Source organism: Podarcis cretensis (assembly GCF_951804945.1).
Source record: "Podarcis cretensis genome assembly, chromosome: 5".
Taxonomy (NCBI): Eukaryota; Metazoa; Chordata; class Lepidosauria; order Squamata; family Lacertidae; genus Podarcis; species Podarcis cretensis.
Window position 1 is genome coordinate 19,099,439 of NC_137174.1, and position 121,651 is coordinate 19,221,089.

At 44.3% G+C, this 121,651-nt stretch overlaps 4 long non-coding RNA genes across 4 annotated transcripts; 2 read left to right on the forward strand and 2 right to left on the reverse strand.

The window, feature by feature from the left end:
* The first annotated feature begins 25,183 nt into the window (after positions 1 to 25,183).
* LOC307216618 lies at positions 25,184 to 75,328 on the forward strand. The gene is made up of 4 exons (XR_013839224.1): positions 25,184 to 25,261; positions 25,393 to 25,581; positions 46,307 to 46,434; positions 75,179 to 75,328. It is a non-coding gene; the product is annotated as an uncharacterized lncRNA (long non-coding RNA).
* LOC307216609 lies at positions 53,463 to 66,395 on the reverse strand. The gene is made up of 3 exons (XR_013839214.1): positions 65,675 to 66,395; positions 56,216 to 56,283; positions 53,463 to 54,903 (listed from the first exon to the last, which is right to left on the reverse strand). It is a non-coding gene; the product is annotated as an uncharacterized lncRNA (long non-coding RNA).
* A 14,133-nt stretch (positions 75,329 to 89,461) lies between the features above and the next one.
* Positions 89,462 to 97,112, reverse strand: LOC307216592. Its single transcript, XR_013839185.1, has 4 exons — positions 97,080 to 97,112; positions 94,422 to 94,479; positions 90,718 to 90,838; positions 89,462 to 90,177 (listed from the first exon to the last, which is right to left on the reverse strand). It is a non-coding gene; the product is annotated as an uncharacterized lncRNA (long non-coding RNA).
* On the forward strand, positions 95,474 to 99,390 carry LOC307216598. Its single transcript, XR_013839192.1, has 2 exons — positions 95,474 to 95,912; positions 98,752 to 99,390. It is a non-coding gene; the product is annotated as an uncharacterized lncRNA (long non-coding RNA).
* The last annotated feature ends 22,261 nt before the right edge of the window (positions 99,391 to 121,651 follow it).

The following is a 121,651-nucleotide window of genomic DNA, read 5'->3' on the forward strand; positions in this document are numbered from 1 at the left end:
CCTGAATTTATTTAAGGACAATTATGAAAAATGTTGGTCAGAGGTAAAGAAAGATTTAGAAACATGGTCAAACTTGAAACTCTCCCTGTTGGGCCGAATTGCCGCTATAAAGATGAATGTTTTGCCAAAAATGTTGTTTTTGTTTCAGACTTTGCAGATTGTGGACAGAATGGATTGTTTCAAGAGGTGGCAGCGAGATATTTCTAAATTTGTCTGGCAGGGCAAAAAGCCCAGAATAAAATTTAAAATATTAACCGATGCTAAAGAAAGAGGGGGGTTTGCTCTGCCAGACATGAAGCTTTACTATGAATCAGCAGCTTTCTGCTGGATTAAGGACTGGCTACTTCTTGAAAACACTGACATTCTAGACTTGGAAGGGTTTAATAATGCGTTTGGATGGCATGCATACTTGTGGTACGACAAGGTAAGAGTTCATAAAGCATTTAAGAACCATATTGTCAGGAGAGCAGTTTTTAATGTCTGGATAAGATATAAAGACTTGCTAGAAAATAAGACCCCAAGGTGGTTGTCACCTATGGAGGCTAAGGCTCTGAAAAAGCTCAATATGGAGGCCAAATGGCCGAAATATTGGGAGATATTAGAACAGGAAGGAAACACATGGAAATTGCAGAGCTTCGAGAAGCTAAAAGATAGAGTGCGAGACTGGCTACATTACTACCAAATTAGAGAGGCTTTTAACATGGACAAGAAACTAGGTTTCCAGGTGGAAAAATCGAAACTAGAAACGGAATTGTTAGAACCTAAAACTAAGACATTGTCAAGAATGTATAACTTGCTGTTAAAATGGAATACTCAGGATGAAATGGTTAAATCAGCTATGATTAAGTGGGCACAAGACATTGGTTATAATATTATGTTTGCTGACTGGGAACGGTTATGGACCACTGGCATGAAATTTACGGCATGTAATGCCTTGAAAGAAAATATTATGAAAATGATTTATAGGTGGTACATGACACCAGTCAAGCTTGCAAAGATATACCATTTGCCCGATAATAAATGTTGGAAGTGTAAGGAAACTGAGGGAACATTCTTTCACCTCTGGTGGACGTGCCCAAGGGTAAAGGCATTCTGGGAAATGATCTATAATGAGTTGAAAAAGGTATTTAGGTATACCTTCTTGAAGAAACCAGTGGCCTTCCTTCTGGGCATTGTTGATCAGAAGGTGTTAAAGAAGAATAGAACCTTTTTTATGTACGCAACAACAGCAGCAAGAATACTCATCGCAAAGTATTGGAAGACACAAGATATGCCCACTCTGGAAGAATGGCAGATGCAATTGATGGACTATATGGACCTAGCAGAAATGACTGGCAGAATCCGAGATACGGGAGAAGAACAAATAGAAGAAGAATGGAAGAAATTCAAAAATTATCTGCAAAAACATTGTAAACTATATGAATGTTAATATGATGCAGGATATTGAGACAATGTGGCATTAGTGACAAAGCTGAAGGAATGTGCAAAGATGTTTCATTAGTAACAAATAAGAGAATCACAGTTTAGTTAACCTAAGGAGGGAAGATAAAAAGATGAGTGGATAGCAGCAGGAATGGTTAACTTTAAAAGAAATTAAGACATATTAATTTGGTTAAAATAGGGGAAAAATCTGCTGAAACTAAATTGGAAATTTGAAAACAGAAAAGGGAGATGTGAGGAAGTCCGGAAAGAAAGCTGTATGAAACCAAGAATTGAACCTTTTAATTTTGTTTGATTTTTGTTTTGTATTGTTTGTTTGTATTGTTGTTGTGATGTTTTGCTTTTTGTGTTACTATAAAATTTGTTGAAACTTTAATAAAAAATTATTATAAAAAAATAAATAAATTACTTGTAGGTGTGGTTTTGGTGATGCGGCTTAACGACACATTATGCTTGTCCTTCGTATCACGGCCCACGGGAATGGAGCCAACCTCTTTTCAAACACCCCTGGCCTGGGTTGAAATACATGTTAGGAACAGAGCGAGAGAAGCACAGTGATTTTGCAGATTTGCTTTACCAAGCTCAGTGAATTCCATGTGCACCGATTCCATATGTTCATTTCCTGTGTTGATTTCATGCAGCCTGGCTACTTTTGGTGCATAAGTGAGAAACTGGATGGTAGATTATCCTTCTTTCCCCTGGTCCCTTCCTCTCCCCCCCCCCTTTACACTTTTTATGACACTACAAGTCAAGGGTAATAGCACCAAGAGATTGTGTAATATTTCCTGTATGGGAAGAGGGGGAGGGAACTCATTAGGCCTTGGTCTTGAGCTGCCGCAGAGCAGTGACTAAGACCCCATAAATACTTTCTGTTAGCCTGGCAGCTGCAGGAATAAGGCGCCCTCTCCTCTCACCCACCCCCTCAATCTTCTTCCCAGCCCTTCCTCTATCATTCTTTCTCCAAGACCGGTATTTAAAATGTAAATAAAAAGAAAGCTTTTAGGAGATTTAAGTGTTTCCCCTTGGTATTTAAATTATTCAATTATAACCAAAGCTATTAAAATACAGTTAATTAAAATGGTTAGCGTGTTTTCTTTTGCACTGATCGCAGCACTGCCCGACTTCTCCCTCTAGCTGTTTTAATTCCTATTAAAAATGATAATGCCCTACTTTATTCATAAATGCGGCAACTTTTCCAACGTGCAATTCTTCAAGGGATCTCTCTGGTGCGCACTGTGCTAGCTTGCTTCTTTACCAGCAGTCATGCGGAAATTTTGCTGTAGTCTTCAGAGGTTTAATCGAGGCAGTCGAAAAGGACTCTGGAACCAAAATGGGAGGCATTACCGAGTCACGAGGAGGAGCGGCTGCTTCCCCACCCTGCGTAAATAAGGGTGCCTTATTTTGATGCTGCATAATGTTGTTAGAGGTGGCAAGGAAAGCCCTGAAGTTTAATAAAAGGTGGGACTCTGATAAAGGTTTCATAACTCACGATATTGAAGCCACCAGATTGACACTTTAAATATTTTATTTGAAAGATTTTGCTGCATTCTGGGGGGAATAACTTAGGGCTGCGGTTCAGATGAGCAAGGAAGAGAGACTGACAAAAGAAATTCCTATTTTCCACCATTCTAATAACTGGGGCTAAAGCTCTTCTTGGTGCTCTGTGGAGAAACATTCTCCGTCATAATTTTGTGATTCTGAGCTAAATCCCTGTGAAGGCTTGCATCATGCTTAGAAGCACAGGAACAAAAGAAGCTGCTTTTTAGTGCTCCAGTGTTCCATCTATCTCAACAGTGTTTCTACATTGACAGGCAGTGGCGCTTGCAAGGTTTCAGACAAAGGTTGCCCCCCAGGCCTACCTGGAGATGCTGAGGATGGAAGCTGCGACCTTCTGCAGGTTCTCTACAACTGAGCTATAGCACATGGCAGTGCCAGATATTGTTAACAGATCTGACTGGGTTACCTAAGCCCCCTCCCAGTTGCCATCTAGGCCCTTGGCACCTCTTGCATGGGCCCTTTTTCATTCCTGCACCTTCTCTATCAGTCGTGTTAAATAGTGTGGGGTCTCTGAGAGATATTTGCAGGACAGAGCCTCCCTGAAGTGGATGCCCCCGAATTCATCCTAGAAAGCACCACTTTTCCTTAGGACACCCCCATTTTCACTGGAGAAATGTTGGAGAGGAAGACACTATTTTCCTCTAAGAAATGTTGGAGGGTGTGTGAAGATGATTCCTGAAATGGTTAGAGGGGCAGAAATTTCTGCTCCATTTCATTGGTGCCTATCAGACAGGGAATGTGTGGGCAGTATGAAGAGCAGAAGCACAGACATGTCATTTTTGATGTGGCCTATGGACACTTTTAAATTAAAATTGAATCAGTGCATTGAGGCTGCAACCCTAGACACGCACCTGAGAGAGATCCCCTTTGAAGTCAGCGGAACTTCCTTCTTAGTCAACAGGTATAGGGTTGCAACGTACATATGGGAGTGGGTAGCGCTGTGGTCTAAACCACTGAGCTTCTTGGGCTTGCTGATTGGAAGGTCGGCAGTTCAAATCCCCACAATGGGATGAGCTCCCACTTCTCTGTCCCAGCTCCTGCCAACCTAGCAGTTTGAAATCACGCCGGTGCAAGTAGAAAAATAGGTACCGCTCTGGCAGGGAGGAAACGGTGTTTCCATGCGCTCTGGTTTCCATCATGGTGTTCCGTTGCACCAGAAGTGGCTTAGTCATGCTGGCCACATGACCCAGCAAGCTGTCTGTGGACAAATGCTGGCTCCCTCAGCCTGAAAGCGAGATGAGCGCCACAACCCCATAGTCGCCTTTGACTGGACTTAACCGTTCGTGGGTCCTTTACCTTTTTACCTTTGCACTGTAACATCCACCACCAAATGTTTCCCATCCCTCTAACAATGGCTTGTTAGACTTCACCAACTTTGGCCTCTTTTCTTATGTCCAAATAAATGGATGGGATTCATGTCACAGCCCTCTACTTTGTGAACTGTGCAAATGTTGCTTCTCATGAATAAGTTAAGCTCCATATTTTAGTATTCTTCTTTGGCTGAAGAAACTAAAAGGAGGTCAGGACTGTCGTACAATGGCCGAGGATAATGTTGACGCTAAGATGACCCGGGTTGACAGATATAACGGGGACAGGAGAAGCCATCAGTACAGCGAAAGTTTTTTGTTTCATAATGCATTGGCACCTGCTGGGCTCTGAGTAGTGTTGCTAAATTCAGCTGGCCTGATGTTACTCCTCCAGCAAGCTGTTTGCAAATTCCCCCCTCCCAAGCATGTTCAGACTAGGACAATTTGTTCTCTAGAGAACCCTGAGTTCCACCAGGCTGGGCTTAGATGACCTTGTGCGGGCATCTCTAACTCCTCCACAACTTGTTCCCTCCATGTTCAGTAAAAGCAAGATATGAACTTCCCAAAAGATAGTCGTTGATGCTCAGAGCCTGAGCAGAAGCTACACAAAGTGTAAACTTTTCCCACTGCTTCTCTGCTCTGTAGCGTACAAGTCTAGCTCTGATGTTCTTTCCCAAGGGCAACCTGATCCCAACAGATTTCACCACGGACTGGGATTTACTGTTTGAAAGGACATTTGCTCATAGTTAAACTTCTCTCAGTAAGGAAAGGACCCTAGATGCTATTACATAGAACAAAGGTTGCAACACCAACCATGCCCACTCAGAAGTAAGTACTCTTAGGTAAGTGGGGTTAGAGTAGCAGCTTCAGTCCCACTGACATCAATAGGATTTCCTCCCAGAAAATTAGGCATAGGATTGTGTGCAACATTGTGGTTCAATAATCAGTCCTGCAATAATTTTCTTCACATGGCTAGCTGATTCTGACACCAAACAAACAAGGTAATGTGCAAATTGGAGGAAGCTCAGGCATATGGGGTGAGATCTGCCTCCACATGCTTGTTGTTACGGCATCTGTGCTTTATAGGTTTTCCAGTGCCCCTAATAAACCAAAGACTGTGGGGGGGGGGTTTATATAAAAAGTTTTGACTAATTTCATTTGTTGATCAAGAGTATAAGCAAAGCCTGTCATTGCTCTAGGCTTTGTTGAATCAGCCCTATAATGGATATTGTATAAGCAAACTACAATCTGTGCCTTCATTTTTGTTCCCCAGCAAATCATGGTTTTAAGTGAAGTGAGAGATCTAAATGTTTCATACCTCCAGCCTGGATATTTTTATGATTGGAAGGGATCGACAGGCGTATTCAGGGGTGTGGTGATGGGGAGTCTATGTCATTAGTTGTCATCTCCCAAAGTGGGAGCTACTGCAAGAAAACTGTGTATAGAATCGTAGCCTTGATTTCATTTCATTTATATTCTATTATTTTAATTTTTAAATTGGAAAATGCATATTATGATTTGCGTTTATTTCGTTTGCAATCTTAACTGAGTATTTTTGAGGTTGGGGAGAGAAGCCAGTTCAGAATCTTTGTGTGTGTTTAGGCATTTGTGAAATTTCAGTAGCCAAGAAAGCTGCATTTTGAAAGGTGATATGTCAGGGACAGCAGGTTAGAAATAATATTCCAAGTAGAGCTATTTGAGCATTGTAAGTAATTTTCCATATGTAAGCACTGGAATTTGAAAGCAGCTTAGCTTTGAATAGTCCAGACTCTCCTTGCCTCTGACAAAGTGCTCTCTAGCACACAAAGGCTAATGCCACAATACAGTTGTTTGTAGTTAAAGTGCCACTGGACTCTTCCCAGTCTCTCAGCATTTCAAAATTATTATATTATAAAATTATTTAACTGACCAAGATATCTACCAGAGGTCTGTGTTTTTAAGCAGACTGCAGCCATTTTATGAATCTGAAAGTGGCCTTCATGAGTCATCAATCACATCAGTAAACAAAGACCTTCCAACATTTCACAGATGCAAACAAGGACACCCTCATGTACCTAGAACATCCCCCATTAACCCTTCAAGGTGCACTGCTTTACACACACATCCAATTATATGTTGCTGGAGGCTCTTCCTGCCTGCTGTACTGCCTGCCTGCCTGCTTTTGGTATATTTTGCTCCTCATCTTGGTATTTGTTTGCCCTTTTTTGTGAGGGGGAGAACTTTGGTTGAATCCCCAAATGGAGAGGCGAGGTGTATCAAATAAGGCTTTGAATTTTGGGAAAGAAGAGAACGATTAAATGGTAGCATGAAGCTTCTAACCTACCTACTTCACTCTGAAAGCTACCATGGTGGAGTAGCAGCAGCAGAACTCTGGGGAGGAAGATGGTGGCAAGAGGAAGCATCTCTGCTGACAGCAACTATTTCACAGAAGCCTCCCACCATTTAAGTCCCCTGACAAATGTGGTTACCCCCTAATTCACCACTCATGAGTGAGGCGATGAATTTGGGGTGTCTGTTTTCTTCCAGGCCTATGCTAGTGAAGTTCTCCTGAGAGAGGCTCAGATACAAACTCTGAAAAGATCACCTCACATGAGAGGCAAGGTTCAGAAGCCCCTGAATTTGACAAAAGAAAATCTAATCCACAGTAGAGCTGCCAGCTTTCCCCCATTTCCACCTGTCCTTACCACTTCTAAAAGCTCTTTTGTGTTCAGACCCAGACACCTCCCCCCTAAATAACGACACATTTGACTCAAATTTTAGTTTTGGTTTTTGGCCACAACTTTATTGATTACAGAAAGTGAGTGGTTGTATAGGCTCTGGTTCAACTAGCTCCCTGCAACCTTGCAGGCAGCGGTGATCTAGGGCACCAGCAGAGGTCAGCCTAGGGTGAACACCTGGGTAGGCGAAAAGCCGGGAACAGACTATGTTCACCCCCCAGATGCTCCCCTGGACTCAGGCACAGGCACAACCCCCTCTCGAGGGTTGACCAAACCAGTTGAGTCCCTGGATTCCTTTAACAGAATAGCCTCCACATAGAGATGATGAGACCATTCTCCCATCCCTAGCACCTGAACCAGAGCCTATCTGCAACCTTACAAGTTGTGACAATTTGTTACACAGCAGGCGAAACCCAAATGGCATCAGCCAAGTGGGGAAAATTCCTGCCGTGCCCCTGTCCCAACAACAGACAACACACAATGGCATAGTAAGGTGAATCGCAAAAATTGCCCTAAAAGTAGGGAGAGGTGGGCGGGTGTTCTGAATGCACGAGCCAAAAGAGGAAGCTCTGGGTCACATGCATGGGTATATATAGGTCCCTCGATCCGTTTGGACTGTGGCCCATTGGCCAGATTAAACCCAACATCGAGGGACCTACCAATCGGGTGTTGTGGCTATCCAATCTTACCCACCCACAACACAGGAGGTCGGTCTCCAGGTCTCACCGCAACACATGCCGTCTTTTAGGGAGGACACGATTTCCCAACAGCACTCTACCTTTCTGGATCTGTCTCCCTCTGCTTCTCTCTTTCTTCCTTTCTCAGCTGGAGACTTCCTGCATCCTAACCCCACACATCTCAATGCCTCTTGCTGTAAGATTGCTTCCTTAATTGCTAGGTATTCCAGCCACACCACTGTGAGAGAACTAGGTTTATATCATGTGTGGGGATGGAGGAGAAATTTGATTCGGTTCACGTTTAAAGCCGAATCCACTAGATTTGGATGTTCTAAAACACAGGCATCCTTTGAAATTTGCACTTCTCTGAATTGTACAATGCCGTTCTCCAACCTAACAACATTTGCAAAAATTCATATATTAGAAGGAAACGTACATACAGGGAGTATACTAATGAATATAACATACTAAAATGCATTGTATTAGGAGAAAATGCTTGCAGAAATGTGTACATTCATCAGAACTGCACACAAAATGCACTTTTATTATGAGAAGTTTGCACTAAAATGCTGATGAATTTTCCGAAGGATTTCCCCCTCATATCCCCACAAATTGCTGCAAAATGTGGAGACCCGAGTTTAAGATTGGGAAAATGAGAAACGAAGAGAACCAAAACCAACAGATCTTTCCATCCCTAAATGTGTCTATGTGTTTATCTGCTCTGCTCCTCCCAACAACTCCATTTTAAAGAGTTCGGAAAAGGCTACCTAATTTATCCACTGCCGCACGTAGCTCGGCAGTGTGTACACAAGAGAAGAGTGTGACTAAAGAGCATCTGAAAGAGATTATCGTCGCTTGTCTAGGCACATTCCTAAAACAGCTAGAAAAAGAGAGAGAAAATCCCTTTCTGGAATGATCCTCTCAGCTAATCACTTCTGTTTTCAATTGAATACACACACACACATATTTGGGGGGCCACTCAGTGACTCAGCTCTTCAACGAAGAATTCAAGGAAGTGGGAGACAAAAAAAGGAGACTGTGTCCTCAGCCTGCCTCCTCTGTTCCTCTCCAGACTGCGCTGCAAAATGTCAGAAGCAAACAGCCCCATGAGGGAGTTTGTTGACAGTTTCCCAAGAAAGCCTGGAGTCAGGAGAGGACGAGAGAATCCTCCATGTCCTTGTATGCACCGAAAAGACAGTTTGGGCTAGCAAAGGATCTGCACCTGTTGAGAGAGTGTAATGGAGAAGTTTGTCCCCTCCTCCTGCAGCGCTCTGAGGAGTGGGAGTCGAGAAGGATGCCCTTGGGATCTGTTGATGTCCTCGTGCCTCTCAACTGAGCCCACTCATTCCTGCAGGCTGTTTCCTTTCATTCACATTTCTAGCCAGCTGTCTGCCATCGACTCAATGCAGCCCACCTCATTCGAAGGCAACAATCATGACAACAATAGAGTTTTCTTTGTTTTTTATCGGTTATAATAAATAAACAGCAAAATAAAAGCCACCTTTTGGTGAGATGATATGGCGTTCACCCTGGCCATAGGAGAAATTAATGAACTATCAAATTAAAACGCTGAATATGTATGTAGATGGGTTCAGGGGGAAGAAGTGGATTTGCCGTTGTGCAATCAGAACAAAATAGAGGGAGCAGGGAAGGAGGACTGCAAAACACAGTTTTTGAATTCTGCCTAGTTATTGGCAGCAAGGGCTCTTTATTGAAATAAGCCCCTTCTCCCCACCCCCACACAGATTCATCAAGTTTCTGAGATGTTTTGGAATGGAATGTTAATGAACACTATTCAGCAGACAACATCTCGAAGCAGATTTGGTTTGTGTTGCTGGTGAAAGAAGTCCCAGAGAAGCCTTGAATGCCGCATATCAGAAAGATGAAATATAAATCCACTTATAAATGAAATAAATGTGGTAGGTTGGTGTGAGAGAGTTTGCATAGGGAATGGGGAATGGACACACAGAGAGGCAGCTTAAAATGACTCTGCATTTAACCCAAGCTGCTAAAAACCTAATGGAAAAGTTGTTGTGGTGGATCAGAAGAATGGTTTATCTAGCTTAGCATTCTCTTTATCAAGAATGGCTAATCAGGCATCATGGAAGCACAGAACTGCACAGTTGGAAGGGACCCCGAGGGTCATCTAGTCCAACCCCTGGCAGTTCTCATGCAGTACAGAATGAAAAGATGGCTTTGCACCAAGTACTGGTGCAGTGTGGTGGCAAACAATCTGAGCTACATATCAGGAAGCTCCCACTTGCCTTTGCCACGGACTGCCAGTTAAACATAACCCAAACACACAAACAGTAATTATTTCTTTCTTGTGTCCTTCATTGTCACTCCAAAAATGTGCTCGATGTAACATTCACTGCTTTTCATGTCTTCTCTTCTCTAAGCCTCTTTTCTCTTCATTTCTTTCTTTCTCAAATATAGAAAACCAAGCATTGCTGCAAAGCAGTGAATCATTCTTCCCTGTGCAAAAATCTCTATTTGGGTGGGCCTTTTTGGCTCTCATTTCTACTGCTCTCTTTATGCCCCTGGCAGGCTTCCACTTATCCTCTGGATAGTTGCCTCTCGCCTTTGCCCCAGCCACAATTTTTCCATTACACCAGAGGAAAGGGTGTCATGTTTAATTATCAGTGGCATTGTGGTTCTGATACTTCTATCCCATAGATCAATGTTTCCCAAACCATTTCCCCCCCTTGAATTAAAATTGAAGGCAGACTTTCTCCTGACACACTGGTTAGTTAGTTCTGTTGAAGCATCCCAGCATATCCTGACGAGGGAAGAAGCAAGGAAAATTTGTTTGCGCCATATTTTGAAGCGAACTGATCTGTTCTGCACCCACCAGAGCACTGCGTGGCTCAGATTGTCATTCCAAACTGTTTATGAGGCAGTCCAGAAATTGGTTTTCAAGTGTACGTCTTTCTTTTCACAGGTGACAACCACTCCAGATGGCTGGAAAGTCCACCGGCTGCCATGGTTACCATGTACACATTCAAACTGGGGCTCCCAAAGCCAACAGGAAGTATATTCCATTGTCCCAGGGACTTGGATAAGAAAAAAGATGGCCGCCACACAGTGGGCCACATCATCCCTCCACAGTGGGAGCAGCCATCTTTTCTTCCCATGATACACAACACATTCTGCATTTGGGGGCCACATTTTTAATCCCTTCATGCTGATTGTGGTGGTGGCAGGACTTCCTGTGGGGGAAAAAGACTTTTATATTTCAAACTATAAAGAAGGCTGATCGCCGAAGAATTGATGCTTTTGAATTATGGTGCTCTTGAGAGTCCCATGGACTGCAAGAAGATCAAACCTATCCATTCTTAAGGAAATCAGCTCTGAGTGGTCACTGGAAGGACAGATCCTGAAGCTGAGGCTCCAATTCTTTGGCCACCTCATGAGAAGAGAAGACTCCCTGGAAAAGACCCTGATGTTGGGAAAGGAGAAGGGGACAACAGAGGACGAGATGGTTGAACAGTCTTCTCAAAGCTACCAGCATGAGTTTGACCAAAGTGCGGGATGCAGTGGAAGACAGGAGTGCCTGGCGTGCTCTGGTCCATGGGGACACAAAAAGTCGGACACGACTAAATGACTAAACAACAAAGTGCATTTTTTCAAACCATGAACCAGGGAGGAACCCAGAAATGATACAGGTCAGAAATTAACCCATCCAACCATCCCAATTATGCCAACACACAATTTGGGAATTCCTTGCACATATGAACACTGGCTGTGCCTAATTTTTTTTTTTTTAACAGAGCAACAATGATTGTTTGTTTTCCTAACCCCAAATAATGAGCCCAACAAAAAGCCTTTTGATAATTTTATTGCTTTAGTTAAATCAATTTACTTATCAAAACCAAAGGATGACAGATAGAAGGTAAACAACCGGCTTGCCAAAGGAGCACATCCATTTATTAATAAGGCTGGGAGAGCACATGCCCCTTATTTTTAACTCAATTAGTACTAATTAGGCAGCATTTGTTTATTTAAACCACGACTTTCTATTATATCAGACGGCATTTCTGAAATATGTATCATAGATTCCCAGTAATTACACAGCCATCAGGTTGTCAATGATGGGGAGGCACCCACCTTCTGTTCTCATTACCATTGCATTAGATAAAGTAAAGCAGAAGGTGTTTACTTAATCATCGAACAAGAAGCAGGAGTTTGTTTAGGGTGGGACGGAACAGCTGCTGACCATCAGGACCACCAGCATGGGGAAATACAAACCAGGGGCCTTCTGTAGCTGCAACCTCTTTTTGTAAACCACCAATTTCCTGGGCCCTGAGCAATCATCACAGATTCGCTCTGTCAGATTTTTCTCTACATCTGTATGAACTTCCCATTCTGAAATGTAAATGCCCTCTGGCCTTGTGTTATGGTTGCTGGGACCAGGGTTGACGTACTAAACATTACAAAAACGGGCACACGCCTCAACTGGACAACACAACCATCCTCACAAGTCCACAGCAAAACCAACTTGCTTGCTCCTTTAGAGGTAAACAGGGCTCAAGCATGGCATGCACCTATGTGTCAGAAACAGCGTAAAAGAATGCAATCGGAGAGCAGACTTTATGCAAAATATACCATATTTCCGTGTATAGGACTATATTTTTTCCTAAATTTTTGAAGTTTAAAATAAGAGGTTGTCTTATACATGGATAGTGCATAGTGCATTTTCTTCATTTTGAGTTCCCCAAAATAAGGGGTGTCTTATACACGGGGGCATCATACACAAAAAATATGGTAATTTGAAAATACCACATGCCTAAGACATTTTGCTGACTGCAAAATGGCAGTGACCCGCACCCATGCACACTCCCACACTAGATCCAATCTTTTTGGAGTGCTGCATCTTTTAGACACAAATTCATACCTCCATCTCTTACTTCCATGGTTTCTCCTTACTGCATAACAGGCCAGGCCCTGAAACACACACACACACACACACACACACACACACACGGGCAAAGCTGTATGAAAACGGGTCAGGCCATTCCCTGCTTGCATCCTTCTTCTAAAATAAAATATTCCTCCTTACCTTCTCACAATAGCATCTTGGGACTAGCCTCAGCTTGGCTTCCGTTAATTCAATACCTCAGATCCTCTATTTCATTTGGGATGGTCCATCACCCAGCTGGACTATTCGCTTGACTGGCACAGTCCCTGATCCTGTGGATAATCTTGTTGGTTTTGGAAGAATTCAGGTTTCTTGTTCCTGTTGACACGATCTTTTCTCATGGCATAGAAAATGCCCCATGGTACATTTTTGGACAGACTTTTTTCCATTTAAAATCATCTGCAGTTTTTATCATCTTTTCCAGTTTTGTGCAGTTCCACTTCAGCCTTAGAAAGTGTTTCACTGGCATGCCGCCCCCTTCGTGATTGGCTCTGGGATGAAAAGAATCTTGTTTTGAATGAGGGGTGCAGTTTTGAGCGACCAACTTCGACCCTATGTATTCCTGCTCAGAAGTAGGCTACCCTGAGTTCAGTGGAACTTACTCCCAAGAAAGTGTGGATCACATAGCGTAATCCTAAGTGGGGTGTGGAGGTTGTGAAGTGGTGGATGTGCCATCACTTCCAAAGTCCTGGTAGTTCCTTCCAGTCAGGGTGAAAGCAAGAGAGAGAGAGAGAGAGAGAGAGAGAGAGAGAGAGGTACCATTTTTTTGGTGTGCAGCTTCTTCTTTTAATCCTCCCATTGGCTCCATTGAGGAGGGAGAGAGAGATATGCCAGCTGCAGACTGCTGTAGAGGGAGGATCTGATCCTCAGGCTTCTCCAACAAATGAAAGGGCCTTGGATCCAGTACATCCAAGGTCTTCTTCCTCCTGGCCCTGTTCCACCAGCTACCACTGATGAGAGAACTGCCAGTGTTACCTCTATGCCTGTGGGGAGTCTTCTATGTGTATATCAGGGGCCTTCATGCTGGACACAGCCTTCAACTGAAAAAAAGCTCTTCACTGGCAAAGAGGCACCTCTGCTCCTTCATAACCCCCTCCAGCCAGTGGATCTGGGAGTTAAGGTGTCAGGCTTCAGGGAATCTGCTTCCTCCCCCCTGTCAGTAAACAAAGGATCAAATGAAAGGAACATCTTACCAGTTAGAATCATTAATCATCACAGCGAGAGAAAAAGAACAGGTCTGCATTACATTACATTTTGTAATCTGAGTCTGGAGCCTCTGTGTTTTCTGTTCTGACACTTTCTGAGCTCTCCGTGACTTTGGAGAAGGGGAAATGAATACTATCCAGAGACTGTGAATCTGTTAAGTCTCTCACTTCTAGGGTTTTTTTCTGATAGGTGTTCCCCATCCAGTGTTTCCCAGCTTCTGCCTTCTGAACTATGCCCCTCTGCAAACCACTGTTCCAAATCTATACTGTCCTCCTGCTCCTGGGAAGATTGGGATCAGGGAGAGGGGGTGGCTCCCACAATTCTTCCTCAGTGCAGCCCTCCTCAGCACGGTCCCTGACACAAGGCTACACTGCAATCTATTACATGAATCCATGTACACACTTTAAATGGGCTAAAAAGATTCTCCCAATCAATTTGAGAGAGCAGGTTATGATTAAAGACAATAACAATACCAGTCTTTATTATTCTTATTTTTAAAAGAAAGAACTGCAGATGACGAGCATCATCTTCAAAGAGGCATTATCCTTTCTCCTGCACACATCAGGAATGCCTCTTCGAGGCAAAATATGTGTGGCTCAGTTAAACAGAAAGATGTTGATCAACAGTGCTACATCTAAACAAAGCATTAAATACGAGTTCTTCTGATTTACCCACTCAGAAAGCAGAGCTTCACTTCCGGGTCCTTCCAAGGTGTGATGCTATCACAGTGCAACCTCAAAGTCACACGTTTTCTGCTCAAAAGAGCTTAGCGATGATCAGTGCGGCAAAGTGAACTGCTATTGCCATGCTGACAAGAACCACTGTCACAAGATTTGACATATCCGTGGATCACAAAGCAAGATGGGTGAGTGTGGAAATGAGAGGGGGGGGAGGATAGCCCATCCATGCAAAATCTAATTTGGCTGCAGAACTAGCAACGTTATCATATGTTATGCGCTAGAGCCAAGGATCCATTGCCCTGAACAGAAAAGTTGGGCTATGCAGGTGCCATCATCCCTGACCACTGGCTAGAATAGTTGGGGATGATGGGAACTGTATATGGGGTACAAAGTTTGAAGAACACTTAAGTTCTAACCCACTGTTTTCAGTAATACCCAGCCAGATTCTTCAAGAATAGCACAAGCAGGCTGTGAAGGCCACAACCTTTCCCTGTTGTTTTATACAGGTATACTAGTCTGAAGATGCATAGATTTCATAAATATTCTTGTATACCTGTGGTTAACGCTCATAATTACAGCTGAACGTCTTAATGAAGAGCCAGTCAGAGTTTGCAGTCCAAGTAAACAGTCAAGAACAGCTGTCAACAAAGAATATTAAGATGGGAAGCCTCTTGGGCAACTCACATAATCAGGTTGTAGGCAGGCGCAGATGTCTGGCATTGCTTTTTATTGGATATTTCCTTCCTATCTAGATCTACATTAGACTGAATCAGATTGTGTTTACTGCATCTGTGATAATCATCTTGCTCTTCTTATCACCCAGGATACTTGACTTGGATCCACAAATCATGGAAGATAAAATGCAATGCACAGACAAGTCTCCCCTGTCTCTGTGGAAACACCAAATATTTAAAATTATTAGCAGAGAGCCTGTTTTCATGATAGCATCACTTGAGATGGTTTTCTTAAAACCGATAAAACCTATTTCTAAATGTGGTTGATTTGTGGGCGGATGCCTGAGGGCAGAAACTGGAGGGTCATGCAGATGGTCTTTGCCCATGCTAGAGACCTCCTACCATGGCTGGAAAATAACGTGTGTTGACCTCCCCTACTACAGGTACTAAATTATCATTTGTCATGCCAGGGTTTGTGGGAGTTTGGGCGAATCATTCAGATCAGATCCCAGCCTCACAAAATTGTTGCAGTGCTAGCAGGGCAGTGTGAGGAGCCAAATGTGCACGCCCCCCAGAAAAAAAATGTACCAAGGGCCATTGTCCTGGCAGCCCCCCCCCCATTACACCCCTGAGGGAGCGACTTCATTATGTGCCCATTTGAGAAAAAAACATATCTAGTAGACAGGAACTAACTTATAGTCAACAAATTCACAGAATATAAGGCCTATCAATAGTTATTAGCCATGATCTCAGATGGGACCCTCCACATTCATTCTTTTACAAATTGCATGTGTTTTTGTATACAGTGGTACCTCAGGTTAAGTACTTAATTCATTCCGGAGGTCCGTACTTAACCTGAAACTGTTCTTAACCTGAAGCACCACTTTAGCTAATGGGGCCTCCTGCTGCTGCTGCACCACCGCTGCACAATTTCTGTTCTCATCCTGAAGCAAAGTTCTTAACCTCAACATCAAACATTAAAAACTTCCCTAAAAAGAGCTGCCTTCAAATGTCTTCTAAGTCAGATAGTTGTTTATTTCCTTCACATCTGATGGAAGCACGTTCCACAGGGCAGACACCACTACTGAGAAAGCCCTTTGCCTGGTTCCCTGTAACCTCACTTAGGTAACAGCCAGAAGACCCTCGGAGCTGGACTTTTTTTATGATGGGCTCACCGTCACCTCTTTCCCCCCTCCTTTTTTAACTACCAATGGCAGCCATTTTGTGCTGGCACCCACTGCTGATGCCAAGACCACAGTCTTAAAAGTACAGCAGTGCAACAGTAATTTAGTACCTTTGGAAATCTTATCAAACCATATTGGAAAAGCTGGCTCTTGGCATTGGCAGGATTGACAGGAACAGCAGCTGGTATGTTCTATGGTTAGGATAATATTCTCTTCCTAATTGTGCTGTTTTAAGTGTGCATTTTATATTTGACTTCCTCTAGCAATGTTTTATTTTGAAATCTTTAAGATAATATTTTAGCTTGCTGTTAATTGTTTTGCTTTAAATGCATTAGGATTTCTTCTTTAATGTTTACTTTTAGAGTGTTTCATTTTATATTTTAATGTAGGTTGCAAACTGCTTTGAGATTTTTTCCTTAAAAATATAAAGCAGTAAGAAATGAAATTAAGAATAACAACAACAACAACAACAACAACAACAACAACAACAACAACAACAACAACAGTGATCGATCCATGACTGCTTTGCCATGTTGGGATTCACAACTTTTGTGAATGCATTTATTTAAGGATATTTTCCCCTGCCTTTCTGGGACATGAGACTTCAAGGCAGCTCAAAATCAATAAGAATGTGTGTTACTGTTTTTTTCAAAGTCGCCATAAATTACACGACTAAACGACTAAACAACAACAACAAAAAGCAGAATAAGCAGTTGCAAACAACAGAAATATAAAGCCATCCAAAATGCAAATAGGAAACAGATTACCTCTGATTAAAAAATGTGTTAATACTGAAATGTAGGCAAAGAAGATGAATTTAGCCTTTTTTTAAAGAAGACAGTGGTGAAGAAACTTGGGAACATGTGGAGCAAGGGAATTCTGCAGGTGGGACACCACCAAAGAAAAGACGCCCTCTCCGGTCCACAAATATGGCTCACCTAGAACGATAAAAGTTGCCCTTCTTTACAGCTGAGGACATGATCCTTCCTTTCTCTGAGCCACCAGAGGTTATTAAAATTTACTGCTAGTGAGTGAGGTGAACTGATATTACAGGAAAGAGGCCAAATGCAACGCTCTAGGTCTCTCTATCCAGCCCTCAAGACTCTCTCCAGCCACACTCCTCTCTACCTGTCTAGTTGGAATGTGTCCTTGAGCTGCGGTAATGCCTCTCATTTGCCTGGGTGTCGAGAGATTTGTGTGTACAGAAACTCTGATTTGTGTGTGTGTGTGTGTGATTTGATGGTAAGGTAAAGGGACCCCTGACCATTAGGTCCAGTCGTGGCCGACTCTGGGGTTGCGGCGCTCATCTCACTTTATTGGCCAAGGGAGCCGGCATACAGCTTCTGGGTCATGTGGCTAGCATGACTAAGCCGCTTCTGGCGAACCAGAGCAGTGCACGTGTAATGGTTGTGAGGGGGTTACTTGTGCGTAAATTGCCTTCGGTTTAGTTAGATTGCTTGCTCAACCATGCTTAGGGCGAGAGCTCGCCCTCTGTGACCTGTTAGTCACTTGCAGAATCCGTCAGTGGGCGTTTCTTGAACCTCTTCCAGCATAAAAGCTGTTTGACGCCAAGTCTCCTCCTATGTTCCCTGCGCGGAATGCGTCTGCGCAAGTAAGGGGAAGGCAGAGGCGTGCCAGCGCTCTCTCCACTAGTTTCGGGTGAAGGGTCTTGGAGCCCTGTCACCAATTCCTCCATCTCCCTCTCTTCTCTATTGGTGTTGCGCTGAATTCCTTCCCCCCTGCTGGTCCCCTCTCCGGCATCGCTCTGGAGCCCTGCCTCCGCCTCTCACTCTGATGTCAGTTCCCTGACAGCACGGAAACGCCATTTACCTTCCCGCCAGAGCGGTACCTATTTATCTACTTGCACTTTGACATGCTTTCGAACTGCTAGGTTGGCAGGAGCAGGGACCGAGCAACGGGAGCTCACCCTGTCATGGGGATTCAAACCACCGACCTTCTGATTGGCAAGTCCTAGGCTCTGTGGTTTAACCCACAGCGCCACCCGTGTTCCTTTTGATTTGATGGTAAAGGTAAAGGTAAAGGTACCCCTGCCCGTACGGGCCAGTCTTGACAGACTCTGGGGTTGTGCGCCCATCTCACTTAAGAGGCCAGGGGCTAGCGCTGTCCGGAGACACTTCCGGGTCACGTGGCCAGCGTGACATCGCTGCTCTGGCCAGAGCCAGAGCCAGAGCCAGAGCCGCACACGGAAACGCCGTTTACCTTCCCGCTGGTAAGCGGTCCCTATTTATCTACTTGCACCCGGAGGTGCTTTCGAACTGCTAGGTTGGCAGGCGCTGGGACCGAGCAGCGGGAGCGCACCCCGCCGCAGGGATTCGAACCGCCGACCTTTCGATCGGCAAGCCCTAGGCGCTGAGGCTTTAACTCACAGCGCCACCTGCGTCCCTGATTTGATGGTAGACTACAGCAAAAGAAAAAAGAAAAAAAAGGCAAGAGTTGCATCTGTTGCTCCACTCATTTTTTTGTCCCTGGCCACATCCACCACTGGGGTACACCCTCACCACCCCAGCAGAGGTTGTCCATGAGGGAATGTAGCCCTTAGAAAGATTCCACTGAGTAGAAAGTCCAGAAAAGTTTGCCTAAAGTGGGGCTTGGAGAATGGATCCTTCTTTCCATTGGGAATCCAAGGCCCAATTCACACATCATGCTCAAGTCAGGGTTGAGGTGATCAGTCGATTTGCAGTCCATGTCAGTATCGTGTGTGCTCTTCCTTCCTAAGTCTTATTTTAAAACCCACACCTCAAAGCATCCCAAATGCTTCAAGGACCTATTTTCTCACAAAATATAATCTCTAAACACATTTCCTCTCAGGGTCTACATTTCTAAACCAGTGTGATCCCAGGAAGGGGGTTATTATGCATTTTTATTATATGCATTTTGGCTCCTGCTATGATGAAACATCTGAGGAATTTGACAGCAGACCCAAAGAGTTTCACAAAGGCCGGCATAAGATGGTGTTGAAGGCAGAAACTGAAGACACCCTTCCCAGCTTTAACTCCTGCTCTTGATCTAGTTGTTGTTGTTGCTTAAAAGCCAAGGAAGGTCTAAAATGTGAATTCATGGCCTGCAATCAGAAGCCTCGATGTCCCCTCCTCCAGATTTAAGTCTCCAAATAAGAGCCATCAGGATGATTTCTCCTTCTCAGTTGTCGGTTTCACCCTGGCAGCCTGCCTTTAAGACCTGCCATTCCAGATGTGCAGCACTGACCCCGCCTGTCTGTGATTATGTGCTTTAAAATGACTGCTTATGTATAGTCTGTGTTTCACTGTTTCCAAGCTATATGGGAAGTGATGCTTTCTCCAGTAATGGACACCATTCACAGCAGGAGATTTCTTGTTTTTTATTAGAAGCCCTGGGTTACGTCTATAAAGTGCTGAAAGCAGTAGTTAACCATTGCCTCAGCAGCCAGTTCTTCCCAAATGCAGAAAAATGTGCAGGTCAGCATTCTTTGCTCTCTGGGTTTCATCTCTTATGCGCATGGCAAGTGTCTCATTTGAAGCATGTGTGCGTGTGTGTGTGAATGCCTGCTAGGGGGAACTGGTTGGGTGATATACAAACAGGAGGCAGCACACAGAGAAGGACCTCTGATTATGAACTCAGGGTCCAGGTATGTTCATATGGGGAGAGGTGGTCCTTGAGGTACGGCATTTACATTCTGCTATCTGCTCTGAGAGTCTCCTTGTGGAGGAAAAAGTGGGATGAACGTTTTTGAAATAAATACAGTGGTACCTCGGTTTTTGAACATAATCTGTTCTGGAAGACCGAATTGTTTGAAAACCGAAAAATTGTTTGAAAACCGAAAATTCAGTATGGAAGCCTCAAAACGGAAAACTCAATACAGAAGCCGTGTTTCCTGTTCGACTTCCGAGACGCGTTTGAAAACCAAAGCATTTACTTCCGGGTTTACGGCGTTTGAAAACCGAAATGTTCATCAACAGAGACTTTCTAAAACTGAGGGACCACTGTACATGCTTTGAGGTACCCCCTCCATACACCTATATATTAAGGCACAAGCTACCATGAGCCGTGTGAAGCTCTTAAACAGAGTTTGTTCCTCTGATGGAGACAGGAACTCTCCAAGGTTGTTGCTGTTTTGCCCTGCTGCCTGATAGTCGTTTAACTGGAAGATACCAAGGACTTGAGCCTAGGACCTTATACCAGCAAAACATCTGCTCTGGTTCTGCAATGCAGTCCACTCCCCTAGGGGTGGGTGAGCAGCAGGTCCTGCAGTCGTTGCCTCAGTGCTCACAAGGACAGCATTTCATTTCCCCCTGCAAAAGTGAATTGCAGCCACCATTAAAACATTGGGTTTAATCATAGTTATATCACTTGGGAGAGACTGAAAGTGCTTCATGGCTCAGGTGATTCTTCCTATCCATGTACAGCTTCTTGGCCACTCAAATGAAATGGGGTGTTGGGAACTTAAGCTGCAATCCTAACCCCATTTACAAACTCTCCAACATTTCTCTGATGAAATAGGGTTGCCCTATTCCACTATTATTATTATTACTATTATTACCATTATTATTATTATTATTATTATTATTATTATTATTATTATTTCCTGCCCATCTGCCCATACATCTGCTGGGCAGCTTCCAAAAACATAAAGGTAAAAGGTAAAGGTACCCCTGCCCATACGGGCCAGTCTTGACAGACTCTGGGGTTGTGCGCCCATCTCACTTAAGAGGCCAGGGGCCAGCGCTGTCCGGAGACACTTCCGGGTCACGTGGCCAGCGTGACATCGCTGCTCTGGCCAGAGCCGCACACGGAAACGCCGTTTACCTTCCCGCTGGTAAGTGGTCCCTATTTATCTACTTGCACCTGGAGGTGCTTTCGAACTGCTAGGTTGGCAGGCGCTGGGACCGAGCAGCGGGAGCGCACCCCGCCGCAGGGATTCGAACCGCCGACCTTTCGATCGGCAAGTCCTAGGCGCTGAGGCTTTAACCCACAGCGCCACCTGAGTCCCTCCAAAAACATAATAAACCATTAAACATTTTTTTAAAAACCCTCCCTATACAGGGTTGCCTTCAGCCGTCTTCTAATGGTTGTATAGTTACTTATCTCCTTGGCTCAGGGGTCTCATAACTCCATACCCCTCAACGTTTCTCTGATGAAAATAAGGATGTCCTAAGTAAAAGCAGGACATTCTGGGATCAAATTAGAAACTGGAACGGCTTCTGCAAATCCGGGACTGTCTCTGGAATATAGGGACACTTGGAGGGTCTGCATTTACCTAGGAGCAAGTCCCAATAATTCAGTAAGACTTACTTTTTAGGAGATACAAGGGGAAGCTTGTTTTTAAATCATTTAATATAAATACTGCAAGAAGGTTGGTTTCAGTGATGCATTAAACCGAAAGCTGGCCCCACTACGGAGTAAGCAAAGAGTTTCCTTATTGCATCAACATTCAGTCCGTGCTTAGAAGTGAGTCTCTCTGGTGAAGAGTTGACACTCCATTATGTCAGAGATAGAAAAGTCTGTATTTTGATTGTGTGTTTCTCTTGCTCCCCAAAAAGCAGTCATATCTGTTTTCAAAATGTTTTCTTTTCCCTCTTTGACCTGCTCCTGGCAGTCTACAACTTACCGGCTAAAATGTACAATCCAGCATTCATTAGGCTTTCTCTTTAAGGGCTTACCTTTAGGTTTACTCTTAATGTTTGATGAAATGGCAAGATGGAGACAAATAAGAGCAGTTGAAAGCAAAGGAAAAATGAGGTTCATTTCAGAGGGTTTTTTGGTTGTTGTTTTTCCCCATGAGGCATTGGACCATATATATCAGTGTGAATAAGTTGCAACGGCACTTGATGCAGGGGTTCTTGTTCTGCCGTTGGCCTGGCCTGGCCTGGATGTAGGCCGACAGCCCAGGTGGGGCTCACTAGCTTAGGGAGTAGGTGTGTGATTCCTCAGCTGGGGTAGACTCAGGTGAGCGTCAGATGCCTGTTCAAGCCCAGAAGCTGTAACAAAAAAGCCGTCCTGGCCAGGCCTCGCGGTTAGGGTGCCGAGGGCTCATTTTGTGGGGTGCCATGAAATGTGGGGTTTTCACCGCCAAACATTTCAGGGGGCCTTGTGACAGCATTTGGCGCCATTTTGGAGTTAATTGGACGACATTGGGTTTTAGGCAAAATCTTGACCCCGCAGGTTAGGGCATAGAGGCCTCATTTTGGGGGGCACTATGAAATGTGGGGTTTTCACAGCCAAACGTTACTTGGGGTCATGTGCAAGCATTTGGGGCCACTTGAGAGTGTCTCAGACGGTGTCGGGTTTTCAGCAAAATCTTGACCCTGCAAGTTACAGTGCCAGAGGCTCATTTTGTGAGCCACCATGAAACGTGGGGTTTTCACCGTCAAACGTTGCGGGGGTCTTTATTCTGGCATTTGGCTCTTCTTTAGAGCAAATCGGACAACGTCAGATTTTCGGCGACATCTTAACCCTGCAGGTTAGGGCATCAAGTGCTCATTTTCTGCGGCACCGTTAAATGTGGGGTTTTCATCACAAAACATTGCAGGCGGGCTTCTGCAGGCATTTGCCGCTGCTTTAGGGTGAATAAGATGCAGACAGGTTTTTGATGAAATCTTGCCCCCGCTGATTTCGGTGCCAAGGTCTCAGTTTGTCGGGCACCGTGAAATGTGGGGTTTTCACTGCCAAACAGTGCAGGGGGCCTAGTGCCCACGTTTGGGCCCCCTTGGATTGAATGGGATGATGTCAGGTTTTCTGTGAAATCTTGACATTGCAGGTTAGGGCACTGAAGAGTCGTTTTCTGGGGCTCCGTGAAAATTGGGGTTTTCATCACCAAATGTTGTAAAGGTCCTGGTTCTGCCGTTTGGCGCTGACTTTGAGTGACTAGTGGTTTTTTGAAGGACGTGTGTCCCCACTGTTCTTGGTCAGCCTTCACAGTCAGAGAAAGTTCTAGGAAAAGAGGAAAAGAAAATACAGATTTTGACTTAATTCATTGTAAACACACCTGGAATACACCCAGCTCTGTGTCTGAACACTCTCAGGATGTGCATAATCACATTGTCAATTTCATTTCATGAAAAAATAAATGTACCTCAAATTACGCCATGGATTATTTGTGTAGGCCTCATATGCCCCCATAGCTGCAGTCTGAAGGAAAGCAGCAACAGCTTTGCCTAATTCTTGAAATAAGCAAAGCCGTTCATTAATTAGGCTGAACTCTTTAATAATTGCCAGCACAGTTTACATGAATCAAGGAAAAGAGTTGATGCTGAGAAGTATGTGGCAATGATAACACATTTTCAAAGCCAGGAAAACATGTTGATGATGTTCACATTAAATAGCTCCCTACATTCAACTTGTGCGATCGTCTCTAAATAACTTTGGAGTTCAAGACGGATTCCCACAGTGCAAAAGCTCTTTGTTGACATTTAAGTTCGGGCGGTGGGGTGAAGGGTGGAGATGTAGAAATCCAGATGCTCCAACATTTCTCTGATGAAAATAAGGACATCCTATTCAATAATAATAATAATAATTTTATTATTTATACCCCGCCTATCTGACTGGGTTGCCCCGCCACTCTGGGCAGCTTCCAACATATATAAAAACATCAAAAATTAAAAACTTCCCTATACAGGGCTGCCTTTGGATGTCTTCTAAAGGTTGTATAGCTACTTATCTCCATGTCTTGGAGGGTTTCATAACTCCATATCTGATGAAAATAGGGACATCCTACGGAAAAGTGGGACATTCCAGGATCAAATCAGAAATAGAGATGGTTTCTTTAAATCCACAACTGTCCCTGGAAAATAGGCACACTTTGAGGGCCTGGAAATATCCTCCCAGTACCTGCATCACTGCAGCCAACCTGGAAAGGGTTGGGGTAGGGAAGTTGCCAGGTGAGTTCAGGGCTGCACAGGTGCCCCAGCAGTCAGTCCAATAGTCCATGCAGCCCCAACTTCAGTTCCACCATGTCCCACCCAAGCCCTGTCCAAGAAAACTGCAGCAAGGCTGATATCAGAAGGGCGGTGCTGCGTCTTTTTACCACTCCACACCAGCCACTGCTGTTTTCATCCCTTGACTTTCCAAGTCAGAACACTTGTTCTCTTACGTAAACCTGAGACAACCTGGGGAGGCCTCTATTGTACAAGAGAGGAAAAAAGTGTGGAACTCTGTAGAACCAAAAGGAGCTGCCTTTGGTCTCTGGCTAGCTAAACAAATTTAGAGGATGAACATTAATTACTTGGCCAGTTAACCGGTTAAATGCATGTCAAAATACAACCTTTACAAAATCAAATGGCATCCTGCAAAACGTCCAATTAATCATGTATAAAGCTGTATGGGTATTCTGCAGCCCTTTAGTCATTGATGGATGAAATGGTCAACTAATAGGTTAAAGCAAAAGAGTTATGGAATAACTGGGTTCTACCTAATATTCTCCACTTGAGATTTTTAGACAAACATAGTTATTTCAAGGCAGGCGGCAATATAGCCCTAAAAACACTTCCAATTTCCAATCCTCTCCCAGTAACATATTAACATATAACATATGCGGGAGGCAGTGGAAGACAGGAGTGCCTGGCATGCTCTGGTCCATGGGGTCACAAAGAATCGGACACGACTAAACGACTAAACAACAAAAAATGAGTTTGTGGGTACCACACTCCCCTAAATTCCTGGGCCCAGTAGGAGTTGGAATTTAATCCAGGCAAATGTTAATATATAAACCAGGCCAGTTTCCTGACCAGAAAATCTCCTGGAGTGATGAGCCAGTAGGAAGACAAAAGGAAAGGAAAGAGCCAATAGGAAAACATTTTCACAATTGCCCTACCAATGCCAAGAGAGCTAAAGTTCAATCTTATTTTAGTCCTACCACAGGAGGTGGAACTATGGCTTAGAGATGAGAGTCCTGCAGAATAACCTCAGGTTTGCTGTTATACCTATTTTGCTGGGGGAAGAGGGGTAGTCAGAGTACTGTTATACATTTCAATGCTGAAATATACTCGTACACTATAGTTATCTGGTGTATTGATGGAGTGTTGTTGTTGTTGTTTTAGGGAAATGCAGTGCAGTTGGGAGGAGGGGTTGCTGCAGAAATGATTGTAACAGAAGTAGGATTAATTAAGGGCTGCAGAAGATGAAAGGTGTTGGGGAAAGAACTGAAGATTTCAATGGTCGGTGGCCATGTATCATCTGGATACCAGGTCTACCTGTAGATGGGCTGCACATCTACTCACTGAAATAAGGTAAAGGACCCCTGGACAGTTAAGTCCAGTCAAAGGGAACTATGGGATTGCAGTGCTCATCACGCTTTCAGGCTGAGGAAGCTAACGTTTGTCCGCAGACCAGTTTCTGGGTCATGTGGCCAGCATGACTAAACCGCTTCTGGCACAACAGAACACCATGACGGAAACCAGAGTGCAAGTAAATGCCGTTCACCTTCCTGCCACAGTGGTATCTATTTATCTATGTGCAGTGGTGTGCTTTTGAACTGCTAGGTTGGCAGGAGCTGGGACAGAGCAACGGGAGCTCACCCCATTGTGGGGATTCAAACTGCCAACCTTCTGATCAGCAAACAATAGAGGGGGAGATTTGGATTACAAGTTTCTCAGAGGCCAGGTCAACCTAAGCCTCACCATCACCCAGCCTACCTGAAATGATAGACCTATTCTCAGATGCTAGATATAAAAATATGCAGGCACAGTTGTTCATTTGGAGTATTAATTGCTGTTGGCTAAATTTGTATACCACCCTATACCTACAGGTCTCACTTGGGGTGGGGGGGTCTCATTTGGAAAAAAATCTTGGGCACATGCACAGATGAAAGAAGGATAATAGAATCATAGAATTGAGTTGGAAGGAATCTGGAGGATCATCTAGTTCACCCCTCTTGAAGGTGAGGACATGCAGCTGTCTCATACAGGGATGAAACCTGCAACCTTGGCATTATCAGCACCACACTCTAACTAACTGAGCTATCCAGCAAGTATAGTAATCTTTGAAGCAAGCACACAAACAAATCGAACACTTTGCTCCTCTCTCCCGGCAGCAATCAATGACGTTGGAGCAGCAATCAGAAGCCACCCAGTGTAATGACATCACTTTGTGCATTGCCATTTTCACCAGCACGCCTGTGTTTCAGCATCGCTTCTGGTCCTGCTCTTAACCCTTAAGAAGGCGGGCAGGTGGGAGAGGAGCCCTGCTCATTTATTTTCCCCCTGCTGCTGCAAGATTGACTGCAGGATTGTTATCACGAGAAACAAGTTTTGCAAGTCACAGCACAGGCACAATATGGGCACGCCAGATGCCTTGGGATGTTGGATTATAGATACAGACGAGCCGGCGCAAAAGCTTTTGCGTTCCTCTCTGTGATCCCAAGTGACAACTCCACTTTCTAAACACACGAAACAGTTCGAAGTGGGCTAGCTGTGGAGGCTGCTTTGATGTCCTGCCATCACACTGAGCCGTGGAAAGCCTTGTTGTCTTCCGTAGCGAGCAGTTGAGGATATCAAAGAGAAGATGGGATGTTAAATTTTTATTGATGAATGTTTAATAGTCTGGGTTGTAAGCTGTCAGGAGTAATGCTGTAAAAGGATTCTGTGCGAATCTTGCTGTTTGCCATAGAGTGTCTGAAAGTGATTAGTCTTTTAAAGAGCCCATTTCCACCCCACCCACCCCCCAACAGCAGATGAAAAATAAATTTATTGTCATTATTAGAGGAAATGCAAATGGGCAATCAGGAGTTCGGCACACCTGTCTTTTTCTAGCGACTGGTGTTGTTTACACTGTTTCCCCCTCCCCCCAAATTATTTATTCCTAGAGCAGCTTTAGCATTTTCTGTACATAATCATGACACCACCTAGAGAGAGTTCAAAGCAATTCACATGTAACAAGGGCACAGTGAGGTAGGACACATTACTGTCTCCACTTGTAGATGGGGAGAGTAAGGCTAAGAGACAGGGGCTGGTCTGCCACTAGCCCTGCAACCAGGACCCCTAGGAAACATCGGGTCTCCCTCTCTGACAGTGAAGAGAGATGCCTCTTCCCTGCCCCCCGTGGAAACATCCATGGCCTTTGCGCTAGTGACCCTGGACTTTGTGCAGCAGGGGGCAGACTGAAGGCGTGCCATGGGCAGACATTAGAAATACACAGGTCTGAAAACGCCATTGCTTTCCCAGTTCCCCAACAACACCCCTACCAAAACAATCTAGAAGGAAAACGATTCCAGTCCCGCACTTAATGCAGTCAATTTCTCTTCCATTGGAACGGTGGTGCCACAGAAGGATTGCTGTTCTGTAATCACGCAGTTCAGAGATGGAGTTATCAAAAACACAATCTCCTTATGTGCCAGGCCTCGTGAGCATAAGAACTCATTCCCGGAGGTCTTCCTCCATGAAAATCAGTTGCCAAAAGTCCCCTGCTCCCTGCAGCTGCCTGAGTCCCCTCCTCTCCAGGGCTTTTACCCAGTGAAAAAGGTATAAAGCCTTAAAGTGCTGGGGAATGGGGCAGATTATTGCCGTGTGTGATGCCAAAATTTGGCGCTCGCCCCATCGCCTCTTGCTTTCTACTCTATATCATAGTTGTGGGGTTCCTGAGGCTCCACGCCCAGTGCAACTGAACCAGTCATGCTCCCCTAAATCGACGTTTGACTTGCTCGTGGAAGCAGCCAAACTGTGTCTGGTGCCTCGATGTGGAAAAGAAAACAAAGCACGGCCTCTCTTGAGATTTTTAATAAATATCAATGTACTGCATTATCTTTGATCCCTTTGTTGTTTAGTCGTTTAGTCATGTCTGACTCTTCGTGACCCCATGGACCAGAGCATGCCAGGCACTCCTGTCTTCCACTGCCTCCCGCAGTTTGGTCAAACTCATGTTAGTAGCTTCGAGAACACTGTCCAACCATCTCGTCCTCTGTCGTCCCCTTCTCCTTGTGCCCTCCATCTTTCCCAACATCAGGGTCTTTTCCAGAAAGTCTTCTCTTCTCCTGAGGTGGCCAAAGTATTGGAGCCTCAGCTTCACGATCTGAGCACTCAGGGCTGATTTCCTTAAGAATGGATAGGTTTGGTCTTTTTACAGTCCATGGAACTCTCAAGAGTCTCCTCCAGCCCCATAATTCAAAAGCATCAATTCTTTGGCGATCAGCCTTCTTTATTTTATTTTTTTTATAAAATTTTTATTGAGTTTTCACATTTTATAAACACAAACACACACACACAGACAAAGACAACACATATAAAATTTCATATCCTTACTTTCCTAACCCCAGTTCTTGACCTCCCCCCACCCACCCCTTCATACATCCTAATTCAATTAAATTAGCTCAGCAAGTTCATATCTCTCATCCTTTACATATTATTATTATATATATATATTTAAAAAAATACTTAATTCTTATTACTTGGCCAAATTTTACTTATCCAGTTTTCTTATAAATATTAAATCCTTTTCTAAGGTCGACTCGAATTCCTTCCACGAATTTCCCTTTTATCTTAAAAGTAGGTCATAATAATCAAACACAAAGGTCATAAACATATTTTTAAAAATTCTTTTCCCCCCCCACCCCGGTTTCTGTCCCTTCCCAATGTCCCCATGTCCACAAAAACAGTTTTTAGCCTGGATTCCTCACATCTGAGGCCTTTAAATCTCTGTCAGTCTCTCTCTGCCGATTTTGTTGGTAGCCCTCTTTGTTGGTCCTCGGGTCTCGAAGGAGTTCTAGCTCAGTCTCATCAGATTTTCTTCCATCCAAAATACTTGGTACCAGCTGCTGCGAAAGGTCAGCTAATCCATACTCAAAGAGGAAGCCCCAATCATATTTCTTAATTCTTTTAAATTCAAATATTCCAAGTGTTCCAGGGGCTTCCTCCCTCCTCTTTCGCATCTTTCGCAAATTTGTAATCCAAAGGTCTTCTTCTTTGTGTTCTGACAATGTAGGCTTCTGGTTGGTACTCTCCATCTGTACTGGCCCTTGTTCCCTCTCCTCCTGTTCCGAAGTTATCTCTTCTAATTCAGCTGCAGATTTTTTCCCGGTCAAGTCCATTGTGCATTCAGCAGAGCCACTTATTTTAGAGTTCAAGGTTATAAGTTGTTTACTCATAGCCGTAGTCTGCTCCTGCAACTTTCCCACGAGAAAAAACATTCTTTCTATCTCTGCCTGTAATTTTCCATCTGCAGCCATTGTAGTGTTTCAATGTTTCCTCTAGGGGGATTCTGGATACTTAATAGTCTTTTCCCAACAGTCCGTTACTTTGTTATTTCACTACTTTGTTCCCAACCACTTTAATTCAAATATAACAAATTTAGTCCAGAAAGGTGTTAAATAATAAGATTTTTAACTTTCACTGCCCGTTTGACAGCTCCTTTGACAGCTGTCAAACTCCTTGTTTCTTTTTCTCCAGCTCACATACAGGACACTCCCGGGTCTGGGGGGGGGGGGGTTAAACAAAGGCTTCTAAAATTCCACTCTTACCCTCCAGCACAAATCTTCTTCTGTCAAATTCATGAAAATATTATCTTTTAAAAAACACCAAAAAGAAAAAACTCTCCACCTTAGTTCTCCGATCCTTGCTTTAAATCTTCTGTAAGCAGGGGGGTGCGGACTTCCCTTTAGCACATCCCCCGGTCGTACCGAATTCAAGGGTAGAAATTTTAAAGTCCAAATTCCATTCTACTCACGGATTAATTAAAGCGATCAGCCTTCTTTATGGTCCATCTCTCACTTCCGTACATCACTACTGGGAAAACCATAGCTTTAACTATATGGGCCTTTGTTGGCAAGGTGATCCCTAGCGAGCATCTATAATAGCCCTCCCCCGGTGCTCAAAGTGAATAGAGGGGGAAGGGTGGTGCACACAAGCCCCTGTTTCATATCTCATGTCCCGGGGGAAGGTCTGAAAGGGAATCCTTAGCACACTCAGCTAAACACCTTTAGAAACCTCCCTGCCATCAGGAGTCCTGACAAGGCATCCCTCTTCAGATATTCCCTCCCAGAGCTGGCGTGCAAGGGGTCATGGGGACGGGGGGCTTGTCTTTCCCCATACATTCAGAGCATCACCTGGATCAGGATTTATATCTCAGGCAATCCAATTTTGACCTAACCCACTCCTATTCCTAGTGCTTTCAGGGGGTGGGGAATAGAATCCAGCAAGAAGGCTGATCCTGAGCATCATCACTCACCACCCCTGCCAATCACCTGATGCTACTGTGATGTTAGGTGGCTCATCTTCAAAATGAAAGAACAAGGAGCACACATACACACGCACACACACACACAACTATTCCTTTGGAGGCATTGCATGACTGCTTTTGCAGGGGATCGTGGTACTTAACGTATTATGGTGAGTATTAATCATGCACCAAAACTCATAGTCGCAAATAAAAATGGAAGTGCATGGCACCACTGATGTAAATCACTCTGACTAGATTCCCAGGAAGCCAAAGATGGCCAGTAGCTGACGTCCAAAGATGACTTTGGTTTGGAGCTCTGCTGAACTTCAGGATCTGTTGGCGAATCACATCCACTTACAGTAATCAAGGGGAAAAGAGGGCTTGCTGATTGCATTTGGAAAGCAAGCGGCTCAGCTGATGCTGCAGATTTTCCAGAGCACGTTCTACTCATTGAAAACATTTGAACCTTGAAATAGAAATATAGACCTCTTAATTAATTTCTCTGTTATTGTATAATGTGTAAAGAAAACTAATGCACAGATTTTTCCATTTTAATTACAAAAGGGGGGAAATGTGTGTGCAAGAGTGTAACGGGGAGAAGGGTGTGGACTGGGGCAACACAACATTGAATTTCAAAAGTAATTATGTAGGAGGGGAAGGTTTATTAGGCTTCAATAAGCCAGCATAGATGCAGATGGAATATATAATGGCGCGCCAGCTCTGAGTGCTGCTCTCATTAAGGCCACAGCGGAAGAACGGACACTCCAAACCCAAAAGTTTTCGTAGCTTTATGCTCGGCCTAGAAATCCAAGTCTGTTGTGGCTGGGCAGCCTTTCGGCACTGAGAGCCACATGGCACTTTGCATAGTACATAATGTAGTAGCAGCTGGAGTTGTAGGAATAAGAACAAGAATATAGTATAGCAAAGCACGTCAAGGAGTAGATTCTGTACCATTATTCTGTTGCAGGCAGCAAACTTGGTACACACACATTCTAAACAAAGATAAGATGGCTAGGAAAGGGAAAGGGATACAAAAGGAGAAAGAGAAACCAGATATTTAAGGGAGGGGAGCTCAGGCACTTGACCTTTTGCATTCACTATTAGAAACAAGGATAGCGGGACAAAACCTCCCTCTAAATACCAGGTGCTGGAGGGTGGAGATGGTTGCCTTCATGGAGACTTTCAGGAAGCACCTTTTAGGTCACTTTTGGACACAGGGTACTGGACTAGATCAGCTTTTGTCAACCTTTGGGTGTCTTAGACGACAATTCCCACTGGGCCAAGCCAGCATGCCAATGCAAAATATGAGTGTTCTCTTAGGAGTGGCTTGTTGCTGCTGGTATAAAGACTTAAATGGGCATATTCATGTCAAAGCTTCCAAGCAAAAGGGGATTTGTTTGGCCTTTGCCAGTAACGTTGCTGTAATTATTATTCAATATTAATAAATAACCGCAGCAAGTGGATGCACTGCTTGCTTTCAACAATTTAAATCTCGACTTTATCCATGCACAAGCATCTGAGCAGGGCTGATGTAAATCTGAAAATCTCTTTTGAGCCCTTCAGCGCCTGCTCTTGGTTTGGAAGGCAATATTGCCACAGCTTGAGATCAATCAATGAAAAGACCTACAGCGACAAAACGGATTGACAACTCGTGGGAAGTGTGTCCTTTGCATGGTTTGGGGTTGGCACTGGGGAACAGCAAGGCTCTGGTGCCTTTAATAGCTGCCTGGCAAAAATCCAACAGGTTAAGCCATTTCTAGCAGGTAAATCAATTATGAGAAAAGCTTCAGCGGCTCACATTTAATGTGTCTTATTACGTGTGTGTGTGTGATCACTGATTTATTTTGGGGGCCTCTACTCCACCTGCAAAAGAGGACAGACATTTGCATATGACAGAGAGCATATGCAATTTTTATGCAAACCAGTATCTTTTGCAAGTGGGGTAGAGGGTCCACTGTAAATACAATGCCCTGGGCCAAGAAAATCATGTTGGCATCTCTCTCTCTCTTTCCCTTTCCCTCTGTGTGTATGTGTGTGTGTCCATGTCTTTAATATATGTCTTTGTGATTGAATTGCAGGGTGGTCTACCTTTGGGTGTGTCTTGTTTCTGGGTGCATGTTTATGCCTGTGTATGCGTATTTACATACACACTCTCACTAACCCATATATATATATATATATATATGAGATTTACTATTCTGGAAAAAAAAATCTGGTGGATAATGCAGATGATTGAAGATGATGCCTCCCAGAAATATATTGTTCAGGCCTCCCTCATTTAAATTCAGCCTCTCATTCGCACTTGGTAATACACTCTGCCATATGAATTATGGATTCCTGTTTTTATCTCTCACACAACACATGAATGTTTGATAAAGATGGGCTCCAATATTATATTTGGTCAAAATGCTCCTCTGAAATGCAGTTTTAAAAAGAAAAAGAGAGAGAAAGAGAAGCTTTCCTAGTAATTATGCATGAATTTAACATAGGGAGGGGATTTCATTCCCCCCCACCCCACCCTGAATGTTTCTGCTGCACAAGTGTAGGAGACTGTGAGCCTTGGCAGCCAATATTCCTTATTTATGCTCATCCTGGAAACAGCATGGGAGAGACTGCAGTATGTTTTCCACGCTGCCCTACAAATGCCTCAGCCTTACCTTATTGTTTTCAGAGGGAAGAGGCTGCCTTGACGTTCAATTATTCATAATGCCTTTGTGAAGCCAGTTAATTTCCACAAGGAGTCTGGAGTTGTGCCAGAGGAGATCTCATTCATTCATTCATTCGCTCCCTCTGGGCATCAGGATGGCTTAGATGAGGGCCCATGGTTACGGCTGCTATTACTAGCAAAAAGCCCAGGTGTGCAGAAAGGTGTCTGCAGCAGTTGTAGTAGGTGTGACTCCCCTTTGGGCCTGCAACATTCATTTCTTTGTCCCCATGCTCCCAAACCTATCCAGCATGTCAATTGTCTTCATCCCTTTCCTCCTCATAAGGGGTGTTAATTGCTGGACATGCAAGGAGGTCTGAGATTAGGGAAGGGGTTCTTCTAGTGGCTGCTGGTGTAAGGTAAAGGTAAAGGACCCCTGGACGGTTAAGTCCAGTCAAAGGCGCCTGTGGGGTTGCAGCCCTCATCTCGCTTTCAGGCTGAGGGAGCCAGTGTTTGTCCACAGACAGCTTTCTGGGTCATGTGGGCAGCAGGACTAAACCGCTTCTTGTGCAACAAAACACCATGATTGAAGCCAGAGCACAGGGGAAAGCTGTTTACCTTCCCGCCACAGTGGTACCTATTTATCTACTTGCACTGATATGCTTTCGAACTGCTAGGTTGGCAGGAGCTGTGACAGAACAATGGGAGCTCACTCCATCATGGGGATTCTAACCGCCAACCTTCTGATTGGCAAGCCCAAGAGCCTCAGGGGTTTAGACCGCAGCGCCACTCACATCCCCATCTGATGTATTGATGACTCCCTAAATCAGGGGATAGTGGAGATATCCTGGTATCCTGTTCCTAGTGGGAAGGGGCTACATCATATTTGTAGTTAATGGAAAGTCTGCAAGGGTAGACCAGGTCATGTGATCATGTCTCACATGAGAGATAGCAGCCCCAATGGAGGAGGGAAATGGACACGAGAAGGGTTTCTCACCTATTTTGGTCTAGGAATAGGTGGATTGGTTTCACTGCAGTCCAAGTCAGTTCTGCATGTGCTCATTGTTAATTCCATTGCATCCTGTTAGAAGGAGACACCATGGACAGAATAATTGCCACACACAGGAAGAACAAGGATATAGTTTGAGTTCCTCACTTGTAGTTTTATAAATCATTTAATGTGTTGTCATGAATAGAAGTTATTAAGATCGCAGTTGTTGATTATTATTATTATGACCAGAATGTGTAACACAGATTTAAAGAAAATCATCAGATCATCAAATCTAACATGCCACTTTATCTAAATTATATATTTCGTATTTGAACAATTGGTATTGTTATGATTAGGCTATTATTGGATTGTAATTGAGAACAAATACAAAATATTATTTGAAAAATACATATTTTTGGACACATTTCTCAGAAAATGTGCATTTCGAGATGTATTTTCCCTCACAGTATACATCTCTAAACAGGGACGCCAAGAGCAGGTTCAAGACATGATGAAAAAAGTTGTTCAGGCCCCCTCAGCAAGGGTGGACTAACTAAAAATATTTTCATGCATACAACACTGTGTTGTGTTGGCACAGCGTTCACTTACAAAAACATGAAAATGTGACTGCACATAATAAGAGGAGCCTGTGCTGCCATACTGTCGAAGCACAGAAGCAAATGTTTGTACAGTGGTACCTCAGGTTAAGTACTTAATTCGTTCCAGAGGTCCGTACTTAACCTGAAACTGTTCTTAACCTGAAGCAGCACTTTAGCTAATGGGGCCTCCTGCTGCTGCTGCGCTGCCGGAGCACGATTTCTGTTCTCATCCTGAAGCAAAGTGCTTAACCTGAAGCACTATTTCTGGGCTAGCAAAGTCTGTAACCTGAAGTGTATGTAACCCGAGGTACCACTGTACAGTGCCAAAAATATTCGGGAAAGTTCTGGTTTGCAGCACAAGTTTGCAAGCCGTTACTCAGAATTGTGTGTGTGTGTTGAATATAGAATATATATATATATTGTTACGAATGACATAAATGCTAGATAGTCAGACCTCAAGCTCGCTTTCAGACCATCGGGCCCCAGTAGTTTCTTTCAGCTTCCCTCCACTCATTGGCCCTGTTCCTAAATGTATATTATCTTAAACATGCATTTTATACACATTGTGATAATTCAGAGAGTGCAAAATTCAGAGAGATGCAAAATCCCATGGACCGCAGCACTGTGATCCATACATTAATTCAGGAGGTGTAGATCAGGTCAGTTTAGCTCAGACTCGGCAATGAACAAATTCCTCAAGCATTCCTACTTTGATCTCTAAATGTGAAGCAAATCACACACACACACACACACACAAATCCTGGCTCAGTTCTGCCTTTAATAGATGGCCTCAACATTGGCATTTGAGTGTTACAAATCCCACCCCCCTTTTTTTCTTTTTTTAAGGCTAAGACCCAAATATTGTAGCCAAGCTCTGTGCGCTCTCAGACTGGCAAATAACAAAGGCTAATAAAAGGGTGATAATTGGTTCCCAACACCATCTATGAAAAGCTGGTTACCTTCTCCTGGTACAGCTGCCTTTTCTTGGAACCAAGGTGAAACAATTACTTGATTGGCTGATTCCAGGAGGATCACCATCTTCAAACAACATTCACCAGTATTCAAAATTAATTTCCAGTTTTGTCATCCAAATAAAGCATTTCAGTCTGAAGCATGACAGCCCTCCCCTCAAATTTTAATAATTTTGACTTCTTGCCTCTCTGAACTTTATGTAGATTTGCAGAAAGTCCAGTGTAAGATATCATAAACTGTCAATATTCAGTGCCATTGCATGCAATATACAAACACTGCCAGGTACTAATATTATTATTTTCCATTTAACAGTTATGCCTCACCTTTTAATAGATATCCAAGTGGTTTGCAGTTTTAAATATATATACAAATTTGAAAACAATTGAAATATTAATTTGGAAAAACCCAGTAGAATAGCATCTTAATAATTAAACGACTTAAGGCAACTTGAAAAAGTATAGTGTCCAGATCAAGGGAAGTAATAGTACCACTCTATTCTGCCTTGGTCAAATACTGTGTTCAATTCTGGGCATCACAGTTTAAGAAGGGTGTTGATGAGCTGGAACATGGGCAGAGGAGGACAACCAAGATGATCAAGGGTCAGAAAACTAATTGGTCCACTAAGGCAGAAATCCTAAGTTGTTGCATGGGTCAAAGGACTTTTCAAAACTCCCTCTCCAAAGATGGAGATGGTGGTCCACCCTTGGGCAGGAAGAATTGACCTTGCAAGATCTTTTGCAGCTGCTATGAATGCTTCCATAGCTTTTGCCTAACCAATGGCAGAGCTCTGATGCCAGTAGACATGAAAGGTGGGTGTGCCAAGGCCAGATAGGAGGCATGCCAGGCAAAGTTTGGGGGAAAGTTTACATCCAAAGCATGACTAATTCTCCCAACACAACCCTGAAATGACCGCTCTCCACATCAAACGGAGATGTGTGTGCCCTTTGTGTGCCCATGCGCAGCACCCCCAATCCTAGGTGATTCCTGGCAGAGCGCTCCTGGACCACCTCCCCAAGTCGTGAACCTTTAGGTTCCCGCCAAACCTCAGTTCAAATAACCAATCATGACTGGGGAGGTGGAGCCAGAAGAGTGGACCAGGTAAGGGTAAGGTCCTCTCTTTAAGCATAAAAGGGGGTGGAGACAGATTGGTTAACCCTGTTGTGCCCCAGTTCCCCAGGAGGGATAAATGCCAATGCCTAAGCCAAGGTCTTCCTACATCTGAAAGTTTAATAAAGTTGTGGCCAATTTTAGTCCCATAACACACGAGTCATTCCACCCAGATGTCGCCTGGGGTCGGGGAGGGGGTCTCTGCCTGGGCACGCAATAGGGAGCAGGGACATACTAAATTCCTGGAGCCTGCATATGTATTTTGCCTCCCGTTGAAAACAAAAAATATAAAATGGTCACTGGAAGAAGACCCAGGTTGGGGGTGGGCATGAGAAAATGCTGCTCCCTCTTCCTTCCTGCCCTGCCAACATGCGCCTTGCAGGGCTTAAGAACATTCAGATCCTTCATTTTCCTCTACTGAGCCAATGGTACGATTGCTCCACCAGTTAAACAGTATCGTAATTTCCTCTCAGCTATCAGATAATGACCGCTCCCTGCTTAAAACGGGGGGCGCCCTTTGCGTGGACGCGCGCAGCCCCTAGATCTGAAGCGGCTCCAACAGCATAGGCTTGGCTTTGCCTCCCTCAGGTGGGATACCTAGAGGTCTCCACCTACCTCAGTCAATTGTCCAATCCCCCCTGGGGGAGGTGTTGCCAAGGAGACCAGGCCAGGTAGGGGAGGGATTACCTGCCCACACAATAGAGGGAGGATCTTACCTGGGAATCCTCACTTGGCTCCAGAGCTTCTCCCGCCCTACCCACGCTCAGTTAATGTCTTATTTTGCAGGTTAATTTTTCTTCACAGGTTTTGCAGGTTAGCTTTTCTTTGCAGGTATGCAGGCGCTGCTACGCTAAGGTCGCTGTTAAAGGGCTGGAAAGGAATTTCCCTGCATTGGCAGGTTTCGCCTTTCCCGTAGCAAAACGTCACAACTTTGGCAGTATCAGGCCTTGGGCGGAATCCTTTAGTCCATCTTCCTCTTTGCGGCAGCGATACCAGGGTTCCCCGTTAAAGGGGTTTCTGAAGGGAGGCTTTGACCGTACTCCGTAAGGTCATCATTGCTCTCCCCTGCGGCGGCGGCGTAACGGGGGCGGCTATCTCTGCTTGAACATATGTTCTCCAGAGCCGGCCCATCCCCCCCCACTGGATAACCCTGATGCTCCCCAGGTCCCCGGCTGGGGACTGGGGAGGGAGAACGCCCAATGCCTGAGCCAAGGTCTACCCACATTTGAAATTTAATAAAGTTGTGGCCAATTTAATCCCATAGCACGTTGTCTTGAGTCGTTATTCCACATGGCGGGGGGGGGGACCACGAGGGATCTGGGGACTCCGCCTGTCCACGCAAAGAACATTGCTTTGTGCCAGCAGTCAGTTGCAGACAAATAATAAATACCATAGCGTGTCAACCATCAACTATTATCAAATAACAAATCCTAAATAGACACCAAATCTTCGATTGACGTCTGATAACTGACTTCTGTATTTGACACTTGAGTGCTGGTGGTTAAAAGTGTGTCAAGTATCAAATTGCTATGAAACTTTGACAGCCAAATACTAAACGCGGAATTAGAGCCGTGTACTAATATTAAGATCAAGTGTCATTAGATATCAAAAGATGTATTAGATATTTGGAGACTAGGGGAAGGCTTTGTAATCCTTCTGTGGGCGGAACAAGGAGAGAGGCAATTCTTCGCCAATTCCTCTTCCCATTGGAAGCCCCATCCCCCATGCACCCCAAACTGTGCTCCAGAGGGTTGGGGAATGCTTTGGAACATCACAAGATATAGTGGGGGGGGGGAGAGCTCTGTCATTGTCCTACTGACAGAAGGTCCCAATGAATTAAAGGCCCCCCCATCAGTGCATCACACCTGGAGTACTGTGTCCAGTTCTTGGCACCACAATTTGTGAAGGACAAGCTGGAACCTGTACAGAGGAAGCTGACCAAGATGACCCAAGGGTCTGGAAACAAAACCTTATGAGGAATGGTTGAGGGAGCTGGGTACGTTTAGCCTGGAAAAGAGGAGACTGAGAGGAGACATGATATCCACCTTCAAATATCTAAAGGGCTGTCACATGGAGGATGGAGCGAGTTTGTTTTTCTCCTGCTCCAGAGGTTAGGACCTGAACCAATGGCTTCAAGTTACAAGAAAGTCAATTCCAACTAAACATCAGGAAGAACTTTCTGATGGTAAGAGCTGTTTGACAGTAGGATGGACTCCCTCAGAAGGTGGTGGACTCTCCTTCCTTGGACGTTTTAAAGCAGAGGTTGGGTAGCCATCTGTCATGGCTGATCTAGTTGAGATTCCTGCATTGCGGGAGGTTGGTCAAGGAAACCCTCAGGTTCCCTTCCAACTCTACAATTCTATGGTTCTAAGAGTCACAATTTGATACCATCCAAATATGTAAAATGGTCAGAATAAATCCCAAAAATATTGGTGCCTGCTCCTGTCTGCGCCCCTGTTGGTTAGCCATCAAGGGTACAAATGAACATGTGGCGGAGTAGGGATGAGATTGCACTCACTGGACCATCTACCAAATATCCAAGGACTTGCTTGGACAGGAGCTTACTTGCATATTTTAAAGGTAAAAAAAACAAAACCCAATGCATATTATTTTTATTATTTATTAAATTTGTATACTGCCCTCCATCCATAGATTTCAGGGCGGTTCACAACATAAAAACACAAGATAAAAAACATAAAATGCATAATAAAAAGAAGAAAAACAAACCAATAACCCCCTGCAACTCCCACAAACACACATATATACTATACTATATACTATATACTATAAAAGTATATAGGATGTTAGTCAGCCAAAGGTCTGGTTGAAGAGGAACGTTTTTGTCTTGACCCTAAAGGTGTTTAATGGGGTTTATGCACTTTGGGGGGGTCATGTCACAACAGGGAAAATAGGGAGGACAGGGCTGCCAAAGGGAAGAGGAATTGGCAAAAAAAAATACCTAGGGGAGGGACTATGGTTTTTTTCCCCCCACCCCAAAATGGTAAAGTCTGTCCTTGCAGAACTGCTGTGGCTAGACTTCTGAGATTTGGCAGGCTCTATCGTCTTAAAGGAGTGGTGATGCCTGCAGTTTGCATTCAATTCTGGCAAAAAAAATAAAAGTTTTAATAAAAGACTTTTTGTTTTTTTAAAAAAATTTTTTTGAAAGGTTCCCTGCCCAAAAATCCCTTAATGGATCTGCCTGGAATTTAATAGGTTTAATCTACTCAGGAGGGCCTCCTTTGCCTGCAAATCTCATCCACCAACGTGAAAAGAACAAACATTATAGCCATTAAGATCAGATTCGTACCCAAATAAGGAACTCAATCCCCCTTCATGGATCACTGCCTTGCCATGGCGAAGGGGCTTGAATAACTCAGAGAAGCTATGAACTATGCCGAGCAGGGCTCCCAAGATGAACAGGTCATAGTGGAGAGTTTTGACCAAACGTGATCCACCTGGAGGAGGAACCGGCAAGCCACTCCAGTATCCCTGCCAAGAAAACTCCATGGACAAAGACAACAGGCATATAAATGGTGCTGGAGGAGACTCTTGAGAGTCCCATGGACTGCAAGAAGATCAAACCTATCCATTCTTAAGGAAATCAGCCCTGAGTGCTCACTGGAAGGACAGATCATGAAGCTGAGGCTCCAATACCTTGGCCACCTCATGAGAAGAGAAGACTCCCTGGAAAAGACCCTGATGTTGGGAAAGATGGAGGGCACAAGGAGAAGGGACGACAGAGGATGAGATGGTTGGATAGTGTTATCGAAGCTACCAGCATGAGTTTGACCAAACTGCGGGAGGCAGTGGAAGACAGAAGTGCCTGGCGTGCTCTGGTCCATGGGGTCATGAAGAGTCGGACATGACTAAACGACTAAACAACATCAAAAGGAACTGAATCAGAATAATATAGAGTGGATCTGAAACAGACTGAGACCCATCCAAACACTACATGTACCAAGTGAATACTGTGGTCTCTACAGACGCCTAATATTGATTAAGTGCCCCTTGTCTGTTCTTTAGTCAGACTACCTTACTAAAACTATGGACTGGGTTTAATCTGTGCTTTAACTGGTTTGGGCTCCAAACCCAAACACACGTACTAGATAGCAAGGTAGTAATCCTATACAATGTTCCCTGTGAGTAAGTCCACTGCACTCAGCAGGGCTTGTTTCTCTAAGTATACAGTTATAGGATTGCACTATAAATCCCGCGGAGCACAGAGGGATTTCTGTCTGAGTAGACATCCTTAGGATGCAGTTAAATTGCTGTTGTTGTTTTTGCAGTGCTTGTTTTAATTGTTTGAAAGTTGCCTCAAGAGCCCCTTAGGGGCTTTCAAGGTGGGAGGGAAGGGGTTTTTTTTAGAAAAAGAAAAAGAAAGAAAACCTGTTAAATAAATAAATGCAAACACAGATCTGAAATAAGCCTCACAATCCAGATTGGTCTCCCTCTCTGTGTGTCTCTCGCTTTTTGCTCCAGTAGATCATTATTAGTTGCTGCTATCTGGCATTTTCTTACTGTGGTTAAAGATGAGTTACTGCATGGTTTTGGTTAATGGAGGCATATTCCCCTGAGACATAAGTCCACGCTAGCTTTAAAGACGGGGCCGGGTACTTTATTATGGCATACGACCGATTTCAGCGCTGCTTTATCATCTGCCAGCATGCGCACACAAACTAATCAGCTATTCACTGCCTCCTGCCCCCCGAGGGCACCTTTCAATGAGGGAGACCATTGATTTTTACCATCAGACACACAAACCGTGAGCCATTCCATGCATTATGCTATCCCCAGTGGTACATTCTGCAGGGAAACCAGTCATTTCGGTTCATCACGTGCCCACCACACAGACAAACGAGCATGTAATAAAGTATCCCAGAAATTCAGCTGTTTACCATCTCTCTCCCTTTCCTGGGAGACAACACTTTCCCTTAACTTGGAGGCTCTTGATGGGTCTTTATTAAATATATTATTCAATTTGGGGTGTGTGGGGAAATACAGTTTAATGGAGAGTTAAGACTTATGACTAAGGCAGTATAAATACCACAACCAAGCAATTAATGTATTTCTCTCCGCTGCAAAATGAGGTATTTCCCTTGAGATAGCATGTTGCTGCATTCACAATGGACAAATACAAACTTTTTCCAGACACACCCGTTATCACTTTATTTATTTAATTGACCTTAAATGTCAGAGGCTCCAGGGTCTCATCCAGAAATATCAGAGCCTGAGAATGAGAATTTGCCTGGTGACCAAACTGGGGACTCAAACTTCAGGGCTCTTTTCAGATTCAGGAGATGAGACAGGACTTGGCAGTCAATAAGAAGCCTCTGGCCTTGTCAACACTGTAGTGTAGGTCCACTATAAATCCAGAATTTCTGGGATTGGTTTGCCAAAAATAGTGTCCGGGTGGAATTTTGGGGTTTAGTTTTGAGATTTTGCCAAAAAAGCTCTGGATTTTCACTTTTTGAAATATGGCAACCCTACTGTAGTGCCTTTTGCTTTCAGCACTTCAGCTCCTTCCTTGTCCAGCTAGAGCAGCTAAGGGCCAAACAACGAATTTTAAAATGTACAGTGGTACCTTGGGTTACAGATGCTTCAGGTAACAGACGCTTCAGGTTACAGACTCCGCTAACCCAGAAATAGTACCTCGGGTTAAGAACTTTGCTTCAGGATGAGAACAGAAATCGTGTGGCGGAGGCAGCAGGAGACCCCATTAGCTAAAGTGGTACCTCAGGTTAAGAACAGTTTCAGGTTAAGAACGGACCTCCGGAAGGAATTAAGTTCTTAACCAGAGGTACCACTGTATTTATTTGTTTGTTTGTTTCATTTTTATATCACCCTTCATCCGAAGAGCTCAGGGAGGTTCACAGCATGAAAATACAAAAGGAAGCACAAAATGCATAATAAAAACAAAAACAAAACAATACCCCTCCCCAAAAAAACATTTAAAAGAACATAGAGTGTTAATCAGTCAAAGGCCTTGTTGAAGAGGAACAATTTCACCTGGTGCCTAAAGCTGCAAAATGAAGGTGCCAGGCGGGCCTCCCTGGGGAGCTGCTGTGGAACAGGCCCATTCTCATGTTGCCACCCTCCAGATCTCTTGTGGAGGAGGCACATGAAGAAGGGCTTCAGATCATGATCACTGGGTCCAGGTTGGTTCTCGAGGCAAACCATTTGGAGGTAGTTTGTCCACCTATGTGCTGTAGACGGAAGTGAAGGGCAGATGGGGCTTGTCAACATGGGAAGGTAGCCCACCGAGAAGAAGGAAAACTGATCCAGAGGCAGAGCTAGCTGCTCTGCCACCTGGAGTGGCACACATGCTGTGCACTGGGGGGCAGGACTAGCTGCCCGCGGGGGTGCCCCGCCGTCGAGCATCCCAGGGGTGTGTGGCAGCGGTGACCATCCCAGGGGGCACCGCCCGCAGCGATGTCACTCCCCCTCAGAGATGACACCCCTACCGCCCCCCTTTCTCCGCCAGTGCTCTGATCCTAACTGGTGCCTTGTGGGATATCTTTGGGAGAAGAAAAGACTAAGGGGTAGTTGTTGCTGTTGTTGTTTTAAATTTTTTTTATTCAAATTATAACAAGACATATTATCCAAAAACATATCATCCTTGTTTTCCCCCCCATTTTTCCTCCCTCCCCCCTCCCACACAAAACCCACCCACCCACTCCCACCCCACCCCCTGACTTCCCTCAGTTCCAGTCTTTGGTTTCTCTAAGAATGCTGTTTTCTGCATGTTACAAAGTTGTATAGTTCCTCAAACTATTTAGCTGATTATTATCAATAAAAGGTTTGTGAATGTTTATTCAAAACCTGTCAAGGAGTCTAGTTCGCTTTGTTGCGTCTTCAGATACTTTGTAAAGGGTTCCCATTCATCCTTAAAGTCACAGTTATCCTTGTCCCGTAGCTTATACGTCAGTTTTGCCAGTTCTGCATACTCCATCAATTTTTCTTGCCATGATTCTTTAGTTGTTGTTGTTTAGTCGTTTAGTCATGTCCGACTCTTTGTGACCCCATGGACCAGAGCATGCCAGGCACTCCTGTCATCCACTGCCTCCTGCAGTTTGGTCAAAACTAAGGGGTTAACTCTAACAAATTCTGGAGCAGAGTCCCTAAAATTGTTGGATGTTGCTTTGTACATCTTCTTCCAGCAACTGCTGCAGCCAAGCTGGTGCCAAATGTATTGCTCTGCTTTCCTTTGGCCCACATCAGTGAGGGTCTTGTCATTGGAGCAGCCCAGGGCCTCCATACACACTGACCAAACTTGCTAACACAGCAGTTTGATTTCATCCCAGAGGGACATTCCATTGTCCCTCAAGACAGACAGATACCATATCTCTCTCTCTCTCTCTCTCTCTCTCTCTCTCAAATTTCAAGTAGAAATATGAGTAAAAATCACACCCATAGCTCATACAATTTGGACACCTGTTACACACTCACACATTACAGGTTAACAGATTTCAAACAGTTCCCAGTGATCACCACGAGAGAAATACACCTTTATAGTGAACCATAGTCTTATCAACATCATAAAAAACCCTCCAACTACTTTTCACACAGAATTAATTACTATAAAACTGAGCAACCACATTTTAGAAGAGCCCTAAAGTGATTTCCAAAATTTAATTAGGACAAACATTTTCCCCCTTACATCAGTATCACTTTATAATAAATGCAATCATTATTAATTCCTTCAGCATTGGCAGTAATAATGTTAATCATGACAAACTCTTTGGATAGTAATGCGTTTGTAATATTTTGTTCTAGTGCCTGTTAATGCTGATGTTAAATTAATTTATAAAAATATTGTATATGTATGACATGACATGTTGCAGTCTCAATAATGATGCTTGATAACAATTATGTGAGCTTCAAAACACACACACACACACCATAAGCTACTGATTCATAACAATTCTAAGGAAATATGTAACGTATAATACATTTATCACACAATGCTTTCTCAAATGCTGCTGTCACACAGTGACTAGGGACGGGTTTTAGAAGCCTAAAATCATACCCACCAACACCCCAAATTGGTAGTTAAATTTTTGCAAACCACATGATCCAGTTTTAGCCCACATCTACAGTGTAAGTGGGTGTACAGAAGGATTAGGCAACTGTGGCTAAGAATGCTTTATATTGTAATAACTTCAGTGCAATATTTCAAAACTTGGGCTCTTGTCCTTGCTTTTCAAAGCTAGCTTTACACATGAGATTTTGCCTTATGGTTGTTGCAAAATCACATGCCTATGTAACTTACAAGCTACATGTACTGGAATAATTTCATTATGAGGGAGATAATTATTGGGGTGTCCTCCCACAGACATATGCAAGCTGATAGGGAACACTCATCTGTACAAAAATGCTGTCTGTTATAGAGGCCCACAATGAATATTCAGGAGAGTTTTGCCTTAAAGGCAAGGATTCAACCATTTGATTATGTATTAATGTAGTGAATCCTCTCCACACAAAAATTACAACCTGAGTATTGGAATAGGTTTTCTGAGAATTGCCAACAAATAGGATGGGTGTTGTGCATTAATTAACATCTAAATGGTTTCAGGTTTTATATTTGAATATCGGCATGCAAGTATTAGCATTTAAATTGTTAGGAAATAAACTTCTGCTTGGGATCAGGATTTTATTAATGCGTTTATTAACTGGTAGTTAAAAATGTACTAAGCGCTATCAAAACTGTTTGCTTTTTAAGGTCAAGTGGAACAGTTCACTATCTCCAGGGCTCTGTTATGAGGAAGTCTCAAGTTCTTTGGTAGCTCACCAGAGGTACCCTGAAAGTACTTTCCACTACCGGTTCATCTGTAGGAGAATAGGGCTCCCCTGTCAACTCTCAGCACCCTTAAAGGTAAAGGTAAAGGGACCCCTGACCATTAGGTACAGTCGTGACTGACTCTGGGGTTGCGGTGCTCATCTCGCTTTATTGGCCAGCATGACTAAGCCATGTGGCCAGCATGACTAAGCCGCTTCTGGCGAACCAGAGCAATGCACAGAAACGCCGTTTACCTTCCCGCCGGAGTGGTACCTATTTATCTACTTGCACTTTGACGTGCTTTCGAACTGCTAGGTTGGCAGGAGCAGGGACCAAGCAACAGGAGCTCAGGATTCGAACCGCCGACCTTCCGATCAGCAAGTCCTAGGTTCTGTGGTTTAACCCACAGCGCCACCCACATCCCTTACCAAACTACAATTCCCAGGATGCTTTGGGAAAGTCGTGGCTGTTTAAAGTGTTCTGGCTTTAAATGTATAGTGCAGATAAGGCCCAGGGTTTTTGTTCTTTTTATTCTAGTTAACTTTTAACTGAGAAACAATAATGAAGAATAGGCAGATTTGTAGGTTTGAGATTTCCTCTTCTCCTCTCATAACTTTGCTTATTTGTTCTTTCTATTCTTTACCTTTCTTAATGTGAGAAGGGTCACGTTGAAGCCTTACGTAGTGCCTTGTGATTTTTGTACCGTTTTTGTGCATAGGAGAGAAGGATGGGTTTTTCATCAGCATCCGTTTTCCATCTAAACTTACCAGCGAGTCAACAGATTGCTGTCCAACACACTGAGTGTTAACTTCCAAGGCGAGTCCAGACGGCAAGAAGCAACACTCGGTAAGAAGATGCCAACATTCCTTTTAACTTCAAAGCAAATTCCAAGTAACAAAAGGATGAAGCGCGGGATTGTTAGCTACTTAAATATTCATTTTCCTTCATAAGCAGCTTGCAGGGGCAGAGAGGGAGAGGGAGACAGACTTTGGATCCAAGTCTTAAGCAAGACCCCGATTCACCGCTGAAATTCCACCTTCAGACTGATGCAGCTATTTGTAAATTCAAAGCCAGCTGTAGATAATCTTCTAGGACACAGATCCAGGGATGGAGAAAGCTTTCGGAATTGGGGTGTGGGGAGAGAACAGCAAGGAATTCACCCAGTTTGGAAATCCCCTAACCATTACAAGCCAGGCACAACCCCTCTTGACATTTCACCTTGGCTTGTAATGCTTGGCCCCAGCCCTCTCATCTGGCAGCTTCCCTCCTTTCCAGCTTTCTCATACTTTCCAAAACATACCAAGTTAAGGGGGGAAAGGGGGGAAGCAGCTATGGGGAAAGCTGAACTACCAAAGGCTGCTTCTAAGCTGTCTCAAATTCTGTTGTTACATGCCACCCCAATGTCCACAGCAGTGCAAGGTTCCAGGGAGTTCCAGGTGCTTGCCCAGGGTCTGTGATTCCTTTTGGAAAAATGAGGCACAGCAGGGACTGTGGTGTCTTTAGGATATATATCATTTATATACAGATATAGACAACCTGAAGGGACGCGGGTGGCGCTGTGGGTTAAACCACAGAGCCTAGGACTTGCTGATTAGAAGGTTGGTGGTTCGAATCCCCATGATGGGGTGAGCTCCCGTTGCTCGGTCCCTGCTCCTGCCCACCTAGCAGTTCGAAAGCATGTCAAAGTGCAAGTAGATAAATAGGTACCACTCTGGTGGGAAGGTAAACAGCGTTTCTGTGCGCTGCTCTGGTTCACCAGAAGTGGCTTAGTCATGCAGGCCACATGACCCAGAAGCCGTACGCCGGCTCCCTCGGCCAATAAAGTGAGATGAGCACCGCAACCCCAGAGTCGGCCACAACTGAACCTAATGGTCAGGGGTCCCTTTACCTTTACCTTTATAGACAACCTGAGCCTACAATGGAGGGGTACACAGCATCAACACCCCAGCTTTGCTGCAGAGAGGTGCAGATTTAGATGAAGAGATCAGTTTTTGCAAAACTCTTTTGGTTGCCCTCCATCACAACTTGCAAACTTGGAAAACTATGGGAAAGGGAGGAGAGGAGAGAAACTGGCAGCCAAGTGGGATGATGGCAGGCGAGCTTCCCCGGGATGGGTTTTTCTAAGCCCAGCCAATTCAGAATGGATATGGGTGAGTTTCACTGCTCTCTATGGTTGCAGAAAGATAAATGCTGTATCAAATGCAAAGTTTGAAATTTTGTTCTATTTTTACTTTTATGACTTATTCAGTCATTGGTGTTGTTGTTTTTTAAAAAAATGCAAAGCAGCAATTTATCCCTGGAAATGGATAGGACTCAACAAAGGGGTGTGTGAGAGATGAATACAGGAGGTTATTCATTTATTTACAAGAAGGAGAAGGTTGAATTCCCACAAGTTAAATGCAGAGCCGCAGCATGGAGAGGACCTTTCTTGGGAAGCAGGACTGAGAAATTAAAAGCTCTTTCTGTACCAGATTGTCCTGGCACAAAAAAGAGCTTCTAAGCTCTCTGCCTTGCTTCCCAAGCAAGGTCTGGGGGGCTTTCATGAGATCTCACGGGAGTTTGAATGACCCCGCGAGATCTCGCGAGAGCATCCTAAGATTTTCAGAGCTGGCACACCAGTTCCCAAAGCCTAGATGTGCTCACATCATAGCTGTCAACTTACAGATTTGAAAATAAGGGACCAGCAGCCTCAAAAATAAGGGATCAGCAGCCAAAATAAGGGATTTTCCAGGCACAGGTATGTTCAACTTCTGAGCCCCTCCGAGCCAAAGGCAGAAAGCCCAGCCAGCAGCCAAATGAAGCCTCATCAATAAGGGACAGCAGCGGGACATGGCGCTGGGATAAGGGACTGTTCCAACAATTAAGGGACACAACTGTAGTGTATTTTTAAAGCAGACTTACAACCATATGGATTATAATAATTATTATTATTTAAGTAGAATTACCTTTATTTGGCTCGTGGCAATTTGTTTGAGCAGACAGTTCTGCCTTTGCAAATGATATGGGCATACTTTGTCCATCACTGTATTTTTCTATTTGTTGTGGACAGACTTCCAGTAATATGAACAAACTATACAAAATATGCACATGTGGATCATTCAGTAAAAGAGTCTAATCAAGATGTTTGTACGACATGGGGCTAGCCAGATTGGATGCCCTGCTTTTAAATTATTAGGCAACCGCAACAGTTTTGCAACTGCAAAAGAGTTCCTCTCATGGGGAAGAGGGCAGAATAAGACTTCTGTGGTTGGGATGTTATGGAACGTTCATATTTTGGGAGTTCTGCCCATAATGCACAGTAAATGTAAAGCCTGTCCATATTCTTTATTGCCGTGAATTATTTCTCATAAGGATAATATCCCAGTGGAACACAGTAAATGTCACATAAATATGAAGCTGTTTCACATTATGTATATAATTGTCAAATTGCACGCACGCATCCTGTACATTTCCAATACGTAAACATTTGATTAGAAAAAAGAAAATCCATAATGTTATGCAGTTTAGAGTGACATTTTTTTCTCCAGCACTTGTAACGTTTTACTTTTTGGCTGCATATTTTTAAAAATAAGCTTAGCTCTGTCATTTTTAGAGGCCTTTCTAGCGCCATGGTTTTTAGAAGCTTGTTTAGTGGCTGCCATGGCAACCGTTACCAACAGTTATGATTAGGAAAGATGATATCTTTGGAGATGATTTGGAGAAATTGTGAGGCATCAAAGACTCAGATGCATGGAGTCTCCAAATTCATGATTAGATTATCTGCTAAATCCAGGGGTAATCTTTCCAAGCCTGTCTCAGGAGACCAATATTTTGGTTTTATTAAAATGCCTACATCTGAGTTGCCTTCACTGCCAGTTTGCAAACATTTTTGTATACATACAATATTATTATATTATATTATATTATATTATATTATATTATATTATATTACTACTACAACTAATAATAATAATAATGTTACATATCAATTATTTGATGATGATGATTTATTGACTTTATATACCACTCTATACCCGGAAGTCTCAGAGCAGTTCACAGAACAAAAATCAAAATATAAAACCACAAAATATATAATCAAAATAAAAACAACAACCCACTAACCCCCCTCCCTCCCAAAACCCACATTTTATAAGGCCATAGGATGTCAATCAAATCAACCAAAGGCCTGGTTAAAAAGGAATGCTTTTGCCTGGCGCCTAAAAGTGTATAATGAAGGTGCCAGGTGAACTTCCATGGGGAGACCATTCCACAGATGGGGAGCCATTGCAGAGAAGGCCCATTCTCTTGTTGCCATCCTCTGGACCTCTCGAGGAGGAGGCACATGAAGAAGGGCCTCAGAAGTTGATCTGAGGATCCGGGTAGGTTCATATCGAAAGAGGCAGTCCTTGAGGTATTGCGGTCCTGAGCCACTTAAGGCTTTATAGGTTAAAACCAGCACTTTGAATTGGGCTCAGAAACTAAATGTCTGTGGGAGAGACAAATAGGGAGTGGGAAAATCAAATCCAGGAATGTATTTACATCTGTGCAAATATCTTTTTTAAGTCTCTCATTTTTTCATTATTATTTTTTAAGTATTCATCAGAGGACAACCTGAGCTTAGGATGGGAGATAAATTCATTTGATTGGCATTTTAATTTGAACCTGCCTAATCCTTCTTGATCCAAAACATGAATCAAAGTGCAGCTGATCTTCAAAATTCTCACTTCTCTGAATTTTGTGATGTAGTTCTCCATCCAAAAAAAGTACACAGAAATGTGTGTATTAATGGGAAGTGTGCACAAATCTCTGCATTGCTAAGCAGTTATGTAGGAAAATGCATCAAAAGGAAACTCAGAAGGGAGGGATTTGAGGAAGTCAACCAAGATGTTTAAAAGGTTGGATTTGTGAAGAATTAAGTTTGTTGTTATTTTTTCTGTTTATTGTTCCCCCTTTTTTCTGTCTTCTTTTTTCTTTTTCTTTTTCTGTTTTTGTGTATCATTTTGCTTTGTGGTTTGTGTTATCACTGTGGAAAATTTAATAAAATTTGTTTTTTTAAAAAAGAAAAATGCATCAAAGCAGGACAGCACCCAACTTGAACAGGGTCAGACATGGTTTAGAATTACGAGCCTCAGAAACAAACAGTTTGAGCATGCACAGCGTGCAAAACCTTTTTTCAAAAAATCATCTCAATCATCCTCATCCATTTTAAAAATGGTAGGAGTAAAAAAAGGAAAAGAAATAAATTGTTTTTCCAACCTGGACACAGATGGGTAGAAGCTCCTGGCCACAGAAATACTTTTGGACTGAGATTGGCTGAGTTCTCCAGAGACCTTATTGGCCAGAGAATGGGTGATTGACATAAATGTCTCCCTGAGCCTCTCTAAATTCACTTGTTCAACAATGGCTGCAATGGTTGCCAATTTGTTTTCAGGCACAATTCATAGAATCATACATAGAGTTGTAGAGTTGGAAGGGCCCCCAAGTCTAATTCCCTGAAATGCAGGAATCTTTTGCCCAAGGTGGGGCTCAAACCCACAACCCTGAGATTAAGACTTTCATGCTGCACTGACTGAGCTATCCAGCTATGCCTATTTGAAACATTGGTGACTATCTTTAAAATCCTATTTTGCTTGGATCCAGGATATTTGAAGGACCAGAATGCCTGCTCCATATTATGGAAGTCTTCTTCTGAATCCTGTGTATGTCAGACCCATAATTTATTGAGAGAAGGAAAGGCCCTCCTTGTGGAGGAACCCAGATCACAGTCCTATTGATACAGCCTAATACCAGTATTTCTACCCATGTTTACAAGACTGAAGCAAGCTTCAGTGCTCGCCGTGGGATTTACTCCCTTCTGCATAGGTTTGCAATCAAACACTTTATTCAGGAGAAATTCCCATCCAAATTAAAGCGTTTCAACCCCCAATCGAAAGCGTGAAATATTCAGAGCACTATTCATTAATTCCCACCAGGCCATTCAGATATATTAGGCTGCAATGATTCTTTTTTTCTTTCCTGTCAGAAAAGCAAAATCAGATGAGGAAAAATGTGGTTTAGTGTTACTTGCAAAAGATCCAGAATAATAGTTGAATCATGCCTGTTCTTGTCTTCTCTTGCACAATTGTTCCTTGCATATCAAGTGCATCTCTTCCTTCCTCCCCTTCCCCATACCATTTATTTCCAGGAACCTCTAATGAAGTACATCTTGAGTTTCCTTTTCATGGCTAATGAGGAGACAACAAGAATTTGACTAATACTAGTACAATTACTGAAGCAGTGAAGCGTGCATCCCTGATTAGATGTGATAATTTGCAAGGCTGGGCTCTTCACATTAAGTTTGCAAACAGTTTAAAAATCGCTTCCCCCTATTTATCCAGCTAATCTCTGTTAATGACTCCCAACCCCAAAAAGGAAAGAGAAAATGTCTTTAAAATCCTATATTTCATTCAGGAAACTTGCAAATGGAGCAGAAGTGGAACTTGTGGGAAATCTGTTTCTGAGGATTTTCCAGGGAAGGGACACAGCTGGCTTTTCACCAGGCTTCAATATTCATAACCGCTTGAAAACAACAGACATGCTCCCAGACACAAGCACATGGGTGTGCACAAATGCTCTTACGTTAATCTACTTCTGGTTGTAAAAATTACTTTATTAAATGGATATTGAGATTGAATGCCCCCACCTACAACATCTCTGTGTAAAATCAGATGTACCTGACATTGACTCCAGTTCAATGTAAAAAATATATATGAAAGGATTATTGTCTGTAGAACAGGAGTTCAATTTTGTGAGGTGTCAGCTGGGATCTGTGAAGATCCTTGATGATAATTCTATGGGGTCTCTCAATCTCCTAGTCTTTAACTAACAGGGATGCAGTGGTGCTGTGGTCTAAAGCACCGAGCCTCTTGGACTTCCCAATCATAAGGTCAGCAGTTTGAATCTGCACAATGGAGTGAGTTCCCATTACTCTGTCCCAGCTTCTGCCAAAGCGTGTTCTCCTTCATAGAGAGCACGTGTTGCGGTGGGGTCTGCTGAGCCACCCCTCTGTTACCAGGCAGGGTCTCTAAAGATGGCCTGGGGCAGTGATTGGGTTGCTGGGGTAAAAGTTATGTTGCAATTTTGGTGGGAGGGGTAAAATGTTTAAATACTCTGCACGCAGCCTGGAGCTTTCTCTTTGCTGCGTGCAACGGATCACCCGCCCACCGGCCCTTGAGTAAGGGGTTGTTGCATTGACCTTGCTATGCCTGTCATGGGGTCGTCTGCCGTTGGGGCAGGGGCCTAGTAGGAATTTTGTCCATCTGGCTGATTGGCTGGGCCATTTGGTTTTTGCCTACTGCGTAGCAAATCGTCACAACTTGTAAGGTTGCGGTTAGGCATTGGTTATAAATTGGTGGAGGAGGGGTTAGGATAGGCTGGGCCTGCCCCTCCATGGTTGCTGCGGAAAGGGAATTCCGTTAAAGGAATCCTGGGGCTTGCCATCTTTTCGTCCAATCCCTGGAATGGGACTAGGGCCGGCAAGCCTTCGGGGAGCAGGCGGGTGAGAACTGAGGGTCTGTGACTCAGCTCCAATTCTCCCCGACTTGTTTTCCCGCACTGTCTTTCGGTGGTGCCCAGAAGTCAGTTCTGTCCCCAGGCGGGGGGACAGATAGTCTTAACCAATGCCTAAACAACCACTCACGGTTTTGTATTTAAATAAAGTTGTGGCCAAAATTATGACAAAAACCTTAAACAAAAATTAAGTGTGCGTTGTGAGTTATTTGGGGGGTGGCTTGGGGACCTTGACACGCAACCTAGCAGGTTGAAAGCATACCAGCACGAGTAGATAAATATTATTATTATTTATTGAATTTATATACCGCCCTATACCTGGGGGTACTGCTGTCGCAGGATAGTAAACAGTGTTTCTGTGCACTCTAGCTTCTGTCACGGTGTCCTGTTGCACCAGAAGCAGTTTAGTCCTGCTGGCCACATGACCCAGAAAGCTGTCTGTGGACGAACACTGGCTCCCTTGGCCTGAAAGTGGAAATGAGCGCCACACCCCATAGTTGAATTTGACTGGACTTAACCATCCAGGGGTCTTTTCCTTTTTATCTAGTCTTTAACTCACATATTTTTTTTCCTTCCAGCTGGCTGGGGAAACTAACACTGAATGGTTAACACCTTATCTTAATTTCTGCATAAAGTGCTTATTGTGTCAATAAATGAGAATTTTTATCGTATCGAAGACATTTAGACCCTCAGTACTGCAGGTATGCAGTGTTTCACTCCTTCCATTCATGTCTCACTCATCCTGCTGCCCTCTTAGTAATACCTTCATTTAAAAAGCAGGGGACATGTGACTTTCAAATACCATTGAACAACCTGCCTCTTTTTGTAGAAAAATACATGGTGTGTGAAGTGGCATAGGTTGGGGAGAAAGTTGTGCATATTTTAATATTCAGTTGATGTCAAAATACAGCGGGGGGGGGGAATCTTCTTTATTGACATTGAAGCCAACATTTATTGAAGAAGAAGAAGAAAAAGAAGAGTTTGGATTTGATATCCCACTTTATCACTACCCTAAGGAGTCTCAAAGCAGCTAACATTCTCCTTTCCCTTCCTCCTCCACAACAAACACTCTGTGAGGTGAGTGGGGCTGAGAGACTTCAGAGAAGTGTGACTAGCCCAAGGTCACCCAGCAGCTGCATGTGGAGGAGCGGAGACGCGAACCCGGTTCCCCAGATTACGAGACTACCGCTCTTAACCACTATACCACACTGGCTCTCTATTGACCACTTGCTTTGATCTCCTGCAAAAGAAAACCCAAAAACATTTTTTTAAATCTTAATATATTGCCTGCATAGAAAACAAGGTGCATATTTGACAGGCAAGTGTGATACTGTTGCTCCCCACCTCCCCCTCAGTCTGTCTGCATCTTCATGAGACAGGAGATTTTCTTTTCTTTTCCATGACAACTTTGCAAGACTGACAGATACCATTTTCAGATCTTACTTGCTTTTCTTCAGAGGCAACGTGTATGCTTTCAACAGTCACTCAGATCTGAAACAGGTAATTCACCCTCGTACCTGCCAGAGAGGCATTTGAAGCCTCAAGCAATGATTTGTGTCAGATTTCAAACACTAAAGCAGGATCAGATCTTGATGGTTGTGACTTGGGACATGATCTTACCAACACGTCTGGGTGCGTGGGCATATCGGGGCTTCTCTAAACCGCTTGGCTACAATAACCACTTTTGCTGCCTCCCTTTCTGTTAACTGACCTTGCTCCTCTGTCGTAGCAGCAACCTGACGGGTCAGCATTTAGCTGAGCAAAGACTCCACTGGCATGGAAATAAAGCTGAAGAGAAAATATAATTTGTGTAATTTCTTCATTGCAGGATGCCATTGAGAGTACGGACACTGGGGCCAGAATATGTTGACTGTGGCAATCATAGCAACAGCCAGTGCTATTTTTCTAAAAAAAAGAGGTGCTGGAACTCACCATGAACACCTCCCTTGTTGTCTTAGAATGGCAATGGTGCCCACCTGAGAGGTGCCAGAACTGAGTTCTGGCTGGGGGAAAAGCCCTGGCAAGCTTCCAACCACAATCACTCGGTTCCCTTCAGGTACTGGTCCCAGGGCCAGTTTCTGAGGGAAACAGGGTGGGTCACGGAAGCAGGCCGTGTGGTGGCGCAGCGGCCCTCACGTCATCTCCTGGCAGTGGAGTTGTTGCTGCTTCTTCAGGGAGTTAGGGGACTGCACCTCAACACCCACCCTTCTCAATTAGCAAAGAATTACATCTGTTCCCTAAAAGTCGATAGGTAGATCACTGGGGAAGCTGAGCTATAGGAGAGATCTCGAGGGGAAAATCCTATCATTGCTGCCGGGACAGGAAAAACTAGGAAGACGAGACGCATGAGCCACATCAACGGAATGGAATCCTAGCATTGCTGCTCGGTGTGAGATGTGCAAGGAAGAGATGTAAACAGAAGAAAGGAAAAATTGGTATGGGGTGATCCTTGTTTCAAGCATGAGTTTGACACTCTTCCTCTCAGCTGTGCAGGGCAAGGAAGGCACTTCTGCAATCCTTCCTTTAGAAGAAGAAGAAGAGTTTGGATTTGATATCTCGCCTTATCACTACCCGAAGGAGTCTCAAAGTGACTAACATTCTCCTTTCCCTTCCTTCCCCACAACAAACACTCTGTGAGGTGAGTGGGGCTGAGAGACTTCAAAGAAGTGCGACTAGCCCAAGGCCACCCAGCAGCTGCATGTGGAGGAGCGGAGACGCGAACCCAGTTCCCCAGATTACGAGGCTACCACTCTTAACCACTACACCACATTGTAGTGAATCTGTGGTCCTCCAAATATTGATGGACTACATCTCCCATTTTCCCTCGCCATTTGCAATATTGGCTGAGGCAAATCAACATCTGTTTGTTCTCCCTGACATGGTCTTCTTCGAGTTTCTAAGAAGAAGGGGGGAAAGCCAGACTGCTTTCCACTCGGTTAATGTGTAGCCTTACTTTAAATAACACTGTAATAACCAAGCCACAAAGGGGAGGGGAGGCATGGTATTTGCCCCACAAAATCACGACTCCCTGGCCCCAGCCCTCTTATGTACCCATTTATGTCTATGATCTACGCAGCCCACCTAGTAGAAAGAGGTCTACTGGCCTGAGCTGTTAAGCACTTTGAAGTGCCAGCGCGAAATGGCATCCTCAACCGGTTACTTTGCCCGCTGTAAGGAAGAGAGGAAAACACTTGACGGTTACCTAGCAACTGCCAAACACCCTCCCAACCTGGAACAGCAAGGCAGCCAGTTGCCAGTGCCATGCAGATTGCAGGATGCTGTCTGGCTCATTGCCCGCCAGTGTATAAGGAGTGCTGTTCTGCTCACACGGTGCTCCCTGCAGGCCTTGCCCCCATGAACACAATGGCAAGGCCAGCTTCTTTCAAACGTTCTATAAGGGCTAAGTGTGCACAAGTCAGGGATTTTGCAAATTTGTGGTGGCAGGCTCTTCCTCAAATCCACACGCACTCGTGGGAACATCTGTCTGCTCCATGCCGCCATTTTAATGCCTCACCCAAACCGCCCCACCACCATGTGTATTCCGTGAACTCAAATATAGAGTCTGAAAGGGGATTTCCCCTCAGGCAGAAGATCTCGAGGTGCAGCAAAGCACTCTGGGACAAAGCAGCAACCATTAGAAAATGCAGTTACCGTGGCAAGGCTCAAGAAGTAACATTACAGATGCCCTTTCCACAAAATCAAAAACTGTGAGGGGTGTGCGTATAGAGGGAGAGCAGGATTGCATGTACTGTATAATCAGCTCTGTGCATCCAACAGAAGCTTCCCTTCCAGGGCTAAAAGAACCCTCCCCCTTTAATGAGGAGGCCGTTTTTATTGGCGCCAAGGAAGGAAAAGGGCTAAAAACTCACACAACGCAGTCCTGATACAGGAGTAATGACTGCTCCTCACATTAAACGGGGGGCGCCCTTTGCGTGGACACGGGCAGCCCCTGGACCATGTGTGGCTCCATCAGCACAGGCTTGGCTTCGCCTTCCCCAGGTGGGATACCTGGAGGTCTCCACCTACCTCAGTCATTTGTCCAATCCCACCTGGGGAAGCATTGCCAAGGTGACCAGGCTAGGTAGGGGAGGGACTACCTGCCCACACAATAGAGGGAGGATCTTACCTGGGAATCTTCAGTTGGCTCCAGAGCTTCTCCCACCCTACCCACCCTCAGTTAAGATTTATTTTGCAGGTTAACCTTTTCTTCACAGGTATGCGAGCGCTGCTACGTCAAGGTCACTGTTGAAGGGCCGGAAAGGAATTCCCCTGCATTGGCAGGTTTTGCCTTTCCCGTAGCAAAATGTCACAACTTTGGCGGTATCAGGCCTTGGGCGGAATCCTTTAGTCTATTTTCCTGTATTGGGGGGGCATGCAGCGGTGACCCACACCCCCTTCCTCTTTGTGGCGGTGATACCAGGGTTCCCTGTTAAAGGGGTTTGTGAGGGGAGGCTTTGACCGTACGCCGAGAGGTCGTCATTGCCCTCCCCTGCAACGGCAGCGTAACGGGGGTGGCTATCTCTGCTTGAACATATGTTCTCCAGAGCCGGCCCATCCCCCAAACACATTGGATAACCCTGATGTTCCCCAGATCCCCGGCTGGGGACTGGGAGGGATAAACGCCCAATGCCTGAGCCAAGGTCTACCCACATCTGAAATATAATAAAGTTGTGGCCAATTTAATCCCATAGCACGTTGTCTTGTTATTCGACATGAGGGGGGGCCGCCCAGGGTTTGGGGGACTCCGCCTGTCCACGCAAACATTAATATGTTAAAAAGACCCAACCCAGAACAGAACTTCAAGTGATGTAGTTAGCATTGTGTCTAGTGAGGGGGCCAATGAGAGGTGATCATGCCACATGGGTCCTCCCCACAGCGGCAGATTTAGGGCAATGCAGACAGTTGTCTCGCACAGGGCACTGAGCCAAGGGGCTGCAAAATTGAGAAGATCCATCGTTGAGAAGATCCGTTTGGGGGCACCAAATTTTGACCTTGATGAGTGCACCATATGACCAAAGATTACCAAAGTCTTCCCTGCCCCCCATTTTTATAGCACAGAACAGCATTTGCATTGAATACGGTGGTTTCATTTTTCAAGGCATGCTTCAGCTATTCTCGTGGTGGGCTATTGCATCTTAGCACACACTTTGGGAATCCTCGATCTAAATTCTGTGTTCCTCTGCGTATTTTCCTTAGAAGACGTTCTGATCAACAGAAAAGGGACTGGCTGTCGTTTAAGCCTGTTTGGAATCCCTGCATCAGGCACCAGCTTTTGTTTATAAAATAGGCGCAAGATTCAGTAAGAACATTTGTGTCAACCATAGATAATTGCATTTGGCACATGGAAGAAGCCAGACAGTATACACTGGTGATGATATGCAATTATAGGGGATGGAATTCTTTGTGCATCTGGCGAGGAAGTTTTCTAATGTGCAGAAATTTTGACGGAGGTTGTTTAACTGAAGGCTGTTTGCAATCCAATGTGACATTCACATCAGTATGTATTCCTACTGGAGTACATAAATATGCACTCCAACAAGAACACATACAGATGTGAGTAAAGGGACTGAACATTTGGAATGTTCCCTTGATTTTTCTAGGAATAGTGGCTGTTGTCTATCAGGCTTTGTTTACTTTGCCAACGGCTTGTCATGAGTTCTCACAAAGCGTGTTCTCCTTCAGGGAGAGCACGTGTTGCGGTGGGGTCTACTGAGCCACCCCTTTGTTGCTGGGTAAGTTCTCCAAGATGGCCGGGGGGCATTGATTGGATTGCCAAGTTGCTGGGGCAAAAGTTATGTTGCAATTTTGGTGGGAGGGGTAAAAGGTTTAAATACTCTGCACACAGCCTTGTACTTTCTCTTTTGCTGCGTGCAACGGATCACCTGGAGCACTTGGACCGTCTGGAGGACAGTGGAGTGATCTTCTCATTGTCTGGTTACATTTCTTTATTTTCCCCTTCTTTTTAATCTTCTCTAGTCCCTTAATTAATTTAATTCCCCTTTTTTCCCCTGTTTGATTTCTCACCCCACCCCTTACCCTGCCCTGTGGGAAGATTCTCCCTGTACCTGTGAGCGCTGCCTGGGCATAAGCCTCCTGGGCTTGCCTTTACCAGTAGGGAGAGAGCCCCCATTAGGGGCTTTCTTTTGCAAAAAGGTTTTCCCCATTTTCGCCTGTTTAATTGTGGGGCTAGTCAGGGCTGTTCCCAGCTTGCCTGGAATCACTTTCATTTATAGTATCCCCATAGGTTGGCTTTATTTTGGGTGATTGCTGTGCTGTTGGCCAAATTTTAATCTAGCCTTTGGCTGGAGCACTATTTTGAGTTCCTTTATTTAATATTGCAATGAGACAAAAAAGGCAGAGAGCAGACGCAGGGAGGCTTTCACGGCCTGCTCGGCCTGCACATATCATTCAAGCCTAAGCCTGCTACAGTTAGCAGTACAATACATTCCCAGCTTACCTGGGATCACTTTCGTTTATAGTATCCTCATAGGTTGGCTTTATTTTGGGTGGGTGCAGTGCTGTTGGCTGAATTTTAATCTAGCCTTGGGCGGGAGCACTATATTGAGTTCCTTTAATATTGCAATGAGACTATAAAAGGCAGTGAGCTGAAGCTGGGAGGCCTGCTCGGCCTGCACATATTTTTCAAGCCTAAGCCTGCTCCAGTTAGCAGTACAGTAAATTGTTAAGTTTCTGTGACATGTGACTCATTCTCTCTATTAAGAATGTATCTGTTTGTTTGCAGGCTCACTTGTTGCTAATGTATATCTTAGGCAGACAGAGTGGAGCCAGAGGCTCTCTGTGCCTCCAATGAGCACTCTTTGTATGCTCTTTAACTATGCTGATTCTGAACAAGTTTATTTTCTTCAAGTTTGTTTTCCCCTGATAGTGGCGACTGCCATTTTTGAAACAAGCCATTGTGGCTCAGTGGCTAGAGTACAGGACTAGGACCTGGGAGACAGGCTTCATATCCCCCACTTAGCCATTGTTATAACAAAGCAAAACAAGCTGCTCCTTTTGGACTAATTTGTTGCTGAGTAGTTTGGCCCATTTGTGATATTGCTCCGAAAAAGAACTTTGGGTTTCTTGAGAGCGTGCTTCTCTCTAAAGGGCAAGCAGGGGTACCTGGACAGGTGGTGGGCTGCCTCAAGTTTGTTATCTCATTGGAAACATTTATGTCTGGCCTAGCTTGGCCTGCTTGGCCCTAGAATTTGATGGCCTCTGGCAGCATTTCTGGCCTGAATAGCATCCCCATGTGGTGCACAAAGCATTGGTTTCACCTGTTCCTCACATTGGTTAGGTTTTTTCCTTTTGCAGGGCCTTTGCAGATGCCTCCAGAGCTTGCCTCTCCTGCAGAGGATGACTTGCTGATGCCCCAGATGCCTTCTTCCAGAAGGAAGGTCTTCAGAGGCAGGAAAAAGCGGAGCAGGGATGATGCTTACACCTCCTTGCAGGTAAATCACCACTGGGCTCTGATGATGACTCAGACATCACCTTGGACCTCTCCAGGGGTCAGGGTGAGGCTGTTCCAGGTCTTTAGGGATCATCCTGGATAGCTCAGCTGGTCAGCGTATGGTGCCGGTAATGCCTAGGTTGCAGGATTGGTCCCTGTATGGGACAGCTGCATGCTCCCTCATCACTCTACCCGGACACTGAGGTCCAGCGCCGAGGGCCTTTCTGGTGGTTCCCTCACTGTGAGAAGCCAAGTTACAGGGAACCAGTTGGAGGGCCTTCTCGGAAGTGACACCTGCCCTGTGGTACACCCTCCCACCAGATGTCTACTACCAGACTTTTAGAAGACATCTAAAATAGCCCTGTTTAGGGAAGCTTTTACTATTCCTTCCAACCCCACTATTCTATAAGTGGTAATTCACTATGATGGGAATGTTAGACGCAGGGCTGCCATCATCCCCTTAGCTCGCTAGGATCACAGGGACGGGGACATGTGGACCACTTGTGCAGCTCCACATTTCAAATGGAAATTCCCTGAGCAATAGAACCGGAAGCTGGTATGCAGGAAGCTGGCCCGGTGGCAGCTTTGTTGGGACTTCTTTAGGGTTTCTGGCCAGTGTTGGCCCTGTAAATTTACACATCATGGTGGCAACACAAGGCAGGGCATCTTGCCCAAGCGGGGGCTGGCAAGCAATAACTCAATACCTCTTGCCCATATTTCCGTAAAAATATTGCCCTTGAAAGTCTGGCTAAAAGGTTATCTAGATGGGTCAGTAGCTTTGTGCTTGTGGGAAGGGTTTTCCCAAGGTTTGGGATTCCTCTGGCTTTTCAGCCAGTGGCTCAGAATACAGCAACTCAAAAGCCAGTTAGAGAGCTACCTGTGGTAGCCAGAAAGAAGGTTAGGAAGCAGCTTGCATTGGGACGTATGGTGGGATCCCCTTGATTCTCCTTCTAGTCCCGATTTTCATTTATCCCCATTGGGGATCGTCCCAAAGAAAGCCCCATATAATTCCATCTGATCCATATTTATCGCATCCCAAGGGCACCTCAGTGAATGATGCTCTGTCTCCGGAATGGTTCCGTGAAATATGCATCTTTGGATCAGGCAGTTGAGCTTACCAACAAATTGGAGGAGGTGCCTTGTTGGCATTATGCAATATTGAATCGGCTGTTAGGCTACTGCCGGTTCACCCTCAAGATTTTAAGTAGTTAGGCTTTAATTGGATGGTCCTTATATTGATAAGGCGATGCCAGTGGGTTGCTCAATAGGCTGTGCAGCACTTGAGTCCTTTAGTGCCTTTCTGGATTGTACATTGCGAGTCAAGACTCGTTTAACTGGGGGTATCGTTATGTGGATTGTTTTACTGGCTGGTTCATGTGACACCAGCCTCTGCTTAGCTTACTAGATGCCCCCTTTATTCCCTGAGGAGCTGGGTGTTCTGTTGGCAATGGAGGACAGTGGGTCCTACTGCCCCTTTTAATGTATTTGGGGGCTAGCTGGATACCGTTGCTCAAACTTCTGCTTGCCTGTGGAAAAGCTGTTTGCCTTGAAGGATGTTATTCTCGTAATGCTTCCTCTGAAGCAAGTGTTGCTTTGTCAGATCCTATCATTCCTAGGTCAGTTAAATTTTGCATGCAGGGTGGTTGCTCCAGGCTGCCCCTTCCATTCCTGCTTGGCCAGGTGGTCTCATGGCCCGGGGTTCCTTCATCATCATGTACAGTGGCCTTGAGCCTGGCAGGGCAAGGCAATCACATGTAACCTAACTTTTCGCGAGTTTTCCCCATTGTAGTGTCAGCGCACATCTGGACTGAGGAGTTTAGAGACCGTCGGGTATGTCTTGGTCTGATAACCAGGCAGTGTGAGAGTCCTGGCAAAACAGTCCTCATGCTCTGGCAGAGTCTTCGCACTGCTTAAGGTTTAATATTGTGTTTCTGCTCGCTTTATTTCGTGATCATCTAATGTTTTTGCGGTTGCTCTATCCCGTTTTTTCAGTTGGAGAGCTTCAGATCCTGGGCTCTGGACACCCAGCTATAGCCGGATTTTTCTGGAGCTCCTGTGGCACTTGGCAACAATTAATAATTATGAGGAGTAGTAGCTTACGTTTCCCCATTCGCTTTCAGGTCTTATGAGAAGGCCTGGACTGATTTCTTAAAATTTAGCTGGCAGTCCTCGGCCATTCAGAGGAACCTGCCCCCATCCTCTGAGCAGGACCTGCAGTAATTCGCCCACCTGCTGCAGATCGGATGCAGTGTTAAAACTATCAGACTTCAGTCCGCTGCAATGTCTGCTAGAGTAAAGCTTTAATTTTTCAGAGACCCTTCAAAAAGTGTGTCGTGCGCAGGGTCTCGGAAGGTTGGAATAAGCTCCAACCTTCACAGGATAGCAGGCAGGAAGCCGCTCAATCTTTGACCTATGCAGTATCCGCAACAAGTTAAGACTTGTCGGCTGGTTCAAGATCAAGACGAGACTTATTTCAGTATTCCATTGTAATTTTGGTGTACTGAGGGTTGGGGAAATTGTGTTGGAGCCAGCACGGGGCTGAAAGTTTGGAGGCTTATTGCCTCAGGACTTTTCCTTATCTGCTTTGGAGCTTGTCATAAGTGTCTGGAGCTCTGAGTCAGACCTAGTGAGCAGGGTTGCCACCATCAGGCTTCCAGTCTCAGGTGAGGTGGGCCCTTGCCCTGTTTTTGGATACCGGAAATATTTGGCTTTTCATTCCCCTGGGGGCTGGCTCGATCCTAGTGCACAGAAATGGGTTCCAGTTCGACGGGCATCTAATTGCTCACGTCGTGCGCCAGTTATTGCAGCCTGTGGCTTGCCTACCGCTGAACACGCCTCATTCCTTCCAAATAGGTGCTGCTGCAAAGGCTGCGCACTGGGGCCTGTTAGTAGACAGGATTGTGAATACGGGTCATTGGAAGTATGATGCTGACAAAGGTTATCTCAGGAAGCATCGCCAATGATGCCTGTCTGTTATTCCTTTTATTTTTCCCCTCATAGGAGCAGCTGTGCGCATTTGGATTGTCGGCCACAGCATCATGCACTGAGCTGGCAAGCACCCTGACGAGTCTGGACTGGGGGCGCCATCTTGGCCTTCCTGCCCATGTTTCTAGCTCCAGTCCGCATTTGGATTGTGGGGCACAGCATCGTTTACTGGGCTGGCATCAGAGCGAGGCAGTCTGGAAGGGGACCGGATCTTGGCTTCCCACAGCACGTACAGGTGTAGTGGATATCCAGACGGGGAATGCGGTGGAGTGAATTCATCCCACTAATTAAGCGGAGGGTGCTTTCACATGGTCCCCCTTTGGCGATTGTAGTGCAGTTGGGGAAGAATGATATGGCAAAGGTTGATTGCTCCACTTTGCGCTCCACGATTCAAAGAGACTTGGGGGAGTTGGTGACCTTAATACCTACCGTTAAAATATTTTGGTCACAATTGCTGCAAAGGAGCAATTGGCAGGGCATTTCTCAACCCAAGGCTGCTGAAAGGGCCAGGAAGCGCATTAATTCCGCAGTGAGCAAGAGGGTAACGGAATTGGGTGGTTTGGTGATTTACCACCAGGATATTACCTTCAAGGCTCTGGCCCTTTACCGCAATGATGGGGTACATCTTTCCGAGCTGGGGAATGATGTCTGGTTGGATGCGGTAATTGAAGGGTTGAAGAATGGGTTGGGATTGTGAGTGGTTGGCGGCGAGCGTAAAGGGCTCGATTGGCGGTTAGGCATTGGTTATAAATCTGGTGGAGGAGGGGTTAGGATAGGCTGGGCCTACCCCTCCATGGAGGGGTTCAGGATAGGCTGGGCCTGCCCCTCCATGGTTGCTGCGGAAAGGGAATTCCGTTAAAGGAATCCTGGGGCTTGCCATCTTTTCGTCCAATCCCTGGAATGGGACTAGGGCCGGCAAGCCTTCGGGGAGCAGGCGGGTGAGAGTTGAGGGTCTGTGTCTCAGCTCCAATTCTTTCCCGACTTGCTTTCCCCCGCACTGTCTTTTGGTGGTGCCCGGAAGTCAGTTCTGTCCCCAGGCGGGGGGACAGATAGTCTTAACCAATGCCTAAACAACCACTCACAGTTTGTATTTTAATAAAGTTGTGGCCAAAATCATGCCAAAAATCTTAAACAAAAATTACGTGTCCGTTGTGAGTTATTTTGGGGGGTGGATTGGGGACCTCAACACGCAACAAAGGTTTTAGTTATAACCAGACCCAATAAATTGCACCAATGGTGTAATGATTTATGCAAGAGCTGTGGGTTTATCCTGCTTTCTTCAATGCCTTACCCACTAGCTTTTCTTGTACCTCTCTGTACCCGTCAGAATGACCTTCATTTTTTCAAAATCTGGATCAAGTTATAAAACCTACCCAACTCCACAATCTGAAGTAGGTGTTAAGGAAAAGATACAATCATCAGAAACAAAGTCATCAGAAAGCTCCTAAGATTAGATAAACAAATTATACATTGGCCATTGATTAGGGTTGCCATACATCCAGAATTTCCCAGACATGTTCGGTATTCAAATGATTAAATTAACACCCGGGGGGGATTTTAAAAAATTAGCAAAATGTTTAGGTTTTTGCCAACAATTTTTGTGTTTAGGTATCACTCTTTGCCTCTTGTGGGTGAATTCCGAAAAGCTCAACAACTTTTGTGTCCGGATTTTTACTTCTTGAATTATGGCAACCCTACCATTGATAGTGAGGGACGCAGGTGGCACTGTGGGTTAAACCACAGAGCCTAGGACTTGCTGATCAGTAGGTCAGCGGTTCGAATCCCCGCGATGGGGTGAGCTCCCATTGCTCGGTCCCTGCTGCTGCCAACCTAGCAGTTTGAAAACACATCAAAGTGCAAGTAGATAAATAGGTACTGCTCTGGCGGGAAGGTAAACGGTGTTTCTGTGTGCTGCTCTGGTTCGCCAGAAGCGGCTTAGTCATGCTGGCCACATGACCCGGAAGCTGTATGCCGGCTCCCTCGGCCAATAAAGTGAGATGAGCGCCGCAACCCCAGAGTCGGCCACGACTGGACCTAAGGGTCAGGGGTCCCTTTACATTTACCTTACCATTGATAGCAAAGATCAAGATTCATAAATGTAAAAGAGAATGACTTGCCAGATACCTTTAAGGGTTCCAATGCAAAAACAATGTCAAAAAAACAGGCAATGTGACTGGAGTCATTCAACCCATCCATGTCTTGTCTTGTGAGAACCATCTTGCTTCTGGATTCTATACCTTCCTGGAACTTTACACCAGGCCACTGAGAGCCACTGCTACAGGCAATATAGTTGCCATTTCCTGGCTCCAAGACCTGTGGGTGTGACATCATTCTGATGCAAGAATGCAATTCCCCATGGAAACAAAGCATTCGTGCTTACAATTGGTTCCATGGTCTGGGAGTAGGCAGACATCCATTGCCTGACATTGAAACCAGAACATTCAGAATTATTTAGGCAGCTTGGCACAATAATATTCAAAAAAAGTTTCATCAGTTTGTCCCAGCTCTTGAACCAATATAGATGCTGTCTGAGAGTTGAAAACAAACAGATAAAGAAAACCAGCTGTATATTGAACATGGTGATAAACTAGAGGTTCTTCTGTCAACTGGCTTACACCAATAAAATTTCGGCCTAGAGATTATTCATGTTCGCTTGGGGAAGATAATCCAGTCCAATGCCTTTGTTTATTATGGGTCTGCCTTGAGGTGGGAAATCCCCATTCACTGGTGACTGAAAAGAGAGTGTTATTCAAGCCATGGAAAAAGTCAGTGGGTGTGCCGCCCATCTGTAAAAAAGCCCAGTTCCAGCTATGTTGCTTGTTTAATGGAGATCCTTAAAATTAATAGCAGGGTAAGCCCATTTGACAAGGCACTAACTAGTTGTTCTTAAAACATTTTAGTCTGTTGTGTTTTTGTGTTGATTAGCATGTGGGGAGCCGACGTAAATTGCTTGAACCCTAAAGTTAAGTCTCTTGCCTCAGAAAACCTTATAGCTTAGGAGTTTATTTTCATACTCAAACGTTTAAAACAATTAACTCATTCATGGGAGAGGACTTTAAACTGAGCTCATCTGAGTTAAAAAATATATATACAAGAGTGTTATTCATGAGTGAGCTTGTTTTCCCTCCAAATCGTGGGTTGCTTGAAACCAAAAGCTGAAGGAAAACATTGCTCTTAAACTTAATATGCTACTAGCCAGTGGAAGTGGGTGCAATGCCACCAGATTTATCTTCCCCTGTCATTTCAAATGCACGCCTCGCCCAGCCTATGCAACCCTTCCTGCCATTTCCATCCTGCTCTTTATTTATTTTTAAAATGTAAAGCCAGGTTTGTTTGTTTAGACAGGTAGCTTACTGCCCTGCTCAAAATTATTATTATTTTTCTGGTGTATTGGGATTTGACAGGGATGAAGAAAAACATCAGCCATTTCTTCCCGTTGTCCTTACCTCATCTTCAGGAGAATGTTTGCAGCTGTCTCTAGCGCCATTCGAGGCAGTAATTCATCTCCAGATGCAGGCTAAGGCCTAAAAACCTGCTGACACGGACACTTGCAGTTGCTGATACCTTGACTTCTAGACAGGCATGTTTAATTTGTACAATGGCCTCAACTTAAGACCGCTATTCCCTTCTATAAAACCCCCAAGGCAAATTCATTGCAGGGTAGACTTTACCATCGGGGGCAAAAACAAACAGTAACACTCCAAAGTCCCTGCCCTGGGTTTTTCTTTTCTCTTTTCTAGGTAGCCAATTAAAACTGAGGTAGAAATGATTCATGAATTAACAAAGAGTTGACAGGGAGGGTAGGACATTAACCAATGGCTTCAAGTTACAAGAAAGGAGAGTGCGGCTAAACCAGGCATAGGCAAACTTGGCCCTCCAGATGTTTTGAGACTACAGTTCCCATCATACCTGACTACTGGTCCTGTTAGCTAGGGATGATGGGAGTCATAGTCCCAAAACATCTGGAGGGCCGAGTTTGCCTATGCCTGGACTAAACATACAGAAAACCTTTCTGACAATAAGAGCTGTTTGACAGTGGAACAGTCTTCCTCAGGAGGTTGTGGACTCTTCTTCCCTGGAGGTTTTTATGCAGAGGTTGGATGGACATCTGTCATGGATGCTTTAGCTGAGATTCTTGCATTGCAGGGGTTGGACTAGAGGATCCTTGGTATCCCTTCCAACTCTACAATTCTATTATTCTATGACCCGAGACATTTTGCTGCCTTAAGCAGAGTCCAAATGACACCTCCATGGTGCTATGGTCAACATTTTCAAAAGTCTTGCTACCCCATTCCGATACCAATTCTTGCTTTCATCTATCCCTCTCCACCATCCCCACTAATGATGCTGCCGGAAGCAGGTTGAGTCACTTAGCTGTGTTCAGTGCCAGATTTACGTATAAGCTAAACAAGCTATAGCTTAGGGCCCCACTCTCTTGGGGGCCACCAAAAAATGAAAAGGAAAACAACAACTGGATGTGCATTTCCAAAATATAAGATAAAATACAAATGACTTTGATAAAATACATGTTTTGTTATGTGCAAATGGCTTTAGATACCTACTAGGTCCATAAATTACCATATAGCATATATTCAACACAAAAAAACAGCGACAATTTGTTGTTGACAAAGGACAGCTGGACATATAAAGGGCCCCATTACCTTCAGCTGCTTAGGGCCTCATCAAACCTAAATCCGGCCCTGGCTGTGTTACAGGGCTGGTTCTAGGAGTTATATATTTATACATATGTTTATGTGATGGTAGGGACGCAGGTGGCGCTGTGGGTTAAAGCCTCAGCGCCTAGGACTTGCCGATCGAAAGGTCGGCGGTTCGAATCCCTGCGGCGGGGTGCGCTCCCGCTGCTCGGTCCCAGCGCCTGCCAACCTAGCAGTTCGAAAGCACCTCCGGGTGCAAGTAGATAAATAGGGACCGCTTACCAGCGGGAAGGTAAACGGCGTTTCCGTGTGCGGCTCTGGCTCTGGCTCTGGCCAGAGCAGCGATGTCACACTGGCCACGTGACCCGGAAGTGTCTCCGGACAGCGCTGGCCCCTGGCCTCTTAAGTGAGATGGGCGCACAACCCCAGAGTCTGTCAAGACTGGCCCGTACGGGCAGGGGTACCTTTACCTTTACCTTTATGTGATGGTACATGGTGTTTCTATCCTATCTTTCATCACAGAAGATCTCAGGGCACCAAACAGCATTATAAAACACAATAAAAAGTAACCAATAACATTCCATTAGCACAGTGGAAATAATAATTCAGTATATCACCCATCTGTCTCGGTGTAGGCTCATACCAGTAGGCTCATACCTAAAATGGCTGATGGGAAGAGAAAGGTATTCAGGTGGTGCCAAATATCAGGAAGGTGAGCAGCATCTTGCAAGGGTTCCCCAAGTGTGCACCCAACCTCCTTACGAAGGAGGAAGATACCAGTTTGTGTTGGTGGCAAGCAAAAAATAGGTATAAAAGGAGAATTCCCAGATGCCGAGATCCAAGTTTGAAGCAGGTACTCTTTGGTGAGAGAACTCCAGCAAGTATTTGAAAACACAAAACATGCAGCAAAGTAAAGCAAGGACACATAGGCTGTTAGACCTTTAAAATATGTCTTTCCGAGCGAGTTCCAAAATAGTGCCCTCTTCCCCCGCATAGGAAAAGACCACTAGTTTACACAGTTTAAAACGGTTTACTTACAAAGCCTTAAAAAGTCAGGTTCATGTGCTACTCCATACATCAAACAGAAAAGCCACACAGGCAATAAAACTTGGTTTAGTTCTAAAGTGGTGAAAATTTCCAAATTATTGTTATAGGAACTCAAGAGAGGCTTGTTAGAGCCATGTGGTCTGAGCAGTAGCAACCAACTCGGACCTCATATGTGGAGCTTCTCAAATAGACGGAGGTACAACAAGAGGCTTGATTACCTCCCTCCGAACGCGAGGGGGGAGTGACCTAGCTAAGCATGGCAGGACAGTTTACTCTATGGCATTAACCCCTTGGTGGATTAATTAGACTTAGGCATGTTGGCTGTATGAGGCTGGTTATCCCACCATTTGTTCCCTCCAAAGCAATGTGTGTGTCTTGACTAGACACACTTAGGCTATTAAGACATGACTTAGACTTTGTAAGCCACCTGTTGCACATGACACATGTCTCTTAAAGAGACAGGCCACTTTATAGTACTCTGTGTAAAGCAGCTATAGGTAAGCAGGCTGACATCATATTGGTCATAATACAATCAGTGTTCAATCAGCAACTTCTGCTTTTATGAAGAGAATGGAGCAAAACACGAGCCTGTGTAAGGAAAGTGGAAACCCATCAGCAAAGGATGTTTCACAAACATAAATGTGCTTGGAGAGACCCCGGTGTATCCTTTTAATGACTAGCTGTAACTCACTGCTTTTACTTTGACTTTAGAAAAAAAGGGGGGGTACTAAACCAGGGAAAGTGGCAGGAACAGCTGAAAACATACTTGCCCACTATCCCTACGACCACCTAAGGGCTATGAACATCTGGAACAATCTGAAGCAGAGGGAAAGTGGGTGCATGCTAATGTTTGTCAGTGATGTATTCCGCTTTTTATTACCATGGAACTTTTGAGACCGGGATGTGTTCCTTCACAAACAGTGGTTGCTATATTGGAAATGGGTCACATTATTTGAGATCTGGAATGATTTGTGTAATGCTAATCCAAGGGGGTTTAAACTTACTAAGTGTTCTTGGCAATGTATAAGAACCTATGAGCCATCATCTGATCTAGGATTTCTCTTTTCTCTTTTTGGGAGTGTGTGGTGGTGGGGAGTTAGGAAGAGGCACCTATGGGATGCTTGGAGATCATTCCCCTGCACAGAACCGTGTTGTCAGCCACAGATCTCTTTCCAATTTCCACGCTTCAATCCTGTCTATGTTTGCCATCACATTGGCTGAGTATTTAATCTCTTTGCTCTCCAGAAAACAGCTCTTTGTCTCTGTCTGTACCGTACAATAGAAGCAAGGAGCAGGATTGGAGATGACGAAAAGATCCTTAAGAAGAGCATGGGTAGGACAGTACAGAAATAGGTCCCTTCTTTTTCCCCAATGATATTTTATTCAGTTTCAACATTAATACCATATATAGTTAAAAACCACAATTTCGTATTTTCTCTTATTTTTGTCGACTTCCCACCCCTTTTCCCATGGAGTTGTTGTTTCTCCTCTTCTGATGCACCCTGTCTTCTACCTACCAAATCGTAACAATATTATAATCTGATTACTTCTGTTGCTTATAGCTCAAATCCTGCCTGTGAGTTCATCATACTATTTCTTGAAATAGTTCAAATAAGGCATCCGTTCTTCCATAAAACACTCATTCTCTTGAAACACCCATTCTCATAATATTGCTGTTAATTAACACATCCCCCCCCAAAAAAAGGTCCCTTCTGATACCTGGGTTCCAAACCATCCAGGGCTTTATATGCCAAAATCGAAACCTTGAATTGGGCTTGGTAGCAAACAGGCAGCCAGCGGAAATCATGTGGTCTACTAGACAGTCTATGTACCCTAGCAGCAATATTTTGTTCTAGCTGCCATATCTCAGCTGTAGTCAAGGGCAGCCCTATGCAAAATGCATTGCAGCAGGATAATTGGGAGATGACTAAATGATGGATTACTGTGGCTGGGTTATCGCTATCCAAGAATAGCCATAGCTGGTGATGCAGCTGGAGTTGGAAATAGTGGCTCTGTGCAATTGGTGGCACTTGGGCTTCTAGGGACAGAGTAGACGCAAGAAGCCTGCCCAGCCTGCAAACCTCATTCTTCCGGGGGAATGCCATCCCATCCCATACAGGACAGGCTGACTAACTAATTCATGGACCCAGAATGGCCATAGGATAACAGCCAGAGTGTCATAACGAAACTGAGCTATGCACATGCAACAGTGAATGCATCCCTTTATTTAAAAACACACAGACCTCCCATTCATAAATAGTTTGACAGGGATAAGGCTGGCTAGGAGGCTTTCCCCTGATACACTGGTTTTTTTAAATATAGAATATTTTTCTCTATATAGGGAACATTCAAACACAAACTCCTATATTTGTAGCCTGTTATGGTATAACCCACCAAGAGGCAATCTAAAACTGCTCTAAGAGGGTACGCTTTCACTATCAAGAAATGTGGGAGAGAGACACGAATATAAAAGCCTTTTTTAATTTTAATAGAATATCTTTTAGCCAATAATGTGAGGTCAATCTGTAATGGGACACTATTGAATAAAGCAGGCAGGCATAAAGATTTGACTATCAGTCTTAATGATGGCACATTGTCAGCTTCAGAAGCCATAATGTACACTGGCCTTTCTCTCCCTGCTTTAATGCAAACGTTCATTCATATCATCTCGCCGTGTCAAATTACACGGCAATTTAGTCCCTTACTTCATGGGAACACTATTGAACAGAACTGACTTGCCAGACCAGAAAATATATGTGTCAGAGCTGCCTCTAGGTCCCAGCTCACAGAGGACCAACGCTAGGCTGTTGTAATGTACAAAAGTCTTTATTGAAGTTCAATTTCCATTTTAAAGCCGCAGCGCGCAGCCCTACATCTTAAACCCTAGATCGGCGAAGTCCCATCTGAATCTCCTCCCCTCTGACACCAGTTTAAGATCCTAGCCCTGCTCCACCTTTTCCGCTGCTCTCTTCTCCTCTGGGTCCTCCTGCCCGCTGGGGCATTCCCCTTTCTGGACTCCTCAGACGCTGAGTCGCTTAGCTCCTCCCCCTGCCTCCGGCGGGCTTTAGGACCCGGTTCCCAATCCTCATTCTCTGCTGTCCCACGCTCCTGTACATTTGAACTTGCCTCTCGCGCCAACCCAGTGACCTTCCTCCTGACCGTTACACTACTTCTGTCACTGCTTCCCTCTTCTGGGATACTGGCCGGATCTGACCTCCCCTCCGTTGTCTGACTCTCCGATGGAGGCGTGGTCAGCCCTGACTCCTCTCCTCTCCCTGCTGGGGGAGACGCTACTCCCGATACCTGTGACTCTTCCCCCCCACTATGCTCTGGGGGGGAAGCTGGTCCTGATTTCCAACTGCTGCTCTGGGAGTCCCCGCTGGCCCCTTGCTTCTGGGGTGTCCCCCTTGGGACCCCCCTTGCCCTGGCCACCGGCGCCCCCTTCTGTGAATCTTCCGATTCGCTGGAGAGGCTCATGGAATCTCTCGGGCCACTGTCATCTTCTCCTACGCTGCCCTCAGATTCTTCCCCTTCGCTCTCCATCTCCCCTCTTCCCTGTGCTTCTGCTCCTGAACCCCTGACAATATGTTTTATTTATTTACCTTATAGATTTATGCACTACTCTTTAGTATAAATATTTCCAGAGTGGTCCCTCCAGTGCAGTATTATGTTTCCAACAGTAGCCATATGAATGTCTTTCACAGCCTACAAATAGAACATCATAATGATAACCATCACCTCTTGTTTTTATTTCTGCCCCATAACACTGGCAGCTAGCACAACCAGATGCCATCCTCTGCCCCAGCTGCAACAAAACATGTCTCTCCCCTATCGGTCTCTACAGCCACTGCAAGCTCTGTAACCTTCCAACAGTTTGACTTTACCCCACAAAATGCACTCCTCCATTGTTTCCCGAGACAGACGCATGCCAACCAAACATATTACCTTAGTTCACAAAGGCTCCATTTCACTACAATGGCAAATAAGTGATAACACTACAGGTAGGGAATCGTAGAATTGAGAACTGAGATTCCTACATTGCAGAGGGTCATCTAGTCCAACCAAAAGCATCCATGACAGATGACCATCCAACCTCTGCTTTTAAAAATCCCAAAAAAGGAGAGTCCATCACTGTCAAATGGCTCTTACCATCAGAAAATTCTACTTTGTGTTTAGTGAGTTGTGGGACAGTCAAGTTGCCAGCTGCATTTGTTTGTTCCTGTGCCTTTAACAGCAGCCAGAAACAAATAAATTAAGAGAGTGAATATTTTCCTGGCAGAGAGATAAAGGATTGAGGGAAAGAAATACCACAATTTCTGAGAGTTTGCCAGTTTGGATAAGATGCCCCTAACTTCTCCACTTCCTTCTGCAGCCAATGCTCTTATCTCCTGCTACAGTTATAGGATAACTCATTGTGGTGTCTGCATTTTGTTCAGCCCTATCAGGAATTCCAGGAGTCCAACCTGCAGCGTGAAGGAATATTACAAATTATTTTGATTCTGAAATCTTATCTGTGTAGTCGGGTTTTTCTATTTTGATTTCTGTTTGTCTGTTCTCTTCAAAGAATTCTGTGAGATAATAAACAATAACAACATAAAGAGAAACCATAATTTGCTTCTGTCTTTAGACATTCAAAATATCACCCAGTGTTTTGCAGCCAGTGCCATCTTTAATAATACATTTGTTCCATCAAAGGTTCAGAGATCTTTTTTCCTGTGCTGGCGAGAGTGTGCATTAATAGTTATTAATGAATTTATGAACATGCTTGCTAAATGCCATTGTGTTCACATAGGAACTTAAAAGCACAGGTATGAAGTGGTGCTGAATTGCCCAAGAGCTTTCATTCAATTCTCAATTGGTCACGTATTAATTTAGCAATCTGATATACAGCCTCAGAGCAGCTTCAAACACTATTGAAGGAGCACTGTCAGCCTCATGGAAAGTGGTGCTTCTTGAAATGTTCAAATTGCAGAGATGGCTTCCCTGGTCTGATGTGCAAGAGATGGCTTGATGCATATGAGGTTGCTAAATTAAATGCACTACCAATTAAGAGTTGACTGCAAGGATTTCGACAATCCAATGGCTCTTTATAGTGATTTAAACCCCTCTGCAAACTGGATGATTCACATGTTGACTGGAGATGCAAGTTCCTCAGCACATAAGGAGAGCACCGCTCAGTCACGCTTACAAATAGCTTGGCAGAGAACTCAAAGCATGGAAGAGCCCATAGCTCAATGGGGCACACATGCATTATGTTATGTACTGAAGTTCTCACCCTGGGCCAGCAGGGGGATACTGTAGATAGTTTTCACGCAGGTCCACATATGCAAATAAGGAATCGAAAGTGATGTTCAGTGATTGGATAGTTACAGGAAATGGTTACTGTTGCGTTCTAGTGGAGCTCTATATAAGCAGGCTGGCTGAACCCTTCAGTTCAGTTCTGTTCTGGCCTGTGAATAAATAAGAGCTGTTTGAAGAATCGCTGTGTCATCTGATATGTTCACCCACAACTTAACACATTACATGCACAAAGCCCCAGTTTCAGTCCCAGACAAAAGAAATGAAATGTCTGCCTCTTACAACCTGATGCAAAAGGGAAACAGTCTGGACCAGGGATCACTCAAGTATTTTGGATTCTGGGCTGGCAACACTGCTTGAAGAACCAGTAAAGCAGGACAACAAAGAATCTATTTGCAGTCATTGTTCTTTCTTAAAAAAAATAAATCTGGCTGTTAGCAGAAATGGAAAAGCTCACTAATTATATAAGAATAAGTGATGGGCTACAAGATGATACATTCATTGAAAACCAGATAATATTTATTCCGTATTGGACCAACACACATAATGAGTCGGTGCAACCATTATTTTGTTTTCTTTTCATTATGTGATCATTACTGTAATTACGTTTTGTTTTCTTCCCGCAAAGGAAATATCAATTCAAGCCAACTATTTAAATATTCTATATGAACGTATGTGAAAGACTCTGCATGAAAAGAATCATCTGAAGAAAAATTAAAAAGAAAGCCAGCAAGCTTTCCTCTTAGCCCCTTATCATTACAAATTAACAACTCTGGTTTCCAGTATCTCCAGCTGATGTATGTAATATCACTGTATTTTTATTTGACTTACTTTCATTTCATGAGTTAATTTCAGGAAAGTTTATAAACTATGCTATATTAAAAGAAAATCTCCTGGCTTTCCCTATACCGTTGCTGCTTTTATTTACTATGAGATTTTGTCCATACTTTGTCCCTCCACAAATTGTATGTTGGGATAGTTGCTCCTTTTCAGAACTTAGCAATTACAACCTTTGCTGCCAACAAATCTGTTCAAATTTGTGAATTGTTCTTGTCATTCTCCCAGTTGTGCTTAGCTTTGAGCACCCTGATATCAGAGCAGCAGGAAAAGCAATTCATAAAATTGCATAAATCCATAAATTGATAGGGCAATGTGATTAAGCTCCCCAGCGTGTAAAGGAGCCGACACAACCCAGAGCAAGATACTTTCTCGTCATGTGGCTTTCTGAGTGTCCCAGAAACAAACGAACATAAAAGCATCCAACATCTCCCTCGAGATGATGAAATTATTTGTTGCATATTACCGGGGTCAGAAATTTCAGGCATCGCATTTCAGGCAGTCGTATTTGATACGTCCAGCCTTATATTCATATTGTGTAGGGCTCTGCCTTTTCTTAAAACATACAGACGGGAAACAAACAAAACCCTGCTTCGTACTGAAAACGCTGCTTTTGCCTGATGGCAAAAATGCATGTAGCCGTAGCTGTCTAAAATTAATTCCAATGTCTCCCCACACACATACACAGGCTTCTGGCTGCTTCCTCTCCGAGTAGCAAACAAGCTTCTATTTTGTCCTCCACTCTAATCACGATAGGGGGCTTCTTCAATGATTACATTGTTTTGGTGTGGTCAAAAGGTGAATACAAATGTTCGGTTTTTGGAAGGCGTATTGCTCATTGGGGATCGGAACTCATCATCCATATCAGAAACAGTAGTAAAACTGGAGGCCATCTGGCTGATTTACCTGTTAATGCAGAAGCAGCGGTCCCAGGGCCAGCTGGAGCAGGCTTGCCAATGTTTCAGAAGTCCCCAATGCTCAGATTAATGGCCAGATGTTTCTAAAAACTCAGCCTCGCCAGTCTCCACTTTGTGGCTCCCACACCTTTTGTCAGGGTTATGCTTGCTTCTGAGTGTTCAGGATCATCTCATCTCTCGCCAAGACCATGCTTGGTATTATTTTTCCCACTGAATGAAATTGATGTTTTGGGGTTTTTTGCACTTGTAAGGGGATCCTGGGCTGCATCAAGGAAATAGAAAGGGGCCAAATAGTGTCTAAGTGGGACTATGCCCAGGATCTTGCTATCAGCTTTTAGTGTGAAAATGGACTGGGTGAGGGGCATCACTGAGACGAAATATAGGGAATAATGGAATTCACTTGAAGAATGAGCACCAGGATAAGCTCTCTTACAATCAAATGAAATCATGGTCAGGATGGGAATATAAGCAAAGGAATGAGAATGATAAAGGAATGGAATGTAGGCTATATATATTATAGAAATAAGTATTACATTTAAGGCAGTAGATAAAGGATTTGAACATCATGGAAATAAGGATGGGAAGTCAAAATAAGGGAATATTGAACTGAAACTGAATCAAATTTGTTGAATTGTTTGGATTTGTTAAATTGTAGGAAAATCAATAAAAATTGATGGAGGAAAAGATAAGAAATGAGGATAAGTCTCTTTTATTTTTATTTTTGCACTGGAAGGTTGGTCCTTTGATGGTGGGCCAAAAGAGAATGAATCAGGATAGGACTAAGGAGAATGGTGGGACCTAGAGGAATGTTGGAGGCAAAGGGTGAATCAGGTTTAAATGTGGCAGGTAAGGAGCCAAGCCCAAGATATTTTGATAGGTGTGGATGGAGGCAGAAAGGACACTGGTTGATTCTGAGTCAGTCCCTGCAGATTCTGGCATTTACTGGCCTTTCAGGGACCTCTGTCCCAAACCAGCTCCCTGAGAGGATTACTGGTTGCACCAGTAAAATGCTGACCAGTGGAAAACCCTGGGGAACAAAGACTGAGCTGAAACAAAATGACAGCCTTTCACGAATGCTCTCAGCAGTGCCAAAAAGCAACTCCCCTTTTCAGCATTTCTTCAGCCTTCCTTGTAAAGAATGTTCACATAATAATCTACATGGTCCACAGTTGTCTGCGGTGATGGAAACACACAGTCCAATATGAGCAACAATGTGGCATTGTGATGTCATCACTTTCATTCAGTGATCACTGATAGGGTGCAATCCATCCATGTGGCCAATCCTTTTTTTATATATATATATTTATTTATACAACAAGAAAAAAAACACACACAAAAACACAAATACCAAATTACACACAAATTACAAAAATAACCATAGACACATAATTTTCTTGGCAAACAATAAAACATCTATTGGTCTTAACACTAAAGATCCAACTTCCCGTCTATTCCATATTTCAAATTCATATTACTTATTGCCAATACACATTTTTTTCATAATTAAACTTATTCTCAATAAATCTAATTTCTTCTATCTACCTAGCAACTATTACTGAAGTTCCTCGAAAGCTGCAACAGAATTTAAACTACTATATTTATTTTTCAGATATTCTTTGAAAACCTCCCATTTAGAAACAAATTCCTGTTTTGATTTATTCTTTATTTTTTCTGATAAACCATCTAATTCGGCATATTCTGTCAGCTTTTGGATCCAATCTTGTATAGAGGTGATTTCATTACTCTTCCATTTTGCTGCGATCAAAACTCTTGCTGCCACCATCGCATATAAAAAGATACCCTTCCTCTTTTGTGGAATATCCAAATCTGTTATTCCCAGGAGGTAGGCCTCTGGTTTTTTATTGAAAGAGATCTTTAGCATTTTTTGCAGTTCTGCATGTATACTCTCCCAGAATACCTGTATTTTCCTACGTGTCCACCACATATGGTAGAATGTTCCTGAGTCTCCGCATCTCCAACAATTACTTGACACATTTTTATACATTTTTGAAAGTTTCCATGGTGTTAGATACCATTGATGTTGCATTTTTTGAAAGTTCTCTCTAGTTGTGTAACAGTTTGTGAATTTCCAATTGATCTTCCATAATTTTTCCCATTGGGCCATGGTTATTGAATGGCCAAAATCCTGGGACCACCTCACCATTGCCCATGTGGCCAATCCTTTGATGGGCAAGAAGCAACAGCCAAAAGAAAAAAGGGTCCCAGGATCAGCAGTAGGCCAGACTGCTGATGGTGCAAAGTAGGACTGGAAAAGGGGGAATGATCACACAATTTAATTATGGTGGAGAATAATCAGTGCAGTTCGCTGGTATACAATTTTGCTCAAATGACTGGGATAAGCAACAGGAAAAGAGGAATACGAGTCAAACACACACACTACTGTCCCCCCCCCTTGGACTATTTCTTTCCTAGGAAGCTGCAAGAGGATCATTCCCAAAGGCTCAAAAGCATATTTAGAGCTCTAAAAAAATGGTTGGTGGAGCAGGTGCAGCTGCACCTCCAGGTTATGAAGCCCCAGTGACTATAATGGGACTTTTGTTAGCACAGAAATGTGTGTTTCACAGCCCAAGGGAAGCTGCTCTTATCCTACACTTGCTAACTTGGGTCCCATTTGCAATCCTTCTGATGGCAGTGGGAGCTTTGTCTGGCACCAAAGAAACAGAGATTGGCTCTTTGGCTGCCTCTATATTTATAGCAGCAGCTGCCACCAAATCTAAAAACAGAGCCATTGCCGAGAAAACAATGGGAGCTGAGTATATGGGCCCAGAGAATGATCTGAAGTAGACCTCCAGCAAAACCCAAGCAGATCTGGTCACCCAAGCCACCCAAGAACCACACACAAGCAACAGGTTGCTTGTGGCATCTTAAAGCTAGTGTAGCCCTCCAAATATTGCAGGACTACAGTCCCCATCATCCATGGCCCCTGCCCTTGCTGGCTGAGGATGATGGGAACTGTAGTGCAACAACATCTGGGGTGGGGGCACAATGGCTACCTCTGCCATAAAGACGAAGAGTTGGATCTAGACATAGACAGTTGAAATTAGTAGAATGCCAGAACTCACCATGAACACCTCCCTTGTTCTCTTATAATGGCAATGGCGCCCACCTGAGAGGTGTCAGAACTGAGTTCTGGTGAGTTCCAGCTGGAAAAAAGCCCTGCACATACCCATAAACAGTTATGCCACTTAGGTAAAGATAAAGGGACCCCTGACCATTAGGTCCAGTCGCTTTATTGGCTGAGGGAGCCAGCATACAGCTTCCAGGTCATGTGGCCAGCATGACTAAGCCGCTTCTGGCAAACCAGAGCAGCACATGGAAATGCGTTATGCCACTTAGTATAGGTTAAATAGCTACATTTTGGTGCAGAATATGCCTCGATTATTAGAAAAGTCTAAAGGGGGGCATTTGTACCTCTGCCCCTCAAAACAAGTTCCGTAAAGTATGCCCCATATTGACGTTTCAAGTTATGTAGCCGTCGTGTCACACAAACACACTGACATGACAATGCACACTCGTTAGTCAACAAGTCTGAAAATGGGATATCCCTACATCTGACAGTAAAAACAGCAGGCGTTAAGTCTACATAATAGAGCAGTCCAGCTCAGAGCAGAATGCTCCTTTCATTGCTTCCTTGGAGAGAGGAGAAATGAAAAAGAACAAACAGCTCAGAGGAAGAACCACCAGTGTCAGGTTGCTTTCAGGATTGGCAATGCCCCCCTCCCACTTCCGGGTTGTGGGCCTCAGGAGGTGCCTGGCAATGCCAAACCCTGATGCCCCAGCACCCATCTAATGTGCATGCCACATTGATCCTGTGGGTGTTGTTTTCTACAAACAGGGCCCTTTTAATGTTGATCTCTGTGTGCTAAACCTCCAGTGCTCTGTCAGCACTTCGGCACAGTTGGGGAAGGTTACCAGGTAACCAGCTGCACACAAAACAACTGCACCTGGCATCTCAGAACAGGAAACCCCTGTACTTGCAAATTGAAAGCCGGCCTATGAATACAAGCACTGCAGAGAAACACCCTGACCGGAGTGTTTCAGCGTGGATCCAATTAAAGTCAGCTGCTTTTTTTTTTTTTTAAGAGTGCATTGTAAAGTGACTGTCAAATCACAATGAGAGCATCTGCAGGAAGCTCTGACCAAAAAAAATAAAAAATAAAAACCCGCCACATTTCCTTCAGCTGTGCAGGGAAAGCTAATTACAGGCAGGTTAGTACTCTGCATATCAAGTGCTTGCTACAGAGGTTGTTCCCAAACAAGGCTGCTAATCTCCTGAGGGGAGTTTGAGCACCATATTTGTTCATTTAATTCATTCAAAGCATTTTGACCAAATCGTCTGCCTACACAGCACCGATTTTGAGGCATACCTGAGTGAATCTTTGTCCGTGGAGTTTTCTTGGCAGGGATACTGGAGTGGCTTGCCGGTTCCTGCTCCAGGAACCTATCCATTCTGAAGTAAAGCAGCCCTGAGTGCTCACTCGAAGGACAGATCGTGAAGCTGAGGCTCCAATACTTTGGCCACCTCATCAGAAGCGAAGACTCCCTGGAAATGACCCTGATGTTGGGAAAGATGGAGGGCACAAGGAGAAGGGGACGACAGAGGATGAGATGGTTGGACAGTGTTCTCAAAGCCACCAGCATGAGTTTGACCAAACTGCGGGAGGCAGTGGAAGACAGAAGTGCCTGGCGTGCTCTGGTTCATGGGGTCACAAAGAGTTGGACACAACTAAACAACAATGAGTGAATATTTAAGTCATTCCCTGTCTGTCAGATTCCTCAGTTTCAGCCTTTGGAACAAAAGGGTACTCCCCTCCCTCCTGCCCCCTTTGCAATGCTTAGCACTGTTAGCTCCCAGCATTTCTGATCTTGCAGGGCAATTCGACCTCTGTTTGGCCATTCTGGTCTCTGGGATCAGGAAAATGGTAGCACACATCTCGGTTCCCACACCAAAAAGAGGTGTGCCCCCAGGAGAAATAAGAGCACCTGTTCTCCCCATCCCACCCCCAGCCAAGGAAGACACATCTCTGATAGTTATTGACAAAGAAGCACTTACAGTAGCTCCCATAGTGTTCTGGACGCGCACACACGCACACACACCCCAAACACACATCTAGCCTCTAAGCAGCTGTCCCCAGATTTGTGCCCTGCAGGGCAGTTACAGTAATGGGGGACCACATTCCCCCCACCAGTTTAAGCTCCACCCACATGAAAGTCATCACTGTTCTTCCCTCTTCAAGCACCTCCTTGTTCTAGGAAACAGCAGTGCAGAGGGTGCCGAGGTGTCTACTGTTTCCTCCCTTGCCTGAACAGTCTCTTCTTCCTCCACCACATCCTGCATGTCTCCCTCTGTCTTGGACTGCCCTGGTTCCTGCCTTGCTGGTGGCTCAAAAACCCATAGGTCGCTGGCCCTCCCCTCCTGGGTCACTCTCCTGGCCTCTGCCTCCACCCCACACTTTTCAGAGTCCTGCCAGTTCTTGACAATGCCTCACTTTCTCCAGAGATTGGAAGCAACCAATTATGTGTGAAGCTGCTGACTTGGTCAAACTGAGACAAAGCTCACTGTGGCTTTAAACAGTAGGATCTGCAGAACTTTGGACAGCTCCACAAGTAACACAGACGTTGTTCCAATCGTGGGAAAATCTTATCCAAGCGGTTACTTCCCAATGCAGGTATTTGAATGCATCACATTTTGTTTTGAGTCTTACATTGGAGCAGTTACAGATAGGTAGCCGTGTTGGTCTGCCAAAGTCAAAACAAAATAAAAAAAATCATTCCAGTAGCACCTTAAAGACCAACTAAGTTAGTTCTTGGTATGAGCTTTCGTGTGCATGCACACTTCTTCAGATACACTGAAACAGAATAATGAAACAGGGTAATACGCCTCCCCACCTTCTCACTATATAGAAGGGTCTGGTGACTTCTGTTTCAGTGTATCTGAAGAAGTGTGCATGCACACGAAAGCTCATACCAAGAACTAACTTAGTTGGTCTTTAAGGTGCTACTGGAAGGAATTTTTTTATTTTGTTTTTACATTGGAGCATCAATGAAAGGCCTTGAGTTGACCTTCTGTGGTCTCAGTAGAGGGTCTACATGAGAGCAAATAGTCTTGAACAACTGGTGTGTTGATTCAGGTGGTTCATCTGCAAGGACTGTAACTTACTTGTCCTTGAATGATTAATAATAATAATAATAATAATAATAATAATAATTTATTCATACCCCGCCCATCTGGCTGGGCTGCCCCAGCCACTCTGGGCGGCTTCCAAAAAAAATTAAAATACTGTACTACATCAAACATTAAAAGCCTCCCTAAACAGGGCCACCTTCAGATGTCTTCTAAAAGTCTGGTAGTTGTTGTTCTCTTTGACATCTGGTGGGAGGGCATTCCACAGGGAGGGCGCCACTACCGAGAAGGCCCTCTGCCTGGTTCCCTGTAACTTGGCTTCTCGCAGTGAGGGAACCACCAGAAGGCCCTCGTTGCTGGACCTCAGTGTCCGGGTAGAACAATGGGGGTGGAGACGCTCCTTCAGATATACTGGACCGAGGCCGTTTAGGGCTTTAAAGGACAGCACCAACACTTTGAATTGTGCTCGGAAACGTACTGGGAGCCAATGTTGATCTTTCAAGACCGGTGTTATATGGTCTTGGCAGCTGCTCCCAGTCACCAGTCTAGCTGCCGCATTCTGGATTAGTTGTAGTTTCCGGGTCACCTTCAAAGGTAGCCCCACGTAGAGCGCATTGCAGTAATCCAAGTGGGAGATAACCAGAGCATGCACCACTCTGGCGAGACAGTCCACAGGCAGATAGGTTCTCAGCCTACGTACCAGATGGAGCTGGTAAACAGCTGCCCTGGACACAGATTTGACCTGTGCCTCCATGGACAGCTGTGAGTCCAAAATGACTCCCAGGCTGTGCACCTGGTCCTTCAGGGGCACAGTTACCCCATTCAGGACCAGGGAATCCTCCACACCTGCCCGCCTCCTGTCCCCCAAAAACAGTACTTCTGTCTTGTCAGGATTTTATTGCATAAAAATCTTGAGCTATTTCTACCGCTTCTCTCTCTGTGGGCTGCGTAGATGTGAGTTCTTATTGAAAGCTAGGCCTCCTCTTTTCAGCATAGCGTTATCTCAAACTTTAGAACTAATTCCAGCCTAGCATTTGAACTTTGCAGGTGCAGATTGAAATGCATATTCCTTCTCCCTCATGTATGAGGTGATTTATTGAAAGGCATGCTCATTAGTACCTGTGGAATTATATTTAGCAATTCTGCCTCGATATATCCACAATGGATCTTGAATCCCTTTACTCACTCATTTTTTCAAGCCTACATTGACAAAGTTGTCCTCATGCAACACAAAACTCATGACGGTATTTAACTTTTTGCTAACAAAGGAATTAATATTTATGACAACGCTCACCAAACTTACATGCCCAAATGTATCTTCCTCATATGACCGCACTTCCCACAGGTCTACTTTTGTGATGTTTTATATTAGCAATTTAGAATAAGGGTTTCCAGTTTCTTTGATGGCCCCTTCAAGAGGAGACATGAATGACTGCTGATCTTTCTTTCCCCCCAAAGATGAACATAAGAACATCATTTGATTGTACAAAAAGGTTGTGAATCAACTTCAATCGGAGCATAAAGGCGTATGTGTCTTTTCAGTTCTCGCAAATTATGCATATTGTTTTCCTGTATTAAAACAAGCTGTAATTTGCACCTTTGAGAAATTCTCCTTGATATGCCTTGTCTAAGGAGATGTGTCTCATATCACAATTTGAAAGTGCAATAGTGCCAGAAATGATGGGCAGAAGAAGGGTTACTTCTTACGGGCAGCTTCCAGATTTTTGAAATCTGGCTCTTGCCACAATCAGATAAAACTACAGATCTGGGTCACTTGAATTAGTTAAATGTCAAAGTTTTATGAACCTCACCTCAGTATTGGTTTGAACTCTGTGAAATATAGAATGGTCTGCAGTTGACACAAACTGGATTGTAAAAATCTATGTCTGCAATTCTGGAGACCGAGACCATGTAACACCAGTCCTGAAAGACCTACATTGGCTCCCAGTATGTTTTTGATCACAAATCAAAGTGTTGGTGCTGACTTTTAAGGCCCTAAATGGACTCAGCCATGTATACTACCTGAAGGAGCTTCTCCACCCCCAGTGTTCAGCCCAGGCACTGGGCTCCAGCTCTGAGGACTTTCATGGACAGCTGTGAGTCCAAAATGCAAAAATACATTTCATAGGTTTCCAAGATACTCCTGGATCCCCCCCTTCCCATGTTCTGTAACTATCTACAAAGAAAGAGTTAAAATAATTTTATATGTAGGTATGTATGTATAACAGGAGGACAAAATTGCCTTTATTAGGGAAGAAATTATATAGATCCATTAATTACACCAGGAAGAATGTTTAAACTGGCATGTATACAGTCTCGAAGGAGATGGGACTACAGAGCTAGCCCGATTCCCCCTCTCCCATTATTACATTTCTCTTTAAAGATAATTTGATTTTCCTGAGGTCAGCCATCAGAATGTAATTATTGTGCACCAAACATGTTCTTCCCAACAGCTTGTTTACTACAGAACACATCCGCTTTCACCGGTATGTGAAAACCTGTATTTTGGTTAGGCAAAATTATGCACAATATTCATCACACGATTACTTACGTAGTTATAGAAAGCCTGATAATAAAAGAGCCTTGGGGAAAACCCAGATACTTGCACAGCATACTTAATCTGCCTCAAAAATACCTTTATCTGTACAAAATGGGAAGGAAAAGGGAATGCTGGGAGGTAAATTCCAACACCAAATATTTTTTTCCTGTCTTTTATGCCAGATAATATTAGTATAAATTTGCTTAACTCTTCCCCCCAAAAGGAGGGCTATTCTCTGAGATCTTTTACTTGAACTCCCTAAAACTATATGCCTTTTTTGAGACTTTCACATGACAGAGAATTACAGGGGTTAGAAGTGAGCTCCAGAGGGGCTGCAATTTTAAGTATTAGCCTTGAGGTTGAGCAGATTCACACATCCATGCTCATCGTTTGGTGACTTGCGTGTGTGAATGGATCCTCACAAATTTAACCCTGGAATTAAAATCTGCATATCACTCACATTGCAGACTGTGGTCAAACTAGGACGGCATGAGATAGGATGCAACCAGACAGACTTATAACCATCTCACTTTTTAAAGGTGGACATTTAGCCATCTCATTTTCATTCCCACCCCCCTCTCCTGCTGTATTATACCAATGCAGGCTCCAAGTGGGAGACTATATTTGAATGCACCTGTATGTTACCCTCCCCCGCCTCCTCCCCCCAAACAACTCACTACACTTAGAAAGCTCATATATTAGAACTTACTCCCTCATGTGCTAATTTTGAATCTTTGGAGATGTGGGGGATACAAAATAATAATAATAATAATTCACTCACCTGTAATATGCGTACAATTTGATAAAATAAATCTCCCTGCTCACAGTATGAACAAGTCAAGCTTACCTTCAGGTGTACATTCGCTAGAAAATAGGATGCTACTCTCGTAATAATGTGTGATTTTGCGGGGGAGTGCAGCTTGCTCAGGTGTACGTCAGTCATGCAAACACTAATACTACAAAATAAAATATTATCGTTAATTTGCTAGGGTGATGGCTTTCAGACTGGCTTCTATTGAACCCTAGGGGTCTGCAGAAGCTCGTTATCTATAAGAAGAAAGGAGGACTCTGCTCCTGAGAGATAGCTGGTCTCTAGCCAATGATGACAAAGCTGTTGATCATGCAGACGATCTTGCATTGATCACTGCAAGATCTATGGCTTATTTCAGATGCAGGTGGTTTGCCTTCTCGTGATTACTGTCATGTGATGGGAAGAGTGGGAACATCCTTCCTGGCTCCTGCTCCTCCATCACATCCCCACCACCAAGTCCCATTGCCATCCGCTCTTTGGAGGAGAAGGTCTGTAGGAGAGAGCCTGCTTCATTCATGAAGCCTCATCGTACAGTTTAGAACCCTCCAAACAACTAAATGGATTGCTCTTTTATTCTGAAGGCATTTCAATAAATAATATTTTTTCGGGGGGAGGAGAAATATTACCCTCTCTTCTCCAAATATTTATCATTTATTCCTTAGATGCGGCAAGAACCTTGAAAAATAAAAACCTTCATAGCTGCAGCAAATTCAATAGACTTGTTTTTTTACAGTTATTTAGGGTCCTCGTTGTGAATGGAGAAGGCACCTTAGGGTGCTCACTAGTATCTTCTGTACGACACACAAGCTCTGTTGTGGATGGTGCAAAGGAAGATTATAAACCACTGTGTTTCCAAATAAAAACGCCCAGACATTTCCTTGTAGATATGTACTTCACTTTAATCACATCTTCTGAAATGGCTGGTTCTTTTTAAAATCCACATTCCTTGGAAATTTGGCCCGGAATCGCTACATGGAGATTTATTTCTTAGGTGGGGATATGGACAGCTGAAATGTCTGAGAGCTTTTAGATGTTTTCATCTAAAATTGTGCCAATGCGGGAAGGAGACTAAATCTTCCAAAGGCTGGGATTTATTGCCATAGTATAAAGAGGCTTTCTGCTTCTTCTGCTTCTTCTTTTTTTTTTTTTTTTTAAAAAAAGATGACTGCAGTGTGATGGTTCTAGGTAGGTATTTGTTTTTCCATAGGGTACATCCCTGTTAATCTACTGCAGTCAGAGAATCCTTCTGCTAGAGAACATTGTCTCCTAGAGCTGGGACAGGCAAACTGTGGCCTTCCAAATGTCGCTGAACTACAACTCTCATCATTCCTGACCACCAGCCATGTTAGTTGGGGATGATAGGAAATTGGATACAACAACATCTGATGGGCCATAGGTTCCTCAAACCTGCCCTATGGTGCTTGTTTTTTCCTAAAACTGTACGAATGACATTCGATGTCAGGACACTGCTGCATGGGAAACCACATTCATATATATATATATATATATATATATATATATACACATACACACACACACACACACACACACAAACACACTGCTGCATGGGAAACCACATTCACACACACATATTATATATATATATATATATATATATATATATATATATATATATGGTGTATACACTCCAGTTCTGAAGAGGAAGAGGGTCTCTCTGTGTTAAAGATTGGGTTCGTGGTGTGGCACTGTCTCTAGGATAAGGCTGATTAAAAATGATTCCTGCACACCTACAATTTTATTAATTGTCCAAGAAGTGGAAAACCATCTGGGAGCTTTTCAAGAGATGCCACTGAGTGCTGCTGCTCATGAAAAAGAGGAGCATCCCACCGGGATTTGATGGAGAATATCATAGTCCATCTGGGCAGAGCTCCAGTGACATTGCCCTCGCCACATTCAGGACTAGTTCCTGGCCCTACCCAGGCCAGCCCTCTCTGCCATATATTTTCAACAGGCAGTCATTGGCCCCCTGTCTAGCTGTAGAAAGCAAAGTCCATTGGGTAGCTATTTGGAAGGCTGTGAAAGGTGAGGGATAGGATGTTTCTATATTTTGAAAGGTTGTATGAGGTATGCAGCAGGGAGTGGAGGAGACAAAGTCAAGTGAGGTTGTGTGTTAGCATTTGTAAGACTAAGCAAGAGTGTGGGGATGTTCTGGAGGATTGTCTGCAAGAATATGGGTGTGGGTTTAATTTTCTTATTCATCTTTGTTCTTGTTTTTTACTCATTTCAAACATTTTTATCCTGCCTTTGTCAGGCTCAAAGGGGTTAACATAAAAACAGAATAGTTATAACCCAATGATTCAAGAAGAAAACCAACAAAACCATAAACCATTGGATTATTTTTTAAAAAAATACCAATTGCAAAAACAAACAAAAATGGTTTGTTTTATGTTTGTATTAATTTGTTTTACTGAAAACGTTTTCAACATGTCCTCCATCAAATGATCGCAAGGTTGGGTGCAGCCCCCAAAACAAAACAGCATAGAAATGCATGAATGATCCCACAAAAGCAATAAAATAATGACAACACAACTTTTTACACCAAAATCTAAAATGCTCTACATAAAACTGACTAGGGTTACTAAACCAAACCGGCAAAAGCCACACGAACAAACAAATGGGTTTTCAGTTGGCGCCAAAAAGGAACGTAGCATTGGCGCCCTGTGGAGCTCTGAAGAGAGCGAGTTCCAGAGACATGGGGCCACACAGATAAGGCCCTTCCCTGCATAGCTAGACAGTGTATCTCACAATGTGGCAGCCCACTCAGAAGAGCCTCAACACACCCCATTCCTCACAGGTGATATTCTTCCCTTACAAAACAAACACACTTGAAGAAGACCCAATGCACAGAGCACACCTGATCAGGGGATTGGGCCTAACCTCCTTAATCACTTTTTTAAAATGATATGTGAATAAAACGTAATTTTAATTCTGCTGGCCTCTTTATCCCCCAAGCCCTCTAATTATTACATTGCTTACACCGTGAGCCCTTGTGGGACAGAAATGTGCACATCCAGAAAGTTCCTGTAATCAGCTCTGAGCCTATGAGACCTAGAGCTCTATGAGCCTAATACACAAATAAATGAGTACCCTTGGGACAGATTGGGTTCACGTACAGGTAGCCCGTCTCTACTGTGGTTCGTAGGAAGTGAAGAAAAGGTGGGATTTCTTTCAAGAAATTCTGAACCTTCACACCAAAGTTACTGATTTAGGAGTCATATTTGAGAGATACGGATAAATGAAGTGCAGGCTTTTCTAATTGCTGAGGTTAGAGATGGACACCCTGCTTTCATTTGCTGTTAATTTTGCATGCATTCAGTTGTGAGTCCATTCTGCCCTGTTTTCTGAAGATTGGGGTGTTTTTCTTTAAGATTCTGTTTAAATTTTATGCATTTTTGTGTACGCATTTTCCGGAAAATAGAGCTGCATACATTTCCCACTAAAAAGCACCCCTCTCCAAAAAAAGATGCATTTCCCCAACAATATGTGCATTTTTAATGTGTTTACATGCAAAATTTGGAGAAGGGCACAACCTGTTAACTGTGCTCCAATCATCATAGGAGTCTGGGCACTGCAAATTAGGGTGGGTTTCCTTTACTTAAGATGTGGACCAAATGAAATTCTCCTCCATCCTTAGATGGGAGCCTGAGGCCAAGCAATGCTTGAAAGGGGTGGATTAAAGGTTCCGGATAGGCAATATTGTTGTTTTTCCTCATACCTGACCGAAAGAAGTTCTTTACTTCTCAGTAATAACATTACAGCATTCAGATTTCTAGCCAGAGCAGACCCAGCACTTTAAAGTTGGAAGATGCTTCTTTGTTTCATCCCAACATGGAGAATGTTCATTTATTTACTGCTCTCACTTAATTAATAAAAAATAGTATGTACATGCTTAGAGCATCTTATCACCACTGCAAATGCGGGACTTCTAAGTTGTGAAATCACTTAAATGCGTAATTGCTCAGTTCAAACTATGACCTTGTTCAACATGTCATGTCTGGATGTATCACCAATCGGGCATCATGTCACCAACAGTTTGTTTTCTGGCTCAGAATATAGAACAAGTTCCTGCGCATGCATGATCAGTTAGTTTTCAATAGCCACTCCGGATTTCATTTACTTGTTAATCCAAGTTCTGGTCACTGATTGCAATTTAGACAGAGCTATGTACCGTAAACTCTTCCAAAGGCTGATTTTTAAGGCTTTGGAGAACGTTGCATTTCTTTTATTACTGGCACAAGGCATAGCTCAGGAAAGCACCCAGGTCTTGAGAACAAGAGAGCTGTGCAGCTTAAGCGAAGCGAAGCTCCTCAACTAGGATAAAGTGAAGTTCAAGCTTCAGAATTCCTTTATATTCTCTCTGTAAACCAATCCACAAGGCTGTAGTTAATGCTAGAGGCCCAGGTGGGGCAGAGCTCTTACCAGTCAAGTGGGCATATGATTCTTCTGCGAGTTCTTTGAGCGGAGTTAAAATCCAGTAATTATCTTGAATGGAGTGGTTAGATCTAGTTTCATGGCTTCCCTTCCTTGATTGCTGGTTTGCTTGTGGGGGTATCCTGCCTTCTCTTCAAATTAGTAAGCTATGCACATGACCTCACAGGCACTGGAAGAACATTGCATCATGCTGGATGCAAACCCAGAGCAAGATGGATCCTTAATTCTCACAGTCCTTTTCATGTGCCAACATGGACTTCAGTGGGTTTTGGCACTCAGCTCAACGTGAATTTGCCTATTAGCTGATGTCATGGCGAGGCACTCACTGTACTACTTCACCACAAGCAAAAATTGCAGCATGGATCATCGATCCAGCTGAGATGTGCTAAAAGGCCTGTGAAGGCCAAAACATCCATGTGTTAATAAAAGGTTTAGCTGGAAACAGTTAGCTAAATATACCACCTACCTTCATATCATGCCCCACTCTGGTGATCCCTCTGGATGAGTGGGGGGAAACGCAGAATAAGCTGGTGGGGGGGTGTAATAAGAGCAGCCGCTCTGCATATATATTTTCAATTCTCATACATCTGTAAACAGCAAAAACAATAAACAAGTTACTTATCTGACAACAGTATCAGATTGATCCCAGTTAAATAATAGTTTACAGATTAGGTGTGTTTCACAATCAGGTGTGTTTCTGATTTGATCCTGGAATGTCCCTCTTATAATCATAATAATTTAATAATAATTTATTATTTATACCCCACCCATCTGGCTGAGTTTCCCCAGCCACTCCGGGTGGCTTCCAATCAAGTGTTAAAAATAATACAGTACAGTATTAAATATTAAAAACTTTTCCTTAGGACGTCCCTATTTTCAACACGGAAATTTTGGAGGGTGTGGAGTTATGCAACCCCCAACCCAAGGAGATAAGTAATTATATAACCTTGAGAAGACATCTGAAGGAAGCCCTGTATAGGGAAGTTTTTTAACGGTTAATGTTTGATTATGTTTTTATATATGTTGGAAGCCACCCAGAGTGGCTGGGGCAGCCCAGTCAAATGGGGAATGATGGTGATGGTGACGATGGAACAGGGCGTCCCTATTTCCATCGGAGAAATGTTGGAGGCTATTTGAGATTGTATTAGGGGTTATAGCTTATAGCAGAGATGTACAAAGGCATGTGGAAGGTATCTAGGAAATGCAATGACCCTCAGTGTTTTTTCCTATTAGTTTTCACAAACCACTCAGATTTATACCCTTTTTCCTTTCCTGAAGATGTGTAAAAAAATGCCGACTGGTTAGTACCTTCTCAACCGATGGTACTTCTTCAAATTAGCTGTTGCCTTCTCTGTTCTTAAATATGTTTTTGCTATGCTGGAATCATTCAGAGCCCCAATGCCATGGGCATGCAACAGTTCAGACCGCCACCTTCAGTGAGGCCTAACTGACCTCAAAGAATGGGGGGGCAACCTCAAATTCTAAAATATGGACACATGCACAAAGGAGGTCTAGGTTTGAAACACCTCAGGAAATGATTCCTTTAAGGAAATGGGAAAGTTTACATTTTAAAATACTTTCAGCATCAGTAATGGTAAAGGTTAAGTCCAGTCAAAGGCATGTGACGCTCATCTTGCTTTACAGGCCAAGGGAGCCAGTGTTTGTCTACAGACAGCTTTCCGGGTAATGTGGTCAGCATTACTAAACTACTTCTGGTGCAACAGCACACTGTGACAGAAACCAGAGCGCACGGAAATTCTGTATACCTTCACACCGCAGCAGTACCTATTTACAGTGGTACCTTGGGATGCAAACAGGATCATTTTGACTGTCTGTGCATGCGCGAGCAGTGAAACCTGGAAGTAACGCGCTCCGTTACTTCTGGGTCGCCACGGAGCACAACCCGAAAGCACTCAACCTGAAGCGTATTTATCCCGAGGTATGACTGTATCTACTTGCACTGGTGTGCTTGCAAATTGCTAGGTTGGCAGGAGCTGGGACAGAGCAACGGGAGCTCAGCCTGTCTCGGAGATTTGAACCGCCAACCTTCTGACTGGCAAGCCCAAGAGGCTCAGTGGTTTAGACCACCGTGCCACCTGCGTCCCACCCATCAGTAATGACCTCCTATGCGTAGGAGGGTTGAAGATCATTTCAAATGTGACCATATGTCCTCCCTTCTGGAGTCAGCAGCACCAGAAATAATCAAATCAGATGCCATCCAAAAGCAGGGTTTTCTTTTTCTTTGATGACACTGCAGTTTTTGGCATGGGGGAACACTTCTGATGCTGCCCACACTGCTCCCCCCCCCCGCCCCACATTGTGCAGATGGATAGGGATGGATGTAAGGGACTGGCAATGGATGGCGTTGTTGGCAGACCCTGCCTCCAGAGAGTGAACTAAAGCATGCCTGCCCACTGCCCAATTCAAAGTCACCACGTGGGCACCAGCTTAGAAAGCCTGTAGTGCTGCAAAAACATGACTCAGGCTTTGATCACCCTATTTTATTTGAGGAGCAGATGCCTGGCACAGGAAGCATAGTTTTAAGATAATTAATTAGAGTGGTAGAATGAGATAAGTACAGCCTGATGATGTGCATTGTTTGTATTAGAGGAGACATGAATTGATTTGACATTCCCGGAATATGGTGGTTGGAAGATGGTGAAGTGTGATCCTGCTGTGATGAGCAGGTACTTTCATATGTTCCCTCCATGTTCCCTTGTTCTTTCAGAAGAATCTGTTTGCAATTATAGTTTGCAGTTCTGCTTGCTAGGTGGAAACATTTTTCTCAGTAGGTTTCATGATAATGTATCACAGAAAAACAGTATGCTCATTCCATTTTATATAATTCCCCTATCATTTAACAGACTTTTCTTGGATTCTTCATTTAGGAAGTAAAGTGGATGTACTATATGAATATTCAAAATCTTTCCCCTTGAATTTTCTCCCTCTTAAGAACATAACAACTTAGGCACTGCCTCTGCTAGAACAGACCAACCAGGTACTCCTAGGAAACTCACAAGCAAAGCATGAGATAGCCATGTTTACCTTCCCAGTAACTAGCAATCAGAGATAGAGTGCTTTGAATGTGGAGGCTGAATTTTGCAATCAGAGCCAACACCCACTGACCTCCATGAAGTTGTCTAATCCACTTAGGACATCAAGCCACTCCTCAGTTTATCCCCTCCTCCAAGATTTGCTTCCTAGCTGAATATTTTTGAATTTAAACCCCAAGTCTACAAAGAATCCCCGGTGTAGCCTTTCTCCTGTGTTGTCCTCACAGTGATGTCATGAAGCCACTTATATTCTCCAAGTCTCCATATATGCAGGTAGATATGGAGCAAACAGGTCTGAAACACCTGACCTGAATGGACAGTGGTTATCTGATGTACATTGTATGCACATCCAGCTCCAAACCTGCGTTGAAATGACCCCTTGAGAAACATTTGCCGGTATTCAGCCTAAACTGGTATTGCTGAAACTTAAACCCATTCTTCTCATCTGAAAATTATATTAAGGGCTACTTGAAAACTGCTCTTATGCTTTCCTTTATCAAAATGTCTCTGTATGTAGGAGATTGGTTACTGACAGAGAATACAGTTCTGGTACAGTCCTCTCCCTGACTTTCTGGCTTTCTACATATCAAGATTTGTTTATGTTTTTGTCATGGAGGATTGTTGGAACCTGCAACTCTCACAACGTTCATCTGCAGTGTGAAATGGTGCACTCCAAGAATAGCTGTACCTGGTCCTTTTGATTGGTTTTGTTTTGTAAAAAAAAAACCCCATGAGGTTCCCATACTCATATATTGATAAAAATGCCACGGGTGCCAGCACAAAATGGCTGCCATGGTCAGCAAAACAAGAAGCATCCGGTGAGTACTGTCACAGGGACTGTACCACCTCACCTGTTCCTTGTGTAGACCAGGCCTCTGCATCATTCTAGAAATACCAATTTGGCTCCAACGCTGCACTTCTGGGATTTGCAGGCAGCAATGCATTGTGAAGGGCATGGCCAATGCTTACAACTCTATCCATACAACAAAGAACCCCAGAGCCAGATTGTTTAAAAGCACACTTTAGATGACTCAGACTTCACAAGGAACACAGCTCTTCATGGAATTTCTACTGGTGTTTTCCCCATTATATGATCTTAAAGAGGGAGAATACTTACTTTGTTGAAGTATTTCTTATCCTCTGAGCCCTCAGAATGTGCAATCTTGTTTTCCTGCCTTAAACAGATTTAATGTGGAACAACAGACATCTGTTGTTATAAAATTTACTACTCACACAGGATGTTATAAAAACAAGTGGAACTGCCTGGAAAATGTAAGTTCTTCTCTTCCCTTCTTCCTTTAAAAAGCATATCCATTTTCTATTTTTGCTCACAGAAGGGGAAACATTTGAAAAACCACTTCTTTCCTGATATTTTGTTGGAGGACAGCTATTCTTCCAGTGAGATAATGTTCCGAGTTTTATAGTATTAAACTGGAACACACAAGAAAGAGGCAACAGTGAAATAAATCTAAATGAATGAGGCAACAGAGTGGTTTCACGTCTAACCTCAGAAGCTTTATGTGTTTCTTGCGTAGGATGTGATTTTCTGAACGCCCATGAAATACATTTTCCTTCTCTTCTTCTGTACACCACAATGTGTGCTCGAGTGTCTGTGCGCAGCATAACTGGGGGAACTTGCATCGCACTGCTGAACACCCGCCCTCCCTCCCTAATTTTAGGTGCTGCTGCTTTGGCCTTGCTTTGGATTAGGTCGTCTGCTTTGGAGCAGGGGCTGGGTAGGAATTTGTCCATTTGGCAGATTGGATGTAGCCACTTGGTTTTCGCCTACCCCCTTAGCAATCATCACAACTTTGTAAGGTTTGGCGGTTAGGCATTGGCTTATTGAAGTGTGTGGGAGGGGAGGTGCGGCCATCACCTGCCCCTCCATGAATAAGGGTATTCTGGGGGTCTTGGATCTCGTCCGAAGTCTGCTTGAGGGGCTAGGGCCATGCCAGGACCACAGGAACCCTGGGGTGAGCTTCGTTGGTCTTCATCGATGTTGCTCCCTCGTTTGGTGTTTACCTTTTCAGACTTCCAGACAGAGAGGCACGAGTCAGTTATAGTCAGTTTGTTGCCAATGCCTAAGCCAACACCGCTCACTTTGCTGTAATCAATAAAGTTGTGGCCTAAATTTTGCCCAATAACTTAAACTAAAATTACATGTCAGGGGGAGGGCTTGAGGGCCTCGGGGTGCAACTAGGTGATGCATATGATGTCTCTCAATGACTTCACAGTGGCATATTTGTGACGGCACCAAGGACAGTCTGATTGGCTGTGGTGACCCATGTGATGATGTTTATGAGTGTCCATGGCGCCATCACAGGTATACCACTGTGATGTCATTGACACCAAAGTGGCTGTAAGGTCAAAGACAAAGAAGGCAGCAGCCTGTGGAGCAGGGGAGAGAGAGAGAGAGAGAGAGAGAGGAGCACTGAACAGAAATGAAACACTGAATATTCAGCAAAGTGATTCATTTTTCAGTAATGCATTTGGCTGAGTCTTGCGCTCCTTGCATGGTTCAGCAGACAAGCTGAAGCTGAACTGAAAAGCGGCTTTCATGGAAGCAGCCACAGGAAGGACTCCAGAGGCACCTTCAGCCGTGTGCCAGGTTTGTATTCTTGTAGCTTTCTGGGATTGTAGCGCTTTGTCAGTAGGAGCCAGACATAGACAATTCTCTCCGTTGCCATCAGTCATGTGAGCTAGCAGTCAGAGAATCCAGATCTTGAGAATATCCACCAGTCCAGCCTTCAGCTGTAGCCGAACTCACGGTTGCTTCGCTTCACTTCCATTTACCCAGACATTTTAGTGTTATTGTTATTATTACATTGCTAGAAGGTCAGTGGAGTCGAATTTTGGCATGATATCAAAATGTGCTTTTTATAAGTGTCTCTAGACCAGCTAGCAGGTGTTCTGTGTGCCAAATGTCTTTGTGTGTTGCCAGCATCATAAAATATACTGAACTGACTCTGACCCTTAATTTCTGTTTCTGTTTCATCATGAACTGAACATTAAGGTGAGAACCTTGAAGATGAGGTTGGTGGGACCCAAGCCAAACGTGCGAATGATCCAGTCTAGTGGTTGCCTTGGGCAGTTTTACCTGAATGACTTCTGCCTGACTCCCGAGAATCTCAGCTCTTTAAGCTTCTTGCTTTCTGCATTATTGGAACTTCAGTGCAGGAGAGAAACCCAGTTGACTTCTTGACTTGTTGGTGTTGCAGAATTCTAGCCATGTGCTCCCCTCCCAGGTATGGTTGTATTGTCTAGGGTGTGGATATGGGAACTGAACCAGCAAAAAGCCCAAGGAAAGAGTGCACAGGTTGGAGCTGTTAATGAAGAAGTCAGGTCCAGTTCAAAGAGGACAACTGATGGGGAAAAGTAGAAAGAAGGAAAAGGTTGCAAGCAGAAAAGCTACCTGGGGCACAAAAGTTAGGAAAATACAGGCAGAGAAGATGGACAAGGCTGGGGGAATGTGTGTTTTTTTCTGGGAGTACACAGGGGTATGCATATCCCTAAACATTTTGCGAAACTTTGTACTTTTGTCCATTTACTGTATTCATTCCCCCCCCCCCCGATTTGAACTATAAAATGGTGGTTTTCTTGAGTCAAAATGAGAGTACCCCTAAACATTTTTTAAGGGGGAAAAAAGCATTGGTCAGATGAATGAGGAAAATAGAGGGAAAGAGCTGATTCATATATTACATTCGAGAAGGAAAGGTCCCTGTGAAGTAGCCTTGCAAATAAATCCACAAAATTACTAGCCGTTGGTTTTACTTACCCATTTGTGCACACTTGGCAATGTAAGTCATTGGTGTCACCAACAACCTGAAAAGACACCAGGTGCCAGAAGATGGATTTAGCATGTTAAAATCAAGCCAGGCTTGCTTCCCATGCTCTCGGGATCACCTGGGATGAGCCATTAAGGAAAACAAAAGGAAAGTGATGGGCCATTAGGAATCCTACCAGAGAGAGGGACACTTCCTTCAGCTCTGAGTTAGAGTTTGGAGCTTTTGGCCTTTCAGTTAGCTGTGGCTTGTTCTAGGGGGGAAAGGTCTGTCTGTCTGTTAAATGCAGCAAGCTAAGCAAAGGGACAGAGAGCCGTGTTTGGTTTCTTTTTGGAGCAACGGCTGTAGCAATGGGAGAAACAGGACCCTCTTGGAGTGTAGGCTCAGGTTATATATGTGTGTGTGAATAAACCATATACCATAAAGGCACTACAGTTTCCACTGTGTCTCATTTCGTAAGGAAACATGAACCCTGGGTAAGTGCCTGGAAGAGCTGTTCGACAGTGGAATTTGCTGCCAAGGAGTGTGGTGGAGTCTCCTTCTTTGGAGGTCTTTAAGCAGAGGCTTGACAACCATATGTCAGGAGTGCTCTGATGGTGTTTCCTGCTTGGCAGGGGGTTGGACTCGATGGCCCTTGTGGTCTCTTCCAACTGTGATTCTATGATTCTATGATTCTAACTCCTGGGACTGTTTCACCTGACTCAGTTCTACTGTCCTGAGAAATAAGAGCACCCCCAAAGTGAACAATTGGTGAACCAACTTGTTCTCCAATTAATTTGATTCAGAAACAAAGCACTTATAGGGTAATTTGCAACCCAAAAACTGTTGTGTATATAGAACACTATTCCTTTTAAGTCATTAGGCATAATTTGCTTTGCTTACAAGCACAGAGAGTGTGCTTGTAAGCAAAGCAAATTATGTTTTGCATTTTGCCTTAGCATTTGGAAGCTTGGAGAACAGAAATCTTATTTTACATTTTTTAAAAAAAGATGGCTCCTGTAGGTTTTCACTCTGTGATACTTTTTTTAAAAAACCTTTTTACTTCATCAGCTCTAGCACCGTGAAAATACTAGTATAGGTTGATTATTGCAAGTGAGAATTTCCTTCTTTAAAAAGGGCAACTCCTGGAGCACAAAACAGTTAAATACAATCACTACCAGCTTCATAATACTGTTTAATCAAGGCTGCAATGATGGTATTTTTCTTCATGCAAGATAAAGCGTTAGTTAAGGGGTAATCTCATTGTTTTACATGCTTTCTGGTTTTAATAAGCATTAAGTCTCTAAGATGGCTGCTTTTCAGCATGTCTTAAGCATCTCAAGTGGAAATTTCTAAGGGTACTTTCAGCCATTTGGATATATATATATATATATATATATATATATATATATATATATCCATGGCAGCTCCCTAGACTCGTCATCCTGTTTTTTTCCTCTAGGCTGCAGCTGAGCTGGGTTGTTTCCAGTATTGCCAGAAACAACTTAATTTGTTTAAAAGTGGCCCCCGATGTGTCAGTCTGAAGCCTGGGTTCAGCAGGGTAAACTGCTGGAGGTTGTTTTGAATGGCTGAAAGGGCTGTTTCATGCTCCTAGGCTATAGAGGCAGCCTTTTCACAAGCATAGTGGCAATTAATGCTGTTTTTATAATGTCTGTTTATTTGCAGATATATGCAAGTCTTCAAAGCAGCAGAAATTTCCCCCAACCCGGAGAAGTGAAGAGGGACTCCACCTTACCCAGGGCGCCTTCTTGCAAGCTAGCAGCAAAACTTCAGCTTGATTCTCCTTTGCTGGCTGATCGGTCTACATCCACGGAGTAGAGCTGTGTTGCATAGCCAGTAGCTACCAGACAAAAGGGCTGCCCAAAGGTCTAGAGTGGGTGGGTGGGGTTGAGAGGACCTCTCCGCTTTGTCTGAGCCTCTCTGGTGCAAGAGCAGGATCTATAGTAGGGCAATGGATAGAAGCAATGCGCAGCATGGAAAGGAGAGCCACAGGAGAAGAAGCAGCCCTGTTGCGGAAGTGGCAAGCTGCTGGCTTCCCCCGGTGGCCAATTCCCTTGGCCCTGAGTGAGACAACCAAATTAGTGATAGCCTGGTCACAAGTCAAGGCCTCTAGTATCTAAGCATAAGGAAGGCAAATGAATGTCAGGCTTCGTGGAATCAGATCCCTCCCCGGTGGCAGTAAATAAGCAGATCAAACGAAAGGAGCGTTCTTACCAGTTAGTTTCTTTAATAATCACAGCAAGAGACAAAGGAATGCATATCTATCTAGAAATGGCGTTACTCCCAGTAAAGGTTCACCCCTTCTGTCCCCATTAATCTATATCACTCCTACCTAGAGATGGGAAGGACTGGGGGGGTGGAAAAATTGGGGGGGGGAGTGTGTGGAATATTTAAACTATATCAAACTGTTTTTTTAAAAAAAATTCCAGGAAAAAACAGCTTTGGGAGCCCCCCCCCCCCAGCCTTCCCATCTCTACTCCTACATTGGGTAATCTGAGCTTGTTGCTGCTGTGCTCTCTGTTCTATCACATCTAGTCTTAGGCGAAGGGGGGGGGTCAGGAATGTAGTCCAAGGACACTGAATCTGCCAGTTATTTCTCTCCTGGTGTTTCCTCTTCTAGCTGTTCCTCACCCACTATTTCCCAGCTTTTCCCCTCTGGGCCATGCCCCTCTACAAACCACTGTTCTAAATCAACACTGTCTTCCTGCCCTTAGGAATGTTCAGCAGAAAGGGGGGGGTGGCTCCCACCATTCCTCCTCAGCCCAGCCCCTGACAGGGAAGCAGGAGACAGGTGAAGCTGGAGAGCGAGATAAGAAAGGCAGAGGACAAAGGGGTTTTTGGCTATGCTGTATGGAGCTGATGGAAGTTGGAGTTCCATAACTTATGGGGGACCATAGGTTCCCTACTCCTGCATCAGACCCTTGCACCATCCCTCCCCTGCCTCCACCCCAGCAAAGGAAAACAAACATTTTGTAAATTGGGAGCATCCAGTGTTAGGATGAGACCCCCACCGCATTCCCTCAAACAAGGGGTATCTAAATTGTCAAGCACCTTTCCAGTAATTGATCCTGACCTGCATGAGTCTCGGCTGACTTGAAACGGGTTGCGACTTTTCAGACAGCTCTCCTCCCCAGCCCTGCAATTCATATGCTTGCCCCCTCCCTCGCCCTTAAAAAGGCTCGTCGTCTCCAACGCAGAAAGAAATATTGTGAAACCGAATAAAGGCTTCTTTGCCTTCTGTGCTCTTCTGGGAAATAATACGTCTCTGAGGTCTGCTTGTGGAAAGAAAAGGCTTAAGAAGAAACAACAGAATTGGCAGTGGTTGTGAATCCTGGAAAGTTTGTCTCAGTTCCCAGACAGAAGGAACTGATTTACATCTAGGTGACCAGAAGCAAAGCTGCAGTCCCTTGAACATTTGCATTTTGGATGGTGCAGCTTGTCTTGTAGGGGGAGAGAAAAGCTATACCTACTTGAAATCTGGGGCAGATGGGGCTCATCAAGCTGGAAAGGTGGCCCATCTAGGAAAAGGAAAACTCTGGTCCTAAATCTCTGCTGCCCTGCAGCTATACTTATTCATGAAAAAGGATTTGGGAGTACAGTGGTACCTCGGGTTACATACGCTTCAGGTTACAGACTCCGCTAACCTCGGGTTAAGAACTTTGCTTCAGGATGAGAAGAGAAATCGTGCGGTGGCGGCGCAGCAGCAGCAGGAGGCCCCATTAGCTAAAGTGGTGCTTCAGGTTAAGAACAGTTTCAGGTTAAGAATGGACCTCCGGAACGAATTTTTTTTTTTTTTTTTGCAAGTACATTTTTATTAAAGTTATACACGTAACAGACATACAAAAAGATACAGAAAAGCTTACAGAAGAAAGAAGGGTCACTACAGTAGAAATATACAAGCCAACCTTTTCCTTTCTCTGGCTATACAAAGAGAATTAGTCTGGCTGCTTCCTACAAACAAAAAGAAGAAAAAAGGGGGGGGGATTAAGTAAGTAACCAGAGGTACCACTGTAAACCGCAAAAACTTGTACCTGCTGCCTTGCAAGGCATCTTCAGGAGAAGAAAGGGCAAAGGAGCAAGCCCTACACAAATCTAGAGTGGAGTCCCTAAGAAGGTTGGGTGGCATCTTGTACGCCTCCTTCTGGCAACTCCTGCAGCCAAGCTGGTACCAAATATATTGCTCTGCTTTCCTTTGGACCACATCAGTGAGGCCAAGAGGGGGTTCTTGTTGTCTGGGCAAGACCTCCATACACACTATGCAGGTTCATGCACCAGGGAAGTCACTTTGGTGCTGCTAACCAAATACCAGGGAGGGACAGATCACTCTTGCCAGAGGTCTGACTTAGTCACTTGTACAGGGTTCCCTCCTGCTTCCTTCCAGCACACCTTCCATTTCAGGTTCCCTGTTCTGCTTTCACCCTCCTCCTCCTCCTCCTCCTCCTCTTCCTCTTCTGGGCCCACCTCTATAAATTTCGGCTGAGGGCTATATGCAGCACCCCAAGCTGTATGTTGCCCAGTCCTGCCATAACTGATCACCATAGCATGATGATAAGAGACACCACATTTAACACAGACCATGCCAACCCACCATTTTAAAAGTTGAATGACACCCTAGTTTTATTGCAATGGCATTTTGGTCTCAAATTTACCTCATGGGTGAGAGAAACACCCGTTTGCACTTTATTGGGGCACACAACATGGGGAAAGCAGTTTCTATCAATCACGAACTTGGGAAGCCAGTCCTAGAATGTATGAACGCACTTAATGTACGTCCAAGTTCCTAAAACTATGCCAACAGTAGGAGAAGCACACACATAAAAAAGCCCACCAGGGGAGGCAATGAATAACCTGATATTTGCCTATTTTATCTTGCAATGTTAGGTTAGTCATTATTTCACTTGGTGCTCTTCCAGACAGAACTGACATCATAGATTTGGCTTCGCTGTTGACATCTGTGGAATCAGTTGTACTATCAAATGCAGGCGTTGTTGTGGCACCGAAGGAGGCAATTCTCGCAAACTGGAAGGTCCCAGCATCACATCATATGGACTTCCGGTCTTAAACAGCTGCACAGTGTTAACTGCGCCTTGCCCAACAGTTACCATGTCCAGTTCAGGAACAGCCTCATTCTCCTGGAATGGGGAACCACCTCCATCAGTATGCAAGAGCCTTGCTTTCTATGTGAGAGGGACATTATAACTGTAGTTTTCAAATGTTTTCCTAATGGATTCCCTCGGTAGCATTTCCATGTTTGATTGGAATCCACCCCTCAATTTCTATGGAAATTTACACAACCCTTAGGGATCTATTCAGTTCTGCTAGCAAGAGTCTTAATTGTGAGATGTGATCTGAATGAGCAACTCTTTCCAGGGTCTTCACTGGAAGCCAAAAGTGTTCCAAAGTGGAAGTGTTCCCTACAGGGGAAGAAACACGTCTCTGTCTTGAAGCTCAGCTGAAACAGACAAGAGGACAAAAGAGATTTTATTCACAGCTAGCTAGGAAGTATTTTCCAAAGTGCATTGTGAGATATATTTTCCAGAGTGTGTGTTACTGAACTTCAATTGATAGGTTAAGACATCTAGGGTGGGTAGCACCCCTGACGTCACCGGGACTTTTTGTTTTGTGTTGTCTAACAGCGGAGAAAAGAGAGAGAAAAGCAAAGGTGAGAGAGGAGGAGAAACAAATTTGGGCAGGGGGAGAAAGTCATAACAATATCTTTCTTTCTATATAGTAAAAATGCAAGAGTGTCATCATGCAGCCCCCATTGGAAGATGTAGTGCCACATCACAATCACTGCATGAAGTCAGGGCAGTGTATGTGAGCAAAAGGGAAGGCAATGGCTGTGGCAAAGGAGTGAGATGGGAGAGAGAGCAATAAAGGTGAGTCCCCAGTCTGAAAAAGTGAAAGATTACAGATATAATCTAGTAGATCAGAGCCTTGGGCGGCCACACCCATGTCTACATTTGGAGGGCTGGAGCGAGAAGCTGGAGGTGCAGAAAGCAGAATGGAATCTCCTGTATGGAATTATAAACATGAGCTTTCCAGAAGCCTCGTGCAGCCAGCCAATCACGGAGACCGGTGTTGCACACCTCATCTCAGACCTTGAGGATCCTCAGAAAATGGTGTTTCTGCTGGTTCAGACTCAGGTATCCTTGAAAATGGAGCATGGGAAGCTGTCTTATACCAAGTGAGTGCATGGTTCATCATCTGGGCTGACTGAATGAACTTGGGACCTCCCAGATGCAAAGCATGTACTCTACCACCAAGCTCTGGCCTTCACTCATGCCGCACTCCCAATGCCACACACAGCCATGCTTAGCCGTTAGTCAGGCATTAACAATGACCCACCCAAATTCTTCACTTGATTGGCCTCTGTTATTGCTCTTAGTCCAGAGGAAAAAACCACCACATTCTGTTCCCTTCCTAAATTGCATTCTAGTTCTCTTTCTTTCTTCAGCTTCTGAACCAACAGGGAGACATTGTGTGTGCTGCCATGCAAAGCCTTGCCTCTGAGGAATTGATGTTGACCTCGTGTTTCTCCCTCAGCTTGCACAGGGCCGCCACGGAGAAGCGATAAAGCTCACAGTGAGAGCTTAAAAGCTGGGGAGTTTTCATTGTCTGTCTGCAGTACGGCTATCTCGCAAAAGGCCAGAAAGAAAGGCAGCCTCAAAAGTGCACCTCATTAAGGGAGAGAATGTGAAGAAGCATATTTCTTGCCTGCTGCGAGAGCCAGTGGGGTCAGGGATGCCGGGCTAGGAGACAATTCAATCCATAAAATGGGAAACAAAACCAAATATGTTGCGAGGATTTGTTTCATCACTGGATAGCTGGAAAACATTTTCTAATGACCAATTAGACTTGCCTCTGCTGTTGCCAGATCTCTCTGATAGTGCCACTATCTATTATAATAGTATTCATTCATCACAGGGATGACATTATACATTTTTCCTCGCTGCGTGGTGCTTATGCACAGATACTTTGGAAGTCAGCAACCTCTACTCTCAGCATATTGGCCATCCGGTGGCATCACTGTTGTCAAGCTTGACAAAGTGAAGCCCATAAGAGAGGTTGTCCAGAGTTTTGGAGTCAGGTGCTATCAGTACATGGATGGCCGCAATTTCCATTTTTCTTTCTTCATCAGATCCAGGTGAGGATGCCCAGAATAGGTGCTTGGAGTCAGTAGCAGATGGGATGAAGGCTGGCAGAGGAAAGCTCAGTCCAGACACAACCAAAGTGCTTCTTGTGCTGTTTTATAATATACTATCTATCTAGGGCGGGACGCGGGTGGCGCTGTGGGTAAAAGCCTCAGCGCCTAGGGCTTGCCAATCGAAAGGTCGGCGGTTCGAATCCCCGCGGCGGGGTGCGCTCCCGTTGCTCGGTCCCAGCGGCTGCCAACCTAGCAGTTCGAAAGCACCCTCGGGTGCAAGTAGATAAATAGGGACCGCTTACTGGTGGGAAGGTAAACGGTGTTTCCGTGTGCTGCGCTGGCTCACCAGATGCAGCTTTGTCACGCTGGCCACGTGACCTGGAAGTGTCTCCGGACAGCGCTGGCCCCTGGCCTCTTAAGTGAGATGGGCGCACAACCCTAGAGTCTGTCAAGACTGGCCCGTACGGGCAGGGGTACCTTTACCTTTACCTATCTATCTAGGGCAGGGTTGGGGAACCTGAAACCTTCCAGATGTTGTTGAACTGCAACTCCCAAACTTCTGGCTGGGGCTGATGGAAAATGAAACCCAGCAACATAGTTAGGATCACTGGTTTTATTTTATTTTTATTTTTGTGTGCGGTTTTAATTGCATATAAATATCATTGTTGCAAACTACTTTGATATTTTTTACAACACAGCAGTATATAAATATTTCTATGAATATAAATGAAATGAGTACCGGTAATACCTGAAGGCCACAGGTTTCCCATCCCTGGTCTAGGGAAATGGTATTCAGCCTGTTCTGGTGGGGGTTTCAATCAACCTCTAGAGCAAGTTCCCATCATGGGGTATTTTTGAACCCAGAGTTACTGCTGGAGGCTCAGGTGGTGACTGTAACCGCTTGTAGTTCCTTCCACCAGCTTTGGCTAGAATGCCAGCAGCGAAACACTGTTGAAATTCTTTTTGTTCTCCTGCAATTCTTCAGATGTTTCACCAGAGGAACCTCCAAATTTACTCTGAATTTTACTTTAGGCAGAATCTGGTGACAACCAAGTAATTTGTGGACCACATCACTCTGGGGAGCTTCACTAGTTTTAATGAGATTGTGTCCAAACCAGATGTTCAGAGCCAGTTGAGAGCCAGTGTGGTGTAGTGATTAAGAGCGGTAGACTTGTAATCTGGTGAACCGGGTTCACATCTCCGCTCCTCCACATGCAGCTGCTGGGTGACCTTGGGCTAGTCACACTTCTTGAAGTCTCTCAGCCCCACTCACCTCACAGAGTGTTTGTTGTGGGGGAGGAACGGAAAGGAGAATGTTGGCCACTTTGAGACTCCTTTGGGTAGTGATAAAGAGGGATATCAAATCCAAACTCCTCTTCTTCAACATTTGGCTCAAAATTTGCATGAGCCACAATCTAAAAGGTGGGTGAAACCCAACGTAATTATGGTAGCAGTGGCAGACCTTCCAAGTGTCCCTATTTTCCAGGGACAGTCCCTGATGTGCAGATTTCTGATTTGATCCCGGAATGTTCCGCTTTTACTTAGGACATCCCTTTTTTCATCTGAGAAATGCTGAAGGGTATAGTTGGACGTCCCTGTTTTTATTGAAGAGTTTGGAAGAGTTTGGATTTGATATCCCACTTTATCACTACCCGAAGGAGTCTCAAAGCGGCTCACAATCTCCTTTCCCTTCCTCCCCCGCAACAAACACTCTGTGAGGTGAGTGAGGCTGAGAGACTTCAGAGAAGTGTGACGAGCCCAAGGTCACCCAGAAGCTGCATGTGGAGGAGCGGAGATGCGAACCCGGTTCACCAGATTAGGAGTCTACCACTCTTAACCACTACACAACACTGGCTCTCTGTTGGAGAAATGTTGAAGGGTATGGAGTTATTCAACTCCCGAGCCAAGGAGTTAAGTAACCATACAACCTTTAAAAGACATCTGAAGGCAGCCCTGTATAGGGAAGATTTTCATGCTTAAAGTTTTATTATGTTTCTATATATATGTTGGAAGCCACATAGAGTGGCTGGGGTACCCCAGTCAGATGGGTGGGGTATTATTATTATTATTATTATTATTATTATTATTAAGGCTATCCCTATTTTCAGCAGAGAAATGTCGGAGGGTATACATTGGCAGTTTAGGTGCATAATTCAAAGAGGGCTTACTGGTGACTGATGGTAGAAGCAATGTTCTCTCTTTTTCTCTCTCTCTATAATTTCTTTTTGTCTCACTTGTTGTTGGAGGAGGAGTGACTCACAATATCTACTGCAGGAGGTTTCCCCCCAAACATAGGGCACCAACGAGGCTTGCGCTTTCCTCCACAATTCAGGCTCCCTCCCCAAGTTTAGCCCAGCACTAACTTAAACTCTTCTGAACCCCTTTGAAATTTCTCAGGTATTTGCCTAGGGAGGAACCCGTCCGATTTGCTTTGAACTTCAGTTAGAAGACATTTCAGTGGCAACACTTAACACATTTTTTCATTTTGATCCAAGCAAAAAAGAAATTACAACAGTGATCCTAATAAGGGGCATCAAAAGATTTAATCAAATGTATCAAATCCAGTCAGTTTTGAATGAAACTGTTCCTCCTCAAGGGATATTAGAATTTAGGAACTTGAGGTTTGGGGAGCAGACAAAATCTAATTTATTAAATGAGGAGACAGTAAGATTTGTTTCTAATATCATGTGTGGTAAAGGATTCCCACCTGCCGCCAAATGCATCAGGATTTTATGACTTCGATTAAGCCTTGGCTATAAGTACCTGAATCACTTTTGTCATTTTTAGTAAGATCATGTTTTCTGGCTGCTCTGAATTATTCAATATTACCTTTGAAGAACCAATGTATTTTAAGTTTGCATTTTTGATATCTTCCTCATAATAATTATGGCAATTTTATCAACACAGGTCAAATACTCATCCTTTTCCATGGAGAAAGGTTTTCTGCCTTTGACAGGTATTGTGAGTACACAGGCTCATTTCTATGGTCTCTCAGCATATAGGCCCAATGAACTCACTAAGCAATATCAGTGGTCCTGGAAGATATCCATCTGTGGTCTGCAAGAGAAATAGAAATGGAAGAGAACTGTTGTGATTCAAGGACCTGCCACCTGCTTGGGGATAAGAAAGACACATGGACACAGTATATTAGGTTAATGGGCTAAAAAAAGGCCACAACTTTATTGATTACAGCATGTGAGAGGTATTGGCTTAGGCATTGGATAAAACAACAGAGCGTGACTCCACCCCCTCAGGGAGGGGTGAGTCTAACAAGGGTTAACCACCAGTGGGAGGAGCCTGTTGATGCAAATACAACTGAAAGCTCCCCCTGATGTCACCAGGGGTCGTGCCATGGCCCTAGCCACCAGCAAGGGCATCGGACAGGATCCATAGGATTCCTTTACTGGAATACCCATAAAGTGGAGGGGTAGGTGATGGCCACACCCTGCCCTCCAATACACAAACATATTCCAATGCCTAACCGCCACCCGAGCCAAAAGAGGCTCACCGCCAATACCCTCACAGCTGCAACCAATCCTAAGGCTTCTGATGGTGTTGGCCAGCCAAATATCATTTCTGTGATCCGAAAAGTGAACACCGTCATCACAAAACAAAGACAACTCGCTGAATCGGATGTCAGCATGCAGAATCACATGGCCATACATATAGCGCAATTTGCGCGCCACCACACGGTTTAAGAGTTTCCTGGATTTTTCAATGGCCACAGGGCTATGGGAGTCTCACCAAACACTTCTTTTCAGAAGGTTGGACCAAAACAACATTGTCCAGCAGCGGAAGGGAAGTGCTGCCGCGGCAACATGTGAGTGGCAAAACCCTGCCCCCAAGCCTCCACCTGATTGGTTGGCTACCTGGGGGCGTGGCACAGCAGCCAGGCCAGCTGGGCAGGGGCTGGAACACCCCCTGCCAATGCAGGAATGGCTCCTGTTCACAACTCCTCCCCTCTGTAAGGAGGAGAGGCTTTCCCATACCTGCCCTCCCTAAATAGCACCATTCCCTGCTTGTTAGAATTTCACTGCCTGAAAAAGACTTGTCCAACCTGAGAGTTTCCCTTTGGTTACCTTTTCCCCCAATAGAGACAGTGATGGCTTGATGGAGGGATGCTGGCTCCTTTTTTCTGACTGAGTATATTTACCCTGCAAGTCAACAGTTCAGGGAAAACCTTTGGGTGTCTGCAAATAACATATGGTTTTCATAGAGCTGCTGTATCAAAAATCTCCTGGCTGCTCAAATAGCCATCACATATATGTCAGATGACAGCCTGCCCTTTCCAGGAAGACACTTAAGAAAAGAAAGAGGGAAAGCATTCTCAGAAACCTACTCATAGATTACACCTGATTTACACAGAGACATGGGTCTTGCAGCCAAATGCAGCCACTCTGACGTTCATTCACATTTTCCTCTCCATTCCACTGCAACTTTTTTATTTTGTACGAGTCTCTCTTCCATTTCGTAGCCCACTGATGCAAAAAATATATATGTCTTTTTGGGTGTGTGCTTTAAGATATTGCAGACATGCATCTTAGTCATAAATCCACTTCCGACTCTCAGGAGGAGGTGGGGTTGTGGGCTTCACACCCCCAACCCAAGTGCGGGGGCTGGCTTCCAGCCCCATGCGATCAGGGGAATCCTCGGGCCACATCATCCCCCGAGCCAGCCAATCGGCTGGCTTGGGGTGTGTGGCTTGTGCCATTTAAGGTGAGCGTGGCCCCAGGATCTCCCTCTTTGATCGGCGCAGCTGTTCGTTTTGCTCGAGTGTCGGTTAGGCATTGGTAGGGGTATTGTTATTTAGATGTGTTGGGGGGGGGAGGAACGCCATCACCTCCCCCCAAATATTGAAGGGTGGTCTGTTAAAGGATTCCGGGGGGGGGGGTGGCCTCGTCCGAAGCCTATGGAGGCCAGGGCCTAAAGCGCGCCCCCGAACGGTAACCCCGGGGGAGTTCCTAGTTGACGTGCATCAGCAGGGCTCCCCCTGCTGCTGTTAACCCTTCCCGGTCTTCAAGCAATCAAGCTGAAGTTGGATAGTGGATAGGACCAATGCCTAAGCCAATAGCGCTCTTACCTGTAACCAATAAGGTTGTGGCCAATTTAAGCCCATTAACCTTATTCATAAGGGACACGGGTGGTGCTGTGGGTAAAACCTCAGTGCCTAGGGCTTGCCGATCGCATGGTCAGCGGTTCAAATCCCCGCAGCGGGGTGAGCTCCCGTCTTTCGGTCCCAGCTCCTGCCCACCTAGCAGTTCGAAAGCACCCTTAAGTGCAAGTAGATAAATAGGTACCGCTTTATAGCGGGAAGGTAAACGGCGTTTCCGTCTGCTGCGCTGGTGCTGGCTTGCCAGAGCAGCTTCGTCACACTGGCCACGTGACCCGGAAGTGTCTCCGGACAGCGCTGGCTCTCGGCCTCTAGAGTGAGATGAGCGCACAACCCTAGAGTCTGTCAAGACTGGCCCGTACGGGCAGGGGTTCCTTTACCTTTAACCTTATTCATTGGTGTCCTGTGTCTTTATTTTCCACCAGGGGGAGGCGGAACTCACCACGCAAACAGATATTTACAAATCACCATGTGCTCTCCAGGGAGCTGGTTTGAGACACCAGGCAACCCTGTGTTACAACAATGTCTGCTAACATGACATGAAGGCTGGCAACATTATTCTCCCCCATGTGGAAATCCCTTGCATGCAACCACAGTGTGTGGCAGAGGCAAATTTAGGGAGGTACCACTGGTTCACCCGCACTGGGCGCTGAGCCGAGCCAGTGCTGCAGGAGGTGCTGCAACCATGCCAAACAACGGAAGGCAAGAGGCGGGGGAGGGAACCGAATTTTGGCATCGCACAGGGTACTGTGCGATGTCCAAAGTCCAAAGTCCACCACTGTGCCTGGAGACAATCAGTCAGGTCATGTATCCACTGCATTGATCAGAGGAGGAATGACTGCTGGGAGGAGTGCAAAAAGAAGAAAAGTCACGATGTATCTGCAGCAGCACAACTGGACACCTTCACCTGCCCCAGCTGCAACAAAACATGTCTCTCCCTTATTGGTCTCTACCGCCACAGCAGGCACTGTAACTCTCCAACCATTTGACGTCACCCCCAAAGGTGCAATTTCCCACTGTCTCCTGAGACAGATGGATGAAAACAAACAAAACACCATTGTCAATCAGATTGGCAGGTAAAGGGACTGGGCCTTTTCTCTCTCTCTCTCTCTCTCTCTCTCTAATTTTTATTAAATTTTCTGTTTTACAATTTAAAGTACTCATTTTTACATCCTTAAGATATCTATGACTTCTCTTTCCATGGTTCATTTTACATATGATAAATCCCTGCCTATTTTACAAAACTATATCATTCAGTATTCCATTATTATGTCCATCAAAACTTATTTACGCTGTTGAATTTAACTTAATGTTGCCAGAATTTTCAGCTGTACACAGTTATTTCCCATATATTCAATAAATGTTTTCCAGTCTTCTCTAGACATATGTTCTTCTTGTTCTCTTATTCTATATGTTAACTCTGCAAGCTGCACATATTCTGTCAACTTAAGTTGCCATTCTTCTTGGGACCTCACTCGTTTTCCATTTTGGGGCTAACAAAACATGGGCCGCAGTAGTAGCATACATAAATAACCTTTTTTGACACCTAGGGATTTCAGTCTGAATTATCACCAACAGAAAGGAGTCTGTTTTTTTGTTTGTTTTTCTGGGCCTTTTCAGTGGTAGCCACACATTCATGGAATTCCCTTCTTGAAGGACACAACTGCCGTGAAGCTTTTAAGTACATACTAAAGACTTAAAATTATTCCTTCTTTTTTTTCAATTAAGGTTTGGCTGCCTGCCTGTTCATGATGTTATCTGTTGCTGCTTTTATAATGTATTTTGGCCATTGTATTGATTATATATAAAGAGTGGGGGGGAGAGAGATAGTCTCTGTGTATAGTACTTGACCTAGAAGATGGGCGGAAATATATTAAATAAATATGTAAACAGAGGCTGGTGACCTAGGAGATTTTTGGGGGTACTGAATGTGAAGGATGATGAACTTTGAGGGCAGCTGTTTACTCACATATCCACTTAGCAGCTGAAGCAAACAGTACAAACAGTTCGTCCTCACTTGTAAAGCCGATAGGACCGAGCTGCGTGGCTAGCATTGTTTCAACATTCATAGACTATTTGTGGGAGCGTATTCAACCCCAATGCATCAGTGGCCATTCACCAAATGGTGTGTGAGAGAGCGATTGTGATCTGTTCGTTGTGTGCACATTGATGGCCTCATTTTCATCATGCAAGCAAATTGTGCATCGCCATTGCGAAATGGCTGCAGATGCAAATACAAGGGATTTACAAGGGAGTGTCTGGAGGCGGTTGGAGGATGGGTGGCGGCTAACAGATTGAGGTTGAATCCTGACAAGACAGAAGTACAGGAGCGGGGACAGGAGGTGGGCAGGTGTGAAGGACTCCCTGGTCCTGAATGGGGTAACTGTGCCCCTGAAGGACCGGGTGCGCAGCCTGGGAGTCATTTTGGACTCACAGCTGTCCATGGAGACACAGGTTAATTCTGTGTCCAGGGCAGCTGTCTACCAGCTCCATCTGGTACGCAGGCTGAGACCCTATCTGCTCGCGGACTGTTTCGCCAGAGTGGTGCATGCTGTAGTTATCTCTCACTTGGATTACTGCAATGCACTCAACGTGGGGCTACCTTTGAAGGTGACCAGGAAACTACAACTAATCCAGAATGCAGCAGCTAGACTGGTGACTGGGAGCGGCTGTCAAGACCACATAACACCGGTCTTGAAAGATCTACATTGACTCCCAGTACGTTTCCGAGCACAATTCAAAGTGTTGGTGCTGACCTTTAAAGCCCTAAATGGCCTCGGTCCAGTATAGCTGAAGGAGCATCTCCACCCCCATCTTTCTGCCCAGACACTGAGGTCCAGCGCCGAGGGGCTTCTGGTGGTTCCCTCACTGCGAGAAGCCAAGATGTAGGGAACCAGGCAGAGGGCCTTCTCGGTAGTGGCACCCGCTCTGTGGAACATCCTCCCACCAGACGTCAAAGAGAAGAACAACTACTAGACTTTTAGAAGACATCTGAAGGCAGCCCTGTTTAGGGAAGTTTTTAATGTTTAACAGACCACTGTATTTTAATACTTTGTTGGAACCCACCCAGGGTGGCTGGGGAGACCCAGCCAGATGGACGGGTTATAAATTATTATTATTATTATTATTATTATTATTATTATTATTATTATTAAGTTAAACAAATAGAATTGCTCAATTCTGCTCTCACCCTGGCCTCCCTGAGAGCCCGGCGTGCCCCACACCCCTAGCACCTATGGGAAAGATGACCCTATGCTCAGTTCAGCTGTGCCCCTAATCAATAGCCCTGGAGATTTTCATAGTACACAAGCTCTCCCTCCACACTGTCAAGGAGTGGGCAGAGGAGGAATGGTGGAGACCGCCTCCGCATTCTGACCCTTCCAGGGAGGGGGAGGGGGAAGACAATATACACTTACAACAGGGGTTTGAGGGAGGTCACAGCTCAGAGGCAGGTGAGGGGGAAAGTTGGGAGAGCCAGAGCAGCTGGCTGACACGTTGTCATTAGGAAGCATCCCAGACCCACCATCTCCCAGAACCCGGTGGGCCTTAAAAGTAGGAGAGCAAAGAGCTCAAAGACAGAAGGCACATAGCAGCACCCATAGAGGAGGTGATGATGATGACGAATGAGGAAGTGGGAGAGACGGGGTGGAGATTCACTCAGGACAACACCATTATCCAAGAGGCTGGGTTCTATAGTTTCTCTCTGTAAAGTTTGAAATACAAAAAGACTGTAAGAAACTTTTCCTTGTCTTTATACTTTCCTAGGCAACCAGCCAAGAGCCACTGACAGTATCCTCACACACACACACACACACACACAGAGAGAGAGAGAGAGAGAGAGAGAGAGAGCTCTTTAGAACAACTAGCATTTTGCTGGTGTGTTAAATAGTAATCAAATCCTCTTCTTTGTATTTCTTCCATACAGAAATATCTAACAGGTGATCTCTGGGCAGAAGGTGTGGTGTTGTTCAGGGGTGCTGAGAATGACAAACAGCCAGAACATTCTCCAGGCGGAGAGGCCTTCTGTGTGTGGAGAAATCACTACAGCCTGCATTCCCGCAAGGGATTAATCCCAACCAGGGGGTGCATTTTAGCTGTAAAGTGCCAATGTTCTCAGCTCCTGTAAGCAAGCTGCAAAGATTATATATGAAGACAGATTCAGTATAAACCACATAAGACAGTCCACAGACGAACAGGTTTGCCTTCCTTCTCCACCCCATCTCAACATGTGTCAACTTTCGCAGTCACTATATACGTCAGCAATCCGGTGGAGCTTAGTTGTGTTCAGAGAAAGTCTCGCTTTAAAACTCTTCTCATAATAGAAATTATTATTTATCCAGTCTGCTATCAGACAGATGGCTGCCATTTTATATCTGCCCAGCTCAGTGGACACTGGAGTTCAATTTAGAAAGCAGAAGGTCAGGAAGTGGGGTTCATAACTAGATTTGGGGGAAAGAGGACAATTGGGGTAGGATTTTAACCAAAGATTCTGTGTCTTTCACACAAAGATTCCTGTACTCCACGTTCTGCAACAAAACACAAAACTCAATGCTTGTGGGGAGGGCTCTGCGTCATAAAAATAATGTTGTGCTAAATTCCTGAACAAGAAAAGCTGGCTTTATTCGATAGATACACAAACCAAGGCTGAATTTTGTTTAGTATTTCTTAATCTGCATAATTTGCTCTCCAGTTTTTACTATTTTACATAATTTATTCTGGTTTTGCCACTCTTGGGGAAGGGCAAGGAACTATACACCTAAATGAAGCCCTACCGTTAAATATCTTATTTAGACCTTGCTCCGACCTCTGAGTGTTTTCCAGCAGCCACTTTCAGTCCTTCTTGTGTATCTTAGAATCATAGAATTGTAGAGCTGGAAAGGTTCTCAAGGGTCATCGCTCCCCTTGTGATGCAGCAATCTCAACTAAAGCATCCAGGACAGATGGCCAACCAACCACTGCTTTAAAACATCTAAGGAAAGAGAGTCCACAACCTTCTGAGGGAGTCTGTTCCACTGTCAAACAGCTCTTACTTTCAGAAAGTTCTTCCTGATGTTTAATCTGAATTTCCTCTCTTATAACTTGAATCTGTTGGTTTGGGTTCTAGCCTCCACAGCAGGAGAAATCAAGGTTGCTCCATCCTCCATGTGATGGTCGTTTAGATCTTTGAAGATGGCTATCATATCTCCTCTCAGTCTGCTCTTTACCAAGTTAAACACACCCAACTCTCTCTACCATTCCTCATAAGGCTTGGTTTCCTGACCCTTGATCATCTCGGTCACCCTCCTCTGCTGTGATGGCCTGGGACTCAGGCTCGGACTCAGAACCAGAGGAGACTCAGTCTGCACCGGATCCTTTGCCTCAGTCATTATCTGAACCAAGTCTGGGGCCTGATCCTGAAGAGTCCCAGTCCTCACAGGTTCCCCTGCAACAAACACCAGCTGGGCCGAGTCAGGGGCCTGAGCCTGCCCTGGCTCCAGATGCGAGGATTACCTCGTTGCCTTCAGCTGTGCCATCACTTACAGCTGCTCCACTACCAGTTTGGTCAGGTGAGGCTGAGGCAGCCCCTGGGTCTAGTAACCCACCGACGTCTCCCGAGCTGCAGAGACAAAGGTCTGAGAGAAGGAGAGACTTGAGTACTCACAGGAGGAGTGCTCGCCTTTGGGCAAAACAGGGAGGTGAGTCGCCAGGGGATCAGGACTGGCCGCTACCCTGACAAAGATAAAAGGCTGTCGGACCCTGCCCCAGGTTGCGGGAGCAACATTGCTGTATGTTAGATCCTGTACCTGTCCTTGCTTGGTCTCCTGCCTTGGCCCTGTTGGACTGGTCCTGGAGTGCGTTTCACAGGTTACCCCTGGGCCCAGCACATCTGCACACGTTCCAGCTTGTCAATATCCTTCTTAAATTGTGGCGCCTAGAACTGGACACAGTATTCCAGGTGAGGTCTGACCAAGGCAGAACAGAGTGGTACTATTACTTCCCTTGATCTGGACACTATACTTCTGCTGATCCAGCCTAGAATAGCATTAGCTTTTTTTTGCTGCTGCATCACACTCTTGACTCATGTTAAGCTTGTGGTCTCCTAAGACTCCTAGATCCCTTTTTCCATGTACTACTGGCAAGCCATCTTATATTTGTGCAGCTGGTTATTCCTGCCTAAGTGTAAAATCTTATATTTCACAACCATGGGGGCTATAAACTTTTTTTATTACACTTTTTAAAAAAGATACCTTCCAGCTTATGGAAGTAAGAAGCAATTACAACAGTAAAGCGAGGAATATTAGGTTGTATTCTGTCAGTCCTACCCAGGGCAAACCAAATGCAGGACTAACTCAGGGCCATTAACTTCAATTGGTCTACTCTGAGTAAATCATAGTTGACTACAACTCAAGGGAGATTTGGGGGATTTTGGAAATTATTCCATCAGCTAAGGGCCAAGTTAAATATGTCATAATTTGGATTCTTCTTATGTCTTTTGTAAGCAGTTACCCTGAGAGAGGAAAAGAAACATGTTAAAGAGATAGCTGTATACAGCTGTACTGAAAATTATTTATATAATGATTTTATACAGTAACAGAAAAATGCTTTTAGTTCATTGAATAGTATTGTAGGCTTGATATATCAGAGTATGTTCATCTTTTTTTGTCATAGAATGTGGAATGGGTCTTAAGCTAATGGATTTCTATGTACATGTATTGATGTATATGAAAAGGATCCTTTCATGGATGCAAGAATGAGATGTTACTGCATTTCTTAACATACTCCAATGCCTTTGTTTAAAACACACACACCTTTAATAAGTATTACATTAAGCCAATCGAAAAGCCCTTGAATACAAGGTTCTCTTTATTTAAGCTAGAGCTGCATTCTTTCTGCATAGATGAAATTCCCTAGAGTTTATTCCTGGGAACCTGAACCGTTTCTTACCCTCGCAACCAATTTTCACAAGTAGTTTCCAGAGAACTAAATCTGAGGGTGGGAGCAGTCAGGGCTATCCTGTGACAGCTGATAGATATAAATTGTCCCAGTTCTGTTTACACAAGCAAGGCGATGCCGATTTCCAACTCACCAGAATCTGATTCATTCTTTTAAGTACACAAACAACAGTGAGCTCACCACTGGTGACTGTTCAGGGTTCCCCATCCACCCATTCCTCAGAATACAAACGACTCACTGTAACGTTCACTAAAACAAGCCAAGATGGAAAGACAAAATCTTGCCATATGCCTTTTCCCCTCCCTTTCAGATTTGTTTTCTTCCTTTCGAGGGGAAGAGGAGCAATTTTCCAACAACGATGGAGCCAGGCTTCCAGAATAAATACAGCGTTGGACACAAATACAATATTGGGTAATGTTATTTACGGGCCCTGTTTCAGAATAACCTGATATCAATCATGAGTGCGGTAAAATGATGCGAGTTACTTAATGCTCCCATTTGTCACACTTTCCTTGCGAAATAAATGACAGCTGGTTAATGCAGGATTCTGAACATTTAATAAACAAATGAGGACGCTGCCAGCGCCTGTGATGTTGATCCCCTTTTTTGCTCGAGGGGGAGAGGAGACGTAGTGCAGCCCAATTAGTGGAGTAATGAATGTAAAATCTAGCCTGAATTCATGGGCTTTCTCTGGGTAGAACAATACATTACTCAGTGCAGCGCTACCACCCAAACCATCTCAGGTTCTCTCCATATTTCTCCCTCAAAGCATAATCACACCTACCCATACTGCGGCTTCACCCCTTTGGGCCCCAGCTACTGGTGAGGAATGGGTGCTAGAAATTCCCTGATGTCATGATGTGGACCTTTGCATTACAGAAAGAAAGGGGGTGGAGAAAAGGTTTAAACCAAACTTAGGTTCCTCAGATGTCCTTAGAATACAATTCCAGTCACCTCTTTCCATTAGCAAGGCTGGCTGGAGATCATTCATTCATTCTATATACCACCTTTATCTTCCAAGGATCTCACAAGGTGGACATGGTTCTCCTCCTTGGTTCTCCTCCTTCCCATTTCATCCTCACAACCTTTTGAGATAGGTTAGGCTGAGAGACAGTGACTTGCCCAATGCCACCCAGAGAGCTTCATGACTGAGTGGGGACTCGAACTTTGGTCTCCCAGGTCATAGTCCAACACTCTAACCGTTGTGCCACACTGCAAGTCCTCTGTGCTAGGGCTTGTAGTCCTACAATATCTGGGAACCCAAGGCTCAGCGGAGGGTGGGATAAGTTCAGATTGGCCTTCAACAACCTGGTGCCCTTTATATGGGAACTGAAGGGCAGTGATGGACTTTGGCACCTCAAATTTCAGTGGCACCAAAATCCTGCGTCCTTCCCCACCTCTTGCCTTCCATTTGATGCCATATTTAAGGTGCATCTTGCAGCACCCCAGAGGCTCTGTGTCCACACTCCCATTGATCTGCCTTTGTGAAGGGAGTCATAGTCCCAACACATCTGGTTGGCATTATTTTCACATTATTTTCTGCGGCCTAAGAGTGGAGTCCTATACACACTTACCTACAGGGGGGGCCAACTTGAATAAAATATTGGGAGGGCAGGTAAACCCCACCCCACATAATCACAAGATGTGGCACACATATACCATTTTAATGGCAATACCCATCAATTTGGGGGACTGCCCCCTCAAATATTTTATTGGGGGGGAGCGAAGGGACCTCAGCCCCTCGGAGTTGGCTCCTATGCTTACCTGGGAGTAAACCCCATTGACTTTACTTCTGAGTAGACATGCATAGGATTGTGCTGTTTGAGCCATAAAGTTGAACCATGTGGGCATGTTCACCATTTGGGTTCTTTCTCCTCAACATTTGAGGACACAGAGGGCTCCTTCACACTTCATGCGAAGCAAACCTGTGCCTGATCCTGACTCCTTGAGAAGGATAAACTCTCTTCACTGATGATGGTATATTTATGTTAAATGTCTACACATGTATTTCTCAGAAGCACACATTATATTTAACATGGTCACATAAATCATCTTAGATGTACATTTAAAGCGTAGTGTTGGAGGCAGCCCTCAGCTGGAGGTGTACTTTAAAAAAACAAAAAAACACCCTGCAACATCTATATATAAATATATGAGGAACACCGAGCCCTATATATTTTTGAGGACCCTGTCATATTGCCATACTGGAGAACTTACACCGGTTAATCAAATGAAAATAATACAAGAATTATCCCAGAGTCCATGGAGGCCAATCAGATCAACACTTTTATTTGCATAATCAATAAAACCAAAGCATGTTGCATAAAAACTGTCTGTCTATGCTTGTCTTTTGGGCGCCTGTATTTGTTTAGTCAGTTTTTCCAATAAGGCTATAGATTTGTTGATGCCATCGTTCAATAGATGGTTCAGGCTTGGTTTTTACGGTTTCTTGCTGTGATGAGGTGTGCTGCCCCCACCACTAAAAATGTTAATAGTTCTTTGCATTGTAAATTTTTATTGTTTCCCTCAAAAACAGAAGACGGAACTAAATTCAACGGCTGGGTCTGCAGGACTGGTGTGACTGAGCAGCCGAGCTGTACCATTTTTGTACATGCCCAGTTATTTGTTGTGTCCAGTTAGAAATGTGCATGTGCATGGAATGGTCTTAATTTAACCCTTGGTCTCTACCTGGCCAGCAATATGCCCAGTCCTACAACAAAATGGGTGTTTTAGTTGTCAATATTCTGCTTCGGCAGCCACTGTAGCTCTTCCTCCATGTTGCTCTTTGTTTGTATAGCAGAGAACATGTGATAACAGCCAATCAGAGAAAGATGCATCATGACACACAATGTTAAGATACATGAACCACCATGTTGTTCACAAAGCTATTGTAGTACCATTCTTACTGTATGCTTGTGAAACATGGACCACTTATAAACACCATCTCCAACTCCTCAAAAGATTCCATCAATGGTGTCTGAATTTTTTTACACATCACTTGAGAAGAGAAGCAAACTAATGCCAGTGTACTGGAAGAAGCAAAGATCACCAGTGTTGAAGCAATGATTCTTCAACATCAACTTTGTTGGCCTGGTCATGTTGTTCAGATGCCTGATTATTGTCTTCCAAAGCTATCCGGAACTTAAAAATGAAAAGCGTAATGCTGGTGGTCAACAAAAGAGGTTTAAAAAACTCTCTCAAGGCAAATCTTTAAAAATGTAGTATAAACACAGATATCTGGGAAACACTGGCCTGTGAGTGCTTCAGTTGGAGAACAGCCTTTACCAAAGGTGTAATGGGCTTTGAAATATATATAAAAATAAAAATAAAAATAAAAATTGTCCAGTAGCACCTTAGGGACCAACTAAGTTTGTTCTTGATATAAGCTTTTGTGTGCATGCACACTTCTTCAGATACACTGAAACAGAAGTCATCAGACCCTTATATATAGTGGGAGGGTGGGGGGTTTCTCAGGAGGGTAGTAAGAGATGGGTGATTGACTCAATGGGTATGGTAAACCTGTTGATGACTGTTGACAACTGCAATTAGTCCTACAAGGAAAAGCAAGGGGTAGTATGCAGATGATTAGCATGTGTATTGAGACAGGGTTTTGAAGACTCAGGACGAAAGGGAGAAAGTGCTAAGAGGAAGGAACGCTTGGCAAACCCTCACCATGATCAACTCCCACCCGGAAACCAATGTCCTCACTGTGAAAGGACGTGTGGATCCAGAATTGGCCTTCACAGTCACTTACGGACTCACTGTTAAAACTGTGTTTATGGAAGACAATCTTACGCAGCTACGAGTGATCACCAAAGAAGAAGTTGTTGTGCATAATGTGGAGGATGCAAATGCACACAAATTGTACTTCCAAAAACTTTGTAGCAACAGAGAACTTCCATCCATGTTTATGTAACATTGGATTCCTGACTCTATGAGCACATTACGGAAAGTGAAGGGGTCGGTTTGCTCATCGCTAGCTCAAGGCTCTGCTCCCTGTTCACACAGAGTGACAGTGAAGCACAAGAGGCCTGGTCAGAGATTCTGGGAACTGAATGTGCTCCTTCAAGACTTTCCCTGTGCAAACGTGTAGGGATTTCCTTGACAGAGAAGGCAAAGCCAAAACGTGCAAAAACTATTGTTTAAACCTGCATGGAGAAGCCTGGGCTTGCAAAGCAAACACATTCCCTCCCTTTGCTTTTGATAAAGACAGTAGGAGAGGTATGGATTAAGCTGTAAGTGTAAGTGAGGTAAGATTTTTATAGGTGGAACTGCCTCCCCGCCTCTCCAGAAAGCAAGAAGCCGCAGATAAAGGCGGAATAACCTGGCCTCCTGAGGGGTACAGTGCCCCAACCAGGGAGGTCAGCCAGAAATCTTGCCATGTGCACATATGGGTGTACACTCTCCAATTGTACCTGCTCAATAGTTGCAGCCCTGTTCTCTCACACACACTGTGTACCAGATGCTGGCATTCATGCAATGTGTGCCTAATCCTGCTGCTTACTTGCCAAGCGTACTTCTTGTCTGGCTGGCATAGCATCGCCCGTAGAGACAAGAGAAATGTTCCTGTTTCATGTGAGCATGCTTCCCTTGGCCGATAAGGCTATGTGTATTATTTTGAAGTTCATCATTCAAAAATTCTTTGGCAGGGGCCCATGGGAGCGGCCCACACATTTGGCTTACTCACACTCTCATACTGCGTAAGCCTTGTTCACTTGATATAAAATAAGCATTTCCCTCTGACGAATGTGGAAGAAAGGGATATAAGGCAGGGAGTGGCATTAAGACTCCCACCAACAATATCCCTCAGTTCACTCGTTTGCTTTTAACCATATGAAAAGATTATGATACTAAGATTCAGATTAGGATAAACCTTTGAGGTTTACTCTCAGATCCGATCCATTCCACCACAGGGCATCCATTAGAGATGATTACTAGCTCCAGCATTGTTTAATTCATGATTTTATTTTATTTTTTTATATATATACTGCTCTTTATCACAAGATCTCAGGGCGTTTCACAGGATAAAAATACAAGGTAAAAGTACAAGTAAATAGTTAAAACAAAAACAGCAAAACATTTATGTTAATCCTTTAATAACTGATTTAAGTAACAATAATAGAAGAAGAAGAAGAGTTTGGATTTGATATCCCACTTTATCACTACCCGAAGGAGTCTCAAAGCGGCTAACATTCTCCTTTTTCTTCCTCCCCCACAACAAACACTCTGTGAGGTGAATGGGGCTGAGAGACTTCAGAGAAGTGTGACTAGTCCAAGGTCACCCAGCAGCTGCATGTGGAGGAGCGGAGACGCGAACCCAGTTCCCCAGATTACAAGTCCACCTCTCTTAACCGCTACACCACAAAAAAATGGGA